The sequence below is a fragment of the Clarias gariepinus genome, chromosome 21 (assembly GCF_024256425.1).
Source record: "Clarias gariepinus isolate MV-2021 ecotype Netherlands chromosome 21, CGAR_prim_01v2, whole genome shotgun sequence".
NCBI lineage: Eukaryota > Metazoa > Chordata > Actinopteri > Siluriformes > Clariidae > Clarias > Clarias gariepinus.
The window spans coordinates 25,810,916-25,937,786 of NC_071120.1; the positions used below are offsets into that span (position 1 = coordinate 25,810,916).

The 126,871-nt window shown below is 38.1% G+C and overlaps 1 protein-coding gene and 1 long non-coding RNA gene across 2 annotated transcripts; both read right to left on the minus strand.

Annotated features, from left to right (window-relative positions):
- Window positions 1-42,917: 42,917 nt before the first annotated feature.
- htr7c (5-hydroxytryptamine (serotonin) receptor 7c) lies at window positions 42,918-105,717 on the minus strand. Its single transcript, XM_053481301.1, has 2 exons — window positions 105,122-105,717; window positions 42,918-43,751 (listed from the first exon to the last, which is right to left on the minus strand). Exons 1-2 carry the CDS (start codon window positions 105,715-105,717, stop codon window positions 43,049-43,051), a joined length of 1,299 nt encoding a protein of 432 aa, XP_053337276.1. The 3' UTR covers window positions 42,918-43,048.
- A 4,736-nt stretch (window positions 105,718-110,453) lies between these two features.
- LOC128509834 (uncharacterized) lies at window positions 110,454-112,040 on the minus strand. The gene is made up of 3 exons (XR_008356075.1): window positions 111,941-112,040; window positions 111,384-111,472; window positions 110,454-110,886 (listed from the first exon to the last, which is right to left on the minus strand). It is a non-coding gene; the product is annotated as an uncharacterized LOC128509834 (long non-coding RNA).
- Between the last annotated feature and the right edge of the window lie 14,831 nt (window positions 112,041-126,871).

Here is a 126,871-nt window from a genome sequence, read left to right on the forward strand (position 1 = left end):
TCTTGTCTCTGTAACTGTCATGTCATTAGTGCCATTATCATTCCCACATGTTTTCAGTTCTCGTGTTTCATTGTTCGGTAGCTCCACTGGTACTCTTGTGTTCATTTTCTTTTCTTTATGATATACCTGTACTGTATGTGCACCCTTTTGAAACACTTACATTTATGGCATTTCTCAGCATTTCTTATCCAGAGCAAAATACATTAATCCTTCATGTTTTTTATACAACTGAGCAGTTGAAGGTTAACGGCCTTGCACAGCCTTTCAATCAGAAGTTTATTGTCTTATACAGGGGATGCTATACCGTACTCACTGGTCAGTTGGAAGACCAAAAGAAAAAAAAAACATGAGCCATGATATCAAGTCAGGTGCACTGTCACGCAATTAATTTTGCGTTAAAGTCAACAGGGTGCAGTAGGTAAAATGGAACTTTTACATTTACGGCATTTGACAAACAGCCTTATCAAGATTGACTTACATTTTATCTTGTTATATATTTGAGCAGTTGAGGGTTTGGGGCCTTGCTCAAGTGACAATTTGGTGGTGCTGGGGTTTGAACCATCAGTAGTCCAACGCCACTGAGCTACCTCTTGCCCATCAAATATTCAATTAAATATTTCATTTCTAAAAGTGCTAATGTCCTAAACATTCTTTTAAAGCTCTTTAATGAACACTACTTACGTTGGTTTCTCAAGTTGTGATAGAAATACATGGATTTTTTGTGCGCTATAGATACACTCTGCTGGTGAAGATATTTTTCGGGGTAAAATTGTGTCAAAATGTGGTTGAGGGTTCCTTCTTTCTTACATCACAGAATCCTCATTTAAATATTCTAAAAAAACTATTTCTAGGGTGCTCCTTGGACACCAACTCGTACTGGCCATATCTTAGGAACCAGACAAGATACCGGGGGAAAAAAATCGGGAAACTGCCTAAAGCAAATCATTTGAAATGTGACTTGATGTGACAGATCAAATGTTATTTGGCTGTGGTGCTTTTCTACTCACCTTGGTTGCCAAGAGTGCCTATTTGCATTACACCGTGACCTTAATGTTAGCTTGAACCAGCCTGGGCATTCTCCTCCAACCACTCTCCAACATTCTAAAAAAAAAAAAAAAAAAAAAAAAACTCAAGCCAGTCCTTCTGAAACAACATCACAGCACCGACATTGTAGAAATTGTCAAAGTTCAAGTATCAGAGCATCAGAATGGAGAGAAAAAAGGTTATTTAAGTGACTTTAAGCGTGGCATGGCGGCTGATGCCAGACGGGCTCGCCTGAGTATTTCTGAATCTGCTGACTAGGATTTGCACACACAACCATTTCTAATGGTTATAGGGAACCAGATATCCAGTGAGGAGAGTTATCTGAGATAAAATGCCTTCTTCATGCCAGAGGTCAGAGCTGGTGAAGATATTCTGGCCAAACTGGTTCAAGCTGATAGAAGGGAAACTGTAACTCAAACAACATTTCATCACAGCCAAGGTATTCTGTAGACATTGACATGGCCAAATGTGCAACGGCAGCAAAAGACCACACCGCCTGTCACACCTGTCAGCTAGGAACAGGAAACTGAAGCTAAAATTTACAATAGCTCACCAAAATCGAGCACCAGGGAATTGAAAAAACGCCGCCTGGTCTAATATGTCTCGATTTCTGATGTAGCATTCAGATGTTAGGGTCAGAATTTGGTGTGAACAATATAAACGCCTGGATCCATCCTGCCTTGCATCTACGGTTCAGGCTGGTGGTGGTGGTGTAATGGTGTGGAGGAGATGTTCTTGGCACACAATGGGCCTCTTAGTACCAATTGAGCATGGATTAAATCCCACAGCTTACAGTATTGTTGCTGATCATGTCCATCCCTTTATGACAACAGGATAGCACGCCATGTCACAAAGGTAAAATCGTCTGAAACTGGTCCTAACAATACGGTCACTGTACTCACATGGCCACCAGATCTCAATCTAATAGACCACCTTTAGAATGTGGTGAAATGGATGTGCAGCTGACAGATCTGCAGCGACCATCATGTCAATAAAGACCAAAATCTCTAAGTAATGCTTCTAGAACCTTGTTGATTCTATACCATGAATAATTCAGGCAACTCTGAATGCAAAAGGAGGTCCAACCCAGTACTAGTAAGGTGTACCTACAGTAATGAAGTACAAGTATGTAAACGTATGTAAACATCCATTGTCATGATGCAAAAATAGTTTAAACCAAGGTAGGATAGCGATGTTACACATTTAAGATCTGATTCTCACTCAGCGCTCATAAAGTGATGCTTCTCCCTTAGAGCTCTGCACTCCAAGCAAAAACTGTCATCCTCGATTAATAATTAAACATCGATTTACACACCATATGCTTTTTTTTTGTGGGATTTTTTGTCAAACAAAAAGGGTGCTATAACAAGAAGGAGAAGCCTAATTAGCCTTGACAGAATGTAATATTGTCAGAGTGAAAAATCTCACCTGGACACTGTAGCTTTCTTCTAATAACTGCTTCACTGAAATCCAGCCTTTAATTTTGACAAAGTGGCAGAAATTACTGAAACAGACGCTCTGACTTATTTAATAACTGTTCCTGATCATTTGGAAATAAGTCCATAGTTATGCTTGTTAAGTCTGTGCTTAAAGAAAGTAATGCAAGACATCCTTCAAGAGAATCTTAAAGTGGATCAAGTGATAACTTGTGGTTTTTGTGAAAGCTGACAGCATTATGAATTCTTTAAACCACCGCCAGGATTTTCTTTTACTCTTTAATCCCAAATCCAGGAGGTTAAGACTGGGCTTTAGATAAATGAATCCTTTCTTTCGTAATGAACTTTTTATAATCTCATGCTCCAGATTGTGATTCAAAAGGGCCAGGATAATGTACATTAACACTCTCAAACCAGGAGAACATAAAGCAGGTCGAAATGTTCAGCATGAACATTTGAGTGATCAGGTCTCTTCTACTCTAGATATCTTCAATACTGGGTAACAGATGAGAAGCGCTTCGGTCCTTTCTAGACAAGACTTTAAGCAAACGTATTTGTATAAACAAGGTGGCAATTTTATCTTTAGTAAGGATTTTGTCCGGAAAAAAAATATTTTTTTGTATTTGATTACGTTCAAAAGTTTGTTACATGTATAGGTGTAGTGGTAAGCACTGTCGTCTTGCACCTTCAGGGTCCGGGTTCGGTTCCCACCTCGGGGTCTGTGTGAGGTGTTGAGTGTGTATGTTCTCCCCATGCTTGGTGGGTTTCCTCCGGGTACCTCAGTTCCCTTCCACAGTCCAAAGACGATGCAGATTAGCCTAATTGACGGTCCCAAATTGCCCGTAGTGTGTGAATGAGTATGTGCGAGTGTGTGTGTGTGTGCCCTGCGATGACCTGGCGCCCCAGCAAGGGTGTACCCCGATAGGCCCCAGGTCATCGCACGACCCTGTATACAGGATAACACTGTATAGATGATGAGTGAGTGAGTTAGTGTTATACAGTACAGTATGCGGTATTCCTTCCGCCATGCTGTAGATTCAGAATGATTGATTTTTACTACCAGGTGCCAATACTTTTAAAAGCCAGAAACATGTGTTTACATGAGTAAATCTGAGTTTGATATGAACTATGATTAAGCTCGCATTTTCTTTTCCATTCTTTGATTTGTAATGATAGGGTGCCAATATTTTTGGATATGAATTCAAACTAGCGGTGCTTCGCTCTCTCTCTCTCAGTGGGAGGTATTTTAATTTTCTTACTCAGTTCTCGCTTTTGTTCCCACTCGCCTCACAAGCATAGGTGTGTGTGTGTGTGTGTGTTTTCTGCTCTCATAGTTTTGTGTGTCAATAATTTTAGCCAAAGATGCATGGCCACTGGGGTGCTCTTTCTTTCTATCATGTTCTGTTCTTCCATTTATTTATCCACTGGCCTGCTTTTTTCTCCTTGTCACTCGCATGGCTTAGCTTTTAAAACGTTCAATGCTCCCATGAGGCATTGAGCTGGCTTATAGTGACACTTCTTTGTGTGTGTGTGTGTCCTTTTCTTAATTCTCTCTCTCTCTCTCTCTCTCTCTTTCTCTCTTTTGATCCGAATGACACAGTTTTGAGGATTCAGTTCAGCAGCTTCATTAGCATAATCCTTTTAAATCACGACATTTTTATCTGCCTATAATCATCTGCATATCAGGAACAGTCAGTTCAAATCAAGTCATTTTTGTGGTTATATGTGGTTATTTAACATTCATGGAAGGAGTCTCCAGTTTCAGTGATGTGTAACAGTCAGAGGTAAAGCTGCAGTTTTCTGACATTTTTGAGACAGTTTACAGTTACTTGGTAAAATGAAAAGCTGTGTGGCAATTAATCATTTTTTATTATTATATTTTATATGTCACTCACTCAGTCAATTATTGTCTATACCGCTTTATCCTGTATCCTGGGTCTTGGGGGGCCTGGAGCCTATCATCACAGTTTACCCAGAGTGCTGCGGGTAAACTCCCACTGTCCAAAGACATGCAAATTAGGCTAACTGGTGTTCCCAAAATGCCGTAGTGTTAATATATGTGTGTGTGCGTGCCAAGTCTTCCACCGGGGACCTGGGATAGGTTCTAGGCCCCCCGCGACCCTATACAGAATAAAGCGGTATAGAAAATCTACGAATGTTTCTCCTTTATATACTTTTAAACCAAAGAAGTGGTGCAAAGGAAAAGAATAAAACATTTCCAATAATATCCCTGTGCTATTCTTCTTAGATAACCTTCGGAATAAAAATGATGACTAACTCTGGCAACCTGTGTGACAATGGTTAATAAATCCATATTTAACTCAAAATCTGTGTCATTACATTTTATTTTTCGAAATACAGTAAAAAGCTAGGCCTGACCAATTATACACTTTACTAAAACCTCGGTTCATATATTTGCAGATCTTCTGCCCATGTAAACTCGAACCCTCTGCAGCAGACTTCGGGTAAACACCCCCCTTAGTCATCTGCAGTGTACAAATGATGTTCCAGGTGTTCCAATGTTTTCTCCCTGCCACAAAAAAAAAGACATCCTGGCCCTCTTACGTGTCTTTTTGTACATAGCACTGCAAACCAGCAGTTCACTTCTGTATAAATGGCTAGTACAGTTGCTACTGGGACAAAAAGCAACAGGAATGGGCTCCTAGCTTCCTCTGAGTCCTCTATGAGGGCAGAAGTTACTGATGCAACCCGTCTCCCAGCAGTCTCTCCATTACACTGCCTGACTGTTCCCCTGACTCAATGCATAATTGATCCAGCTGTTGACAACACTCAGTTTCTAGATCGGCAGAAGCACTACCAGAAGCATTAAAGATAACAATCTGAAACACTAAGACACATATAGGGTTGCGAAATACCAACAAATCTTCTGGGTTTGGGAAAGGTTCTGAATCATCTTTGTTGATTTTTAGCTCTGAGCGTCAGAGATCTCAGGACTTACTTATCATCATCATCCAGTTCCATCTTCTTGCTAAAGGTTGGAGGTCTTGAGTCGTCATTCACATCAGCTGTCAATCAGGCTTAAAATATTATCAAGCCATTGTCTTCCAGGTATTCATCTGCCTCTTTGCCTTTGGTCTTTGCTTCCTAGTAGGACGTTTCTATGTCTTTGATAAACACCAAAAAAAAAATCAGTTTTTCCTTTTGATGATGATTAACACATGGGATCTTTGGATGAATCAAAATGATCAGATTGTCCCTGATGAGCAAGTCGAGGGCGACTGTGGAAAGTTATCTCCCTGAAATGTCAATAAAAAGATGGGACATAAAGCAACCAGTCACTCCACCATCAACAAACCTGAGTGATCAATGAGAGAGGGGAAGACAGCATCTAAGCATACCAGTCCACCATAAAACTCTATAACCATGAGTCCCCCAGATCTGCTCCTTTACAGTACCTAATGCAAATCTGTTTACATAACAAATCGATGGGTCAAATATGTAGGTTTTTAGCCTAGACTTAAACACTAAGACTGTGAGTCCCGAAAATTAATTGGAAGGCTATTCCATAACTTTGGGGCTTTGTAAGAAAAAGCTCCGCCCCCTGCTGTAGTTTTCATAATACGTGGTACTGACAAGCAGCCTGCACCTTTTGATCAAAGTAAGACCATTTATTGCTTAATAGGTCAATAGTACTGTAGTATTTTAAAATATTTTTTTTTTTTAAATGAATAAGATAGGGGTGACCTGCTCGTATCTTCTGGTTCTAGTTAGGACTCTCACTGCTGCATTCTGGACTAACTGGAGCTTGTTTATGCACGTAACATTCAGATAGTAAGGCATGCACTGTTTTGGCCTGTTAGCTAAGAATTTTAATAAACTCTTATAATCGCTGCACAACAAAGCCACAGGTCTCCAGTCATTCCTGAGTACTTAGTCCTCTTTTTTGTAAGTAGTTAAAGTACTGCTGTAGTGCAGCTCACTAGAAGCCTGAGAGCTCACTTAAAAACTTCACACAAGTCCGTTGCTAAAAAGCTCCCAAAAATGCGTATAACATGAATTTGTCAGGCCATCGATTCTGCACACTATCAAAAACTCTCCCCTTATCTTTATTCCATCTCCGATCAGCTCTTACACCAAAGCTTTCTCCTTTATCAAAAACACCACGGCTTTGTTCACGCTCAATGCGCAGTATTTTCACAACTAACGCATTCTTAAACTGCCAAAGCACCTCAAGTGTGAGCCGTCATTTCTGTACTCCGCTACTTAGCGATAAAACACATTAGATTCCACTTTGACCTTATTCTGTTGTTTTATCTACTGTACATTGATGTGATTAAGTAAGTTGTAGCTCTTAAAACTCAGAGCATTTTAGACGGGTATTTGTTTTGCTGTTTTTTTAAATAAACATATAGTGCGCTCAGGATTGTGTAGTACAGAGTGTCGTATCCATTTTCTCAGCACAACTTAAAGTAGGCAATATAACGAACTCAATTTTAGTTAATTTTAATCAACTATACAAATACAAACATGACTAAGCAAAAAATATTTATAGAATCTATATTTATCTATTTAAGAATATATATTTATTTATTTAAGAAATAGCACAGATAGACATGATCATTTATGTTTTCGATTGTTTCTATGACCAAAAATAAATAATAACAGTAAATATAAATTTAAATCCGCTAAGGGGGTGAGTTCATAAGATGTAAGCTTGTATTGCAAAACGCTTTTTGCCACAGGAAGTAAGGTAAATGCAGATAATCCGTTCCAGCCACCCAAAAATATTACCAATATTACCAATTTCCAGCTCTATAATCATATTTTTGCATATAAAAATAATTTAAAAAGACATGTAATCGAACAGGGGGTTGGTGGCAACATCAATCAAAAGAAATTTGCAGTAGTGCTAAAGTTTACCTTTTAGAAAAGTATATAACTTTTATTCTAACTGATACTGTATATCTAAAACCCAAATACACAGTTCAGAAGTCAGAAGCCTCCCTGTGAAAACACACCGGCCAGACGTCAATATAAGCACTTTCACTTCCATAAGCACTTTAATTTTTTCTTTTTCATTGTCACTGACCTGTGCTGTGCTGCCGCTTGGGTTTTAAAGGATTCAAGAACTTTTGATAAAAATGCTAATTCACACCACTTTCCACACACTACTCTCACCCACAATCTCCCAGCATGCACCGGGCAGAGAGAGCGAGGTCACACCTTCCTGTCACTTAAGTGTTTCTTTCCTCACAATGTATACATGTGTATGAACAGAAATAGATTCTCTCCCTCTCTCTTACACACACACACACACACACACACAGAAAAGCTTGTGCTATTGTGTGTATTGTGTTATCAGTGTGTGATTCTATATGATTATTTCTTTCTCTCTCTCTCTCACCCACACACACACACACACACACACACACACACACTTCTTTCTAGTCGTCATATTCTATGCCTTATGCTGTATCTTATGTAACACCTTATTATATCAGGTTAAATTATGTACAATTCACAAATCATGTGTGTCAAATCATGTAAAGACTCTCTCTTGCTGTGTGTGTGTGTGTATAATTCAGTTTAGACCCTGAGAAATGTTTCTTTCCAGTTGGTTGGCAGATGAGCGTTCACTTCAGATCAGTTTGCATCTAAATTAGATCCGGTCAAAAATTGAATTCTCTCTCAATGGTCTCTAAAAAGCGTACTGTATGTTAGGGCGTAACCATGACGACTGGCCTCAAAATCACTCCACGCTAGACACCGGTGTTCTTCATGATTTTAGTACTAAATAAATTTTTTTTTAAAACGATAATTGATCTGATCCGATCATTGGCTGTGATTTGTTCCGGAAACCCGAGAGCGAGAGGCAGCAGTGTGTGTGTGTGCGTGTGTGTGTGTGTGTAGTAATGCTGAGACATTTGTGACCGTGGTGTAAGTGAGATAACAGTCACAGCATCCTGTGATTTAAAAATAACAGACTTGGCAGAGAACAATCAGTTTGTGTGGTGGCTTTTCTTCACCTGCTTTGTCTCATAACGAGACACTGTTTAACATTATCACTTCATTTAACATGATCACTTCCATAACTCAGTATTTTATGTCTCTCTCTCTTTTCTTTACAATTTATCATTTATATCTCTCTCTCTTCGTCTCTGTTTTTTCAGTCTTCCTCTATTTATCGCATTTACTCTCATATTTCATTCTGCCTTTCTTTTTTTCTCAGTCTCTCCTTTCTTCTGTTTTGCTCTTTCTCTTTCTTTGTTTATATCTCTCTTTCTCAATCTGTTCATCTCAATTTATATTATTGTTTATCTCAGTCCCTCTGTGTTTATCTCAGACCCAGCAGGGAAGACAATTACCCACAATTCTGCAGCAAAAGAGAGAGAACCACAATGAAATAATTAGCCAAACTCAGGGTCTCAAGGTCATGATGATGTTAAAAATAGTCTCCTGTAACCATTGGCTCAGTTGTGATCACGTGATGCTCGGCGTCAAAACAAGAAGCGCATGCGTGATACATAATACTCGGTACTCGTAAACCAAGACTTGTTCGTTTTCCAAGTCAAAATTTATAAAATAATCTTCGCTCGTCTTGCGGAACACTCGCAAACCACGTTACTCACAATCAGAGGTTCCACTGTACTAAAGACCAGCCTGATCATCTGTCATCATCTGCACCTGTTTCTCATTGGTTCATACCTTAAGAGTAGATTCATAGGTCACTGTGTGGCTTAACAAACAAAACTTTCTCTCCGAGTATCTAACTATCAGGCTGCCTCCTAAGTCTCCGGTGCTGACTGACAGCTTTCTAATGTGGTGATAGCTCAGTAGGTTACGGCTCTGGGTTACTGATCAGAAGGTCAGCGGTTCAAGCCCCGGCTCCTCCAGGAGGGGTGTTGGGTCACTGAGCAAGGCACTCAACCCTGTCTGCTCCTGTGGGGGCGCTGTGTCATGATTGACCCTGTGCTCTGACCCCAGCTTCATAACACACTGGGATATGCACTTATATGAAATATATATATATGTAGGAAATAAAGGCTTCTTCTTCTAAAAACTAAAAAATTCCAGCAGGTTAAATTACAGTACAACTTTTACAGTTTCTGATTCTAATAGATGTTAAAATGTCTATCTTTACAACAACACAACAACTTTACAACAACAATGTTAACAACATTTAACTCCAGTGTATAGCAACCACCGTATACAGAGAAAAACCCACTTGATTTGACTGAAAAACCTCAAAGATATAAAGCTTAGGTTATAAAAGCACTGACACTGTAGACTCCTTCTGCAAATGTAACAAATACAGGTTTAGTCCCCAACTTACAAACGAGTTCCATTCGGGAAGCACGTTCATAAGTCCAAATTGTTCTTAAGTCTGACAAAATGAGTCTTATATGCCTTTAACACAAATATACAATGAAAAGCATACCAATCCACTTGACTAAATCTCTGTCCCCATACTTCACACTCCCATCATGTGGACAAAAACCATAACCACACCAAAGGAAATGAATCTCACACATCAAATGTAACAGTGTTGTCTCTGTGCCTTTAAATTGCGAGGGGAATTCAGGGCGCCATTTTGTCTTAGAGCTGTTTTTCCCCTGTGTAGGATTGTAAACCGTGAAGATTTAATGAAATTGGGATTATTCACCATCAGGACAGCTTTACAGGACAGACATTTACTATCATCGTGCTCCCGGACTGATCTATTGAATTCGATGAGGCGACTTGTTTTTCCTGCACCCCCACACGCACACACTCACAAAATATACCAGACATTTTATACATCCATTTACACACTTAAAATATTGTATATAAAATTCAAAAATATTGGTATCTGGTGCACTGCAGTGCCTATTTTTTGTATAATACACGTGGTTACTTCTGTGTTTGAACCAGAAATAGAACCGCTGTCCATTCGTATCTGTGGAAATTCGTAACTCTAAATTAGAAGGGACTATCTGCATATAAATACAGTAATATAAACAAAACAAAAAATATATTAGAGAACAGCGGTGTGGTATACAATATAGTTCAGTATTTGCAGTTTGCACTTTAAAGCTTTGCGACCACAATGAAATAATTAGCCAAACTCAGGAGCATCTCATGGTCATGATGATGTTAAAAGTAGTCTCCTGTAACCTATACATTGTATGTTCTGAATATGACCCAGTGTGTAAATGTTTGATTTATTAAAATCTAACATGAGCACAAAACAATTAAAAGAAGATCATTCCTCATAATATTTTTTTCCCCTCCAGTTATGTTAATAACAGTCAGTAAACCAAAACTTAAGTTCAAACCAGTGTTACATGATGACAGAATCTTTACTTTGAAAAGAGTCAGGATATGATTTTAATATTTTTTTTACTGTATTAGAAATTAATACTGCGATTAAATTTTCAACAGAATTGACAGTAGTGTGAAAAACAGTTATTCATTATGGTTTTAATGTTTATTTTATGCCTATTGAATTAGGCATTCTCGTTGCACCTCCAAGCTCAGAGTTCGATTCCCACCTCACGGTCTGTGTGCATAAAGTTCCTCAAGTTGCATAAGAGACATGAGGGCAGTAGTGGCTCAGTATGTTAAGGCTCTGAGTTACGGATCGGAAGTTCAGCGGTTCGAGCCCCAGCTCCGCCAGGTTGCTGCTGTGGGCCCTTAATCAAGGCCCTTAACCCTGTCTGCTCCAGGGGCGCCGTAAAAATGGCTGACCCTGTGCTCTGACCCCTGCCTACCAACAAAATGTGCTATGCTAAGCCAGGATATGCGAAGAATTAAGCATTTCCCTGCATATCGACAAATAGAATTTGAATTTGAGACGTATGTGTAGACACAATTATTCACCAAAACCATTTGCACGTTACAGAAACTCGGCTGGAAGTTATTGCCACGTCCTGACCTCAGTCCAAACCATTTCCACATGTTTGGGATATTAAAGGAGTTCCTGGGAGGCCAGAGTTTCAATAAAAAATAAGCGGGCAGTCCGGTCATGCCTCTGGCAAGAAATCTTCCTACTGTACCTTGATGGTTTCCAAGCACTAGTGAAACACTGGGATAAGTGCATTAGTATAGCAGGAGATCATATAGAGAAATGAAGGGAGTTTTTACTCTCATCTGTTATTCTGCAGTTTCAAAAGTCTTGCTTTGACTTGAGCAACCTTGGTGCAGTCACATATTCATCACAATACCCACTTACTGTATAGAAGCCTATATTTCTAAACGTATGAATCATTTTAAAGTTAAAGATGAGAAAAAAGGTTAGCGATCCCCACCTAGTCTTTTACCAAAGCTCCATGTAAGTATCTTATTATAAGACAGAATTCAGGCAGATTTTCTTAAGATGAAAATTGAGACAAAACCACATTCACAGGAGTTATCCGGTGCACAAAAGGACAAAAAGGACTAAGGTGCAAAATGGATAATAATAGGAAAAAAATCTATGTCAGAAAAACAGGGATTAATCTCCTGACTAAAACCATAACGGCACACTGGAGTAAAAGATGATAATTAAAGAGGCAAGGTGAAAATTAAAGGCTTTTATTCACCAGGCTGAAAGAAAAAAATGTCCTTAATTATCTTTTGCTCTCCAAAGGTTGATGATTCATTCCAGTGTGGGATGTAAATCATCCCTGAGCTCGAAATCATGCCAATCACTTTTATGAAATGAAATCTGTATTAAAACTGGCAGCCAGGAAGTGTAAAGTATCAATTATATGATAGGAATGAAAATAAATATCAAGAAGAGGGCAAGACCCTATGGGTTAAAACTGTCAATCAATCTTTTTCTGTTTTTTTTTTTGGACCAGCTGCATCTTTAACCTGTGTAATCTGTTAGTACTATTGAAAGGAAGAAAATCTGTAGACATTACTGCACAGTGAAATTCTTTCTTCAGACAGGGTTAAGGGCCTTGCGCGAGGGCCCAACGGCGGCAACCTGGCAGAGCCTTAACACACTGAGCCGCCACCGCCCCTGAAAAAAAATTAATAGTGACGCCGCTTATATGTTTATTTCGCTGTTGTTGCATGTAAAACCGAGAACAAGAATAAGGTTTGAAGAAGCATCATATTATATGTGCCAAGAAAATAAATAAATAAATAAATAAATAAATAAAAGAAATCAAGATATGTATCATGTTTCTTTTGTAAACTTTATAAACCACACTAATGAAAAAAAGAAATCACATTTATTTTTGAACTATTTCGTTCTCGGTATCTCAGTATATACTGTAGTTAATTCCTTCCTATTTAGAAGTCAAGATGCTTCTGTTCTTATTAAAATGCTAAATAAATGATCTCACCAACTGTTCTGTAAAAGTCTTTCTTTAAGAGTGTGTGCCGGTGAAATTTATTAGCATTCAAAGGCTAGATTTATGTCTAATACAGTATAAAAATGCATGTGTATTAAATAAGATAAAAAAAGCATGAATATATGCAAATTTTTGTTTTTTTAATTCCAATACGGTAAAATCCTCTTTTACACTAATGCACTTATCCCAGAGTGTCACTCGTGCATGGACACCATCAAGGAAGGAAGTTTTCTCAGGCATTAATTGTACTGCCTGCTTTATATCTGAAACCCGGCCTCCCAGGAACTCCTCCTTTAATGGCTCAAACATGTGGGAATGGCTTGGAGGAAGGTCAGGACTATATGGGGAATGTGGCAATAACTCCCAGCCGAGTTCCTGTAATGCGCAACTGATCGTTTGTACAGTTCACACAGACAGATGCGTCTCTTCCACAAGTTGGCGACGTGGATTAATTTTCAAGGATCAGGCGTTCCATTTGTTGGGCCGAAAATTTCATCAAGTCCCGGTTTGACTTGAACGTCCCACGTACATCTTTAATTAACATGACTATATACAGTATACCAGCAGCAGATTAAAATTAGCTATATTTATTATAACAGGTCTAATAATATGGAGAAAGCCTATAGAGAGATGCGTATCTAACCCGAATACTGTAATCTCAGCTAGTGATAATCTACAAACCCGGTCATGTGACCCGTTACCTTGTTCAAGCTCCCCAGACGTCTAAACACAACAATTACTTCTTAATTGGCACATTCTCCACAAACATCCCAGAGTGTCAGCGAATGTCTGTGAAGTCCTGCCAACTGTTCGCTATTAGAATTTACTTTATAAATAAATAAATAAACAAACCTTTGGTGCATTTTTGCAAGGTCTTGCCAACTATTCCTCTTTCAGCAGCCATTCAAAAAAAAAATAATAATTAAAATAACCCCAACAATTATTCAGTGAATGTTTTTGCAAAGTCTTGCCAACCCTTTCGTACAAACACACTTCATGAATAGGCAAAAATAACTTTTGAGTGGATGTCTGCGAAGTCTTGCTCCTAGCATTCCTCTGGTGACGATCGAGATTGGACTTCTCTCTGCTACAGTATGTGCGATAAAAACAGTCCAAAATATTTTAACAGTATTCTGCAAATTCATTTTTTTCAAAAACGTGTTTCGCACTATGGGTTTCTGATGGAGCCTGATATCTGTGCGCAAAACCGTGAAACAGAAAAAATACTGCAACGTATGACGAGAGAGAGTTGATTCAACGTTAGAGCTAATTGTATTAGTTTTAGTTAGCTGCTACTGTAGCTACTAGTTATACAAGGGGGGAGGGGGGGTCAAAAAGTTTCGAGATTTGCTTGCTACAGGTCCAGTTTAAGAAGCGTTAAGCTATTGATGATCTGGTTCCTGTGGACGAATTCTCGATGCACAAATGTTAAGGATATGATGAGCATGCACTCAGTCGAGCTGTTGACCTGACTCACCTATTCGGTCATGGAGATGACGGGCTCTTCCACTGTGAAGACTGTTGCTTGTCTCAGGTTAATGGGTCATGAAAAACAGGTCATCCACCCACACTGACGGAGTTCTTGGGAGACTTCATGGCAACGTTCCTTCTGCTCCTGGGGACAAACTGGGCAGCGATGATCGCCTGGACTGTTCCGCACCAACGACGGCAGCAGTGTGTGGGTTGTTCTCCAACTGTAATCACTTCAAATTTCGCCCAAATGGCTTCGATCATTTCAGGGGTTCAGCTCATTGAAGGTCTTCCTAAACTCTCGTCGTCTTCCAGTGATGTTCTTCCACTCCTTAAACGCCTCGAACGGCTCATTGTAGCATCGGTGTAAACTTGTAGAATCACGTCAAATGTCTCTATGGCAGTTTTTCCCAGTTTCACACAGAATTTCACGTTGGCTTTTTGTTTTAACTTGCTGTCCATGATGGAATAGCAGACGTGGTAACGCACATGGTCAGAGTAGCACCAGTTGCACAGCTCCCGGATGTCTTTTGGCACACTGACTTATGAAGGTCTTGTGCTGCCATCTGTTGGCGTGTTACAAAACTAATAACCTAAAACTTTTTGATACCGCCTCGTATGTTAGCTTATCCTGTACAGTACAGCCTGGTTGGTTATAAATTTAATGTCAGTTTGTGCTAAGTAGTAATGTGCTGGTTGGTTACAGATTTTTTTGCCTTGGCTACTAAGTTGCTATATGCTAGTTAGCTACAGCTTGGATGCTAGTTCGTGTTAGCTAAGACGTTGTATATGAGATTTGATGTTTTAGTTAAAAATTGGAATGAATGCTAGTAAGTGATGGCTATATAGTTAAATGCTAGCTACTGTAGTTACGAAGGAATGGTTTCTACTTTCTACAACTTTAGTACGATTTGAGTTGCAACCATTTTGTAGTTAGTATATACATAAATGTAAATAAAAATATAGTTTACTTCTCACTAAAGCCAAATGTTAATGGCGTGTTAGATAGCTAGCTTTAAAATTTAAAGCATCAGTTACATGTAAATCTATAAACAGAGCTGTAAGGTTTGACGTTGCAGGCCATGTGTGTGTGTGTCAGAGAGAGAGAGAGAGAGGGTCTGTCTATCATGGTTAATCTTCATAAGGGAAATGATCAAACTGCATAATTTCAGTTAGCCTAGCTGTAATTAAAGATGATCAGATCAGTTAGATTCTTTAATCAACTATGGCAGTCGAATGGATGTGATTGGCAACGGTTGGATTTTTCTTTTAAGATCACTCTGCAGGAAGCAGCTGGCACTGAACTATCTGTGTCCACTTACCAAATTGCACTTTTTATTCATTGCCAGAACACACACACACACACACACACACACAGAGGGGGAAAAGTTAAATGAGGCTATAAGAAAACGCTTACCAGTGTTCGCACGGCTCAGTGTGAGGAAGACGTGTATGTAGACGGATGTGTGTTTGTCAGGGTGTCACAGTGTGGTGTGTACAATCGCCAGGAGACTTGAGAAGAGACACGTGTAAGACTCCAAATTCAGATTAAAATATGCAAACATATCCGGCCTGAAGAGAAGAGAAATGCTTTGAAAACCGCAAATTACATACAAAGGCATCTTAATGAAAACCCCAGGGTAACTCAAAACGAGGGCAACTTTCTGATGATTATGTATTGCAAAGTCTAAATAATTAGGGCCTTTCTGATGCTTATATATAGAGGTACCTCGGCATACTAATTTGATCTGTGAGTCACTCACTCATCGTCTATATTGCTTTAGCCCGTATTCAGGGGTCGTGGGAGGCCTGGAGCTTATCCCAGGAGACTTGAGGCACAAGGCAGGGTACACCCTGGACAGGGTGCTCACTTACACACACTACAAGCAATTTTGGTAACGCCAATTAGTAGGGATGCACCGAAATGAAAATTCTGGGCCGAAAACGAAACCGAAATTTTTGGATGCACTTGGCCGAAAACCGATACCGAAACCGAAAATGGCTTCATTAAAAAAACATGTTTAAAATATTTTCTTTTTGTTTGTATTAAAAAAATGTTGCATATTGCAACTTTGCTGTCCTCATCTGAAACTTTGAAGTGCTTCCAAACCGCCGACATACTCCGTGTTTAATGCGTAATGACAGCGCGAACGAGACGGGAGGATGGGAGAGGTGTGGCGACAATTTCTGCTTTTTTTTTCGGCGCTTTCTTACGTTTCGGCCGAAACCGATAATGCTATTTCGGCCGAAAATTTTTGGCGGCCGAAATTTCGGTGCATCCCTACCAATTAGTCTAAACTGCAGGTCTTTGGACTGTGGGAGGAAACCAGAGTACCCGGAGGAAACCCACCAAGCACAGGGAGAACATGAGAGGGGGTACTAACTTTTGAACACGAATATAGGTTTTTGCATATGTGACCTGTGACATCAAATCAGGTCTAAAGTCACATTTTTAATGATTCGAGTTATGCATACTTACAGATTCCTGTTTTAATAATAAGCTCCATTTTGATGGCAAGTCTATGACTGTATCACGTGAGTTTGTTAATAAGAAATGCATCAAAATCCTATTGCTAGAATATTTCAATAAGGATTCTGTGATGCAGTAAAAAAAAAACGCTTTAGTCTCATTTTGACCCCAGGATTCCCCTGCTACCCCTAAACCTAACTTCACAAGCAGTAGCTAAAATAAATAAATAAATAAATAAATAAATAAATAAATAAATAAATGCATGTATTTCTATGACAACTGGAGAAACCAGCTTGGATAGTGTTCACTGACGTGCATTAAAACAATGTTTAGGATTATAACTTTTACAATTTTGTTGAAGGATCAAGAAGATAAGTTATGAGGAAAATACTTTTGCAGAAATAAAAAACTTGATAGATTTCACCTACACACTAACAGCCAGAGCGCAAAATCTAACCTACTGTATGTGTCTGATGTGATGGGTTACATTTATGATTGAGGTGTTATTTTATTATATTTTTTGAGATTTTAATGTCTTTCGGTGTACATTTGTTTTTGTTTTGTTTTAAAGTACGCACAAATAATCAAATTAGTGGAAATGTTGCATTAAAGAATCAGTGAATGAGTTGTTTAAATTAACAGACTCGATGCATTTCAGTCACTGAAAAACTTCACGTTTAAATCCTGATGATGCCACAGTCAGAGGTCCTAGAAGGTTGAGACCTGAGTGGGAGGGACTTAGTATCTCCCCCCCTGTCAATCACAGTGACACTGGCCAATCATAAGGATCTGTGAGGTCATGTATCTGGAAGATGCTGGATAGCACAGATTGTAATATGAAGTAAAACTGTAAATAGTAGAATAATACTATAAGATCAGGAACGCTCAGCATATGGGGTTTGATGGAACACTCAAGTTTTGTATCTTATACATTTTTTATATCACACTACCTACCCACCCTGGGACTTTAAACCAGAAGTGGGGGGCTGAGAAAGCGGTGTTTGTGTGTGTGTGTAAAACAAAGCAGCAGCCAAATAATAAATGCTGTCCATCTCCAGCAAATCTGATGCTTTAAATTCTAATAATGTTGTAATGTATTTTGGAAATTGCCTGGGATACAACAAAGCACTAGAGCTGAAAAGAAATGTGTGTGGGAGAGAGACGGAGAGAGTTTTGAGATATTTTCAGCACATCAAACATTGACGTAGTTTTGTATTTACTCTACACCTCTTCTTTACTGTATGTCTATATGCTAGTTTATGCTTGGTGCTTTTTTGTTAGATAGATTTATGGCTATGATAATGATTTATGAGATTTCAAGCAAGCTAGGTCACTGCAGAATGTATCGCTAGTTGAAAACGAGAGACATTCCTTAAGTGATGATAATATGCTGTAACATCACTGGGACGTTTAACCCTTTCCTTTTCCCAACTATTCCTATTAAAATTACTCTTTTCCCATAACACCTCACCTCATGTCTGGGTGTCTGTGGTGCGCCGCGGGTCAAAGATCTTACAACAAGCTACAAAGCTAATTAGCCCCCAACACAAGACTGAATCCCAAATCGCTCTGATCAAGGACACTACTCGGTGTGTGTGACAAGGAATTATACATCCTACATATTTAACGTATTTCTATTTACCGCCATATGGGATTCAACCATGGAACCAAAAAAGTTAACAAAGCTAATATTCTAAAATAGAATACGTGAAAATATAAAGAAAAACGTAATGAGATTTACAGGACTGTCCACCAACTTTATGGTTAATTCTCCTTAGCTTTTGGCTACAAAGTACCAGTAAGAACTTAAAGCTACTTTCACACCTGTTAATTACACTAACTGTTGGTCGCCAGCTCTACCAGTCGCGGGTGGATAGTTCCCCCAGACGTGGAAGGATACGTGCGGCGGAAAAAAATAACTGGTTAAATAAACAAACAATTCATAATCTGTTGATCATGAATGGTGTTGCAGAACTGTTGTACTGTATAAAAGCAATGTCACACTCGAGGTTGTGCTGTATTGGTAGATATAGCACGGCTGTGATATCTTTAGCACTCCAGTTGCGCCCTCATTAGTTAAGGGTCGTTCATGAAGATTTGTTCTTTTCAAACAAATCTTTAATGTGACTCAGAAGAATGAGTAGTCTCGGAGAGTGTTTCGTTCATTTTCTACTGGACGGGCAGGCGCAAAGCATCGCGAAACCTTTGTAGGTTATGTACATGAAACAGAAATGAGTAGTTACCTTTCCGAGTCTTTGGGCTGAGTCTTTTGTCACGTGACTCCCATAGACGCTATGCAGTGCAAAAGATTCAAAAGAACGAACGACTCAGACTAGAAGATATGAGAGGTGAGCTACTCATTCTGCTTATTATAATATGTCCTTAGCTGCATTGTAATATTTTGATTACTGGAACTATAGCCGAAATTTGTGTATGTAGACGTATTGCGGGTCTGTTTATTGAAAATTTAACATTTTTATTTTATTTCTGATCAAAAAAACGAAATGAACTAAATGACTCAAAAAAAGATTCAAAGAACCGAGTCACTAAAATGATTCAAACTTCCCATCACTAGCCCTCATGGCTATAACCGCATCACAGTCGTGCTGATTCCAGCAATACAGCGTTCTTTATTTATCTGATATATATTACGATACTTTTATACTACTGTAGTTTTGTATATGTAGTTAAAGCTATATTTAAAGAAATAAATGAATAACAATCCAGTATATAAATAACAAACCTAGTTACAGTAGTTAGTTAGATGATAGAGTTACTGGCAATTTGGGGAGTGTAACTTACTTGTGTGTTAGTTGATTATTGATTTAAGGTTACTTGGTGCTTGTCAGTTATTTATAAGATAAGACTAACAGATATAATAAGACTAGCTCGTATGAGTATAATTTTTGTTAAACGAAATGTAACTAAATGGTTACAAACTGAACAAGACCATACTTTATAAGACACTTCAAAGATACATCATTAAAGATAAAATAAAACACTTTTATATGTATAATAACCCATAATACATCTCATATTTAAAAAAAAACACCACAGCCCATGTTTCCCGCACAGGAACGAAATCTATCATCCTGGAACACGAGTACGACTCTGTTAAACGCCGCCTGTGTCTTGATTCAGAGCGCAAGTTTAAATGTGATATTAATTGAGCAGAGCACTAAGATTCTCTCTTTCTTTTACATTATACACCAGCTTACTATAAATGTGCTCCCAGGAACTCATTTTATTTGCTCATTTATCAAGCAGTAATTCAGCACATCATCAATCTTTACGATCTTTATCTGACTAGCTGTCAAACGTTTGAAGGCGCACACTTCATATAGTGGATTATTTTAACATTATTCACATTATATATCTGGGAAACACGGTCCAGATCTCATTTACAGTATGAGCTGGAAAATAGGCTCAGTTCAAACCAAGTACTGTACATAAATCAGGTCTAATACGGGAATAAATCACTGCTCTGCTCTTCTTTGTACTATGGCTGATTTATTATGGACCTAAATCAAAAGTTTTGTTAAGCAAAAAAAAGATCAGTACTGTTATTATCTTTTTATAATAAATCAAACCAGGACTTATGATTGTGCAAAATAACCGAACACCTTATTACTCCCTTTATTTCTCTATATAACCCCCCTGCATTTATCTCAGTGTTTTAGTGCTTGGACACCATTAAGGTAGAAAGTTTACACGGTACAAAGGGGCCATGATCGGGGCACGTCTGAAACGCTGGACACCCAGGAACTCCTATAATGTCCCAAATATGTGGAAATGGCTTGGAGTGAGGTCAGGACTGTACATGGGGACGGAGCAATGACTCCCAGCCGAGGTCCTGTAGCGTGCAAGTGGTGTTGCTGAATGATGGTGTGTACAGTTCCTACAGTGAGATACGTCTCTTCAACAAGTTGGCACAAAGTTATCTGTCGATTTTGAATGATCAGGAGAGCGACTGCAGTGGGCTTGTCCAGGATCATCATTGACAAGACATATGGCCTTCTTCAAAGATTCAGCAGACTGAAGTGTTACTGAAGTCGGTAATCAATACAACTTTCGTCTGATTGATCATGTCTTCCTTTATCCGCTTTATTCTGTAAAGGTCACGAGGGGCCTGGAGCCTATCTCAGGAGGCTTAGAGCACGAGGCAGGGTACAATTCAATCAATCTCAGGGCATACACACACTCACACGCTCATTCACACACTACGCATGTCTTTGAACTGTGGAGGAAACCGGAGTACCTGGAGGAAACCCACCATGCACACAGACTCCGGGAATTAAACCCAGAACCTGGAGGGGCAAGCTAGCAGTGCTAATCACTACACCACCATGCCGTGATGGGTGTGGCCTTGTCGAGGATAACTCCGCCCCCACCCATAGAAAGAAAATACTTTGGAAGGAAGGGTGTTTATTGCTCAATTACAGCTCTAAAGCCTTGAAGAATCTAATCTTACATACATTAAGGAAAGATAAGAGCTGCCCAAAAACCGTACTTATAAACCACTTAAATTATTTTCTTCTTTTTCACCTAATTCATCCATTTAAAAGGATTTATATTCAAAAACTGATCAAAAGGAAGTAGCTTTTGGTCGTGCACTCAGACTTCTGTATCCACATCATGTGAATGAATAAACAGATTTACTAAAGCGTGAACAAACCATGACTTTGGGGAGATTACAGGTGAATTATAAAAGAGATTAATTAATTTACCCAAAGGATTGGACTTCCCATAAAAGCTGGGGTTGTGCCTGCTGGTCTCTAATGAAAATGGCACTTTGATTAGTCGAAGATGTTCATCCAGTGGATTTGGATAATTTCCCAGATTCGCCTTATAACGCAGATGGCTGGGGTAATTATTATTACATCATATTATTCTCTCATTCAGGATAGTCAGAAGCATCTGTTTCATCTGTTGGAGAGTCCCGGGGCTGTATAGGATTACTGCTGATAGATATAAAGGGCTGTTCATTTAACCTTTTACATACGATTAATGTGTCTGTTTGAATTGCATTACTTTTGTTCAATGTTGGAAAGAGTACAAACACGCTGACATAACAATAAGGCTATGAAAGTAATCATTCACAAACGAAAAAATACTAAAGGAAAAGGAAATGAGTCATCTGGTGGACTTGGGTAAATAAGATATTTCACCATTGGAGTACCTTTTTGGCCTAACATACTGTACATTATAAAAGAATACTAATATAGATAATATTTATACCGCTACAAAATCCAGATAAAATTGCAATTTTAATATAAAATGTTACAAAGGTGAGTTTAAAATATACTGTATACTTTTTAACACAAACAGGCTGTTTTTTTCCCCCATCTTTAAGCTCGTTATGCACCAACCTGCGAATTTCCTGAATTATTTTTTTCACACCAATAATATTTTTTAAACCACTAACCTCCATGGTGGTGAACAATGTGGCGTTTTACCTCAAGGGTCAAGGATTTCATTTCCCACATTTGTGTGTGTGTGTGTGTACAGTACATGGAGTTTACATGTTCTCCCCGAGCTCAATGGGTTTCGAATGTACAGTACAGTATGATATAAATTGAAATGCGTATACGGCCGCTTTTTTTACAATTTCAAAATATAGAATAAATATAAAAATAATAATAATAATAATAATAATAATAACTTTTAGCTGTAAAAAGAATTTTAAATTTACATTATTTGCAAATAATAAAATTAATATATTATAAATCAAAAAGAATTGACGTGAAATATAGAAACCATGTCCAGTCATGGGCAAGACACTATGCAAAATAATGTGTAAAGTCACAGTGCAATTGAAATCAACGCTCGTAGCATAAATCTTTACCATTTTAACTAAAGCTATGTATCATGGGTAGACTGTTGATCTAATTCCATTTTGGGGCATTGTTAGTGTCTTCTGTTATTGCATGAACTTTCCCATTCTTCTAACTCTTACATCTCACTTTATTCCATGTTATACAGCCATAAAAAAAAAACTCTCACTGCACATCTTCATTCCTTATATAGTAATACTTCCTATGGCTCGCCGGAGCCCTTTTGTTCTAATGTGCTTTCTATCATCTGTCTGCTGCCAGGTTGCCATATACTTACATCTTTGTTCTTTTAACGCACAGGACATAAATAACACAGAGCTACTGACCAGAAGGTTAAATACGCTGTCTTTTTCACAAGATAAAGAGGACATTTGACACCCATCGTGTGTGTGTGTGTGTGTGTTTGACTGTGGCTCTAGCAATGTTGAAAACTGCATTGAGGTATGGTGTACACATCAAGCAGTCATTCTTAGTTTAATTCATTTTAAATTTAACAGGGATTGTGATTTTTTTTATTGCTGTTTTTTTTTTTGTTGTTGTTTGCCTGATTCGATTCAACACCACAATCACTTTTATTATCTCTATTGTCTGATAATGTCTAATAGTGTTGTTGCTCATTTAAATGACATTTTTTATACAGGGAAAAAAAACTTGTTTTTTTCCACCAATCATCTGTTGCCATACTCCAGTCCAGTAGGTAGCAGTATTTCACCAAACCGCTTATAAAATCAAAAGAAGAAGTTGTATACAATACTCTTGCAAAACATGAGTATTTGCAGAAAATGGAAACAGTTTGTGGTATGTTGTGGTAATATAATTTGTGAATTTAAAGCAGTTTAACATTTGTAAGTTAACCTTAATAGTTTGATAGTTAAAAAAATATATATGAATTGATTCTGATTTAAAAACTGGCGCAACAATTTAATTAATTGAATAAAACAAACACAATATTGATTAAATCATATAATTGATTAAATCATACAGCTCCAATAGCAAAACTACACATCTGGGGTTTTTTATATACTGTAATGTGAGAGTGTTCTGCAGTTTTGGGAGACATTACTTTTTTAAAGTAACTAATTACAGTACATTACAAAATTACTGCGTTTTAGTTATTATTAGTTGTTACATTACTGTACAGCGTTACTTTCTGATAAAAGTAACTAGTTGGAGTACTTTGCAGAAAATAAAAACTCCTTTGTGATTCCTCATGCATGTTGTCTGGCTCACGGAGTACATAAATTGTCTAAATTTACATTTTTGAAAGAATAAATAAGTTACTGAGTACTTAAATGGCGGACCTAACACGTTGGATTACTCGTTACATCAAAGAAGTAATCCAGCACTGGTGATCTGTTACTATAGAAACAATAATGTATTGAAACAAGCTCATTAATATAAACTTGCACACTTGCGGATGCACAACTCTCAGAGGTACGGTTAGAGAAAGTTATTTAACAATTAACCAATTTTAATCAGAATCCAGCATTTAAGATCACCAAATGAGCTAACACTTAATCTTAAACGAGACAAAACGGAACCATCGTCATGGCATCATCAGTATTCATTAGCGTTAGCTCAGGAAAAAACTGAACTAGCATCGTCAAACAAAGAAACCACCGTGTATTTTAATGTATGTGACTCAGAGCTTGTAAGCAAAGCACAAAACCGAACCCGTATGGGGTCAAAGCAATCAATAAGTGGTTCGCAGAGACAGAAATGACATTTCAACCTTCTGTACTGTTTTGGAACAGCAGCTTTTGTTCACATCCTTTTAAAAGCATGCTCTTCTGAAAAGCCGCGTAACTACTGCCGTGTTATATAACGCTAATTCTGTGCAGATTACCACTCGAGGTGTCTCTTCACCCTGGTTTTGTTGTGACTCAAAAAAATCTATCTTGGGACTTGGAGTATGTTCTTATCCTACTGTTTGCATTTGGGTTTTTTTTTTTTTCTTTTATGCTTCATTCTGAAATATTGAACTCTTATTGCCATTTTAACATAGATTTTTAATACTTACACAGAAGTTTAGATTAAATTATGCTGTGCTACATCATTTCTGTTCCTGGCCTGTTTATGTTCTTTTCTAATTACTTATTCAATTCAATTTTATTTAGATATATTGTATGGAAAAGAGGATAAATTGAGATGACATGAAACCTCAAGAGGAACCTTGACTCAACAGGGAGCTCATCCTCATCTGGATGATACTAATACACTTCTACAATCAGGGCACACTAGTTTAAACCATTTCTGTGATTCTAAAACTGACCTCAGGACTGTTTCAATTTGTCCATCTTTGACTTTTAGTTGTAGAACTAAATCCACTCAGATGCTCCCTGTGTCTCCCATCATGTTCTTGTTATGTTTTACTTTGGTTGCATGATTCCACTGAATCCAGTGGACGCACTGCAGCTCATCGTACTATATTTTTTCACCGGAGTCTCAACCAGCTCCACACCAGCTGTTTTTCTGATTTCTGAAGCACCAAAGCCCTGCAACAAAAGCTGTCCAAGCCACCTGGACTGTTCCCAGTCTTAAAGGTTACTTGAAGGCTGCCAAACCATTACAGTATCTACTGTAGCTGTGACTGATTGTTTGATAAGGCTCAGTTTGATGTGCACGGAGGCATCAGCATCATCCAGGAGTCCACCCATGGCTATGATGTGACGTTGATCCTCCTCTTAGCGAACTCTGTGCCAATGTCACAAACACGTTGCTTGATGGGGATGATGGGCATTTTCTTTACTTGTGCAGTATAAACCATTAGGAAATCACACATTCTACCGAAAAAACTAAATTCTAAAAAAAACTAAATAAGCTTATTCTTATTCAATTCCTTATTCAATTGTTCAAACACAAGCTGTTCAATATTTATTTGCGTCAGTGGTAAGCCAAGCGAAGCAAGTTTATGTATATATTTTTTTCATATGAATTTTCTGCAAGATTGAATGAAGCACCATGGGGTCCCAAGCATGTTAGCAAGAACGGTAGCAAGAAGAAAAGGGAGCCGCTTATAGTTTGGTTTTACTTTTCAGTTTTTTAATGCAGCCGGTGCCAAGAGGGTTCATTAAGTGAGGTTTAATGTCTCTTTCTCTTTCTCTCTTTCTCTCTCTATTATATATATATATATATATAAACATATTTTTGAAAATTCAACAATAAAACACAGCTACTTTACAAACATAAAGGCTGATATTTACAGTCGTAAATTTATGATTTTTTTTCATGTTAGGATTGAAATCTTACAGACCTGTTATTCAGATCGACATAGGCTTCTCTCTTTTTATGCTGTCACTCAAAATGCACCATAAAAACAGCAGATGCGCCAGTTGACATATGAGTCTGGAATGATTGACAGTCGTGTAGGTGTTCTGGACTCTCTGATATTAAGTGACACTCACTGGAAACCACATCATTATTATATTTAGTAATTATTTTGCCCATGCACGCTCATCTCGACTCGTTTTTGTTCTGTTTTTCCTGCTGAAAAAACGCACTGACGCGGCTTCATTCTTTCTGTCGAGACGTTTTATGTTATTAATTAATATTTTTATGGTATTAAAGTAGCTTTATTAGTGATGCGTCAAAATTTCAGCTGATTAAAAAAAGTAGGTCTGTTAAAACAAACACGTTAACGCATGTGATTAATCTAGAAATTCTAATGCATTATTATTTTTTTAGCCAAATTAATTATATGACCAAGTTTGACCCTATTGGCTTCCCATAATCTCAGCAGGGTTATCTGGCTGTGTGTGATAACGGCACGTTTAATAATAAGATAATAAGATGAACAGCAAGTTTCATTATAAAAAGCTTCTAGATGGAAGTTTGGATAAAACCAAAGTTGCGTTACTATAAAGAATATATTACATGTAAGATGTGGAAACTGTTAATGTTTGAGATATTTTAAAACTGTATAATCTGTTTCCTCTAACCATCGATGGAAAAAAAGGAACTTTTGGGATAAAATTTAGGGAAAATCTTCCCAAAATCCCAGGAGACTTTGGGCAGAAGGTGGGGTACACCCTGGACAGGGCACTCACAAGTATTAACACACTACGGGCAATTTGGGAAACTAATCTGCATATTTTCGGACTATGGGAATAAAACCGGATTACCCGGAGGAAACCCACCAAGCACGAGAACAACATGCAAACTGCACAGGTACAGACCTGAAGTGGGAATCGACCCCAGACCCTTGAGGTGCGCGGCCACAGTGCTAACCGCTAGCCCACCGTGCCGCTCGAAATATTAAACAGATTTCCCTTTCCTTTTTTTTTCTACAAAACACACCAGACCAGTTATTGCACCAGTACTGTATGATTTGTATCTATATCTTTTAATGATCTATTTTTATTCAATAACATTCGTACTGTACAGGAAGGAAAATGTCTATTCTTCTATAATGTCTTTTTTTTTTTTTTAATCTAACTTACTTTTGGCTTTAAATCAATTCCAAATCTCGGCGTTTCAATACGCAGCCCGTTTCTTTGCTAAATCTTCTTATTCGATACGACACCATGCAGGCGGTGAAACCTTGAGCCAGGAAACGGATCCAGCAGGCCCTCCGCCATACACACACCTACGGAAATATGACATTATCAGCCTGCACTGGATAGATAAGTGTAAAAAAGAAAAAAATAGACGTTTAGCAGCTTATATAGTGGCAGGAAGAGATAACGTGTATGAGCTTGCTGTGCAGTGGGGAGGTAAAGCAGTGTGTGTGTGTGTGTGTGTGAGAGAGAGAGAAAAACGATCTGAGAAGCCAGGCTTTATCATTCACACGTATATTAATTAGTTTTATAGTCAATGAAAGGGATTCTCCTGTGAAAAGTAATTTATAATTAGAAATGCAAATACGGCCCATTATATCCGAACACAATCAGCGAATCAGTCTAATTTAACTACGGTACACATCAGCGTCCAGGAATAATGATCAGGACCCGAGCTTGTGGTTTTCCGAGAGTGCGGTTCAGGTCACTTAAAACGAGAGTTACACTAGGACTCAGTTCTCAGTGTTGATGTGCAGACAAGAAAAACAGAGTTTTTGGCTTTTAAGAGTGTCTCGGCCGCATGAGCCGTAACTCCTTTGATGTACCCAGAAATAACTATTTTTCAGGCTTCTGGTTGGTGAACATGGGTTTATGGGTAGGGTTATACAGTATCATTTTCATGTGGAAATTTTTTTTATAAAGAATAAAGAAGGAAAAAAACACATTTAAATAACCACATACACTATAGGGTTAAAAGTATTTGGCTTGTATGATGTTGTATCCGAATACAAATACTTTAATATGGAGCAGCCACTGTATAACAGCTTTCAGTCTTTCTTGGATGGCTGTCCACAAGATTCTAGAGTGTTTTTGTGGGAATTTGTGTCTATTCCTTCTGTAAAGCGTTTATGAGGTCCGGCGCTGATGTTGGCCGGCTCAGAATCTCCGATGGCGTTAAGGTCAGGGCTCTGTGTTAGGGCCGGTCGAGTTCTTCCATACAGAACTCAACAAACCATGTCTTCATAGTCTTCGCTTTGTGCACTGGAACCGCAGTCATGTTTAAATAGAAAAGGGCCTTCAACAAACTGTTGCCACAAAGTTAATATAAAGCGTAGCATTGTCCAAGATCTCTTGGTACGCTGAAGCATTAAGATCGTCCATCACTGGGGATAAAGGGACCTGATTGATTGATTAAACACCTGACTTCAAAAATTAACAAGTTTGGCTAAATACTTTTGTCAATGTGGACTAGTCTTTAGGAAGTGAAAACATCTCGGCAAATTAAACTGATCTTGCATGTCCTATTACACACTAATGATGGAACAAAATCTTATAAGGTTTTTATAAGTCACATAATAAAATAATAAGATTATAAATGCTAATTAAATGTTAATTTGGTGGGTGGGAGAAGCCTGCAACAATACCACAATAATAGATTATTTATTATCATACAACCTTGTATTATTATGTAGCGGTGTGATGATCAGTCAGTTTGGATTAATACAATAATTGATTAATTGTCTATTGATTATCAAGTAAAATTAACTACAAATTGATTATTTTTGTATATTACTTTTGTATTATTTTGTATTTTTTTTTTTATTGATGTTTGAACAAACACGCTAATGAGGTGATACCTCATAGATAGATTGATTGATTGATTGATTGATTATTGATCCTGAAGGTAATTTCCAACTTCAGTATCAAAGATAGTAACATAATAGACAATAAGCAGGTAATTGCAATTACAGATCATTAACCATAGAGCATAATAATAATAAAAAATGTAAAAGCTTGACGACAACTATACTACAACTGAGATATACATGATATGATTAAATATTTTAATACTAAACTTATTGCTACACGTTTTTTATTGATGTATATATAATAATATTACTAATATTACATTAATATACACATCATGCTATTTTTTTCTCGTGAAGTGTGTATCATTTTTTGTGTGTGTTTATAAATATAATTTTTTTGGTCCAAACTTTTGACTGTACCCTGGGCCACGCCCACTTCTTTTATGCCACCAGGGCCTTATATTAGCTAATACATCTTGGCTTATCAATTACATTTGGTTCAAAGTGATGTTAAACCCATCTAACAGGATAAAACACCAGATATCTTTCCTCCCATCTGTGTGTGTGTGTGTGTGATTGTGTGTGTGCGCGCTCAGGGTCCATCCTGCTTTCAGCCAGTAATAACACACTGATTGCGATCCCATTACAGTGTGACAGATGACTGCGTTACCGTTTGATCACTGCAGATTTTAGTAATGCACTTCTGTAAATGGGAGTAAAATATGAAAAAACTAATTTATTTTTTTTTCCTTTTTAACAGCAGCTCCATTAATCAGACGTCGGAGATGAATAATGCACACAGGCATGAATGTAATTTTCACTCTGACCTTGTGTATGTTTTATTCATGTTGCTTTTCTCATTGAATAAAAAAAAAACATACAGACGCATATAGAGACACACACACACATACACACTTCTGTCTGGTTCATTTTGATGAGGAGGCAGTATACAAACACACACACACTCACACTCACAAAGGTCTGACTCTCCTTTTGAGAGCTGTGACACTTCTGTGAGCATTAAGACACTTGGCTCTGACATGTGGGCCAAAAGAATCGCTCTGTGTGTGTGTGGGTGTGTGTGTGTGTGTGTGTGTGTTTACCATTCCATCCTCATGCGCTTATCTCTGTGACAACCCTAATAGGAAGTTTCCGTCTCGACAGTGTAACTTGTTTACAGCACCAGATCTCCATCTTACAGTTTCCTTTTCATCTCTAATTAAATTCGAACCCTCGGGTTTGTCCGTCACCGTCACGTCACAGAGTAACACACACACACACACACACACACACACACCGGAAGTCAGCTTTTATCCTCTTCTAGTTATTTAACATCACTGACCAGGTAAAGAAGTCAGAGTTCAAATGTATTGGCACCCCTCATAAAAAAGAAAATGTATTGGCACCCCTCACCCCTCATAAAAAAGAAAAAAGAATAAGTAATAGAGTCTTAAGTACAGCGGTACCTGGGCATACATGGTTCCATGGGAAATAATGTAAATTTGGATAATCTGCTTCAGCCACCCAAAGATATTACCAATATTAAAGATTTCCAACACTTTAATCATATTTTGGCCTATTAAAACAATCAAAACATTAAGAAGTGACGTGTAGATTAAGTACAATGTGAAATGAATAGACATTAAACCTCTCTTAACGTTTATGATTCCTCCGGTAAAATGTCTTCTTCACATATGCCAATTAGGAAACTAGGGTCACAGCACAGGGTCAGTCAGCTTACAGCGCCCCTGGAGCAGAAAGGGTTAAGGGCCTTGCTCAAGGGCTCAACAGTGGCAACTTGGTGATGCCGGGGCTCGAACCCCCAACCTTCCGACCAGTAACCCACAGCCTTAACCGACTGAGCCACCGCTGCCCCGAAGCTGAACCCGGCTCCCTTTTTCTTCTTGCTACCGTCCTTGATGACATACATGGGATCAATGTGTTCAATAAATTTTGCTCAAAAAGCAAAAAAAAAAAAAATAATTTTATAATTTACGGAAAAGGTAAACTCGTTAGCTTTCGACTGACGCAAACAGGTTTTGAACGACGTTCTGTACTGTACGAGCAAATTAGTCGCGTTCGGAGTACACACAATGCACGAGGAGAACATGCAAACTCAACACACACACACACACACATACGGACACGTAGGGGGAAATGTTTGACGATACCAGGGAATCTGCTTGAATACAATTTCAACAAGCCAACAATATGATATTTGAACAAAAACTACAGACTTTTCTATAATATACTTTTATTCATTCTGCATGATATTTGACACAAACACTGAATTGCTGTGATAAAGTAATAGTTTGATTTTTAAGTTAGTGATTCAATATTTTAGACAACGCAACTGAATCTGCTACGATACACCTTCGATCCTACGAACACCAGACAGGTTTTACTGTGTGCATCACCTTACTAGTGTATTTACACGACACAGATGATATAAATGAAAATATTCTTGTTACACACCAGTTGTCTGTCCATTTTCAATCAAAATTAATTCACAATCAAATATAACTGATAATGAACTTATATATGAAAATGGTTGTTTTTACAGTCGCATTTGACCGGAGATTTCCGTCTCAGTCCTGCTGTAAGTCTTCACGTGGTGACATCACACATCACTATAATCACACACCCGACTCGTGCTGCTCCTAATGAGTTCGTCTGTTTAACTTCCAGGTTTTCACTCATGTTCCCTTTTCTGTTTAATGTGTTTGTTTCATGTGTGTGTTAAAGTCCGCATCTCCGTCCTGAGTGATATTGTATGATGGCTGCGTGGTCACATGGTGCTTATATTTGTAATGTATTATTAAAACATGGTACTGTACCTTCTGGTATTTGGGAAGTTGACCCTGAAAATGAATCAGATTAGGGGTCCATTTGTTAAAGTCTTGGCTGATTTTGTTTTTTTACTGTCCCATGATGTCAAACAAAGAGGCACTGATTTTGAAGGTAGGCCTTAAAATATGGTACATTTACAGGTACACTCACAAGCGACTCAAATGATGTCATGGCTTTAAAAGCTTCTGATAATTGACATCATTTTCTAGCACTTTCAGGACGCTGTTACTTGTAATATAGTGAAATATAAGTGAAATGATCATTCATTGCTGAGTAAATGACTTGTGTCATGCATAAGGGGGTGTCCTAACTGACTCACCAAAACTACACTATATATACTGTATATATATATAAACATATGCAGTATGTAGAGTGACTTTAATCTAAGTGAATTTGCCCTCAACAGTGCATGTGTGTGTGAGTGTGTGTGTGTGAGTGTGTGTGGGTGTGTGTATATACACAGTATATCACGATCGCAATCATGGCAGTTTGTTGGCGCTGATTTGATTTGGAACGTCACATCCATGAGACATTATTATATTTAGCGCTGTTATTTTCAGGAAACATCACTCAAACCTTTGAAGTGGCTAGATTTTCAATCGCATTATGTAAAGTGTAGATAATTGTCTGGTTGGCTCTGTGTGTAGGTGTTTGTTTATGGTTCCACCCACCGGCAGTCAGAGCACTGATGTACAGCATCTATACACACATAGCAGAGCGTCTCTAAAAGCTACAGTATATATATCAGGATTAAAAAAAAACTGTTTACAAATGTTAATAGTGATTATTCTAACATTGGCTCACACTTCTGCGACAGTGCTTTATACTGTAATACAAATTAGAGAACAACAAAGAACATCCAGGATTTCATTGGCCGCCTTTAAATTTGATTATAGGTTTAATACAGTAGATGTGATAACCTGGTCATTCAGTACATTAAGGTCATAAGCTGACTTCCTTTTATTGCCACATAACATTGCTGAGTCTAGACCTGAGCAACTGGTTCCAGTTCACCCATCACGCTGGAATAGAGTGTTTTTCTTATGAACACGCAGCTGTTTAGATGCAATCCTGTGAGTTCTCATCATATTGTGCATGTGTCGTGCAAATATGCTCTTACTCTCACGCTAACCCTTACACCAAAAAAATGTTTTCTCTATATATTAACTGTTAATATCTTAAATAATTTAGTGTTTTGATCTACTGGTAAATTGAAAAGTTTGATGGTAAATTTCCTCGTTGCTACACTAACTCATACTAACTAATAAATTACAGGAAAAAAAGATTCATATTCAAAAAACATTCACAATATGCAAAATAATATAGTGTATTAATATATTATAGTGAAAAATACATAAATTTTGTTTATTTTAATGTAAATGTTGAGAAATATAATAAAATATATTTAAATATATATCTTAATGTATGTATTTTAATATTCGAATATACACTTCATAATATATGTATATGGTCCGTTCATATATTGCAATATATGAATAAATATAAGCATTAGTTTCCTATATACAGTGGTGTGAAAAACTATTTGCTGATTCCTGATTTCTTATTCTTTTGCATGTTTGTCACTCTTAAATGTTTCTGCTCATCAAAAACCGTTAACTATTAGTCTAAGATAACATAATTGAACACAAAATGCAGTTTTTAAATGAAGGTTTACGTTATTAAGGGAGAAAAAAACCTTCAAATCTACATGGCCCTGTGTAAAAAAAAGTGATTGCCCCCCTTGTTAAAAAATAACCTAAAAATAACCTAAGGGGGCAAATAGTTTTTCACACCACTGTATGGAAATTTATTATTTAATATATTGTTTATATTTTACAATATATTGCCTTTTTTCGGTAAGGGAGCTCTGGTTTCGACTGTGAATTTTTTACCATGCATCTTTACAAAGTGTGATGTCTTTGTCATTCGTCATTTTTTTCTTTTACGAAGTTGAAGATTCAGCACAGTCCTTACCATCCATCCATCCATCCATCTAGGAACCTTTGTAGTCCAACTAGGGACTGTGAAAGCCAGTGGTGACTGTTGTATTTATTCCCATTTTGTAACATTCACACACATATTGGCCAGTTTTGGAACACCAATTAGCCTAATCTGCATGTCTTTGATCTGTCGGAGGAAACCGGAGTACCTGGAGGAAACCCACCAAGCACCAATGGGAGAACATGCAAACTCCATGCACAATCGAACCCAAACCCTGGAGGTGCAAAAGGCGACGGTGCTAACCACAAAGTTCTTAACTCAATTCAAGTCATTTTATATCTCCCTAATTTCTACTAAACCACTTTACACCATACAGTTTGTTATGTAAATGTCAACAAAGCAGTTAGTTCCTGTTATCTTATGCTATAGCAGCTTTTTTTTTTTTAAATCACATTATTTTATTCATTATTAGTCATGCATTCTTTGGACTCTCGATTGCATTTGAAGTCCCTGTGTATGAGCTGTTACTATAGAAACGATAATGTGTTCGAAGGAGTGAAGGAGTGCGTTAATAAAGACGCTGTTATGGAAACCTCATCTCATCAACACCTTCTCACCAATCAGAATCATGAATTCGGCTGGAATAAATGGATTTATTTTTTTTCTTTCCTGCATCGATCGCTTAACCTCTGTACTTAACATCGACTGATCGTCTGATTCATGAATAATGAGAAAAAAGAAAGCAGTTACTGGATGTTAAACACATTTCGTTTGAAAATCTCAATAGAGATCAAAGAGAAATCATCTTAATGAGAAAGAAGACCGAAAACAAACTGTCCATCCATTAGTCTTTTGTTTTGTTTGTTTAGGGTTTTTTTTTTTATTATTATTATTTACCTGATTTTTATTTTTTATTTTTAATCACTTAGCAAAAGGCATTAGCAAAAGGTTTGGATGGAAGATGAACCGACTCTGAAGTGCACTTACGACCGAGCTAAGGCTACAAGGGGAAAAAAATTTCCATTAACATACAAGTAAAGGCTGTTTTTGCTGTTTGTCCTCGAGAACCCGCTGCTGTCGAACTGAGTGACACCCCTTGAGGAAGTGGTGTGTTTGTATGTGTATATGTATGTGTATGTGTGTGTGTGTGTGTGTGTGTGCGCTAAGATGCCTTCCAGATTGCTTCGCCCTCCACATCCTGTGACCCCTCTCTGTCTGTAAGTGCTCATCAACCCTCCAGAAGCGCATCACAGCGCGAAGCCATTTCTGCCTGAATAAAAGATCACAGTGGGATATCAAACTGAGATATGAATAAAGAGTCTTTTTTTTTTTTTCCCTTTTTCCCCGACTTTTTTCACATTTCTCACATTTAGCACATCCTGACTTCTCCTTTTCACCACTATTAGGGTTTAAACTCGTGTTCAGGAATAAAAGTTTGTTCCTTCAGTGGGAGTAAGAATGTGCACAAGACGAACATTTTAACTTTAGCTTACAAGATTGAAGCTTTAAAGCTACGCCGGTGAGCCATAACATTAAAACCACCTGTTTAATATCGTGTAGGTTGGCTTGGGCCACCAGAACAGCTTTGATCCATCGAGGCCTGGACTCTAGATCTCAGAAGTTGTGTGTGTGTGTGTGTGTGTGTGTGTGGTATCTGGCTCCAAGATGTTTCGCAGAAGATCCTTGGAATCCCATAAGCTGCGAGGCCGGGCTTTCGCGGATCTAACTTGTTTTTGATGGATTGGATGGAGATCTAGGGAATTTCATCTGGGTCTTGAACTCCCACTTTGTCATGTTCCTCAAACCATTTCCAAATGCCAATGAGTGCAGTGTACTGCCGCTCACTGGGTCACCACTTGTCCTTCCTTGGACCACTTCTTGTAGGAACTAACCACTGCACCCCTGGAACACCCCGCAAGCCCTAAAGTTTTGGACATTCTCTGACCCAGTCATCTACGCACCACAATTTTCCCCTTGTCAATGTGAGTCAGATCTTCATGCTTACCCATTTTTTTCTACTTACAACATGTGAACTTTCCTCCAGGTGCTCTGGTTTCCTCCCACAATTTAAAAAGATGCAGGTTAGGCTAACTGGCCTCAGTGAATAACTATCAAAACACTGAGACATTATGTGTTATTAGCTCAGAGTTTAAGATGCAACAAAACAATTAGTTGCTTTTTTCACTTTTGTTATAGCAGCTACTAATGTCATTCCCTTACCAGTCTTTCTGTTATTTCTATTTTAACGTAGTAAATATATTTAAAAACAGCAGTTTCTCACATTTTAAAGAAACCCAGAAATGCAAACGACTCCATTCTGAAAAAATCCTTCCATCCTTTCATCACTGTAAGATACGCATTAGGCTGTGTGCATGGTTAGCCATGCTTGGTGGGTTTCCTCTGCATGCTCAGGTTTCCTCCCACAATCCAAAGACACACCAATTAACCTAGGAGGAAACCGGAGCGATATAAATATTCATATATATTTAGATATTATTTATTATCTAATTTATTTATTATTTATTTACTCGTTATACTGTATATAGATTGAGGCTATGCGTTAGAACATTTAGGTAGATGCTCCATGCTGTAGCTTGAAGAGTACGGTGTTGACATTACAAATTAGATTTGATCACATATCCATCTTGGTTGTCATAGCAACGGGACATATTCGCCAATTTGGTCCTGAACGGTGTTAGAATGCGTCCATGTGACTGCTTTAGTGCCATCGTGACCAACGACAGCTAACGACGGAGTTCTGTCAGTGTTGGATTTCTTTATGATTAGGATCTCAGAGTGTGAGTGCTGCTTTAACACTTGTCCAAAATCCACCCATTACCAGCCAGCAGAGGATGACGGAAGCCTCACAGGACGAAATGCAAAGATTAAATCTCTGTATTGTTTTAAAGTTCACTTTTTATAAGAAAAAAGAACTGTTAAAGAACTTTTTATAAGAATGTGCATGCTTATACAAGCTTGCTCTTTTTTTTCTGCTCCACACTGATTGAGCCGATGATTAGAGGATCCTCATCAGGTCATCTAACATGTACTGTAGAAGGCGTGTTATCACACAATAAAACGTGATAAAAGAAAAAATAAATTTTGAAAAATATTTGGAAAAGTTTGTATGTTTGTGTGCATGCACTCGCATGTCTTGCTCGTGTGTGTTTGTGTGTGCATGTGCAGCAGTGAGTTGGTGTTCTGCTTCTGCCTGATTGTTCGGTGTTGTCTGTTCAGCGCCCTGCAAAAGTATTCATACCCCCTTTGAACTTTTCCACATTTTGTCACGTTACAACCACAAACGTGAGAATGTACAGTATTCTATTGGGATTTTATGTCATAGACCAACACAAAGAGAGGGAACAGAGCAATATAAAAGTATACCGCACCCTCATGTCAATCATGTGCTCACACAAATGGACGGGGTGGATAGCGCTTTCCTCCGGCGTGTGTTACATCATCAATTTTGCAAAACTTAATGAATAAGCAGCTAATATACCCCCTAATTGTTTAATATAAATAATAAAACCAAGTCTAAAATGAGTATCCATTACATAATGTTTTTAGCAATTCACAAATTATAAAAAAATAAATGGGTGCCAATATTTTTGTTCATTTACATGGACTAACTTACGGTTATTAATCTAGAATAATCCTTGGTTGTTGATTAAACTAACTTTAGTTTATTTAGTTTATAACATCAAAGCAAACACTAATTAATGCGTATTTACTTAATGTGTTAGTTTATTCATTATCAATCAATTTATCAATTTACTTTGTATTTTTATTAATTTACATTTAATTTGTTTCCACAACTGTTGAATTCTTGATTCTGATTGGTCAGAATGTGTATTAAAAAATAAAAATTAAATGTTGCAAAAAAAAATATATTTTTAGTTTATTTTAATTGGGTATTTAAAAAAAATCAGCTTTGGTGTAGTGTCAGTAACTTTCACAATAATCACACTGTCGATGTGTAACAGCACACCATTCAAATCTTTTATTCCTGTTATATAGTAGAGTAAGTTTATGGTTTGTTAATAATAACGTTAATTTGATGTTGGTAGTAATGTACTGTAATTTACGTAGATAATGGAGCCTTGATGCACTTTATTCGTAATTGTTTAAAAAACTAATTCAGAATAATAACTGTGAAGAGCAGGGCTACAGATCAACCGTATCGCTCTAATAATCACACAGCAGAGTAACTCATCGATTGTGTTTTAAAAGGACAGAAAATACTATTTTTAAAAATATCTATTATTATTATTATTATAAATAGAGTAGTAAAAACCATAGTAAAAATAAAATAAAATTATTTATTTAAAAAAAAGGAAAGGGAAGAGAAGAGAAAAAAAAGTAGCACCCCATGATCGATAGTTGATGGATGAACAGCTCTGATTGTACTGTAAATGGAAAAACTAGTCGGAGATGTAATTGATTAGAAATGTGTCCAAGGCTACAGTATGGATAAGGAATGTGGCACGTCTTACGCCGCTCATGACGAGTTCTTGTCATTAGTCTCTCATTAGTTTATTCACACCGTGTTCATCCTGGCGTTTGATCCACACTGCGGATCACAACTACATTTACTACATTAGAAACAACAGGTTTATAGATTTACCTTCAGACTCATGAGAAGCCTTTATTTGTCATATTTAAATCTCCTTAGAACATTTGATATTGAGATGTATCTGCTACTTCTGCTCTGTAAAGCTTCGTAACGGCTCTAATCTGAGGTGCTGGTTGTTAATTGGTGATTTCTGAGGCTGGTGACTCTAAATGAACTTCTCCTCTGCAGCAGAGCTCGGTCTTGGTCTTGCTCTCCTGGAAGGGTCTTAATGAGAGACAGTTTCATCATGGTGTTCAAAGAGGCGCTCCAGTGGGTAAGGTGTTGGATTGCTGATCAGAAGATCCTACAGTAGGTTCAAACCTCACCACCAGCAAGTTGGCCGTTAACACTCAACTGTAATGAGATAAGAAATGTAAGTCGCTCTGGATAATGGTGGAACCAAAAAAAAAAAGGTGCTTGATGGGTTTTGCAAATGCACTTGCCAACACTGTTCTTGCCAGAACTATTCCACAACAGCTGACCTTCATGTCTTAAAACACCAACTGACTGTTGTTGTTACTCATTTACCTAATTCCATATGTGTTATTTCAGAAATCTCCGGTATTGTTTTATAATTTAGAAAGAAAAAAAAATGTCTAATAAAAACAAAACAAACATTGAATTAGAAGGTGAGTCCAAACGTTTAACTACTGTATATAAAAAGTTATACATAATACGTCACCTCTGGATGAAGGGCAGCAGGAAGGAATACGAGGCCCAACAGTGGCAGCCTGTATCGTTGTACTTACTGGGAAACCTGCCTATGGAGAAACGTGTAAAAGTGTAAAAAGTTAATTTCTTTTTTCATAGTTGCTTTAATTTCTTTTTTTAAACATGATTGACTCACTTTTCGAGCCAGCCCCCAGTGGATATTTAAGGAACTGCACGTTCTGATACATCCAAGTTAGCGTCCCTCGGGTCTTGTGCAGCGTGAGCAGTGAGTGTATAAGGCGGTATCAAAAAGTTTCAGATTCAATCACTTTCGCTGGATGTCCTCCCTCAGACGCCTTAAAACCTGGCAGAAGAATTCACTATTGACAGTCTGGCGCCTGGGGACGAATTCTTGATGCACACTGCCGTGAATGTCACAAGAGACGAGAAGCATGCAGTCGGTCGAGCCATCTAAGGAACGTTGGCGGAGGTCTTGGCAGGTTGGCTAGATTATTGTAAGACGGAAAAAAAAACCGCCAGGTGAGACATGGACAAGTCAATGGGAGTGTCTTAAACCTCTGGTAAGGATACTCACACGTGGAACTACACGGATCTTATTCTGCTCATTCTTGCTTGTTATTTGGAGAAAAAAAATGCTCTGGGAAGAAAGTGTAATAATTTTCAATATCGTTGCTCCAGCTCATCATTTTTGTTTTGTTTTTCTTCTTCTTCTTGATTTCCTTCTTTAGCATTTTGATTGCTGTTTGTCCCAGTTATAGGGTTAGTTATACACTGGCGATAAAAATCTCTTTTGATCATACCATAAGATATACCTTGTGTAGAAAACCATGATAACCTACGTAGCAGATGTTGCTTGTACATTCAGCTCCATAATTATTGGCATCCCTGGTGGGTGAAGATGGTAAAAAAGATCTCTCAGAAATCACAGGTCTAAATGGATGTTCTCTCTCTAACACAGAAGATTGTCGTTTCTATAGTAACAGCTCATTCACAGGGACGGACTCGCACGGCAGATACACAGTCAAAAAAAAAAAAAACATTGCCATGGAAACAGTTGTATATATAAAAGTTCTTTATTTAACATTTATAGAAGGAGTCTCCAGTGTCAGTGCTGTGTAACAGGCAGAGGTGAAGCTGCTGTAACTGCTGTATGCTTTCCGTCACAGGGAAGTCGAACGATGGAGCTTTTGTGCTTTACACTTTCACAATATCAAACAAGAGACACAAAGTGAGGGAAGGACTTTCTATACAGGACTGTGCAAAAGTATTTACACCCCACCAGTAAATTATTAATATTAAGTTAAATGATGTAGCTTGAATTAAAGAATTAGGAACTACAGTGGTTTTACTGTCATAGGCTGCAAAATGATTAAAAATCCAATAAAAAAAAAAATCAATTGTTTATGTAACAACCTCAGCAGCGACCTCATTTCCCCTCTCCGACCACTCAGCACTCAGCATCAGCAGTAACTAATCACCGGCCTGATCATCTGTCATCATCTGCACCTGTTTCTCTCTGGTTCATGCCTTAAGTTAAGTTAGATTACTTTTATGCTCGAATCATTCATACGGTAGGTGAGTGTTTGGCTTAAGAAACAAAAAACATTCCTATGAAACAGGGACTGGAATAAAAATGAGAGACGAAAAAAAAGTCCTTCTGTAATAACTATTCCTCAAGACTAAATAAAAAAAAAAATTTCTTTAATCTTTTAAAAATGCCCTTTAAAGCAAAATATTAAGAAATGATAAGGGGGTTAAGACTTATGCACAGTACTGTATCTTGCTTCATGGATGCTCCATAACATCAGATATAACACGAATCCTTTAAAAAAAAAAAAAAAAAAAATTGTAATAAAAAATAAAACTTGCAATTATTCATTCTTAAAATTCTGATATCTGTTTTGTTAATTTTTTTCTTTACAGTGTTGTATAAAACATCGCGAGGCAAATAATCAGGTTCAGGGCGGTAACATTAACTCACTGAGGCCCGTAAGGGACACTGACGAGGAAAAAAAATACATAAAAGGAAAAAAAAGTACTTATTTTGGCCAGATGGTGAGAGCACGTGTATATGCTGGTCAGTGTAAGAAGAGTCATTGCTTGTTGCTGTTAAATTCTTTGTAATTAAAAAAATAATAATTCTTAATAATTATTATAATTATTGTTTACAAAAAAAAAGTAACAAAGATTATCTGATTGTGTTTTTATGATTGGATACAAGCAGAATAGCGGTAGAGGTAGCGCAGCGGTTTATGTTGTTGGACTACTGATCGGAAGGTGCCAGGTTCAAACCCCAGCACCACCAAGAGGCCCTAAACTCCTTACATAGACAGTATATATAATAAGATAAATGTATCTAGCTCTGGATGAGGGCGTCTGCCGAATATGGTAAATGTACAATAATTTGTCATCTATGATCGGTTAAATATTTTAAACTTAACAGTTTTTAGCACAGATTTGCACAATGTGTGTTTAATTATTAAATCTCAGGGCAGCGTGGCGGTATAGCGGTTAGCACCGTGGTCTCGCACCTCCAGCGTCGAGGGTTCGATTCCCTGCCTCACGCTCTGTGTGCATGGAGTCCAAAGACCTTCAGATTAGACTAAGTTGTGTTTAGTAATTTAAGTGTGTGTGTGCTTGTGCCCTGCGATAGATTGGCACCCCGTCCAGGGTATGGTTTACCCTGCGAAAGTTCTATAAATGATAATAAGTGGTTATAACAGGATAAGTGGCGTTTAAGTATTAAACATTTAAGTATCGGCTTGTTATGTGTGTCGTCTTTTTCCCACAAAAATCCCGCCTTCCGCGTTATGATTGGGTAAAGGAATTAAGCCTCACTTCTGATCGGTTAGATCTTCAACGTGCATAAAATGTGCACCTGAGAGCATAAAAGCAGAGCTTAATTCATTAAAAACACAGTTAAGCTCACGTCCTACAATGAAAAGAATCGATCTAGAGTAAATAGAGTAAATCTATATCTAAAGCATAATTAAATATCTTTTTTTTTCTTAATTACAATCATTATTTAATTCCTCTTACAACTGAAGACAGACCCGGGAAGTTTTTTTTCTTTCACCTTTTTAATCAAAAGAAGAATTTTTTTTTTTTTTTTTGTTCTATGTATTTTTTTCCTCTCACGGCCCTGTAGGGGTTTCGTACCACCTTGTAGTTTGATGAATATCAGCATGAGACACGAGTGTTTAAATAGTTGCATGGTATATAAACAGAGGAGCAGATGAGCCGGCTCTTTATTCACACGCATCACCACGGTTCCTCGGCTCCTCTCAAATCTCTGCATATGTGGAGTATTACTGTAGCTGCAAAAACGTTTTTTTTTTTATCTTCGACGACATGATCATTCTCCACGATCACTTCTTTATAAAACAAAAAGCTGGTTCTTTCGAATACACGACCAAACGTGGTATCATATAAGACAGCTGAAGAAAACACGTTAAAACAAAACACGTTAAATAGACATTTTTTTTCTTCGTATTTTACAGAAAACCATATCGTAGAACTGATTTACAACCGAGTTTATACATTATACATAAGGGTAATGTTTTCCTGCACAAATATTTGACAATATACAACATGTTTATGTACATATGGAATTTTTTTTTACGTTTCTGGCAGATTTTAATGCGACACAGATGACCGTAATTACTCATTTACTGCACCGTCTTTTATCATTACATCCATCTGTAAATCTGGTCAGATCGGATCAGAGCGTAGCATGCACACGGATCTTTGTCTAAGTCTGATGCGCCATCAAAGACATATCGCGGGATGAGTCACTGGACGAAATGTTTGTGTCCTTACGCTCTCGTCATCTTGACCGCAAGCCCTACAGCGGCGATTATCCACTAGCGCTTGCAGTTCACATCTGACATAGTGAGGAAACATCTGCTTTGTGAATTACAGCCAAGAAAATGGCCTCTTTTTAAAATAGCTTCCACTTTAGCTTGTTTTAAAGGTTATGGGAAAAAAAAAACTTTCCAGGGAAAAAAATAGCTCTTGAGGTCGTAAAATGATACATTCTGAAATGTCCTTGAGTTTACCCAAATAGGTAATCCGTGCTTTTCCTTTAATTTCCAAAAAAATGCATTAAAAATGCCACTTTTTTGTTCCATGCTCATGCATCCCAACCTCCTCCTGTGTCCTTTTTAGAGGTCACCTTTCTCCTTAAAAAAATAAAGGAAAAAAAGCCACTTAAAAGATGGCGTGTGGTCAAATCTGTCTTCCTCAAAAAACAAAACAAAAAAAACAACAGCCATCTCCACATAGGGTCCAAATCTGGCACTGACTAGGCGTTAGTTCAAGTGTCCTAGTGTACGAGAAGCCTGGTCCGATTTCAAAACTTCAGCGCTTCGTGTACGCCGACGGCCGAGAGTCGTCTGTTGATGTTGCGGTAACGACATCGCAGCAAGTCCCAGTAGGTCGATCGCAGGTCGCGGTTAAAAAAGGCGTAAATAAACGGATTGACCAGCGAGTTGGCGTAACCGAACCACAGGAGCGTCCTCTCGATCCAGATCGGGACACAGCTGCACTCGATGCCGCATATAAACGGCCTCGCCGTGGTCAAGATGAAAAAAGGCAGCCAGCAAATGGTGAAGACGCCCAGGATGACGCCCAGCGTCGTCGCCGCCTTCTGTTCACGCTTGAAGATGGACATGTTCTGGCGTTGGGGGCTGAGGAGCCGAGAGAGCGCCACGCACTCCTCGGCCACCGGGTGCTGCTGCGCCTTTAGCCCTTGCATCCTCACCGATTCGAAGCGATGCTTGGCGCCGCTCTTCCGTGCTGCCTTGAAGATCTTGTAGTACATGAAGAGCATGACGAGCATGGGGATGTAGAAGGCCACGGCGGTGGAGTAGATGGTGTAGCTGAAGTCCTGGCTGATCAGACACACTCCCTCCTCGTTGATGTTCTTCGCCCAGCCGCAAAACGGCGGGAGCGTGATGGACGCCGACACCAACCAAACGCCGAAGATCATCTTCGCCATCAGTTGACCGTTCTGGCGTGCCGGGTACGTTAAAGGTCGCGTGATACCCAGATACCTGTGAAGGGGAGAAGAAAAGTACAGAAACATGAAAAGTCTAAACAAAAAACAAACAAGTTACAAGATTAGATCTTTTACAAGAAAGTCAAATCCTGGTAACCTGCTGCTAACTAAAACTGTACTAGAATAAGATACACAATACATGCAAAAATAGAGCCATCTCCATTTATTGCATTGTTTGGTGTGGCCCCAGAAAACACTAGTTTTAGCCAAAGGCTCATATTTCTAAACACTCATAAATCAAAGTGAATTTCCCTATAAATAATAATAATAATAATAAAAACATAAAAACAATTAATACAAGATATAAAGTAAAAATAAGGCAAATTAACCTGCACTTTGACTTAAAAAAAAAAAGTTTCCTTTTATGCGCGCAGGTGCTGTGTGTGTGTGTGTGTGTGTGTGTGTGTGTGTGTGTGTGTGTGTGTGTGTGTTAAGCTAAAGTAAGAGGACAGGAATCAGACCCTCCACTCTCCCTCTTCTAGTCTTACATGCTAACCCCTCCTCCTCTCTTATTTAAGTTTCACGCACACACACATTAACAAAAAGACTGTTTTATAGTAAAATTAACAATGAACATTGCTAATAACACTCGCGTGAGCGCATACTAACGGAATCACTGCTGTAAAGTACAAATTAAACAAATGAACCTGAACTTTACCTTTGAAAAGAATCGCAACAGAGCAGTGTTTCTTTTAGAGAAAGTGTGTGTGTGTGAGAGAAGGCGAGAGGAGGAGTGGTGTGTGTGTGTGTGTGTGTGTGTGCACACAGCCACAGACACACAGAGCAGGCAGAGCCTTGAGCAGAGAGAGAAAATGGGTCTTACACTCACGCTTACAAACACAAAATAAAATATGTTTTACATACACACATGGTCACAGTGGTATAGTAAACAGTACACGTGCGCACGGATGTTGATTATACCAGTGAGAGACGCGCATTTAGATCCAGCAGGGAAGACGATTACCCACAATTCAAGAATATAACAAGAAGCCAATGCATGATACATTATACTCGGTGCTCGTAAACCAAGACTTGTTTATTTTTTAAGTCAATATTTATTACAAATCTTTGCTCGTCTTGCGGAACACTCGCAAACCGCGTTACTCGCTATCCGAGGTTTAACTGTATTGGCCTTCTGTTCTCTTTTGGCTAGGAGACTGATATTATAAGACCCTAATCCACCGACTTTTATCCACTGGATAAGCGAAGTTATGTACCATCTTAGGATGGAGAAAATTAGGTATACGGTCGGAGGGTCTACTGGCAGATTTTATAATATCTGGCAACCTTTCTTGTTGAAGGCATGAAAGAAGGTAATATGGTATTGTAAAGAAGAGCTGTGGGGAAGATTACTTTTGTGTTTGCTTTTTTTTTCCCCATAGGCATCTGATGTCTGGTGTTGGGGGATGGGATGTTTGGTTTTATATTCTCTTATGTTGTGTTTTCTTTTATTCTTTCTGTACAGTTAAAAAAAATAATTAAAATACTTACTGCACAGTAATATTTTACATACATTAAGTGTGTGTGTGTGTGTGTGTGTGTGCATGTGAGTAATATCTCCAGGAAACATGAATAATTAGTGCAGTCCATGGTGACAATTATGCAACAGAGCAGGCATGGAACAGTAGAGGTGCAGCAGAGTAACTGAGCTCAACAGCATGACCAGAGCTGTTCAGTTCTCCAGTGCGGTAATATGAGCTAATTGGTTGTGAGTGGCTGCTAAAACAAACATGGTTGAACCACAGCATGTGCAGTATGGTAAAATTCTTCTCTATATAGAGTGCAGTGTGCCAGGATAGAGCACCCTAGGAGTCAGAGTGGAGGTACGAGAGCTTGACCTCTGAACTTCTGGTCAGTAGCAGAGACCCTCAACCACATTTCACTATGAGAATATATATATATATAACTTATACAGCAAATATTTCAGCATTCATTTCTCAAGATATTTAACAGTACGGTGAATTGGAAGTCGTCCCATAAGAAATTTTCTCCAATGGTACAGTATCTTCTTCTTTGTCTTTCGGCTGTTCCCTTTTAGGGGTCGCCACAGCGAATCATCTGCCTCCATCTAACCCTATCCTCTGCATCCTCTTCTCTCACACCAACTAACTTCATGTCCTCTCTCACTACATCCCTAAATCTCCTCTTTGGTCTTCCTCAAGACCTCCTGCATGGCAGTTCCAACTTCAGCATCCTTCTATTGATATATTCACAATCTCTTCATTCTCGCTGATACTCTTTTATCGCACAACACACCTGACACTTTTCTCCACCCATTCCAACCTGCCTGTACCCGCCTCTTCACCTCCTTTCCACACTCTCCGTTGCTCTGGACCGTTGACCCTAAGTACTTAAAGTCCTGCACCTTCTTTACCTCTGCTCCTTGTAGCCTCACCGATCCTTTTGGGTCCCTCTCATTTACACACATGTATTCTGTCTTGCTGCGGCTCACCTTCATTCCTCTGCTTTCCAGAGCATACCTCCACCTCTCCAAATTTTCCTCCACCTGTTCCCTGCTCTCACTACAAAGCACAATGTCATCTGCAAACATCATAGTCCATGGAGACTCCTGTCTTACCTCATCTGTCATCCTGTCCATCACCAGAGCAAACAAAAAGGGGCTTAGAGCCGATCCTGGCACAAGAAGACACTGGACTGCTCCCCCCGTGGTTGCATTCTCAATGGTACAGTATACTGTAGGTATAGTACATAGTATATTGTATATATTGTAGTACTATTGTAAATATTTGCTAATACTGTACATTTATGGTACATGATTCTACCATGGTACAACAGTACATGTACTATAGTTTTCGATGCATGATTCTTCTGTAGTACAGTTCTATGGAGAATGTAGCAGGATACTGTCAAAAGTATGTTATACATGTTTATGTACTATAGTGGTAATATTTATATAGTATGGTACAATTTTACCTGTTAGCTAATCTACAACAAATTACTTTTTACTTTACTTTAAAATTGTAATCTGATTACATTACTAATTATTACATGTAAATAGTAATCATATTACTTATTACATAACTTTCAAGTTACGTTTCAAAAGGCGTTTGCCTCTAATAGACGTGCACCTCACTTGTCGTTCCTCACTCACTCTGTAGGCTTTCTGAGTAGGCAGCCACCCCCCATCCCCACCCCCATTTTCCTAAATAAAATCACCCTTTTTCCTGTAAGACCTTGCCTCGTGTCCGTGTGTCTGTGATGCCACGTGTGCAAAAAGAGTGAACCTGTTACAAGATCAACTGCAAAAAAAACTACAAAGCTTTCCGACGATTTATGAAAGCGCATGCTCGTTGGAGTGATTTTTTTTAATGCATTTTAATTAATTTTTTAAACACTATGACATTTTATAACGCCAGTAATGTAATGTTATTAACATTGGTAACTGTAATCAAATGACATGCATTTAAAATGTCATACACACCATAGTGCTACTACAAGACCTTACTTACCTTAAAGTGCCACATTAAATATGATGGTATTTACCAAAGTATGGTGGTATTACTACAGTACTCAATAGAGTGCCATAGTACCTACCCTGGTACTCTATAAAGTAGTATAATGCCTATGGTAATGTCTAAAATACCACAGTAACACAACATACACACACATAGTAAACACAATTTCTTATGGGATGTTTTACCAGTACAGTAAATCCGTTGAGCAGCAGAACAGCACAAGACCACGTAATATTAACTAGAACATTTACCCAATGTATTATAAGCTCCTCTAAATTGGCAAACGTAAGTGTCAAAGTTAGATCTAAGGTTTAATCCATAGAGTTACTGAACCGAATTCGGATTAAAATTTCTGGTCAGGTATTTTGTCAGAAAGTCCGATCTTTATATTTTTAGCCCCCACTGTATAGGATGTGCACAAAAACTGATAAAGCAGGTCAGGATAAATTCCCTGGTTGTGTGTGTTAGGTTTTTTTTTTGTTTTGTTTTTTTTGCCATAGCGGTATCCTTTCGCTTCCGCAGTGAGCAGCTGATGCTAATCTGTGATGATTAGCGACTCGATGTGTCCACTGTAATCCTGTCCGTTCTAAATCTTCTCTTTCTGGGTTTTTTTTTTCACATGTATTTCCCTTTTCACATGGATGCCTCTCCCTGAGAAATGGCAGGAGAATAATAGGCCAATCCATTATGCTAGCTTTCGCTAAAAATGTACCATTATTTCTCGGTGATCATTTAATGGGTTTTTATTATAGTTAGGCAGAACATGTGAAAGTCATTCTGTAGTGCTAAGCAGACTAGTGTAAATCACTATGATCACACTTTTATTGCCACTTGCACTGTGGAAATCACTTTAGAGTGTTTATAGAACACTAGCGCGATGTTGAGTTTGTAGAAATTGTTAAAAGGTTAAAGCTAAAAATAATCTGATGAGCTTTAATGTAATTAGTGATATTATTATTATTTCAGGTTGAAGCCCATGTACTGTACATGTCTGTCTGTCTTTCTGTACGGCGGAACTCTTTGTCTAACTTAATACAAATATAGTTAAATATTGTAAGGTTGAGTATCTTACGCCTTGTTGTAATTCTTTCATCATCAGAAAAATACACTCTCTTTTCAGTAATCGGAGAGTGAATTACAGCTGGGATATCGTAAAAAAAAAGAAGTAGATTTGGATAAAGATCGTCTGAAGTTCTGCTTAAAATGACTCCAGGTGTTAAAATTCACTTATTCCACTTCAGAGGATTGTTATTTCAGCCAAAGTGAAAATATGAACTAATCAAAATAATCAGTTTAAAAATCATCAGTTTAGCTTTTCAAATGAATATCTATCGGTGCAGGTGTTTGTTTACATCAAACAAGTAGCACATTATTAGCTTGTCAAATTTAATTACAATTTAATTACAAAGTACGGTATGAAGTGAAATGCTCATACGACTGCTGAAGTCCTAAACATTTAAAAAATAAGAAAAAGTAGAGTTTTCAATTAGAATATAAAGTATGAAATGAAATAATTTTTACAAATTAGAAATATAAAAAAATATTGAACTAAAATAAAAAACTACATTATGTATTATGTTAAATTTACATTATGTATAAATAATAAAATAATAAAAATTTACATAAGAATATAAAAAATATAATAAAATATAGTAAAATAAAATAAAATAGAATTGAAGTGGAATGTAGAAACTATGTCCAGTTCTGGGCAAGACAAGATGTTTGACTTATTTTAGACAAGATTATTAAATCCGGCACATAATCGCTCATAACATCGCTTTTACTTAACATTTTGGATTTCACTTACTGTATAGTGCAGATTAAACTTCTAATTCCTGCAAAGGTTTCATTAAATTCTGTCCAGGAATCGGTTTAAGACGCGCCCACACAAAACACGAAACCTTTTCTATATAGATGACCTTCCAAAGCTTACACTGTTTACAAATCAAATTTAAAGCTTGAACTTGACATTTCATTTTCTAAAATATAGCTGATCGTTTCCTCAAAAATGTTGAATCATCGGTGCAGTGCAGTGCCTTTCCCAGAGACGGCCAATGTAAACTTACCTCTATCAGCTGTGTGTGTGTGTGTGTGTGTCCAGGCTTGTACATACACAGTTTAAAAACTTCCAACCCAGTACCGCGAACTCTAAAGTGGTTATTCACAAGGAATGGAGAAGAAAAAAGGCTTCTCTAACAGGAATGTAAATGTCTTCTGAGTGTATAATTTTCGTGAGCTTGTCTTGGCACATCTTTATAAAGCTAGGACGGGAGACTCAGATTAAAACAATGAATAAACCAACAAAGAAAACAGCAAGTTTAGGAAAAGAGATCGTCTTGTCTTGTCAGATCCACCAGTATGTCATTTTTGACCTTTAGAAAAAAGAAAATAAATAATTACACATTTGGTACAAAATGTCCCGTTTCCGTGGTAACTTCTTGAGTGAGACACTATATTTACTTCATCTTTATTTATACAGATTCCTTCCATATTTATTTATGAGAAATGCTGGCTTCTCTCTGCTCTGTGGGTGAGGTCATTTTAACATGATCAGGGCAAATAAGCAAGTCAGGACTTAGATCATGTGACAGTGTTCTGATCCACACACTAACAGGACAAAATCATTAACCCGTCTTCACTAAGTGCTTTATTCTGGTTTGATATTTGGTCTGATTTGACGCTGATCTATCCGATTGAGATCATTCTGATTAGAGACTGATGAGCTTCCCTAAGATCTCCCACAACACCCCACTCCTCCACTCCCACCTCTGGCTTCCTGTAGCTGCTGCATCAGATTCAGACGTTTCCCTACAAAGCCAAAAAACATCTCTCAGGGATTGAGGTAGACATAATTGAGATTGAGCGTGTTTATGTTCTGCCATTTACTGTACTGTAGGTGGTAAAATAGACTTTTTCTAGATATGTGTACAGCTGAGAAATTTGCATCTTAAACAAGAATTTAAACCACCACCAACTCTACCAAAACAACCTTCTCAATAGTGTTTTGACTGATGCTACTTCTAGTCAAAAACCTGGTGAACTAGTTTATTTATGTATATTCTAGACAACTTTTCCAGGAGTCTATCCCAGTCGACTTTGGGCACAAGATGTGGTACACCCTGGACAGTGTGCCAATCCATCACTGGGCACAGTGTGTGGGAATGCCAATTCGCCTAACCTGCATGTATTTTTTCCCGATTTTCTCCCTAATTTAGTCGTGGCCATTTCCTCCCTGTCACTAGGGGGCTCCAACATTAAGGCTACTACTACCATTTAGTCAGGAGGGCCAAAGACTATCATGTGTTTCCTCCAAACCACGTGACGCCAGCCAACCGCATCTTTTCGAACCGCTTGCTCACGCATCGTTGTGGGCAGCGTAACACACTCGGAGGACAGCGCTCTCCGCTCCTTGCGCATGTGTGAGCTCACAGACGCCCCTGACTGGGTGTAGAGCTGTGATTAATGTGGGAGCACTAAGTACCTCTCATCCCTCCCCTCTAAGAGAGCTCGGCCAATCAGCTCTCTAGACGAGAGGTTACAGCATCAATTGGGAACTGAACCAGCGATCTCCAGATGATAGGGCGAGCACTTTACCACTGTGCCCTGATCTGCATGTCTTTGATCAGTTGGAGGAACCCGGAGTACTTGAAGGAAACTCACCAGGAACGTGGAGAACAAGCAAACTCCTGAGGCGGGAATCGAACCCAGACCCTGGAAGGTGACAGTGTTAACCACTAAGCCACTGTGCCACCCAGTGAACTAATCTGAGGTTGGAAACTTCAAAGAACTTATGTAAATCACTTTGAATAAGAGTGTTTAAAGTTTCTTTTTTTACAACTTTGTGGTTAGGTTACATTTTCTGTCTTTTCCGACAAATCCCGCCCTCTGCGTAATGATTAGCTATAAGCGCTGAGTCTCACCCATGATCTGTTACATCAGTAGTTTCCTGAGACTCTTCCCTGCTCTAACACACACTTCTAATTAGAAAAGGCTGTTTATTAGTTAAGTCAGATGTGTTCAGAAAACCCCGTTTTGTCATAGTGTAGTGCATGTACTATTGTACCTCACAGGTAAAAAATACCACGGTACTATATAACACGCCACAGGCTACCATGATATCTACAAAGCCCCTAAAGGGACATGGGTGGGGGAAAAAAAAATTGGTTGAAGGACAAAAATGGAAGGCTCAGTGATGGGTTTCTCCTCTGCCATGTGGAAGAGACCTGGGTTCAGGTCCCACCTGATGCCCAAACCCCAGCCACTGGTGGTGATGAAGTTCTGGTACTTGGGGGGGGGGGGCAACAACAGCAACAACATGGGAGAAATTGAGACTACGTGACTCATACTTCCGGGTCAGCCTTTCAGCGCCAAAATACGGAAAGGGCGAGTACGTCAGTGCGCTTGAGCCATTGTTGTTTTAAAGTACCGCGTGGAGCGTCTAGAAGACTTGTCGTCTTGTCATTTGTGCTTCTAGTAAAATGTATAGTCTGTTTCATGAGCAGCGCAGTTTCCTGTGGTGTTCCTCTTCAGCTCAGGAATGTTTCAACAGTAGGTCCCCTTTCCATTGCAGCCAGTGGACGGGACTAACTTAACTTCAACACAACAATACTGTCCCAGAAGTATGAATCCCTATTTTTTTTTCTCCGAAAAAAAAGGGCTTTTTTTTTTTATTCAAATCATTAGACAAATTTTAATATTACACAAAGATAACCCAAGTTTTCAAATGATGATTGCATTTATTAAGGGTAAAAAAAGCAGAAACCTACCTATCTAATTACTATGTGCAAAAGTAATTGCCCTCTGGTTGTGCCACCCTTGGCAGCAACAGCTACAATCTAGCGTTTGCGATAATTGATGATAGCTTTACCATCGCTGTGAAGGAATTTTGGTCCGTTTTTCTTCGCAGAATTTGTTTTTCATTCAGCCCCATTGGAGGGTTATAAAATATGGTTTTTAAATCACCATTTTTTTAGCTTGTTTTTTCCAATGAAAACATTTATAAAAATGTATAAATCTTATTCCTACTAACTTGACATTTTAATATCTTATGTACGAGTCAGATCACAAATTCCACAGACAGCGACTTCAACTGATAAAATAAACGTACCAGCTTTCATCAAACACTACTGTATTGTAACGCAGCCAGTGTAAGTAAATTAAATTAACAGTTAAGGACGGAAAGAACATATGAAAGAAAAATGTTATGCATATTGAGAACAGACAATATTCATAAAAGCTGACGTATTTGCCATGAACAGGTGAATAATTCTGTGTACAAAGCAGAAAAGTGTGTGTGTGTGTGTGGGTCTGAGTGTGTGTGCATGCATACCAGAGCAAATGTCACCAAGGCTGTTCTGCAAAGTCAATCTTCTAAAAATTGCAGTTCATTAAGTTCACCTGTTGTTCTCTGCATCGTTACCACCGTGGGCTTTACAGCGCCTGAGGCAGAGCTATTATCAAAAGCTGACGCTAATTGCAGAGTTGGCGTCTACGTGTTCGCGTCACCCCAAGCTGGGTATGAAAGTGTGAAAGGGATCAGGTCTAGAAATGACTAATTACAGCAGGTTCTGGGTTCGACACGCTGCCGGATTTTGTCCGGAGAGTTACGAGATGTATTACTGACATCATAAATAATAAAAACATTTAAGGAATGCATAGACCTTTAATGTACCTGGTTAGAAATAAACATTTCCACTGGAACACAACAGGTCCTGCTGTCGTTTAATTCAGGAATGTGTGAAAGTATTTTAATAGACTAATAAACTAAAACGGTAACGCCTTCTTTTTTTACAGCAGTAGCATATTTAACAAGATTAAAAATGCACACTGTTGAAATGAATATTAGTTTTGCTGTATTAAATAGATATAGTTTAATATACAGTACAGTTTATACTGGGAGTACTTTTACTGGGTCGCAAAAAAGTACAGTACATAAAAGTAAGTATTTTATTGTAAGTCTTGCATGAGAAATTATTTTTTATTTAAAAAAAACGGTTTAGTGCCAACATCCGCATTCCAGAAATTTCTGGGTTTTAAATATATGATGAATCGAAAATCTAAAGTGTATTTTTGACCTCAGATTGCCCACCGGCGAGGAGCCCTTATGGTGTCTGGAAACCAGGCCAAATGAAACTTGTGTGGAATTTCATTTTTGTCTCGAGAGCCGTCAAGCTGTTAGCTCTGCTCCGTATACTGCCCGAGATCTGCCTTGTGTCCTGGCAGCCGAATTTGGACGAGGTCGCTCCACGGCGTTACGAGGACCAGATGAAGTGTTGAGCTGTTTCTGATTCGCTCTGACGTCTGGTTCTAGCTTAGTCTGTTTCATGAGTGACAAAAAAAATAAATAAATTAATTAAAAAAAAAGAATTTCTGAATCCTTTTAAAAAGTGAGATGATTATTATTATTATTATTATTATTATTATTTAAATACCACTTTGCTATTTTCCCATAAGAACTAGTACTACAAGCCTCAGTCAGTGGACGGCACTAACGTTACTTCAACACAACAATATTGTCCCAGAGTCACATGGTCCCGATTTTTTTCCTTCTGTAGATTTTTTTTTCCTCCAACATTTTTTCTTTGTTTCCTTTTTTCCCCAAAAAAGTGCAAATTTTTTTTTTGCATATTTTCTCACACTTAGGCCTACATGATTTAAATCTTTAGACAAATTTTAACATTACAAAAGATAACCCAAGTTTTAAAATGATTATTTCATTTATTAAGGGGAAAAAGACTAAAACCTACCAACCTAATTATTATGTTGTGCCACCAGCTGCAGTCGAGCGTTTGCAATAATTGGTGATAGCTTTCACATCACTGTGAAGGAATTTTGGTCCGTTCTTCTTTGCAGAATTTTTTTTAATTCAGCCCCCTTGAAGGGTTATAAAATATGGTTAATTTGTTTTATTTTTACTTTATATTTTTGTATAAATTATTTTTATGCATTTATTTTTTTGGTGCTGTGGAACAAATTATTTGAGTTTCCATTATTTCTTATGGGAAAATTCACTTTGATTAGCTATTGATTTGTATTCCGGAACGAATTATGCTCGTAATCCAAGGTTCCACTGTACCGTATTTTGTGCTCCATAGTACCATACTATAGTATATTTACGTTGTTGTATGTAAAGTACCATAGTGTGGAACATCTACCGCATCAGCAAAAAAGCACCAAGATACAGTCAAAAATACCACGGTACGATATGCCATGGTATCTATATCTAAGTTTCTTATAAGAACATTAGCAGTTTCTCCCTAACTAGTATTCCAAACAAGGCTGGCTAAGTACGATGAGATCCATCCGTTTACTCAGGAAGTTTTCAGCTTTTGTAGTTCCCTGCGTAACATACATTAACCCCCTTGTTTGTTTGTTTTTTAAACAACAGGAAAATCACATATTTTTTGCTTTAAAAAAATATATATATACGTATACGTATATATACTGTATATGAAATGAATAAAGTGTCTAATTTCTTTCAGTACTTCAGGTGGCACATGCTCTATTGAGCCACTATTGACTCAAGTTAATAAACACATCAATAACCCTCCATTAGCGATGGCACCATTAATTAAGTCAATATTCCGAGACCTTCATAAAGCTCAGTTTTCTTATTCACCACCTGTCAATCTCCAAGCGTAGTGAGGCACGCTAACAACCGTATCAGTGTAACATCATGACGGGACCATTACAGTGATGATGTCGTGCCCTGGGGAGGGGAAAAAAGGGATGATTTCATATCTGTCATCTCATATAGCCTTAATGAAAAGCCTGGAGATAAAAGAGAGGCCTTAGTGGCAGAAAGTGTTTTTTCTTTTTTTTTTTGTTGCCATGTTTCATAATTTTTTTCCACAATTACTGTATAACTTTTAAAAATTTTTATATATGAGACCATGTCAAAAAACCAGAGAGCCAGCCACCAAAATATCATTTTAACTCTCCAATATAGGGGACGAATTTAATTTTAGTGCAGTAACCTGACCGCAATGACACACTAAAGGATGGTCCTGTAAGCTGTCCTTCTTCTTTTCTGTGACTAATGACTTTGACCACTTAAGGTAAGGACTCTTTCAAGAATTCTCAAATGGAATTTCCCTGATTAGTCTCTGGAAGCGCCGCCACTCATTGGCTCTAATAACGTTCTGTGCTTTGTTGTTCTAATTAAAAAGTCCCCAGGATACAGTAGGTTACAGGTGTGCCGGTTTCTCTGTACTTTTATCCTCTGAGTATATATATATTTCTAATCCTCGTCTCTCCAACGTCTCATGATAACAATTATCTTCATTACTCGTTGTCTATACCGGTTTTATCCTGTATAAAGGGTGACGGGGCCCCTGGAGCCTACTGTATCCCAGCGGACTTAGGGCACAAGGCATGGTACACCCTAGACGGGCTGTCAAACCATCGCAAAGCACACACTCATTCACGCACTACAGGCAATTAGGGAAAGACAATTAGAATAATGTGCATGTCTTTGGACTGTGGGAGGAAACCCACCAAGCATACACACAGATCGTGTTGGCCAGCAACCAAGTCTTCTTTTTTTTTATTTGGCCCTGGAGTTGGACCTTGGACAAGTAAAGTATCTACAAATCTTATGTCCTTGTCAAAAAATCTTATGTCCTTGTCAAAAAATCTTATGGCCTTGTTAGTCGAAAAATATGGTCAGTCTGCCACACCATTTTTTTTTTACCTAGTATACTATGGTAGTCTGGTACTATGTTATTTTTGACAGTACGATGGTACTTTTTTGCTGATACGATACATGTAACACTGTAGTTTTACTATGGCACATACTTTGATACAACTGTACATGTACTATAGTAAGTGACTACTGTATGGAACATTCATCAGGATACTATCGAAAGTATACTGTATTACACATACAAATATTTTACACCACAGTACTCTAGCGTTAACCGCAGTACCTACCCTGGCCTACCATGGTACTGTCTGGAATACTATAATAATAATACAATGGTTTATTATGGTATGTACTATGGTTTACCATAGTAAAATTTAACAGGATTATCTCACTTGGGATCGAGGTTGTGCTGAATATAAGCACAGCTGTGATATCAACCATGCTGATATTCATCACAACAGCACCTCGTCTCATGTGATATTGCTCAATTATTTAGCTTCCTTAGTTGCTAGTAGATTTAGTAGATTTAGTTAGTATATTGACACTATGCCGTACAATTTGATTCTGGTTAACTGACCTACGTGTGAAGGCATATTAAATTCACTAAGGTGTGAGTCACACAGTTATATGAAATCAGATATTAATCCTGGTTTAATCCGGTGAATAAAGGCCTGCAGGACAATAAAGCTTTGCTTGACATCTCCGCCCATATTCCTTCTCCCTTTTCTGCACCAGAAGCACGTGTCTCTGCGATCCGCCAGCACAAAACGTCCCTCGTTATAGTGTTCATTGTGTGCATGTAGATTATCTCTCTCTTGGACACTAATTAAATCTCGTACCAGCCGAAAAAAGGTGCCGAGGTGCTGCATGAGACGAGCGGCTCCGTTTTCAAATTTTCTAATACCAGGAGATAACCTATTATTGAATTCCTCTATTCACTCCATCGTCTGTTCCTTCTCGCGTTCGGCTATAAAACAGGATTACCTAATCATTACCGGTGATTAGTTTTTGATTCATTAGAACTTTATAAGGATATTACCAGCACTGTCGCGGTTTAATTCGTCACTCAGGGAGGGCATAAATTTGCCCGGATTGTATTATAAAGATTCATAAATGCCACTTTTTACTATCGCATCTTGCCCTGAGGCATTATGGGACTTCCTCAGCTTTTTGCACCGTCGTAAAAAAAATCAGCACTGCGAACATAACAGCGTTCCGCGTTTGACTAGCAAAAACACATCAAAGTTGAAGGTTCGCAACAATGCTAACTGTATTTACAGTAAATGAGAAACAAGAAATGTTGAAAATCCATGGAAACTCGGTTAGCCCTCAGTGCTAATGAGAGTAGTTTTTGCCATATGGACTCGATCCCAGCAAATTATCCCTCACTCATCGTCTATACCGCTTTATCCTGTATAAGGTGTCACGTAGGGTCTGGAGCCTATCACAGAAGACTTTGGGCATGAGGCGGGATCCATCACAAGGCAGGCACACAAGACAATCCCTCACAGGGCAGGTACACCATTCGGGCAATTTGGGAACACCAATCAGCAAAACCTGCATGTCCATAGACTGTGGGAGGAAACCGGAGTACATGGAGGAAACCCACCAAGCACCAAGAAGAGAACATGCAAACTTCAAGCACACAGACCCGAAGCGGGAAACAAACCCAGACCCTGGAGGTGCAAGGTATGCCCTTTTATGTAGTGTCTGTAACTTTTTTGTAAAATTCAATTCTTTCAAAGATCTTAAATGAAAGATTTAGATGAAACTTGGCCGATTTAAATTTCACATGAAAAGACATAAACCTGAAAAAGTGTATTATTCTAAAATGCAAAATTGTTAAGATATGGCAACAGGAATTTGATGTGGTTATGGACACTACAGATTTTATTTAAGGGAACAAAAATATGTATTAATGCTCATAAGGAAATAGGAATAATTCACATTTTAAATGATTATTGTTTGAAGTGAGACAGTACAACAAGAAAAATGGCCATTTTGGGGCTCATATAAAATCATCTTTCCAAAACGGCTGAAGTTAGCAACTTAAAAGTTTTAGGGAAACGAGATCGGTCACTTTCATGATGCATGAACTTCAGAAGTAGATTCTTTGGTCACACACATTTTATCTATTATATGTATAACATCAAAAAAAAAAAAAAAAATCAGCAAAAACACTGTGTTTTGGCCGACTGTCAGAAAGCTTTCTATTCATTACCAGCAAAAGGCAGCGTTTTTATATGTTTGGCTGAACACATGGTGTCATGTACTGTACATCTGTTACTACAAACAATATAAACCCTGAAGAACAATAAGTGGAAGTTGTAGAGATGTCCATCTGGAGACGAACCAGAGAGCGAGAGCGAGTGAGAGAGAGCGCGTGGGGGAGTTAATATCAAATCCAAGAGTAGACAGAAAGATTTAACATGTTAATATCAGATCCATGAGGAAGAGAGGAGAATTAACGTACTGTATTTCTTATTTATTACAGCGCTAGAGAGCACGGTAGTCCAGGCAACACCCTGACACTGACATCCATTGTCAAGTTCACTGATCACGTACACCTGAGTTCAATCACACTCACACTACAGTACATAAGCACTTTCAGAGTGTTTGAGGTTTTTGATTTGTCTTGGACTACGGTTCAGAAGGTCCCAGGTTTGAATCCCACGATCACCAAGTTGTCGCTTGAGCAAGGCCCTTAACACTCAACTGCTCAGATGTATAATGAGATTCAAATGTAAGTCGATCTGGATAAGGGCGTTTAGGCCAGATGCCTAATCTAAATGTCTTCCATGTCTTTTAAATAAAGTGTCCACCAGCATCTGTATCCGTCTCCGCCAACGTCCCAGCATAAATTTTTGACTGTCAAAACATTGTAATGATGTTAAATTAGTAATGTTACAGATGTTAACACTGGTATTAGCTTGTTTTTTAAAGTTTAAATTGCTTTGATGAAAGGCCACTAGAAAAACATCGACCACATGATGATGGGATTATGTTGCTTGAATGAAACAGAAATGTAACATTGCAACCCTAAGAGATACGTGACACAAGATACACACACTGTGTGTGGGAAGCTGTTGTATCCGTCCAAATGTCCGATCGGAATTTTAAACCCTGTTAGAAACGAAGGAGCCGTTCTCTAATGTGGTCGGACAATGTTAGAATGCATGATAATTGGAAATGATGCTCCAGGTTAAAATTTTTTTCTTTTGAGGTTGTATTAGCAATGTTGTGTTTAGATCATTCTTCACAACTTCCAGAAACTGTGGTGATCCGATATCGACTGTCATAGTAAACATTGTTACTGTATTACAGTGTTCATCCAATGTTAAGGTGTATTAAGGTTGCATTTGTTTTAAATATGTTCTGTTATTAATAATAAGTAATATTAATAATTTACATGTGTGTTTTATTCCTTACTTGTCCATGGCTCAATGTAATAGTTCATGGTTTTCTGTGGAACTTTGTTATTGATTAGTTGTAGATAATGCAGTTTTTCATACCTCAACCTCCCTTCATTTCACTCCTCCTCCAAACGCACCATTTCAGTATCTACTGTATGTAAATGAACTACTGCTGAGCCGCACTTCTCAGGTGAAAAGCAGAGCTGGGGGAGGGGCTTTTCTTATGTGAGGTCACATTAGGAGGGAAAATAAATCGGCTTGTTTAAGCTCCATCTAATAAAATATAAAATAAACCCCAAAACAGAGTTGTTTTTTTTAAACGTTTTGTGTTTATATACGGTCACTGGATCAATATAAAAGTCTAAGAATGACAGTAAAATTTGTATAATCGGTTCTCTTTAACCAGTGTGGAAAAAAAACACTCCAGTTTTTTTTCCCCCACTCCAAATTCCTCCAGGGAATGAATGTTAGCAGATGAGTGGAGTCAGGTGCGGTTGAGCATCCAAACACTTCTGGTGCTAGAATTTCTGTTCTGGGTTAAATAGTCTGAATGCTTGGGTCTGGTTAGGGTGTGACTAATATCACAACATAGAAATAGAAAACAGTCACGGACTAAATAAAGGGGAAAAACGGAGGCTTTGCTATGGTATGTGTGTGTGTGTGTGTGCGTGTGTGTGAAACCATATTTGCTCCATTTGCTTCTCTAGGGTAAAAAGAAGCATCAATGCAAATATATAAAATTATGAATTATTTATTAATAATATTTATTATTAATATTTATTATTATTATTAAATATTAACATTATGTCTCTCCAGTCCCAGTGCTTTGTTATAGTCAAAGCATATTTTTTCTGTCTTTAGGAGAGTTGGTAATGCCTTCAGGTTTCTCAGTAACTTGATGTTTGGTTTTGTTTTGTCTTATCAACTTCAAGTGAGAAAAAAAGAGAACAACTGGCTATCTGTTATCATGAGTTGCTTGTTTTGTGGTCGTTACACAACATTATATATAACTATAAAGGGTCAAGAGTACAACATAGTAGAAATGGGGGATCAGTTCATCTACGCGTCGTGATTTTCTTCTTTTGTGTAGTAATCGAAAAATACTACGTTTACAAAAACTCCAAAATCCCCAAAATTTTGTTTTATCATTAATTTTAAAATCATATATGTTTGCATTTAAAGTGGTGCAGCATTGCAGTTTCTCTATAATTCTACAGATGACGCACTCCAAACATCGGCAGGCGATAGGAGCTACTGTAAGCTTGTTTAGAAATGACAAATAATTGCCAATGACAAACCTGAGACGCGTGCTGCTCAGTAATAAAAAAAATTAAGTTACTTTTTTTTACATTAAGTGTGCATTAAAGGGCAAAATAGAATAGAATTACAACTCAGCTTTTTTGACATAAATCCAGGTTGAGTCAATAATATATATTTGTTAATATCGAGTCAGGATATTTATAACTGTATAATTGTGATAATTGCAACACAAATTGGATCAGAATGCAGATATCACTATAATATCGTATCAGGTGGTCGCTGGTGATTCCATTTAGCATTTAATATTAAATAAAACAAAAACTTCATAATTATTAAATTGTTGTATTATAAAAGAAATCATACAATTGAAGATTAAGTCTTAAAGATTTTTTTCTTAATTATCATGAAAATGGAAAAAAATATCTACTTATTTCTTTTACAATACTGTATTGAGGCTAAATTCCTGAAATAGCCGAAATGGCATTTTTACTTCTTTACAGTTTGGACTGTACAGTACTCTAAACTACAGGAATCCTCCAAAAAAAAAAAAAAAACAGAAGCTGCAGATGAAAACACTCCAAACTTGAAATGATCCGTGTTCCGTCCCGCTACATTAGCCGTGTGCTAGCAGGTTATCCAGCCTTCGGCTAGAAGCAGTAAATCAAGGTGACTGCATTCGTATCATATTATTCCCTACCATTCATATCATTCAGCGCGTCGCCTCTAATCTCAACGCCCCTTCTGATGACAAATAACCTGCCTCCATTAGCTGTTAGCCAGATCATCTCTCATCTCTCTCTCTCTCTCTGAGCTACACATACCTACCATCTGATCTACACTAACCTAGCCTATTTCCAGTTTTAATGATTCAACAAATAATAATTTGTTTGTGATTAGGATGATTCAGATCTCAAGTTCACGTTTCGTCATTAGCATGAACTCTGTTCTGTTTTGAAAGTCCTCAAAGTCAGACAGAACATGGTATCAGTGCTTAAAAGGGTCTCACCCTTATAGATGTAGTGTCCGTAACTTTTTAAAATGCAAATCTTTCAATGATCTTTATTGTCATTCAGATGAAACTTAACCAATTGCCTAGAAAATGGTTCTGGCCTTGACTGGTGTTGGCAACTGTTTCTCTGGGGACTTGACAGTTCCATAGTTCAGGACTGGAACTTCTTACAAGTCTACCTGGGTCTTCAATAACTACCTGGACTCCATATTAACATCAATTAACATCAGCTATTATAGCTGAACTGCCTCCCACCCTACACACTGTATAAATGCAGATCATTTACTGCTTTCTGTTTCACCCAAATGAGGATGGGTTCCCTGTTGAGTCTGGTTCCTCTCAAGGTTTCTTCCTATTACCATCTCAGGACGTTTTTCCTTGCCACTGTCGCCCTCGGCTTGCTCACCAGGGACAAAATGACCATTTGTATTGTATTTCATACAAATTCACATTTCATACAAACTTAAATAATTCTTTTGACTGTGTAAAGCTGCTTTGCGGCAATGAAAATTGCTAAAAGCGCTATAGAAATAAAATTGAATCAAATCAAATCGAACCAATTTAGACTTTATAATGAAAAGACATAAACCTGAAAAAGTGAATTATTTAAAAATGCTAAAATTTTAAAGATATTGCAACATGAATTTGACGTGGTTACGGACACTACAGATTTTTTTGGGGGGGGGATTTATAATTTTGGACGGAATGCTTCAATTTAAGCAACAATTTTTACAGGTCATATGTTTTTAGGAGCTTATACTAATTTTAGTATTAATACTCAAAGAGATTTGCCATTTTTGGCACATATAAAATCATTTATTTTTACTTATTATTACTCCTCAAAACGACTGAAGTTAGCAACTAGAAATTTTTAGGCAAGCGAGATCGGCAATAAATCGGATAAACTTCATGGATTGGCATTTTGGCCACACACATTTTATGTATTGTATTTATAAAATGCAAAAAATTTAATCAGGACCAATACTGTGTTTTGGTCGACTAGTAATCTCAGTATTAGGCCTGTATAGTATAGTATAGTATAGTATAGTATAGTATAGTATAGTATAGTATAGTATAGTATAGTATAGTATAGTATAGTATAGTATGGTATTGTATAGTATGGTATAGTATAGTATACTGTAGTATGTTGTTAAGATTCCAGTATCAGTATTTATATCAGAAAATAGGAAACTGTTACACCATCTCTTATTAAGTCAGACTGATGATCCATATGCGTCATAATCAGAATCAACAACAACAGCAACAACAAGATCCTATTTATAAGATGGTACGCCATTACAGATAACCACAACTCCCTATCATCCCCCATTGAAAGGTGTTAAGTTGTGGGTGCTAAAACATAGTAACGCAGAACTAGAGGGAAGGCAGAGCATTAGACACGGTCCATCTCCTGCATTTCGGTTATTTCGTAAGTCCATTTTGTGCCACTTCAACCGGATGATATGAACACAACCTTGTACACAATTTTTCATCTTCGGGAGAGCACAGGATTATAATAGCGCCATCTTCTCTCTGAAATTAGGTTTAATGTTGTTGTTTTTTTTGTTTAGAAAAAAAAAAAGCCCAATATGCTGCCTACATTTGATCCAAGTGGAACTTATGACTCATATCCCGCGTCGTACCGAACAGAGCCAGAAGTGGCTGCAGACGAAAGCCCCATCTGTCCACTTATTTAGAACATCTTTTTTTATACATCGCGAGAGCTATCTCTTCTGTCGAAAACAGACATTAGTACTGGACCTTAACAAAATTATATATATATATATAGTAGATGAACCTTGATGAACATTCCACTTCCACTGAACCCCCTGATTGCTCTTTTTGGCATTACTGGAGAGCAGGATAAGTGTCAAACTCCAGCTAAACGTCGTTTATTAGACCTTTGCATCTATTTTATGCCACCTCACTCAACCAACCATGGCCAGTGGCTCACCGTGTGCGTATGTGTAATCCAGATTATACAAAGTGCCTTGAACCACATACCACAAGTTTTAATCTGTATGTTATAAAACACTGTTGCTATCAATGTTGAACGAACATCCCAGTCCCATCCCGGATTTATTCCCCGTTACCTGTTTTAATAAGCTCTACTCTCACAGGAAGGCTTTTCATTAGATTTCTGAAGTGTGCCTCTTAGGGTGCTTTCACACTAGACACGATTGCTCCCCCAACAGCCAGACAGGACGTGGCTGTTTTGTGAGTTGCCAATAAAAGCAAAGAGGAGAAGAGAACAAGGAAGTCAACCCTTGGACAAGACGGAAACAAGGCATCCTACATGGAGTGAAGTTAAAACCACAGTTAAGCAGGTGAGATCAGAGAATCTAATGTGAATGAATGTGGCATGGATAAAAAGAGGTATCAAAAAGCAACCAAAAGCATGGCGAGGAGCTGAAGGTTCCTCTGTTTTTCCTTGGTGCAGAAGAACTGGTAAGGTGTTTTTTTTTTTAGTATATTTTGAACACGCAGTAACAGGTCCAGACAGCCAAAAAGAAAAAGTAAAGACCTTCATGTGGTGTTCCTAGGTCTTGCCAATGCTTTCAAGTCAGTGCTGCATGAGATACTAGGGGCAGCATTGAACTTCTTCCACGTCCCAGAGGGCATCATATAACAGGGAAAAGCTGTGGTATGCCAACCAACTTAGCAGCTGAGGCAGAGGAGCTGGACTGGAACGTGACGGTGAAGATAAGTTCATTGGCTGTAGGGGTTTTAGAGACAGTTCCACTCCAAGGCTGCTGAAGGAAGTGGGCATTAAAGGGCAGGCCCAGCAGAAGGTAATTAAGGAACCTGCCACTGTCACTGAATGAAGAGAATCACTGGCTGTGGCTGAAGCGAGAGAAGACTGTGTGGGCTGCCAAATAGTCACTTAGTCACATAGGTCTAATCAGCCTGTCGTAGGCCTGCCTTGTAATAAAAGGCGTGTACAACCTAAGATGTGTGGTATTGGTGAAAACATCACTCATTACCCTTCCAGACCCTTCCAACTCCACTATGAGTGGCAAGTCGTCAACACTAACACCTAGTCCTATTACGCAAACATCCACCAATGTACTGTACTGCCATATAGTAAAACCGTACACTATACGACAGTTACAAGAGTAGAAACTCCCATTATTTCTCTATACAATTCTCTGTTATACTAATGCACTTATAGAACTTGCCTCCCAAGAACCCCTTGGGAATGGAAAAGACTGTAAAAGGGATGTGGCAATAACTCCCAGCTGTTCCTGTAATATGCAAGTTGGTGTCGATTTCCAAGGATCAGATTTTAAACTCGCTGATTTTTTTACAGGAACAAGTGCAGTGTGCATGGAGCCACCTCGGCCGGGATCGTCATTCACAAATGTACAAGCTTCTTTAAAAACGCTTGGACCGTTCAAATGTTTTACTGCGGCTAAGGCCATGCCCACAGGTTGCCGGGTATTTTTTTTAAACAGTAATTTTTCTCTGCAGTTTTTACCTTTCGTCCATACGCAAATGCGGTTTTGGACATTGTACAGAATTATTTTTAAAACCAAAGAACTAAAAATCTCAGTTTTTAAAAATACCCGGCCACGTGCGGACATGGCCTAAGAGTCCCATCACCGTACTGTGCTTGGGGTCTTCTATAAACATTGATCGCTTTTAGGTCTGAATCCTTCAGCTCATGAGACGACAAGTTCCAATTTCAATTAACTCGAACGTCCCCACTATGTGTGCATGTGATATATATTTTAACTATCATGGCTGTCAGCAAGAGCCTGATTTGAAGAAACATCTCTCACACGTCACACCTGCTACAAGCCACTGAGAATGTCAATAGTATTATCTGAAAAATGTCACTAAATTAAATGAAAGTCTGAAACACACCCTGGGGTTATGAATACGACAAACACCAGATGCCTGACATTCCCAAGAGGGTCTAGAGCCTATTAAGGAAACATAAAAAATTTAAAAATATATATTAATTACTGTCTTTTTTTCAGTGATGGTGCAATTTGGAAATAAGAGACTGGAACACACACACACACACACACACACTATCACATTGTATATAATGACTGCTTCATCCTCCCCTCCTCCCGACAAGTAACACTCCTCTGCAAGCTGCCAGCCAGATGGAGGAAGTCACACACACACACACACACACACACTTTCTTTCTAAGATTGTATACCCCTATCCACTATTTGTGGCGTACACCATGTCTTTTATTCTACTTCTTTTCTACCAGATCTCACACACACACACAAATATGTAGACTTCCTCTAAATCCTCTAGCATGTTAATACAAATCTGTCACACACGTCTCATTAGCCTTCTCCTTACAAAAATATCCTTCTTACAACATCATTTGACAAATTCCAGGCCGTTCTAATTGCGTTAACAGTTTTGTACTGTGGATATAATCCTCTTAAATAGGTAAAACCACATACTCCTACATCATCTTCTTCTTGGTCCCAGCAGACGCTCAGGAGTGTGTAGAGAACCTTTGTAAAAGCAGCTTGACATACAGTAGCAGGAGACCCACACTGTCTTGTAGATCACATCCTCCAGGCTACTACTGTTCTGCTGAAAGGTCACCATGTGTAAGTTTTGAGCCTTAATTTGTAAAATCTATTTTTGTAGATGATTCAGAATAAATATTCTGCTCTTCTTTTGGCTAAAATGGATTCTAAAAGAAAAAACTGACAAAATGGATGCCGACAGCGTATCTACATACACTATGTTGCCAAAAGTATTCGCTCATCTGCCTACACATGCATATGAACTTGAGTAACATCCAATTCTTAATCCATAAGGTTAAATATGATGTTGGCCCCGCCCTTCTTTACAGCTATAACAGTTTCAACTCTTTGTGCACTGGTGTGCAGTCATGTTGGAACACGAAGAGGATGTCCTCAAGCAGTTTCTACAAAGTTGAAAGCATAAATTTGTCCAAAATATCCGGGTATGCTGAAGCACTAAGAGTTCCTTTCACTGGAGTAAGGGGCTGAGCCCAACTCCTGAAAAACAACCCCACACCAGTTCCAACATGACTGCGCACCAGCGCACAAAGCAAGGTCCATAAAGACATGGATGAGTGAGGTTGGTGTGGAGTGGAGTCCTGACCTCAACCCAATAGAAGACCTCTGGGACGAATTAGAGTGGAGACTGTGGGCCAGGCCTTCCCGTCCAACATATGTGTTGACCTCACAAATGCGCTTCTAGAAGAACGGTCAAAAAATTCCCACAAACACACTCTTAAACCCTGTGGAAAGCCTTTGCAGAAGAGTTGAACCTGTTATAGCTACAAAGGGGGCGGGGTCAACATCATATTAAACCGTATAGATTAAGAATGGAATGTTACTCAAGTCCACATGCATGTGAAGGCAGGTGAGCGATACTTTTGTCAATATAGTGTACTGTATGTGCCTTAGGTTCTACTATAGGTTCTACATGTGATAGAACATAGAAATGGAAATGTCTTCCTTGTTTCCAAAACCCAAAGTAACAAAGCCACTACTGTACATTCCCAAGGTTCTATGTTTCTTGCATTCTATGTTCCTAGGATTCTATAAACCCAAGATCCGCATGTTCCACTGCTTCTTTATCATTAGGGTTGCCCAGGATTCTATGTTCCCAAAGCCCATGTTCCAATAATCCTAGACTTTTAATAAACGCATGATCTTGAAATTAACCACGGAAACTAATATTGTTAGAAAGATTTTTTGAAGTTGATAATTCTTTTGCAGCTTTAAAAATGTAGGACTTGCCCAAGCTATATTACAGTAACTTATATAAGTGGTTTTATATATAGGTATATGAGGTAAGTGATTGAGTAGTACAAACATAATATAGTGCTAAAATTAAGCATATACCTTGCTTGGCCAATTATACCAAAATTTTTATATGTTTTGTATAAAACCATATTAATATCAGATTCCCAGTTCAACTTGTTGTATATATTTACTTCAAGGGAATTGTGTTCAAATAACTCCCCCCAAAAGAACATTATCTATTTAAATATTACCTTTTTTATTATCTGAATGAGGTCCAAATCAAATAAAGTGTTTCCTTAACATTAGGGACAAGTTTATTTATTTAAAAAGACTCAGATTTATGATTTAATTCATTATTGAGAATATTGGCTAAACTGTAATAATATATAATAATACATAAAGTTATTGTTAGAAGACTATTTACATACATTAGTTAAGTTATTTAGAGTATATAAAGCATAAATAATAATGGCCCTAAAATTGAACCCTGAGGTTTTCCTTATTTAATTTTCTAATTTAATTCTATACTCGTACATTCACACTATCTATCTATCTATCTATCTATCTATCTATCTATCTATCTATCTATCTATCTATCTATTTTCTTTTTTTGTTTAATTGTGACTAATCAGTGCTAAGAATGGGGTCTAGTTTAAACAATATTGCAGCTTTGTTCCTTATGGATTAACTGAGCTTTTGGTAAGCCATCTGTGTGTAGTGGTTCCAAAATTAAACTGTCTACAAGTGGCTCCAACATCAACTGGTAATACTATAAGTTATAAGAATATGGCACACGGATGGTGTGCTGCGTAATGTCCTTTTTGAAAACGGAAAGCTGTAACCAGTCGGAGTGAGTCAGATTGTTATGGTACGGGGGAGTATATCACACTCCTGTGGCTGTAATGACTGTAAAAATAAAAAGTACCTTCAGCGTAGACCTTCACGCTGACTTGGCTGTTTAGAAAATTGCTTTACGGGTCCTAAATTGAAAATGAACATGGAAATGAAAGGTCAGGTTTTCAGTCAGCTGATTGGTTTATATGAGATGAACTCAATGAGTGTATTTTGAATAACTCCTGAGGCTCGACACCTGCAAGGCCAAGCTCTTGTTCTTGACAAGCAATTGACCTTAACGATGAACTGAAGCTGTAATGACTGCGAGAGATGCAGGGCTCGGGAGAGATTACACTCACACCGGATGTACTGCAGACGCTACAAGCCAAGCATGATGTACAGTGCAAAAGGAATGGAGGATGAGAAACTAAAAAATAAATAAAAAAGCAAAACCAAAGCATAAAATAGAAAATATTAAGAAGGAACAAAGAGAATGAGAGAAAGAAATAACAAGCCAAATAAGAAGAAAGACAGGGAGAGGGTAAACAAGAAGACAAGGTAAAAACTAGTATATCAAATCAAAAAGAAAGTAAGGTATAAAATAAGAGGTGGTAAAAAAAAGGATAAAAATAAAGAAAGAAAAAGGGAATTTTAAGGGGAAAAAGGTAAGCAAAGGAAGAAGTAAGAAAAAAGGTCAAGCAAGTAGAGTGAAAAAAAGAAAGGAAAAGAAAAAATAAGAGAATGAAAGAATAAGATCAGGAGAGAAAAAAGACGAAGACTAATAAAGTATATAAGAAAGTATAGCAAGACAAATAATAGAGCATGACAAAGAATGAATATTAAGCTAAATAAAAAAGTGAAAAGAGGGAAAATTTAAGAAAAGGGAAAACAAAGACTAACAAAAGTAAGTACAGAAAAGATGCAAGGAAAAAAAGAAAAAATACAAATTGAAATAAGAAAAAGAAGGGAAAGGAAGAAACAAAGAGTAGAGAGAAAAAACAGAAAAGGAAAAAATAGAAGGTCATAAGCGAGAGGAAGTAAGAAAGAAAGAGAAGTTAAAAACAATTATAGCAAAAGGAAGGAAAAAAACTGTAAAAAGAGTAAAAAAAAAAAGGTATGAAGAAATGAAGCAAGATATAATAAAAAAAGGAAGACTAAAAAAAGAATAGAAAAAATGGGATTCCTGGGAAGTCAGACAAAGTACAAAAAAATATAGAAAGATCAGAAGAAAAACATCCGTACTGATCCAGGCCTTAATGACAGGGTGTAGAGTCTATTAGCAAACACGCGGCACCCGTTAATGAACTAAAAGACCATACAATGAGATTAGTTTTATACAGCACTGGGCCAAATAAACCGCCATTTGAGAGTTAGTTATAATCCTAGAAACAGAAGAATATTGATTTCAGAAGCGCACACGAACGAGAAGAGGAATTTATCACTCGAGTCCAGCGATAGCGGTAACGAGCGTCTGAAGGATAACTAGCCGTCACCTTACTTTAAAAAGAAAATCTCACACTGTCATTTCAGTCCCGGTTCCGTGATCCGAGCTGGAGACGAGACTAAATTGTTATTCTGCCAAATTGTGGAGGGGAAACGATCTGCAAGCGCCATAAGAACTAAGACATCCCCGTATTTTGCTGAGCTGAACTCGATCGTTCACAGGAACGGCAATCAGCGAGAAAAGAAAGTGAAAAGTATGACCTCGTGGGTCAGACAAATCTCTGCAGTAGTTTCACTCCCAACGAAATGCTTTTTAATCTGGAAGCCACATCACAAAGGAATTTTTCACACACACACACACATACACACATGCACTGCTCAAAAAATTAGTTGACTCTAAGCTCCAGACAGCAGACAAACATCAAGCTACCATCTGCTTCAACGTGCACAATTTTAATCTCAATTACACAACACACAATTCTTTTGCTAAGTGAAAAACATCTTCACAGACTGTGTCTTCCTTTTGGTTTAAACAAAGTTCAGCTAAACGTGTTATTCAGCTGAACAACGTTCTGAGGAGAAAAGTGAAACTTGTGCTTGGCACTATTTATTATAGCACCAGAAATATATTTTGCAAGTTTATTATAATGCTAGAAATAATTTAGCAAGTTTAGGATAATGCTATAAAATTATTTAGCAAGTTTACCATTTATCATTTAACTATAATGCTAGTTCACAATTAGCTTATCTATAATTTGGTTTGCTATAATGCTACTTAATCAGAAATTTTTCCTCAGGATCAACAATGTTTCAATCAAGCTAATAGCTAGCTTTTATAATGCTAGTTTGTAGCTAATAGTATGCATCACTTTGCTAACTCATGGTTTATAGCTTGTTTTCACTAATGCTAATTTGTAGTTTAGGGTACTTATCATGATGCTAGCACAAGGTAAATACAAATTACTAGTTTGTAGGTTTCTTTGTTTACTATAACACTCGTGTGTTACATTACGTAATTAGCTTGCTACAGTAATTATAATGCTAGTTCAGTCATGTGTGGAAAAAAAATCAATTGAGATTTTTTACATTTAGAACAGAGATAAACTGCCAATCAGCCTCAGATACAAACAGTTCTGTACCGAGCGCAGAAGCTTCCGAGTGGCAGAAACAGAAACACATTTTTATGACGTTATATTTTTAAAAATTGGCAGCCTCCCATCTACATTTTTCTCCAAACTCTGTGAGCAAATTAGTCTCAAACCCACTCAATAAACACATGTAGACCAGTTTCAAGCGCTAATTTGTCACGAGTGTTGGATGAAGCACGTGCGCATGCAGCCGCTTAACCCGCGAGATCATGGACTCTGAGGTGGAAAACACTGCTGTTTATTTATAAACAGGCGTTACACTCTAAACTATTTACACATTTTCATCCTGTGTGGTAGAAGGGAATTATTAGCCGAGTTTATTTAGAAATAATAACTATGACGGACGACAGAGATATGTGCTGCTTAGTAAAAACATCGGGGGGTTTTAAGTTAAATGTTAAACTAAACTAAATGTTTAAATGCTGTGCTTGGCTTTTAAGTGGAAAACTAATGTTATAAAAAAAACGCTCTAAATTTAATTAGAAGAAAAGTTATAAAACCTTTGAATTATGACCCAATTTTTCTTTTAAAGTTCAAAGTCTTAGAATTGTGACAAAATTGGAAGAAATGTGTAATATCAAATCAAGATATTTATCAAGATATCTTAAGAGGATACTGTTTTTCTAGCCTGCTTACTTATACTTTAGTAAAATGCTAGCTTGTAGAATGCTATTTTGTAGTTAGCTTTTTTTTTCCTATACTGCTAGTTGACAGTGTAGTCACTTTACTACATTGCTAGCCTGTTTGTTATGCTAGTTTGTGGTTGGACTGTTTATTCTGATGCTAGCCCATGGCTTAGCCTGTTTGTTATACTGCTACTTTGTAAAGTGATAGTTTGTGGTTAGCTTGTTTACTCTGGTGATTAACCCATTTCATACTCAGTTGTAGTTGAGGCTTCAAATTAGGAAATAGATTTTTTTACACATGGAAGGTTCTAAAAAGAAAGTAAAAAAATTGGAGCTGCAGGCGTCCTTTGTGCTCGCGTTTATGAACTCCTGAAGAAAATGATTCTTGAAAAGTGCACGTTTCATTTGCAATTTCAATGCTGATCTGTCTCTTAGTATCTGATCAAGAATTTTTTCCCTCCGTAACCTCTAAAATAGAAGAAAAGCTTTTCACCCACTGCTGGATCTGAATGATTCATGAGGAGCAACATGAATAAATGAGAAGTGACCATTTATACGTCCGCTAATAAACTGTGAATTCGCTATACAGATGACAGAGAGTTTTATTTTTTTATGTGCAGGTAAGCACACACACACACACACACTCACTCAAACACACAGCTTTCAGGTTTCATTTTTCCTTCACATTATGCAAATGAGAACCTCTTAAAAACTCTTCACAGGCACAGCAGTAATTATGCTAGTCAGCGTTAATTGGAGAAATAATAATTAACAGCAATTAGTCTGATCACAATGCGACTTCATACTTTTACTGAAAGCAGAACAATTTTGTGCTCAGGGAAAAAAGTTTCTCTGATGAATTCGTATACAAAACAGAGGCAATAAAAAATGAAATGAAAGTGAAAGATTTGAGAAAGAGAGCAAGGAGAAAGAAGAAAGAAAATGTAAAAAAAAAAATAGGTAAAAGAAGAGAATTAAGAAAAGAAAGAAATAAGAAGTAAAAATGAAGAAACAGAACGAGAGAAATGTGGAGGAAATAGTGAGCAAAAAATAGAGCGAGAGGGAGGGAGAAAATGGGAAAAGTTAACAACTAATTAAAAACAAGTATAGCAAAGAAAGAAGGAACAAAAGAAGAAAAGTAAAAGAAGAAAGAAAGAATGAGAAAAAAGAAAAGAAAAACCAAAGGTAAAAGGAAGCCAAGAAAGGAAAGTTAAAGGATGAACAAAGGAATAAAGAAAGAACAGTATTGTACAGAGATAAAAATAATAGAGAATCAAATGAGCAAAAGAAAGAAAAAGAAAGAAAGTGAGAAAAAGGAGGGAAAGATTCATTAAAATCAAGTATTTCAAATAAAAGAAAGAGAAAGAAAAAAGACAAAAAGGATACAATGTAAAAAGAAAAGGATTGGGAAAGCAAAGAAGAAAGAGGTAAAGAAAAAATAAACAGATAAAATGGAAGCAATAGCAAACACATTAGAGAAAGTAAGAATAAAGAAACAAGACAAAATAAAAATAACTATGGAAAAAAGAAAGAAGGAATAAGAAATAAAATACGAAAAAGAATGAAGGAAAGAAATACAGTAAGTATGAGGTAAAAATATGAAGAGAAAGATTAAAGTGAATCATTATGCCTAACCGAAATAGTGTTTTTTTCTTCCATCTCTACAGTAGCAGAAAGTAGATTTTATCTCTTTTTCTTTTATTCCAGTATCACTTTAAAATCTACAGAGCAGCTTTAAACACCATGATATAGCTGCACTGTTATAAAACTATAACATTAAACTGATTACTTGGATCAATCTTAATGCATGTGTTTGGTTTTATATACTGTATATATATTTTTTCCCTTGTTGAATTGTTAACAACGCAGATTTAATGAGAACGGAGAAGTGAGAATTTGCAAACTGTGGTGAAAAAAATCTCGCCCTAGAGACGAAAACGAGACCAGATGCAATTTGTTATCCAAATATGAAGCGTGCCTGCAGTTCATACTGACCAGACGGAGCGCGCGACCAGGTAAACAAGGTGAAGATGACTGTATAGTTACACTGCTGTACTGTACATCGGTTACAAAAAACATAGGAATAATAATAAAATAATAAATTTGATCTGTAATGAAGTCATTTCAGGCTGGTAATGTAAACATATCCCTGACACGTGCTTGCTCTGAGACACATTATTCCAGCCAACTCCATCCTTTCAAACTGCTGCATCACAGTACAGTGTCTCTGAGAAAAGCGCTATCCACCCTCTTCCACATACGGCGCTCACGATTGGCCAGTGTCGCAATCGATTGTGATTTACAGCAAAGAAAGACGTGTATACCCCGCTCTCTGAGACAGCACAGAACTGTTTAGCTCTCTAGACTCCTGGAAACAGATGGATGTGGCATCGCTGGGATTTAGACCTTATATTGTATATAACTTTAAAGCTCTATGGAAAAAACATTTAATTAAAGTTTAACTAACTTTAAAATAATTAAAAGACTGTATCAAGCTCATCTGATTAAGTTTCAGAGTTGTTAAGCATAGCTACAATAAAAGAGTACACTTTTTTTTGTTTGAGATTATGGTGATTGGACTTTAGCAGACTTACTCTACGGGTGTTTAGGATTATTTACAGCTTTAAAACATGTAAAAGGATGTTTTGCGGGTGATAGTCTGGCGTTTTGGGGTCATTAATAAATTCCTTTAACTTTATCCAAACATTACATCATTGTAACCAGACTACTACAACTGCAAGAGGCGTTCAAGTCAAACCGGGACTTTTAATTGTGCAGATTGTGCACGGTTCTGAAAGTAAAATCTCTATACGTATTTCCACATATAATCCTCTGCTACACTAATGCACCTATCCCAGTGTTTCACTATTGCTTAGATACCGTCATGGTAGAAGGTTTTCCCAGCCATCATCATGTCTGAAACACTGGCCTCCCAAGAACTCCTGAAATAGTCTAAACATGTGGAAATGGATTGAAGGTATGTCAGGATTGTACGGGGGACGTGGCAATAACTACCAGATGAGTTCCTGTAATGTGCAAGTGGTGTTGGTAAATGATTGTACAATTCATCTATGCACAGTTACAGTTTTCAGTTCTCATGAGCGCCTGCAGTGGGCTCTGAGCCACCTCGGCTGGGAACGTCATTCGCGGACGTATGGCCTTACACCGTTCAAATGTTATACTGCGCTTGAGGTCTTTTGTAAACGTTAACTGCTTTTATGAACTTTTATCACAGGTCCCGGTTTGAATTGAACACCCATCGTATTTGAGAAGAGGTCAGCACAACGTCAGGAACAGCATTGTTGAACCCTCGATTCTGATTGGTCGAACGTATAGCATGAAATTTTTTATTAAGACATAACTGCAATTGTCTAATAGGAAACTGCTGTGTTTTAAGAGAAATAAAACGTTTCAGGATGATTAACTTGCACAATGTTTTCCTTATAGAGACCAGCCGTATGTCCCCACGTCTAACAGCATAACAGATTGTCTGGCTGCTCCTACATGAAGAAAAAACACACACACACACCGGATTTATTAAATCACTCATGCTATGAGAAGATATAAAAAATTCTCCTTCGTGTTTATACATTATTGAAGCACACACACACACACACACACACGTATATATATGCTTACTCTTTGCATTAACGCTATACACTAAGCAACTTAAGATTCCAGCGCTCGACAGTGTCAGCTGCAGCGTGTGTTTGTAGATTCCCGTGTACTTATTCACGGAAAACTGCAAGTACAGAACGAAAAGAAGTGTTAAACACGTCTTAGCTGATTAAATAAATCTGAAGTAAATGGGGGAAAATGTGTACAAGTATGATAAATGTGAATGTGTGTTTGTGTTTGTAACAATGTTTGTCAGATCAGCACGATTAATCAACACTCAGGATCAAAAAAACAAACCGGCGCGTATACGCACGTGTGCAGACAAACCCTAAGAAAGGATTAAAAAGAAAAGCAATTATGAAGCAGATGATAAAACAGCTGGAAGACGAGTTGGGAGAATGTTCGCATTATGCATCGCTGCGTGTTCACGCTAGCGTATGAGCTCGCTGTCACACCGCTAATGATACTTCTGAAGCAAAAAAAAACCCTGAAGTTAAGTGTGTAAACGTGTGGCTTGTTTGCAGAAGCGTTCATCAGAGATGATCAGACGATATTCAGGATGAAAGAAGAACAAGAGAGAACGTGAACGGAATAACAGAGAACGAGTGTCATCAGAGGGGAACAAAACAAACGCAATCAGGAAAAAAAGGAGAGCGACCGGGGTTGTAATAATGCAGTGGGACAGGGGACGAGAAGATTCATCAGCAATTTGTACAAGCACAGGTCATCTGATGAGTGAGCAAAGGACATGATGCACTGCTGGAGAACAAAACCGCAGCGTGCAACGTGAGTGTAAAAAAAAAAAAAAACTAGAGTGACGACACTTCTTATGAAGAACCAAAATGAATCAATAAACTTTCAAGTATCGTTGTGGTCCACAAAAATTCTGGCAGCATTAAGACAAGATTAAACACCAGGGCCCGTATTCACAAAGCTTCTTAAGCCTAAAAGTTGCTCCTAGTGACGAAATTTTAAGAAAATTCTTAGAATTATTTCATTTTCTTAGAATTTTCCCTTAAATTTAGGATTAAATCTAAGTTAAGATAAAAATGATTCATGAAACATCTTAGCCCTAAAAACAGCTTCTAAGGTAAAAATTGTTAGGAGTAGAGAGGAGGATTTTTAAGAGGCTTAAGAGTTTCTATAGCAGAGGACAAAATGGTGGAAAGAAGAAATATTCTCCAAATACTGAACATAAAGATAAAAGAAAACACTGCTTTTCTGTCCAATTTGGTTTTCTTGTTGTTTTACTTTCTTACATCTCTTTTGGATTGTTCGCTACATAATCTCCGAAAGTGCAACTTAAAACATGCAATCATGTAAATTGGTAAAATGACAGCCCCATCAATTTGATGCTCCCATCAATCTGAAATGGTATAATTAAAGTAATAATAAAATCAGTATGGTAAATAAATGTAAGAACTTTAATATAGTAACTACTGTGTGGAAATTGGTTCCTTCTAAAGTAGACATATTTTCAACATTTGGCTGTTTTAGTTAACTTTAATATATTTAGTCTATACAAACATTATGATATCATGTATTCAATTTTCACAAAGAGTGTATTTCAAGACCTTTGCAGAGGTCAGAGGTTATTTCTTTTATCAACCAATCACAGTCCTTGAATTGCTGCAACCACACCCCCTCACTAAGATAAAGGTTTTTGTACTTTCCTTACTCAAAGTTGCTCTAAGAAGTTTTCTAAATCACTTTTAGTCTAAGACTCCCAGCTAGGACATTTTAGGCTAAGATAGAAACTCTGAAATAATTCTAAGAAGCTTTCTGAAAACAGTACGGGCCCAGGGCCTGTATTAGGATTCTTAAGCCTAAAAGTGGCTCCTAGTGAAGAAATTAAAAGAAATTTTTATTTTAAGTCATTTTTCTAAGACAATATTCTATAAAATTCTAAGGCTTTTTTTATTGCCCTTAAATTTAGGACAAAATCTTAGTAAAGATACAAATGATTCACAAAACATCTTAGCCCTAAAAACAGCTCCTACGGTAAAAATCATTAAGAATAAAGAGGAGGACTTTTAAGAGGCTTAAGAGTTTCTAAAGCAGAGGAGGAAATGGCGGAAATAAGATATATTCTCTAAACACTGAACGAAAAGCAATTCTTGTTCTTGTTTGTTGTTCTTTTACATCCTTTCATCTCTCTTGGATTGTTGGCTACATCCATCCAAAAGTGCAACTTCAATAAACTGTCCTACAATCATGTAAATTGGTAAAAGCTGAGCCATTTTGCTCCCATCAGTCTGAAAAGGATCACAAGTAACAGAATCAGTATGGTAAATAAATGTAAGAACTTACAGTAACTACTGTGTGGAAATTGGTTGCTTTAAAAGTAGACACAATTTTAACATTTGGCTGTTTTAATTATCTTTAAGATATTTAGTCTATAACAGAAACTTTGCATAAAGTAGCCTGTAGTCATGGTTATAAAATTTCTTTATATACAAACATTATGAGTCCACTGTCTGTTCTATTATCATGTATTCTATTTTCACAAAGAGTGCATTTCAGGACCCTTACAGAGGATATTTATTATCAACCAATCACAGTTCTTAAATTGCTGCATCATATCTAGCAACGAGGTCGACCACACCTCCTCACTAAGATGAAGGTTTTTGTATTTTCCTTCCTCAGAGATGCTCTAAGTCTTCTTCTTTGTCTTTCGGCTGTTCCCTTTCAGGGGTCGCCACAGCGAATCATCTGCCTCCATCTAACCCTATCCTCTGCATCCTCTTCTCTCACACCAACTAACTTCATGTCCTCTCTCACTGCATCCATAAATCTCCTCTCTGGTCTTCCAACCTCAGCATCCTTCTGCCGAAATATTCACAATCTCTCCTCTGAACATGTCCAAACCACCTCAATCTGGCCTCTCTGACTTTATCTCCAAAACATCTAACGTGGGTTGTCCCTCTGATAAACTCATTCTTAATCCTATCCATCCTTGTCACTCCCAAAGAGAACCTCAACATCTTCAGCTCTGCTACCTCCAACTCTGCCTCCTGTCTTTTCTTCAGCGCCACTGTCTCTAAGCCGTAGAGCATTGCTGGTCTCACCACTGTCCTGTACACCTTTCCTTTCATTCTCGCTGATACTCTTTTATCGCACAACACACCTGACACTTTTCTCCACCCATTCCAACCTGCCTGTACCCGCCTCTTCACCTCCTTTGAACACTCTCCGTTTCTCTGGACCGTTGACCCCAAGTACTTAAAATCCTGCACCTTCTTTACCTCTGTTCCCTGTAGCCTCACCGATCCTCCTGGGTCCCTCTCATTTACACACATGTATTTCGTCTTGCTGCGGCTAACCTTCATTCCTCTGCTTTCCAGAGCATACCTCCACCTCTCCAAATTTTCCTCCACCTGTTCCTTGCTCTCGCTACAGAGCACAATGTCATCTGCAAACATCATAGTCCATGGGGACTCCTGTCTTACCTCATCTGTCATCCTGTCCATCACCAGAGCAAACAAAAAGGGGCTTAGAGCCGATCCTTGATGCAGACCCACCTCCACCTTAAACTCTTTTGTCACACCTACAGCACATCTTACCACTGTCTTACAGCTCTCATACATTTCCTGCACCACTCTAACATACTTTTCTGCCACTCCAGACTTCCTCATACAATACCACAGCTCCTCTCTTGGCACCCTGTCATACGCTTTCTCTAAATCTAAAAAGACACAATGCAACTCCCTGTTACCTTCTCTGTACTTCTCCGCCAGCATCCTCAAAGCAAATACTGCATCTGATGTACTCTTTCTAGGCATAAAACCATATTGCTGCTCACAAATGCTCACCTCTGCCCTTAACCTAGCTTCCACTACTCTTTCCCACAGCTTCATTGTCTGGCTCATTAGCTTTATACCTCTATAATTGCCACAGCTTTGCACATCTCCCTTGTTCTTAAAAATTGGCACCAATACACTTCTCCTCCATTCCTCTGGAATCCTCTCACTCTCCAAGATCTTGTTAAACAAACTTGTCAAAAACTCTACTGCCACCTCTCCTAAGCACTTTCATACCTCCACAGGTATGTCATCAGGACCAACAGCCTTTCCACTCTTCATCCTCTTCAACGCCCTTCTCACCTCACTTCTACCAATATTTGCTACTTCCTGTTCCACAACAGTCACCTCTTCTACTCTTTGTTCTCTTTCGTTTTCCTCATTCATCAACTCCTTAAAGTACTCCTTCCATCTTCCCATCACCCTCCTGGCATCTGTCAGTACATTTTCATCTCTATCTTTAATCACTCTAACCTGCTGCACATCCTTCCCATCTCTATCTCTCTGCCTTGCCAACCTGTACAGATCCCCCTCTCCCTCCTTACTGTCTAGCCTAGCATACAAGTCCTCATATGCTCTTTGTTTGGCCTTTGCCACCTCTACCTTCACCTTACTCTGCATCTCCCTATACTCCTGTCTACTCTCTTCAGTCCTCTCAGTGTCCCACTTCTTCTTAGCTAGCCTCTTTCCCTGTATACACTCCTGGACTTCCTCATTCCACCACCAAGTCTCCTTGTCCACTTTCCCCTTACCTGATGATACACCAAGTACCCTCCTACCTGTCTCCCTGATCACATTGGCTGTAGTTGTCCAGTCAACTGAAAACTCCTGACCACCCATAGCCTGTCTCAACTCCTCCCTAAAGACTTCACAACATTCTTCCTTTCTCAGCTTCCACCACTTTGTCCTCTGCTCTGCCTTTGTCCTCTTCGCCTTCCTCACCACCAGGGTTATTTTACACACGACCATTCTGTGTTGTCTGGCTACACTCTTCCCTACCAACACTTTGCAGTCACTGATCTCTTTCAGGTTACAACGTCGACACAAGATGTAGTCGACCTGAGTGCTTCTGCCTCCACTCTTACGTCACCCTATGTTCCTGCCTCTTCTGGAAGAAAGTATTTACCACTGCCATTTCCATCCTTTTTGCAAAGTCCACCACCATCTGTCCTTCTACATTCCTGTCCTGAAGACCAAACCTGCCCATCACATTTTCATCAGCTCTGTTCCCTTCCCCAACATGTCCATTGAAGTCTGCACCAATCACCACTCTTTCACCTCTGGGGATGCTCTGCATCACTTCATCTAACTCACTCCAGAATTTCTCCTTCTCCTTTAACTCACATCCTACCTGTGGGGCATAACCACTAACAACATTGAACATTATCCCTTCAATTTCCAGCTTCAGACTCATCACCCTTGCTCTAAGAAGTTTTCTAAATCACTTTTAGTCTAGGACTCCCAGCCAGGACTTTTTAAGCTAAGATAAGAGCTCTCTGAGAGAATTCTAAGAAGCTTTGTGAATACGGGCCCTACTTAAGCCTAAAGTTGCTCCTATGGATGAAATTGGAAAAAAAAATCCTAGAATTATGACGTTAACTTAGAATTTCCCATTAAATTTAGGACAAAATCTAAAGAAACAGAGGATAAAATGGTGGAAAGAAGAAATATTCTTAACACTAAAAGGATAGTCAAGTTCTTCCAGACCAAACTTGCTCGTGGACGTTGCTTTGTGCACTGGTTGTTTTTCAAGAGTCTTAATGCTTCAGTACCAACACCAAGACATTTAGGGTGATTTCATGTTTCCAACTTTGTGGGAACTAACATGACTGCGCACCAGTGATAAAAGCAACGTACATAAAGACTGACCTCACAAATGCGCTTCTCGAAGAACGGTCAAAAATTCCCCCTAAACACACTCCTAAACCTTGTGGAGAGCCTTCCCAGAGAAGTTGAAGCTGTTATATCTGTAAAGGGGGCGGGGTCAACATCATAACAACCCTCTATGGATTAAGAATGGAATGTTACTCGAGTTCATATGCATGGGAAGGCCGTCGAGCGAATACTTTTGGCAATATTGTGTACCTAAATCAATAATTTCCCACCGTTCTTAGTTACTATGAAAATGATATCTGTTTTCGAGAGAAAGACAAGTCACGTCAAGAGTCTGGGACCAAAACATTTAACCAGATGCATTTTTTTTCTGCATGCTGTCCGGCTCCGGGGCCGAGTGGTTTTGTAGTGGCGTATCAGTGACTTGTCTCTCTTCAGTCAGAATACACAACAATATTTATATTAACAGATGAGTAAATCACTTAAGCCTGCTTAAGCATAAACACAAAAGTGAGTCTAATCACTTTTAATAACAACCCCAAACACACACACCCAGTGTGTTAGACGGCGAAAGAGTGTAATCATAAGGTTATAAAAGCATGATGCGTGAAAGTTTGATTCCGCTGCGTGTGACCAAAAAAGACCCTGTGTACAGAAACACTAATAATAAACAACAAATCAAAGTAATAGCTCCTTCAGAATCACACACACACACACACACACATATCTCTCCAGATAGCAGTCCTCCATTCTGCTCGTCCTCTCCTGCCATTTCCTCTCTACAGTTAGTAGAACCAGACGTACTTGACTCGGGGGTGACCCCACTGTCGCTTCCATCGCCGGCGCTATTTATCGCTCCGCCTCCGAGTCTCCTTCCTTCTCATTTACAGCTTGAGAGAATCCTGTAAGCTCTGTTTCTGTTATAACGCTTTTCTTTGATGAAGTTCGTCTTGTGACCTCGCCATCCACGAGCTTCATCTGTCACTCGCCTTTAAAGACGCCACATGACAAAACTGTTCCTCTACGTTCTGATAGGCTGTTGAGTCACGGCGTCCACGTGGGTCACACATAAGTGTTAAAGTTTGGTACTAATCGGCAGCCGCAAACATGAGTATGAAATGATGGACAGGAAATGCACATATGGTTGTTTCAATGTAAAGAAACGCAAAAAGAACGCACACTTGAATTAATAGTTACTGAATAAAGTAGTTGAAAATTAATTAAGTTATGAATCGCGATTCCTTTGTGCGGTGATTCACATATCGCACACTGACTCGAAATCTTTTTTTCTTTGTTTTTGATCAGCCTCAGATATAAACGATTCTGTCTTGAGCGCAGAAGCTTCCGTGTGCCGCAACAGAAACCAATTTTTATGGCGTTACATTATCAAAAAAATCTCACTCTGTGACTTACACCGGTCTCAAAAATCGTGTGCGTTAGAAGTCCCACGTTAGAAGTCGCACTTACAAAGTGCTCGCAGCCGCTCGACCCGCGCGCTCACTGTCAAGTTAAGTTTTGAGGCTTTGGAGGTGTACGGTCATTGTTTCTTTATATATAGTACAGGTGGCGCACTCTAAAATATTTACACATTTTCATCCCGTGTAGTAGGAATGAATTATTTGCTTAGTCCCTTTCCAACAGTGTTTGACTGATAGCACTTGGTAAGTAACCTACTGTAGTAACCAAGTGTAAGGATCTATCCAAGGACAGAAACTTCAAAGCATTTTTGTAAGTTACTGTGGATAACAGCGTATGCCAGCAATGCAAATGCGTTGGGTTTTAAGACACACACGTTTGACACAGAATCAAGTCATAAGTCGTATGCTTTGTGGTCTCAGTCAAGTCTGAAGGTACATTCCACCTTCCAGTGTGTCAAGGTGCATGTTGGATGCTTCGGAATTGGAGTCAAATCAGAAGGGGTATGCTTTAAAGTCGTTTTGAGTCAAGTCATGAGTCATACACTATAAACTCCAAGTCAAGTCGTAAGTTGTACACTTTGGAGTTTGAGTCAAGTCCCATGTCATACCCTTTGAGATCTGAGTCAAGTCATATTTCATATGCCTTGAAGTCATGTCATACGTCGTACACAATGAAGTCTGAGTCAAGTCAGAAGTATGGGTCATTTTAAGAGTCGGGAACTGTTTTTATCCCTCATGATTTATTACATAATTTAGTCAGGGCCAGGTCCTGTCGAGCCTCAGTCAAGTCAAGTCAGTCAAGCTAAATCAAATTAGAAATCATAAGCTTTGGAGCAAAAAGAACAAATCGAGAATCATAAGCTCTGAAGACTGAGTCAAATCGCGAGTCAGAAGTTACAAATCATGAGGCTTGAACATGAGCGTTAAAAGCTTTAAGCTTAAAGTCAAGAGTCATAACCTTTTGAAATCTGAGATTTCACGAATCATAATCTTTAAAAACTGTGTCGAGTAGATAATTACGCACATTACGCTCCTACAATGAAAGAATTCTATCCTAGTAGGCGTGGTCAATCAAAGGAAGACTCCGCCCCCATGCTCAGGCTCTGTGTGTGTGTGTGTGTGCTCACTGAATGCCTGAGTGTATAATACCTGTCTGGGAGAACGCTGTCATTTTAAACTGTATTCACAGTCATTCTCGCGTGGGTGTTGGCGTGTGTTACGTGTGAAGTTGCTGGATTCGGCTCGTAGCCGCAGGCTGGTTTGGGGTTTTATTGGTTTCTGATCGTAAAACAAATCGTAGCTTTTTGTAGTTCGTCAACATTGGAGTAAAATTCAGACCGTAAATATTGACATAGTGAAGCATCAAACAGAGGCGCTCTATTCACTTCTCGTCGTTAGTGAGCCGTGCATTTACACACACACACACACACACACACACACACACACACTCTCTCTCTCTCTCTCTCTCTCTTTTCTCTCTTTCCTCTTTTGTTAAGTTGTAGCCAATGAGACAGATCTTCACCCACAGCTTGGAATCATCGCTGGTGTCAGATTTGCATGTGTGAACGAGTGTTCATGAGCCAGTACGCAGCCTTTGTGTTTGTGTTAACGTCGCCCTATTAATGAATGAAGGAATGAATACATACGTTAATTTATTTGCATGTTGCCGAATCCTAGTTTCTACCGAAACAGATTTAAAAAATAAACCCACATTATATATTTTTTTATATATATATATTAACGTGTGTGTGTGTGAGTGGGCGTACGTGGCGAGCTGCTCGTCCTCGTACTAAAGGAACAAAACACACAATCCTGTCATTATTTTCGCCTCGCATGTCAAAGCTCATATATAATAGCGGCAGATATTAAAGGCTAAGGCTTGTCCTTACAACGCCGTGCACTTAATGACATCCTTTCATGGATCTCTCGGTCTGTGTCTTTGTCTTGACACAGTGTGACTCAAGGACATGAAAGAGCAAGACATTAAGCAGATTAGCCTGTCTTCGCTAAGGGGAAATGTGCTGTTAAAGCTGCGTTAAAGGGCAAAGTTTGTGTCGGGATCACGGGCTGTATGAGTTATTAGATGAAGAAGGTCACCTTTACGCTCAAGAACTCGAGAGACTCGATCGATTGCGGGCGGCTCGCTGCTCTGGGAGTTTATAACACCGCTCCGGTGCATGGTGGGAAACTGGGTCACAGTAGCAAGCTTTCTGTTTTACCCAAGAAAGAAAGGCAGAAAGGAAAAAACTGTACGTACAGTCTCGGCCAAAACACAGTATTGGTGCTGGTTTTGTTTGTTATACGTGTAATATAATACAGAAAATGTGTGGCCAAAGAAGATACTTCTAAAGTTTATACAACATAGAAGTGACCAATCTAAGATAAATTTTCAAAATTTTGGAGGAATTATTTTATATGTGGCCTCAGAAATAGCTATTTTTTAACGTTATACTGTCCCACTTCAAACAATAATCATTTAAAACGCGAATAATTCATATTTGTTTGAGTATTGATACGAAAATTGGTGTAAGCTTTTAAAAGCATATGACCAGTAAAAACTGTTGCTTAAATTGGTTTTTAATTAAAAAATAAAAAATCTGTAGTGTCCGTAACCATGTTAAATTCATGTTGCAATATCTTAACAATTCAACATTTTAGAATAATATACTTTTTCAGGATTATGTCTTTTCATGTGAAATCTTAATTGGATGAGTTTCATCTGAATGACAGTTAAGGTCGTTGAAAGGTTTGAATTCAAGACAAAAAAGTTACGGACACTACATACTGTAAAAGGGCATGAAAATTGTATTTACCAAATGTGTTTTATCTGAGAAAAATATAAATGTGTATATTTAGAAAAAAACTAATCATGAATCAGGAGATAAGAGGTATTAAATATTATCCAATATATATAGTGTTATATGATTCTGACAACTTACTTTTTCACCTACTGATAAGATACTTATTAGTATTTTCTAATTGTTCAACTTTTTCCATTGCAACAACAAAGTGTCGATCTCCATTTTTTTTTCCCACATCGGACCCAGGTAAATATTCACCATTTTTACTTGAACCCACTGTACAACATTGTCCTTAACCTGACTGACTACTACGACTCTGCAGTATAGTAAAATGCAAACACTGGGATTTATTCAGATGGCTCTACTATTCACTAAACATAAAAGACAAGATTTGTTTTTTTGTCTTTTTTTAAAAAAAAAGTTGTGATGTCATCAGCGCTGAAACGGCACACTGAATAGGTTGATTGTTTTTTAGGAACCGGTTCAGGTTCCTGGCAGACAATGCTTTCAGAAGCAGACGTGGTGTCATCTTACAGTCTACAGCTGCCCCACCACATCCCACATCCCACATCCCACATCTGCTCATCGATATCATTACAGCAAAGTCCCGAACTAGCGGCCGACACCCGTACAAATAAGGTAACCGATTTAGGTTTGAGCTTTACAGACATGATGTGTGCACTGGTATGTACATTAACTGTCAAGCAAACCATGTTTAAACAATGTATGTGTGCACTATTTTCTAGTTTTTGTTGGAGTTTTTTCACTTTCCTGGACACATTTCACTGTCCAAGGTTCACCATTAGTTCCTCAACAACATCAACTGACCCTGAGTCAGCAGAACAACAACAATAATAAATGTAGTTGCAAGCATGCAATGAGCGGGCCCAAGCACATGCTCTTGCAGGGTGCGCTGCTTACATTAATTACAGTAAGTCCCTTACATATGAACGAGTTCCATTCCAAGATGGTTATTAAGTTAAACAAGCATTGTCTTGGCAATAGGATACTAACATTGGCTATACACAGTATATTACAGTACAGTATTCTTTAGAATTACAGTACAGTACACAGATGGTTGAATGGTTCATGTTAAAAGAACGAGCAATGCCTGCCATCTTTTTATCTTGCTCTATTCTTGTAATTATTTTTATAATAATTCATAAAATGTATACTTTTGTTTCCATCATTATTTCTTGGCGCTTCTTAGCGGTACCAGCTTCACCGACGCTACAGTACTTTAACATTTGCATCCTGGGCTTGTACTGCACTTGCAGAGGATGCACGCTGCACACACGTGACTTGTGAGCTAACGTCCGCGATTAAACATGCATAAACGCATGTTGTTTGTATCTTCAAATGTTCGTAACTCAAATGTTCGTATGTAGGGGACTTATTCTATTTGATAAAAAGTGCAAAACTTTTAAAAATTCTTACATTGCTAAACCTGTAATCAAAATAAAAGTCGAGTAGGGAGTCTATTCTCACCCTAAACCAGTCTAGTCCTTATGGGTGTCAATTCATATGCCAGAATTACCCTTAATCAGGTAAAAAATACATTCGGTAAATAGAGTACCCAGAGAAAACCCAATAAATGTGAGGAGAACATGCAAACTCCACATGATGCAGGATTTAAACCCTTGACCCTGAATGTATGAGGCCACACACTTTTTTTTTTTATTTAAATATATATATTTCATATAAATTTTTGGAAAAATAATTACCCTGGATGGGTAAAGAACAAAAAAGGAGAAAAAGTCTTAAAATTTGTAATGCCTTAAACATGAACGAAAAAAGCTGTTGAGGCAAACCTACACCAGATATTTGACTTTGTTGCAAGCTTGACCTTGTTTAATCTAATTCCAAAATGTAATCAGTTCGCATGCTGGTAACATTAGCTGCGTTTACATCGACCCTGATATCAGAATAATCCTGAATCATGTAAACACCTCAGTCCGAGCAGAGAGAGAGTGGTGGTGTAAACCTTTAATAATCTGTTCAACAGATAAATATTATCCATGTACAGGTTTCTCTGTTGGAATAAATATGTTCTTTTTGCCCCATGTTGGGGTAACAATAGGTGATGTGACAAGGAAATCTATGCTCCATGAGAACAACTCTCTCGCACCTACCTTTACTTCTGACTTTCATCCCCTGGGTCTCTGGCCGAGGACGGAGCTCTGATTGACTCACATTTCACGCGTAGTAAAGCATCTAACCAATCATAGATGAGAGTAAATTCTTATAACCAACTCAGAAGGCGGCATCAACGTTATATTTTCGGCAGATTAAAGGCTTCAAAGCCAGCAGAACTAGCTGTAAAAAGCTAAGCTGGAATCTCTTATCAAAATGATTTCAACCAGGTTAAAGAGATATTGGCCATGTAAACATAGCTATTGATAATACCGTATTATCCCCACACTTGCTCTTAAGAAATGGCACTCACTGGTGGAGGGGTGGAAGTGCAGTGTTTCACCGATAATAGCACAGACATGTCCCATGGCCAATTTACAGTATTATTATTTGTGCTTGAAAAGCATCACTATTATTATCTCACAGGCTTACTTTTTTTTCTTCTTCTTCTGTACAAAAGTTTGACGCGTAACTAGTCACATACTGGTTTTTCGTAGACCCATGAATGAGATGTCAAATCCTGCGGCTTGTTCGGGAATGGAGTGACTTTAAACTTAACATTGGTCCCAATTTTGACGTATTGTAGCTCAGAGCAAAAAATTTGTAGAGAAGGTAAAATTTAACAGATTTGTAGAGGTTTCCAAGCTGTCAGAGCATATCCCGCACAAGGGTATCAGTTTTACTTCTGTTGCACAAAATGTGCCCAAATTGGCAATTTGGCGCGTAACTAGTTCCATACCGTGTCATAGAACCATAAGTGTATTCACAAGGTGTCAAATAGTGCGGCTTATTCTGGAATGGGGTGCTATGACTTTTATAAGGCTCCCCTACAGGAAGCAATTAACCTGCCCCAAAAATCCCATAGGCTTAACATTGAGACAGATTTGACAGATTCTAGAAAGAATTTCGTAGAAATCCTAAATTTACTACATTTGAAGAGGCTTGCAACCTGTGTCAGAACATACCCCACAAGAGAGTTTAAGTTGTACCCCTGGGGTACAAGAGGTGACCAAATTGTCCCCATAATTTGCCCCAGTAACATATATTGGTAACTTCCATAGAAACATAATGCTAGAGTGATTAGCATGTTGCTAGCATGACTCCAATGTTTTGCCACAGCAAGCACCACTCACATTTTTATTTTCAGAAAATGTAGCTCTCTATCTTTTTTTTATCTAAATCCCTTTAATTTGAAATGAGTGTAACTACATCCAGAGGGTAAATTACTTTGCTATGATGCTGCTCTACATCGCTGAACCTTTTCTCTTCAGTAATGAGCGGTGCAAGGTGTGATCGCTGTAATCCATAGTTCATGTATAACAAATGGATGTAGTGTTATGTAGAACTGGCTTGTACAGACGGTGTTTAATACTGTCAGAATAAATCTACAGTGTGGAATTCCTTCCTCTCTAAGCTAACATGCTATTTTGGCGCTAATACTAGCTACAGACTTTGACTCACCACAATAAAGTTGGATCGACATTCTACTGTATAATTGCTTGATATTCAAAGATTCTTACCTTGGCATGAACCACTGATAATCACATTATACGAGGCAGTATCAAAAGGTTTCGAGGCAGATGGCAGCACAAGGCCGAACACACAGTCACAGGGAGTACCGACTTTCATAAGTCAGCGTGCCAAAAGACATCGTTTTGTGTACATCTGGAGGACGTACGATGACAAAAACAGAGCTTGTAAACAGAGCAGAAGTTTTGGATTACCCCACGTATATGTAATGTGATGATGTAATATCACCACCTGTTTTAATAGAGGACAGAGAAAAGTACAGAAACTCTTGTTTTATTACAATACTCGGAGAGAAGTGCATGTCACAATATATCGTATAAAAACCATTCAGGTGCCTCAAAAATAAGTTGCCAATTGAATTAGAAGCAGCAAGCTTGTTTTATATTATACACAAGTCATTTTAAAGCTGTTGTTTTATCTGTGCAAGTTATTATCATGAAAACGTCTACTGTCGGTAATTGTACTGCTGAAAATAACATTATTGAATAAAGGGCTTGGCCTTTCCGACACAGCACCACGCCATAGTACACTCATAGAATAATCCATATTGGCCCTTGTTACAGTTGGGAAACTTCCCAAGTAGTTGTGAAAATCAATAGAACGCATAAACAGGCATGCAGTAGACAAGGTGCTGCAGAAATAACAAAGGGCTTGGCCTCTCCAAATCAGCGCCGCTCTGTAGCTCTGTAGTACACTCATGGAAATTACCATCCATAAGTCTTGTGTTGTGCGAGAAATAAATAACCACAAACCTCCATCATCCGCTTACCATCAATGCCTAGAGGAAGCTCTAAACAGTATAGAGCTTCACGGATTGGGGCAATGAAGACCCATGCCCTTAATGTTGTTTTTTTTTTCATGCCTCTTTTTAAATATTTTTTTTAAAGGAAATATTTTGCTTTAAAATGTTTCGCATACATTTAGCATCAATACATTATATACAGTATATAAAGGTTTTTTTTCCTCTAATAAATTATAAACCTCTGCAAGAACTGTGTATCTCCAAGGTCCTGATTTTTTTTATATTTTTTATAGTCGTCTCATTTCTTTCCAATTTACTTCTAGCTGAATCTCAGGCTTTACTTCTGCTGAGATGCGATGTCAATGTCGTCAACTAGATGAGCTCACGACCTGCCTATTGAATTTTTATTTTCAAGTAGTTTAGTGCAGATACAACATGCTTGCTGAAAATGAAAAGATAAAAGAATAAATATATAAATAAAAATCATAGCCCTGATGCTGCCCTGATGCTGCGGAGATTTTGAGAGGCTGTTTTGTTTCTCAGGATTGCCTTCTTTTCCTCCAGAATCTTTTTTTGGATACAGGACGTTTGCAAGTTAAAGCGTTGGTTCGTTCTAGTCTGCGCTCTGTTTGGGGAAAGGCTGGCGGAATTTGCATGCGGCTTCGCAGTGTCGTACATGTGAGGGAGACACTGCAACAACAGGAGTTTCCGAAAGCCAAGCCAGCGAAAGCCTGGCTCGCACGCGAGGCGCACGGGATTTAAGAAACACAATCCAGGAATGCCTTCGGTCTGGTCTTCATTATCTGCGCTCTCACTTGATATCTCACTTGATTAGAAGCGCTGTCCATAACGACTCATAAACCGACCAGACATGACAAGTGAAGACTGTTTCTCAATTAATGTGTAATGGGTTAATGGTGGCTAATTTGTAAGCATGATTATAAAAAAGAAAAGAAAAAAAACTCAAAGCTCCGGTCTGTGAGAGAAGCAGGCTGCGCCGTCTGTGTCATCTGTGACCTTTATGAGTTAAAGGGCAGATAGTTCTCACCTCTGAGTGTGTTTGTCTGTCCTGTGATGCTGCATTAGGCTGCGAAGTGCGTAAAGATTTACAGTACTCATTTCCCCTCTCGTCTGTTCAACCACTCAGCATCAGCAGAATACTAATCACCTGATCATCTGTCATCATCTGCACCTGTTTCACGCATTAATTTAACTTTTATTAGCTGCTTGAATCATTCTTGGTTGACTGTGCGGTAAAAATAAACATTTCTCTGACACTGCTTAGTTACAGGGACTGGACTGAGACCAAAAAAAAAGGCCTTGCAAATCCTGGAGAACTATTCTGCAAAAGTGTGTTTAAAAAAAAAATCATTACAACAACCTAAATACGAAGATGAACATATTATTTATTCATTGTCTATACCACTTTTTTCTGTATTTAGGGTCGCGGGGGGGGGGGGGGGGGGGGGCTTTATCCCAGGAGACTGGGGACACGATGCGGGGTACACCCTGGACAGGGTGCCCAATCCATCACAAGGCAAACACACACACTACAATTAGCTCAATCTGCATGTCTATGGACAATGAGGCGGGAATCGAACCTTCGACCCTGGAGGTGCGCGGCTACAGTGCTAACCACTACGCCACCTGGAATAATATCTATTTATACCAAACTCACTGTCTAGTCATATTTAGATGTTCAGATACTGTAGGTCTGCAGTGTGCATGTACAAACAAAAATGTGTCTGTGTTTTTTTTTGTGTGTTTTGTCTTAACAATCCTATTTAACGTGTCCTCTATTTGATGTGAACTTCGCTAGGCTTGGTGCTCGGCTCTGCTGCTCTCAGAGGGGCGTGGCTCGGCAGTATCTCATTTACATAGACACTGAAAGAAGAGTGAAATAAAGGGAGTGTGAGGTAGGAAAAAAAGCATTATCTGAGAGTTTTTTTCTGGAGCATTAACACACACACACACACACACTTTAGGAGACCTTTAAACATAATCTCCAGGCTTTACCAAGCAGCTTATGAATCCATCAGCAATCTCATTTAGTTTTTGTATAGATGTTCATTTGTATTTTGTTTTTTGTCTTTGACTAAAACCAGATGAAAGGTTTAAAAAATTACTGAATTTAAATCAGTCAAATTCTGCAATGTTTGCGATTAAGAATGATTTAATTACACTTATTTTGTAGGTCTGATTATACAGTACAATTATACACGTTAATATCAATTAACCACATACATACTGTATGTTTGTAGCAATGACGGCACTAAAGGTCATAAAAATTCCATTTAAGTGCACAAATCTTCTTCTTCTTTGTCTTTCGGCTGTTCCCTTTCAGGGGTCGCCACAGCGAATCATCTGCCTCCATCTAACCCTATCCTCTGCATCCTCCTCTCTCACACCAACTAACTTCATGTCCTCTCTCACTGCATCCATAAATCTCCTCTTTGGTCTTCCTCTAGACCTTCTGCCTGGCAGTTCCAACCTCAGCATCCTTCTACCGATATATTCACAATCTTTCCTCTGAACATGTCTAAACAACCTCAATCTGGCCTCTCTGACTTTATCTCCAAAACCTCTAACGTGGGTGTCCCTCTGATGAACTTATTCTTGATCCTATCCATCCTTGTCACTCCCAAAGAGAACCTCAACATCTTCAGCTCTGCTACCTCCAACTCTGCCTCCTGTCTTTTGTTCAGTGCCACTGTCTCTAAGCCGTAGAGCATCGCTGGTCTCACCACTGTCCTGTACACCTTTCCTTTCATTCTCGCTGATACTCTTTTATCGCACAACACACCTGACACTTTTCTCCACCCATTCCAACCTGCCTGTACCCGCCTCTTCACCTCCTTTGAACACTCTTCGTTGCTCTGGACCGTTGACCCTAAGTACTTAAAGTCCTGCACCTTCTTTACCTCTGCTCCTTGTAGCCTCACCGATCCTTTTGGGTCCCTCTCATTTACACACATGTATTCTGTCTTGCTGCGGCTAACCTTCATTCCTCTGCTTTCCAGAGCATACCTCCACCTCTCCAAATTTTCCTCCACCTGTTCCCTGCTCTCACTACAAAGCACAATGTTATCTGCAAACATCATAGTCCTTGGATACTTCTGTCTTACCTCATCTGTCATCCTGTCCATCACCAGAGCAAACAAAAAGGGGCTTAGAGCCGATCCTTGATGCAGACCCACCTCCACCTTGAACTCTTCTGTCACACCTACAGCACAATTTACCACTGTCTTACAGCTCTCATACACGTCCTGCACCACTCTAACATACTTCTCTGCCACTCCAGACCTTCTCATACAATACCACAGCTCCTCTCTTGGCACCCTGTCATACGCTTTCTCTAAATCTACAAAGACACAATGCAACTCCCTGTTACCTTCTCTGTACTTCTCCGCCAGCGTCCTCAAAGCAAATACCGCATCTGATGTACTCTTTCCAGGCATAAAACCATATTGCTGCTAAGTGCACAAATCTGTAAGGTTAAATTGTCATTTACGTTCAGAATTACCTCTACACTATGTATTAGGATTGTGTATACAGTATATTTTAATGTGTTTTCTGATAGTACAGTTCTCCCATTACTGTCTCAAATTAAATAAAGAAAAGCATCCACGCGAGTGTTTCTATCGAATGCCCACCATAAACTTGTGTATTTAAGAAATTCATTGTTCACCGTCCTTGAGACAGGAGTTGAAATAAGTGCTTTATTAAAGACAAGTGCACTTCCTTTCTGAGGAAGTTACTTCAAGAGAGTTTTCACACTCAAGTCTGCTCTCAGGACTCATTCAGCAGAGTGGGGCGAGGCTCATTATCACAGGTTTGCTTCAACAAAGGAGAATTCCTGCTATAGGTAAAGTCAGTGTGAGAAAATTTGTGTAAGTGTATGGAATTGTATCTCTGTATTAGGGATTATGTCAGTACATTCGGACATTGTGTTAGTGTCAAGAATTTTGTCAGTACAGTATATAAGGAACTATGTCAGTGTGTAAGGAATAATGTCAATGGATGGCACTTTATCATTGTGCAAAGGATTGTGTCAGTTCTTTAGAAATTGTGTCAGGAATTGTGACAGTGTATTTGGAATCAAGTCAATGAAAGGAGCTGTGTCAGTGTACCAGGAATCGTGTCAGTGTGTTGGGAATTCTGTCAATGTATTGGAAATTGTCACTGTACAGAATTGTGTCAGTGTGTCGGGAATTGTGTCCATGTATCTGGAATTGTGTCCGTGTATATGGAATTGTGTCTGTGTTTTTGGAATTATGTCAGTGTATCTGGAATTGTGTCAATGTATCTGGAATTGTGTCAGTGCATCTAGAACTGTGTCTGTGTATCTGGAATTATGTCAGTGTATCTGGAATTATGTTTGTGTATCTGGAATTGTGTTAAAGTATCTGGAATTGTGTCAAAGTATCTGGAATTATGTCAAAGTATCTGGAATTGTGTCAGTGTATCTGGAATTATGTCTTAAGTATCTGGAATTATGTCTGTGTATCTGGAATTGTGTCAATGTATCTGGAATTGTGTCAGTTCTTCAGAAATTGTGTCAGGAATTGTGACAGTGTATTTGGAATCAAGTCAATGAAAGGAGCTATGTCAGTGTACCAGGAATCGTGTAAGTGTCTTGGGAATTCTGTCAATGTATTGGAAATTGTCACTGTACAGAATTGTATCAGTGTGTCGGGAATTGTGTCCATGTATCTGGAATTGTGTCCGTGTATATGGAATTGTGTCTGTTTTTTTGGAATTATCTCAGTGTATCTGGAATTGTGTCAATGTATCTGGAATTGTGTCAGTGCATCTAGAACTGTGTCCGTGTATCTGGAATTATGTCTGTGTATCTGAAATTATGTTTGTGTATCTGAAATTGTGTCAAAGTATCTGGAATTATGTCTGTTTATCTGGAATTGTGTCTGTGTATTTGGAATTGTGTTTGTGTATCTGGAATTGTGTTTGTGTATCTGGAATTGTGTCAAAGTATCTGAAATTGTGTCAGTGTATCTGGAACTATGTCTTAAGTATCTGGAATTATGTCTGTGTATCTGGAATTTTGTCAATGTATCTGGAATTGTGTCAGTTCTTCAGAAATTGTGTCAGTGTATTTGGAATCAAGTCAATGAAAGGAGCTGTGTCAGTGTATCAGGAATCGTGTCAGTGTGTTGGGAATTCTGTCAATGTATTGGAAATTGTCACTGTACAGAATTGTGTCAGTGTGTCGGGAATTGTGTCCATGTATCTGGAATTGTGTCCGTGTATATGGAATTGTGTCTGGTTTTTTTTGGAATTATGTCAGTGTATCTGGAATTGTGTCAATGTATCTGGAATTGTGTCAGTGCATCTAGAACTGTGTCCGTGTATCTGGAATTATGTCTGTGTATGTGGAATTGTGTCAAAGTATCTGGAATTATGTCTGTGTATCTGGAATTGTGTTTGTGTATCTGGAATTATGTCTGTGTATCTGGAATTATGTTTGTGTATCTGGAATTGTGTCAGTGTATCTGGAATTATGTCCTAAGTATCTGGAATTATGTCTGTGTATCTGGAATTGTGTCAAAGTATCTGGAATTATGTCTTAAGTATCTGGAATTATGTCTTAAGTATCTGGAATTATGTCTGTGTATCTGGAATTGTGTCAATGTATCTGGAATTGTGTCAGTGTATCTGGAATTGTGTCTGTGTATCTGGAATTGTGTCAGTGTATCTGGAATTGTGTCAGTGTATCGGAAATTGGGTCTGTGTCTTGGAAATTGTGTTAGTGTGTCGGGAATTCAATCCAAATATCAGAAATTGTGTCAGTGTGTCTCCAAACTAACCTAGACAAGTTAGTGAGCCAATGTAAGCTATGATTGCTGTTATGGTGACGACGTGCACATAAAACCCACTTCAGCCAGCACTATTTCTGGTGCGAAAAAAAATTTATATAAAAATTTGAAAGCACCTCAAGAGTTTTATTGCAATCATTAAAAATGAAAAAGAATCTTTAAAAGGTGTTTCCCCTGATAACAGCCCACAATTTTCCATCTGCACTTGTATGAATGTGAGAGCTGAGACTCTTTCTGACTGCTTCCTGCAGCTTGAATAGGCTTCGCTGAGCTGTTGGTTTCAACCGGAGCCGTCGGTTCAGCCGGTATGCGCTGACATCTGGGTGTGCGCGCGTTGCCGAGCTGGCTGACTGAGACCGCCATGAGAGCCTGAAGAAAAGGCTTTGAGTGACGGTAAGAAATTATCCCGTCAGATGGAATAAATAGGGCTGACTTTTCTGATTTGAAACGCCACCCAGCCTGCTATCACCGGTTCAGAGTTGCACAATTTCCAATCCTAAAATATGGCAACTGTGTTTTGTTCTTGCTTTTTTTTTTTTTTTTATATTAGTGCTGTATCAAAGCGCGTAATTTGACCGTCACTTTTCACTCGTTTCTAAGTAGTTGAAAATTTTGATTTATCAAAGAATAGATTGACCCAGTCCTCAATTCTGATTGGTCAGTAAGCATCAATCAGCATCAGTATTAATCATTAATTAGTCAGCAGCTCTCACAGGAAGGAGTCTCCAGTTTCAGTGCTTTGTAACAGATATAAAGGTGCAACATTAAGATTTCTAGTCTAGTGAAGTCTACAGAATTAATGACTTTACTGTAAATAGCTGCGATAACGTAAGTGATAACAAGAAATATCTTGTTGAACATTGAATTTTTTTCTTCTTTATTCCATTCCAGTCTTATTGATTACAAACGCCTTTGAGATATGCTGATACCGTAAAATAATTAACTTCCATTTGGTAACCGTTGCTCTGCTCCATCGCAGCACCCCGCCGCTGATTACTTTTCCCTAACAGCACATGATTGGGATTTTAAGGTCCTGTAAGTAAATGGAAACAGCTTGAGCGTCTTTATCGCTCATTAATGGTATAAACCGTGATAACGAATGTGTTAATTAACACAGCTTTATCTGTTTGGTGTTTTCTCATCACACACACACAGATTAGCTTAATCGGTTACAAATAGACCGTCTAACGATAAAGTACCTTCCTGCTTTTCTTCAGAAGCTTCTTTTAATTTAATTAGCAAAACAAATCGGAGACATCGGCCACAGACGTAGTGTCTGAGTGTCTATACATGGTTAAGATATCTAATTTAAAATCAAATTAAATAAGGCTGCTTTCACACTTGTAGAATTGTAGCTTCTTATGCTTCTTATGTATGGGGAGCTATGGCTTACAAATGACTACAACTGTTTGTATTTCAGTTTTGTTTAGTTTTTTTCATGTGTTTGACAACAAATTTTGATTCTTATTTTACATAATTTCCAGGGATCTACAGTAGGATGTTAGGGTACAAATTTTGTGATTTGCCAAAGAGGAAGTCGACCTTTTTTAAACAAAACTTGATTTATACTTTTTGATGCACGGAACAGTTTGACAAAGTTGCAAACAACAGTAAACAGTAATAGCTAGTATTAGCTAAACGTACTCGGCCGTGGTGGCGCTCCAGATTAGAGTTATTATTCTGAATAATCCAGAATACATGTAGGTGTATCTCTGGTGATCCAGAGGCAGAATCTAAGCTGTTTGTTTTACGATACAGTACAGAATAGTGGTTAGTGTTATCAAACTGACTCTAAAATATTTTTGCACACACACATTTTTGCATATATACACTCACTTAAAGGATTATTAGGAACACCATACTAATACGGTGTAAGCATTTTTTAGAAATGTTGGCCCATATTGATAGTATAGCATTTTGCAGTTGATGGAGATTTGTGGGATGCACATCCAGGGCACGAAGCTCCCGTTCCACCACATCCCAAAGATGCTTTATTGGGTTGAGATCTGGTGACTGTGGGGGCCATTTTAGTACAGTGAACTCATTGTCATGTTCAAGAAACCAATTTGAAATGATTCGAGCTTTGTGACATGGTGCATTATCCTGCTGGAAGTAGCCATCAGAGGATGGGTACATGGTGGTCATAAAGGGATGGACATGGTCAGAAACAATGCTCAGGTAGCCCGTGGCATTTAAACGATGCCCAATTGGCACTAAGGGGCCTAAAGTGTGCCAAGAAAACATCCCCCACACCATTACACCACCACCAGCAGCCTGCACAGTGGTAACAAGGCATGATGGATCCATGTTCTCGTTCTGTTTATGCCAAATTCTGACTCTACCATTTGAGTGGCTCAACAGAAATCGAGACTCATCAGACCAGGCAACATTTTTCCAGTCTTCAACTGTGGTCTCAGCACTGTGTTGTGCGATTTTGGTGAGCTCGTGCAAATTGTAGCCTCTTTTTTTTGCTGCATACCTCGGTTGTAACGAATGGTTATTTCAGTCAAAGTTGCTCTTCTATCAGCTTCAATGAGTCAGCCCATTCTCCTTTGACCTCTAGCATCAACAAGGCATTTTCGCCCACAGGACTGCCGCATACTGGCTGTTTTTCCCTTTTCACGCCATTCTTTGTAAACCCTAGAAATGGTTGTGCATAAAAATCCCGGTAACTGAGCTGATTGTGAAATACTCAGACCGGCCCGTCTGGCACCAACAACAATGCCAAACATGTTTGCATTTAAAGTGGTAAAAAAAATTGCTGTTTCTTTATGGTCCTATAGGTGGCGCACTCTAAACTATCCACACATTTTCAGGCAGCACACTATCCTGTGTTGTAGGAGCGAATTATTTGTTTATTTGAGTGTTTATTTGTTTGGAATTGTAACAAAATCTAAAAAACAATTATATATATATATATTTATAAAGTCGTCATACATATAAAATCGCGATACAAATTGAATCAGCACCTGGGTATCGTGATAACATCGCATCGGGTGATACTGTATCACACTAGTCATATATGGCATAATGACAGTGACATGTCACATCGATGTGAGAATTTTAAAATAGCTTCTTTTACCGCCACTTTGTCCTTCTTGTGTTTTGTTTTCTTGCATGATCCCAACTCTTAATCTGATTGGTTGGGTGACAATGTTTTTTTACTTTTGTACAATAACTGAAAAGTATATTAATCTAGATAGATAGATAGATAGGTAGGTAGATAGATAGGTGGATGGATGGATGGATGCTACTGCAGTTTAATGCATCACAAGGTGCAAGGTCAAACTACTTTCTGGTTAAATGTCTAATTTGAAATTCTTAAAAGTTAGAATAAACATGCAATCAGAATGCAACTTAAATCGCGGAACCAGGAAATTTCTTGCTGATCAGCCACCATGTCGTCCTTCTTTACAGTCACCATCTTGCTTTTTTTTTTAGTTTAGCATGTATTCAGGATTGACACAAAAGCATTCACGCTACATAATCTAGTTTGTTGATGTCCCATTTAAAAAAAAAACAAAAAAAACTTTTAGGGAGGGTGGGGCGTTTTTATTTTCACATCAATCATAGTGATGCTAGCAGATCAAACGCACCTGTGAGGCCATGTATGTAGAAGAGGACGGATAGCGTTTTTGTTGGGGTTTTTTGAATGTTTTTTGGGTTTAGCGCGTGCTTACGTTGCCCTGTGACAGAACATACCAAGAAATAAGACACAGCTGTCTCAGGGGACAGATTTTAGCCTCACTTTAACGCTTCCTGCTTGGTAGGGAAGAATGGTGGTTGTGCGTAAGCTGCTCTGTTTTAAAATCTCTAGGTAAACACACATATAGTGTAGCATTCCCTGACCCACTTAAACCGTCTGAGGCAAACTACAATGTCCCGGAGTGTCCCGGATAAAACTGGCACATTACATAACTTATTGTCGTCGTACCTTTTAGTGATCATTTCCTGGTATAGAAATAGAAGCGTAGTGGAACGACCTGCTGTTCCTTTAATGCCGGTTCCACCTTCGTTCCCCTTCCGCAATTCACTTAATAGCCAATAACATTATTCAGGCTTTAGTAAAGCTTCGTGAAATGTTATCATGGAGCCATAAATTGAGCTTAATGAGGCGGCGCAGACGAGAGAGAGAGAGAGAGAGAGAGAGAGAGAGAGAGAGAGAGAGAATGCGTTTGGTCCTCTCTGCCTTCGCCAGAGTGAAATTGATTTTATTCTACGTTATTGGAAAACAGCTAAGTGCCTCTTCTTTGTCCATAATTGTCCAAGAGACACGAGCGTCAGGCTTTTCTTAGTCACAAGCAGTAAAAAATACTCTCACGACACACAATCTAAACACCGCAGGAAAATGGCCTTGTTCATTTATTCTGGGTTTCATCATAAAAAAAAACATATATATATATACAGGGTGGGCCATTTATATGGATACACCTTAATAAAATGGGAATGGTTGGTAATATTAACTTCCTGTATGTGAGGGGGAAAACTTTTCAAGATGGGTGGTGACCATGGTGGCCATTTTGAAGTCGGCCATTTTGGATCCAACTTCTGTTTTTTCAATAGGAAGAGGGTCATGTGACACATCAAACTTATTGGGAACTTATTTTTACAAGGAAAACAATGGTGTGCTTGGTTTTAACGTAACTTTATTCTTTCATTTATTTGTTATTTACAAGTTTCTGACCACTTACATTATAAAGCAGTTATTAGCAGTTTGCTAACTGTAGCACGGGAGATGGGTGGTCTCGTAGGGTGTCTTGCATTGAAATCTGCTGCAATGACCCGGTTACTGCGTTCACCAGACATCAACACACAATTTCTATCCGCTCCTCACGTCTCATTAGTATGTAAACTGCTAATAACTGCTTTATAAGTGGTCAGAAACTTTAACCCTAGAATAAATTTATGTTAAAACCAAGCACACCATTGTTTTTCTTGTAAAATTCCCAATAAGTTTGATGTGTCACATGACCCTCTTTTGATTGAAAAAACAAAAGTTGGATCCAAAATGGCCGACTTCAAAATGGCCACCATGGTCACCACCCATCTAAAAAAGTTTCCCTTTTTACATATACTAATGTGCCACAAACAGGAAGGTAATATCACCAACCCTTCCCATTTTATTAAGGTGTATCCATATAAATGGCCCACCCTGTATATATAACCGAAACTAGACAGTGTAGAGTATGTGTGTATATATATTTCCTCTCTTTATGTATAGTGTATTTTTATGTTTTTGGTGATAGTAAACACGGTGTAAACACGTTTGTTGTGGGTGGACCCTAGGTGGAGGCAAAAGTCTTCCCTGGGCATGTTAACTAGCGCTGGCTAGCATGGCTTGTTAGATTATATTTTAACCCTGGCTAAAGTAAATACAAGTTTATCACCACAACTGCGAGACTACAATGGAATTCGTACGTTTCAAGTCTTGTATATGATCATATAAGTTTAGCTTCTGTCCACATGTCTCAAATACTCACTTCCCTTTAGTTTGAGTAGCACTTTCTTTCTTACAGGGTCGGGTTACCAGCTCGGGGGCCGATTGTACCCGGGGGGTTGAGGGTCGCTCAAGGGCCTGACAGTAACAACTTGGCGGCCCTGGGGCTCAAACCGAGGACCTTCTGATCATCAGTCCAGCACCTGAACCACCTGATTCTCTTCAACCAATTCTCTCTCGTTTGGATGCTTCAGTTAGCGTCTGTTATCTAAGATGGTATATTATGATATAAACCTGATCATACCAGTAAATCCTAATCCACTCTTATCATCTTTACACACAATCACATCAGTACAACAAATCATCGAAGGGTTTTTTCTTAGGTTACTAATTCACCTCAGAGTGTGTTTGTCTGTGCTGGGATTCTGCATTATTTGCTTTATTTAAATATTAATGAGGACAAAAAAGTGTGTATGATATAATTTATTTTTTTGGTTGTAGAAGTTTTTCTTTCATATTATTAATCAGTGTTACTTTAAAAAGTAACTTTCCCCAACACTGTTATTAACATATAATAATATTTTTTACATTTATTTTTATTTTCATTTTTTTATACATCAGTTAGTTATGTTAGTCCATAATTGTATCATAATTTTTTTTTTCTCTTTTTATTTTAATTTTAATACGTCTGGAATTTTGTTTATTTGTGTATTATTTTATTTCCATTTGATTGAGCCCTTTATCCATTTTCTACAAATTTAAATAATATTTATTTCCTATTTTACCAATATAATCACCTTTTGCTTGTTTTTTTTTTTTTATAAAAAATGAATCTCAGATAAAGAATGATAATAAATGTTTGTGATGAGACGAACTGCTGTGTGAGTGAAATACTGACGGACACTTGCAACAGACCATCGCTGAAATATTCATAGTTTTTGAGCTATTCTAGGGGGAAAAAAAGGGCTATGGGGTTTCTGTGTGTGTGGGTGTAAGTGTGTGGACTTGGCAGTGGAGCTCTGAGACCACATCACACATTTGTGAGCTGTGTCATATGTACCATAGTTAGAGTCCAGCAGCATCCCTGATGTCAAACAGTGTGTACGTTCCCAGCGTGTCTCGCCATTCGCACATAAATCACACACCGATCTGGTTAACTCGGGATGATCAAGTGCAGAATTACACTTGCAGCAGATGAGACGTGCATTTTCTCCAATATTCACAACAAGGACAACCTTGCATTCTCTACTGAATTATCACTTCTGGTTAATTAATAAATGAATTTTCTATACAGTTTTTTTTTCTTTTTTTTTTCTTACAGTGATGCAGCTGGTCATCACAGGTTTATATTACTGCACTCATTCTAATGTGTCATCATTTCTATAGTAACAACTAACTCAACTGTACAGTTGACGATCACATCGTTTGAGTCTAACATGATCAACTTTTCTTCTTGTTAATATTTAACAAAGTACAATGTCTATCTGGTAATCAGGTAAAGTTTTCTGTGAGATTTTTTTATTATTAAACATTAAACATTAATGAATTCTCAATGATTAACATTCAGTCCAGTCTGAGATGAAGTTGTAAATTTAACATTAACGTTCTTAAGAATGTAAAACATAACCACTGCTTTTTGTCTAATTACCTTAGAAATTAGAAAATAGTAATAAACAGAAAGAAAACAGTAGCTGTTTAAAGTGACTATGCATGAAAACATAACCTATAGTTTGCAAGATAGCTAGATCTGTGAAGTAAAAAATGTGAATAAATAAATTCTAGTTAAAACTCTGTTTATGCATAAATAAAATACTGACAAAAAGTATTTTTTATTAAATGCTAAGTTAAAGTAAAAAAAAAATCCCACCTTAAATTTACCCGTCAACACTAAGGATGTATTTTTTGAAATAGTAAAAAAAAAAAAAACATATTAAAAAAAAAAAAAGATTCTAAAGCCTGTTAATAAGAGTTTTAATTTCTCCTGTCATCAGAAGTAAAAAACAAAAAATATAATGGATGGTTGGGAAAAAAATATTAGATAAGATTTTAAAGTCTTTAAGTTTTAGTTTCTCTTACCTAGTCACCTGACCCCACAGATTGAGCTTCAAATTATACTGTAACAGATTCTTTATAAATTAAATTTGTGAAGTAAAAATTAGGGATGCACCGAAATGAAAATTCTGGGCCGAAAACGAAACCGAAATTTTTGGATGCACTTGGCCGAAAACCGATACCGAAACCAAAAATGTCTTCATTAAAAAACATGTTTAAAATATTTTCTTTTTGTTTGTATTAAAAAAAACTACAAATTAATTAAAATTATTGCAACTTTGCTGTCCTCATCTAAAACTTTGAAGTGCTTCCAAACCGCCGACATACTCCGTGTTTGATGCGTAATGACAGCGCGAACGAGACGGGAGGATGGGAGAGGCGTGGCGACAATTTCGGCTTTTATTTTCGGCGCTTTCTTACGTTTCGGCCGAAACCGATAATGCTATTTCGGCCGAAAATTTTCGGCGGCCGAAATTTCGGTGCATCCCTAGTAAAAACTACAAACTTAACAACAATTTCCTGCCAAAATTCACCCGTCCATGCCAATGGCACAGTACACAGCGTAATACACTGCAAAACAATGACATTTTAGAAAGTGAATTATCCCTGAGTCCAGCCAAACCTATCTACAGTTTCTTAAAATATACAGTAAACAAACCAAAGATGAGACTATTAAGATTATTTCTAGTCAAATGTTATTAAAATTGTAAGAAAAATTGTCTTGTTCTATTGGCAGAGAAGTTTGTTCCTTTCAAGAAGGAAATTCCTAAAATTAGCAAAAACGCTTGCCAAAAAGACAAAATCAATTTCTGCTTAAATTTAAAGAAAAAGATATCTTGGTATGTGTAGATAAACTAAACTATATTTTAAGAATATTTTATGTGCTAAGATGCAAAAAAAATTTGCAGTGTAAAAGTCATCTTTTTCCAGGAGTAAATAAACAAAAGAGAAAATATGGTTTGAACGTTTTAAAATTTGCAGAACGATATGAGGGTTAAAAAAAAAACTGTCCAAAATGTACCTGTCCACAGGTTTTAAACGTGTTAAAGTCTCATAGAAAAGTCTTCGAAATCATAACAGGAGTTCTCTGAGGTAAAAAAGAGAAATTACACCAAAAAAAAAGTTTTTGCCAAAATTTACCTGTAAGCAGTGACATCATATAATTTGAATGTTTTTTCACCTTAAGTCTGCTGTCTACACTACAATCAAATCAGATGGTTGGCGAAATAATCCTGGCAAAAATTCTCACGTAAGAATAATTCATTATGCTTGAAAACAGGTTTTCCTAGTATTAGTCATCTTCCTCTGGGACTGAGACTTTAGTTTGGATATTAAACTTATTAACTAAAATTATAATTTCCCAACAAAATTTACACATGATAACATTGTTAAAATCTTATTATATATGTCTAAAAATAATTCTAAAGTTAAATATGTATTTTTCCTCATTAGAAATCACCTGATTCCAAGCAGGAAACTTCAAATCCTTGTACTATGTGTGAATTAGTTCTTCAAAGTAAAAAATTTTCCCACCAAATTCCACCTGTGCACATAAAATTACTTAAGTTATAAATAAGTTATATTACATTATATTGTGGTTCCTTTTATATAATGTTAAATTAAGGTAGGTTTCCTCCGGGTACTCCAGTTTTCACCCCCAGTTCAAAGACCTGCTAAAGTCTAATTTGCCTTCCCAAATTGCCCATAGTGTGTGTGTGAATTTTAATGTGGGTGTGATTGTTGACCGGAGGTTCTACCACAGTGATAGAAATGGGGATAAATACAATATTTATTACCATTGGCCTCCACGGCCCCTAGTTGGACTACAGAGGTGGATGGATGGATAGTGGCGTAGTGGTTAGCATGGTTAGAGTTTGTACGCAGAGTTTGCATGTTCTCCCCTTGGTACTTGGTGGGTTTCCTCCGGGTACTCTGATTTCTTCCCGCAACCCAAAGAGCTAATGCAGCTTAGGTTAATTGGTGTTTCCAAATTGACCATAGTGGGTAAATGTAAATGTTGACTGGAGGTCCTACCACGTTTGTACCTACCACGCTCTTCTGTTGTGTGCATTGCAATAGCAAGTTTCTGTGTATGCATAGCGGATAACTATAAAGTGAACCAATGTCTTCAACGAGGATAGACAATGAAGTTGGGAGAAAATGTCATGTCCTCATATGGGGACATTCAGGTTTTAAGAGGATATTTAAAAAAAACTTTTACATTTTCCTGCCCAAACATATCTGCACACACACACACACACACACACACACACACATGAAGCATACAATCACTACTAAAGTTATAATTTATCATTGGACAATATCTATAATCATGTACAAGTGCAGACAATGAAAATGCCATGTCTTTATATGAGGACATTCAGGTCCTAAGGGGATATGACAAAACTTATCTGCACACACACACGAAACATAAAATCAGTATTAAAGTTATGGTCTAGCACAATAATTTCTCACCGGACCCGGTTTGGGGTGATCTGTGAAGTTAGTAGACTAGATCCCTTAATCAATTAGTTAATTGGTTAATTGGAAACCTGACCTGTCCACGCTGATGACGCACAGAGTCATGATGGACGCGGTGCAGCACATGACGTCCATTCCTATGAAGACGTTACAGAACGCCTCTCCGAACAGCCACTTGCCGCCGGTGAGGTCGGTTGCTATGGCGAAGGGCATGACCCCGAGCGCGACGGACAGGTCGGCGGCGGCGAGCGACACGAGCAGGTAGTTGGAGGGCTGCCGGAGCTTCTTCACCACGCACACGGCGACCACCACGAGCGCGTTCCCGATCACCGTCACCGCCGTGACCGCGGCGAGCGCGAGCCCCACGGCCACCTTCTCCGCCGGCGCGAACTCGAGCGGACGCTCGCCGCACGAGCCGTTCGCCGCGTCATCCACGCCGGGGCCGCCGCCGCCGCGGAACGCGCGCGAGGACGAGCCACCGCCGCCGCCGCCACCGCCGCCGTCATCCCCGTGATGATCCCCGCGAGCCGCCGAGAAGAAGAGCGTGGAGACCGACGGAGACGAGTTGAACATCTCTGTGGAGCTGGAAATCCCCGCCGGTGTGTGTGCGTGCGTGTGTGTGTGTGTTGGGGGGGGGGGAGGTTTGAACGACACACCTCTCCAAGAGCGCATGCTGATCCGCGAGCGCAGCGCAGCGCGCGCACACACGCACGCACGCTCTCCGCCTCTCGCGCTCTCACGCGCACAGAACGACAAAGGAAACGGCATTACGGAGGGAAGGAAAGAAAGAAGGAGGGATGAGTGTGTGAAGAGGAGAGAGAGAGAGAGCGAGAGGAAAAGAAAAGATTTGGAGAGGAAAAGACAAGAAGCGCGCGCAAGGAGAAGGGAAACGGGGCGATACGCGCGCGCACTCACACGTACACACACACACACACACACACTTTCACCTGTCTATCAGTTTCTTTTGCTCACTTGTTCACTCTCAAACACACTCTATCTCTATATATCCATCCTTTCTCTCACTTGTTTACTCTTTCTCACACAAACAATCAACCTATGCTCGTATGTTCTCACTTGTTCTCTCTCTCACACACACACACACACACACACACTATCCATCTATCTATCCTCTTTTTTCTCACTTGTTCTCTCTCTGTCTCTCTCACACACACACACTATCCATCTATGTATCCATCTATCCTTTCTTTTTCTCAGTTCAAAAGAGCTTTATTGTCATGAATGTTAAAAAAATAACATTGTTGCCAAAGCAATTATAAAAGATCAATTACATTATAAGTAGCATTGATCTAAATGTATAAACATACTGTATTAAGTATGAAAGAATAACAGTAGGTAAACAATAATAAAAAACAACAGCATCAATATTAAGAACAATAACAACAACTATCGGAACAATGGTGATGTTAAATTACAAACTATCACTCCAGCTATCTGTCTATCCTTTCTTTTTTTGCTTCTCTCTCTCACAAACACATACACACTCAACGCACACACTATCTATCTATCTGTCTATCTCTCTATCCTTTTTTTCTTACTGCTGATCTATTCTCTCTTTCTCTTTCTTACTTTCCTCTCTCTCTAATCCTGTCTCATTCCATCCTTTTATCCATCCTCTTATTCTCCCCCTTTTTCCCATCATCTCCTCTCTCTCTCCCTCTCTCATTCTGTTTTTTTATCTCTTCCTCCCTGTAATTATTCTTCTCACTCGCTGTCTCCTCCCACCATCTTTTCATTCTTCTTCCTGTTCCGTTCTGTTCATTTCTTTCACACCAGCACACACACACTCTCTCCTCTGTTTCTCAGTCCCTCATTCCTTTCCCTCATTCTGTTCATTCTCTTTATAATCATCTTATTCTTTGTTTATTCGTTCTTTCTCGCTCGTTTGCATCCTTTCATTAATCAACTCTCTCTCTTCTCTTTCCATCATTTCCTTCTGCCTGGTTTGTTCTTTCTCTTGCACTCATTTCTTCCTTTTCATCTCAATCTTTCCTTGTTTTTATGCTCTTTCATCTCTCTCTCTCTGTATTTCTCTCATCCCTCATTCCTTTGCCCGCCTTTCAATCTTTCTATCATTCATGTCTCACTTTCTCTTTTAATCAATCTTTTTACTCTCTTCCCTCAATTGTCTCACATTCTCTCCACACTATTTCTTTTTTCGCTCATGGTTTCGATTCTATATTCTTTCTCTCTTCTTCCTGTCATAACTCACCCTTTCCTCCCTCTCTCTTTCTTTATTCTTCTTTCTATTCTTTTTCGATCTCAAATTTTTTCATCTCTTTCACACTACTGCTGCAATTTTTCATTCCCTCGACATCTCTCTAGTTGTTTAAAATCCTTTGTTCCTTTGCTTTTTTTCTTTATCTCATTTTCCTCAACCTCTTTATCAATGTCTTTCTCTATATGTTTTTTTCTTAATTTTTTTCTTTCTTTTCTGAGAGCACACCTTGCCTTTTTAATTCTCATTTTCACTTGTTTGTGCTCTCTCTTTCTCTCTTTATCTTTCTTCTTTCTCTTATCTTGTCCTCCATCTCTCGGCCTTAATGTATTTGTCCTGCTATTACGTCTTAGTCTCTTAGTCTTATCTCTTTCTCTCTCTCTCTCTCTCTCTCTCTGCGATGATGCGATAAACCCTTGACTGTGTTTGGCGCTTTGCCCGTTAGATAAAAGGGACATTTTAATTAGTTTCGTACTCCATTTAACACCTTAGTTTTCACTTTAACACACACAAAGTCACATTAATGCAGCTCTCACACACATTAACACAGCTGTCAACATCTGTGTGGAAAAAGAGAAAACAACAAACAGCCATAAAGTAAGCCTTTAAATTCGAGTCTGAAATGGGCTGAAATGGAAAATAGAAATACGATTAGATTTACAGTACATTCTGTGTATCAACGATCTATACAATTACAGTGCAGCGCTGTGAAAAAATATTGCCCCCCCCCCCCTCGTTTCTTTTTTGGTTTGCGTGCATATATCTTATAATAAACTGTTTCAGATTTTTACACAAAATCTAACTTTTAAAAACCCTCAACTAGCATAAAAAGACAGTTTGTCCAATACCTTAATCATCTGTATCTAAAAGTAATCACCACTTAAGCTTAATTAATAGCTTACCAACCTCACCTAAAACAGCTGCTTCCATCCGTTTTCAATAACCGGAGCTCAGTCCTGGATATAACAGGAATCTGAATTTCAGTACATTTATAAATTCATCAGTTTGTCCCTAATAAGCAAACTAGAGGCAAAGTTGGCATGGAAAAACTACCTGAGATGACATGAGAGAGAGAAAAAAAAAACATTAAAATGAACCTGACTTTAAAGGGAACTTACCTAGGGACCATAAATAATCGACTTCTACTGTATAACTGGTCAAAAAAGAGGTGAAAGGTAACTCAGGATATTTACTTTATCATTACAGTACTTAAACGAATGAATGCGTTTCACCTTTACTCTTCTACATCCTACAACAAACAGCTGGACTTCCTACTTTACTTCACTTCTGCACAACATTGCATTCTATGACCACAGCGGTGTGTAGCGTTCCATGCAGTTCTATCGCCACCTGCTGAGTATTATACATAACTTTATGATTTGCCATCCCGTTGTGAAACACTCGATCATGTAGCAGGTGTGTGAAGGTGGCTGCAAACAGTGAAGGAAACAGCACATTTACAATTTGGAGAGAGAGAGGGAAAGTCCCCAACTAGATGTTAAAGGCTACAAACTCAGTAATGTTAATATTTAAGCAAATTCTAAAGTAAAAGGTTGCTCAAGTGGAATCCTAAATGGTGGACTTTTATTTGTACAATATAGAGCCAAGCCAAAAAATTTATACACACTTAAGGAAAAGATAAATAGTATGATGTGTATTATATTATGATAATGTTAATAATATTTTGGCTTGATATTATATTTTAGCATGATCTTTATATTACTTGGCTTATCTCTAATTTTATGTGATTTAGTGGTTCGCACTGTCGCCTTGGACCTCCAGGTTCCGGGTTCAATTTCCACCTTGTTTTTTTGTGTGCATGGAGTTTACATGTTCTCCCCCTGATTGGTAGGTTTCCTCCAGGTACTCCAGTTTCCTCCCACAGTCCAAAGACATGCAGATTAGGGGCGTTTCTAAATTGTCCGTAGAATGTGAATGTGTGTGTGAATGTTGATCAGAGGTCCCACCATGGTCGTAAAATTGGGAACAAAATCAATGGTCACCACTGGCCTCCACAGTCACTAGTTGGACTACAGAGGTTCCTACAGTAAATGGATCTCTACTAGTCCATTATGTTAAGGTTACAAGCTGTTCTCTGATGAAGACTTGGGTCAACATTATAAAGAAACATCATTTCCCACCCTTTTGTCGTTTACACTCCACATTTCTAACAAACAAAACAAGCAAAATAATAATAGCAATAATTCATGAAATAAATGTTCAGTAATATAAAAGTTAAAACAGAACTAATAACTGAAGGAGGCTAGTTGGCAGCCGAGAGTCCAGAGAGAGCTGATTGGCCGAGCTCTCTCAGCGGGTGGGACTTACATCAATCACATGAGCTCACACAAGTGAAAGGAGGGGGTAGACCTGTCCCCCGAGTGTGCTGCCCCCTACGGTGCGTGAATGAGAAGTTTGAAAATATGTGGTTCAGAGGAAACACGTGATAGATAATTTTCGATTAATTAGCGCTTGCTAAGTTTTGAGACTGGTGTAAGTGTGTGTGGGTTTGGGACTAATTTGCTCATAGAGTTTGGAGAAAAAGGCACAGTGGTAAAGTGCTCGCCCCATCATTCGGAGATCGCGAGTTCGATTCCCGGGTGATGCTGTTACCACTCACAGCTGGAGATCTAGAGAGAGCTGATTGGCCGAGCTCTCTCACAGGGGAGGGATGAGAGGTACTTAGTGCTCCCACATTAATCATGGCTCTACAGCCAATCAGGGGCGTCTGGAAGTTCACGCAACACTGAAAAAAATATAACACTGGTTCAACTTAAAAAAATTGAAGTAATCTGTCACACCTAATTTTTTAGCATTGATGTAATGTAAATAAACCATTTACATGTAACTTAAAAATTTTAAGTTCATGTAAACTGATTTCTAAAGGTATATCAAATTAAAAATTTTAAATTGTTCTAAATTAAAATAAATTAGTTGGCTATATTACTTAATCTAAATATTCTGCTAAATCTAACCTAAAATTATAAACTTGATATAAACTACTTTTTGAATGTTTAAGAAAATTAACTTTTTTAAGTTGCATCAAATAAAGATTTAAGGCATTCATTATTTAAATATATATAAAAAAGATACTTTGGATCAACTTAAAAAAAAATTGCAGTTGTAGAGAAGTTACATTTATAAATGAAGACAATGAACAAACAAGTTCTCCTCCAAAAACATTTATTACCATCCTTGAAACCATACCATGTTTTACTATTAAATTATTTCTCCAATAAAAGACAGAAAACAAAAATAAAATCAATAAAACAATGCATTTTTAATAACTTAAGCTTAAAAACTGTATAATCCTATTTGCTAACCATGTTAAAATCTGACAATTGTTTGACAAATAGTGTGACCAAAATTTAATATTTTAATGTCAATATAGAATACGTTCCCTAAATATTTTCTGCCGGGCCACAAATGTGTGTTTGAGCTCACCAGGATAGCTCAAGTTTAACGCATAGATAAGGCCAAACATGGAACATTCATGTGCGACTGACTTCCTGTGGTGGCTGAAGACAGTCCTCTTCCTCCCTGAGGGCAAACAGGGCCATCGTGCACCTCTTAAGTTCAGCCTGAGCTTCACCTTTCTGAACAACCTAATTAAAGAAAGCACATTTGTTAGACAAGTTGCTCTATTTGGCAAAACAGTGTCTGATGTATGAATGTAAAAATCACTTAATCCCTATGAGTGCAAAAAAACACCTAGGATTATGGTGCATCAAGTTAAATTTAATTATGTCAATGAATAGGCCAAAACAACGAACATACATATACACACACATTATATATTACATTATATTGCCAAAAGTATTGGCTCGCCTGCCTCCACATGCATATGAACTTGAGTAACATCCACTTCTTAATCCATAGGGTTTGATATGATGTTGGACATTTGCAGCTCTAACAGCTTCAGCTCTTCTGTAAAGTCTTTGCACAAGTTAAAGGAGCATGTATGTAACTAATGTAAATACATACTATGATTTAAAAAAAAAATAATGGCCCTGTGTGAAGGTTGTGCTGCAGCTGATAATGCCACTGACCTCGTAACATTTTTCAGTCCTAAGGTTGAAATGCTTCATGAACAAATGCTTACCAGTGTTTAAACAGTTGGTCCACTTCTTCCACTAAATACACCATGAGACATTTCAGGAGATACTCTCTTCATACATTCACCTCCAGGCTCTAGGCATGTAAAAACAAACATAGTATTATGTTAGGCTTTTAAAGCGTAATAAAATGAACATGGCAAACATTGAAACCTGTATTCAGACAGCATTCACTAACCTGTAAACAAGTTAAACTTAAATGTTTTATTCTGCTACATTTACATTTAGGCATTTGGCAGATGCTCTTATTCAGAGCGACTTACATTTTTATCTCATTACACATCTGAGCAGTTGAGGGCCTTGCTCAAGGGCCCACCAGTGGCAACTTGGTGGTTGTGGGGTTTGAACCTGTGATCTTCCGAACTGTAGTCCAATGCCTTAACCACTGAGCTACCCCTGGCCCGGGGTATTCTGCTAGTTTTGTTTTAATTTAGTGCGTCACAGCCAACTTGATTTGAATGCCTTGCTCAGCTCCTGTGGCTTCCATTCACAATATTACATCTAACACCAAGCTAATTTCTGTTATTTTTAAGTGAGTACATACCAGATCAAGAACTTGAAGATGATTATATCTCTGGTCTTCTCTCAATGAGTTTGTAGTGTTGCTTGTCCAAGGAAACCAGCAATTTGCTTGAAGTGGAGCAGTTGTAATTCTCAGAAACTCATAATTAATCTTAAAAAAAAAAAGTAAAAACAAAAATTGGACTGGCTCAAGTTCTTAGCAAATCTTAATTACAGTATGTATAGAAAGAATCACCACCCCCCACACACCTTTAAAATAACTGCATTCTGTTGCTCACTACTGATAATACAATAAACCAATAAACATAATTCAGTTTTGCAGGATAACTAAAATTATTCTCCGATATTATCAGATAATTCAACTACTAATTTTCAGCGCTGTTATTTCGAGAGAGTTTATTTTAGGATATTTAGATTACACTGACATTTAATAAATTCACGGCAATTCTATTGTATCATTTCCATTTCAAAATTTATCCACATAGGGTTTTTATTTGTGGATTCTGGGACTTATCAATGTCTGCAGTATGGGTTAAATAATGCCCTTTCAGAAAAGCTAACAGACCTTTAAACACAAAAGTGAATAAAGATTTCATGTTTACTTTTAAACTTCACAGTAATGGCTAACCTCAGCTTGTTGGTCTAAGTGACCACTAGCTCGAAGTGGGACAGTGCTCTGCCTATTAATCCATGATACTAATACCAAGCAAGTTGGAATATAAATACACACACATACACACATACATACACTGTTTTTGTGTTTTATTTCACATTTTATTTAATTTACATGATTAATTTAATCGGTCGACTTGTGGACTTTTGCACTTTTACTTTTAGTAACGTTAAATCAATGTGTAAAATTGCTGCCAGTATTAGGGATTATATACTGATAACGTTAAAAATGTGTCATAAAGTGTTACCAGTGTGTCAGGAACATGTGCTAATGTCCCGTTTCATACGAGGGCATATAGTTTTAGTGATATTACATTACTTACACGTTAGCAAGTCCAGAAGGTTTTAATCATAACTATAAGTACAGTACAAACATCACTCACTCCAAACTGTCTGTTCTATGTTTAGATCACTTTCCTATTAATTTTTACATCGTTAACCAACGGTAGTTAAATATAATTAATTACATTTTATTTGGCACAGCCGACTTAGCGTAGAAGTCAGTTAGTGTTAGTGTTTTTGAAAATAACCGCGTTAGTTTGCTAATGCTAAGTAATACTGTATAGGTGTTTTTAGCCAGCAAACACGGACGCAAAACTCAACCTGCAAAGTAGTTGTTCCTGACATAAATCATAAATTTGCTCATGGAAGAGATACATTTAAAATAGAAATGACATGAGTTTGCTTTCTTACCTGTTATTTTCTTTGAATAACGATGGCCGCCAGCAGAACGGGATTCAGTCCGCGATAATACTACGTCATGAGGTCACGTGACATGGCGAACTTTTGGTTTAAAGTAGAAATTGTCCTTTGAGTGAACGAATTAAATTTAAGTTTAACCAGGAGCTGAAATGTTTGCTTTTAAGCAACGTACAAATATCAGTTTCGTACAGGAAATTCATTTTTTTCCATCAGATCAATGTAGAAAACTTACTTTGTATCAATGACACAGCAGTTTACTTTTTTCAGTGAAGCGGAAGGAGCGAATAGTGATGTCCTCCGAGTGTGTTACGCCGCCCCAAATGGTGCGTAAGCGAGAATTTCAAAAAGATGCGGTTGGCTGGTGTCACATGGTTCGGAGTAAACACGTGATAGTCTTTGGCCCTCCCGGCTGAGTGGTAGTAGCCTTAATGTAGGAGCCCCCTAGTGATGCAGAGGAAATAGACACGGAAAATTAGGAAGAAAATCAGGGGAAAAAAAGCGTTACTGTTGCGCCACTCAGAAGCTTCTGCGTTTGGTACAGAATTGGGAAATTAATATCCTTGTTCCCTTCTTCATCCATTTTCACTTGTGTTTCCTTCTCTCCTACTGCATATGAAAATCAGCAGAACAGAAGCTATCGATCCCTACAGTAGGTTACTCTTTTATCTGTGTGTCAAAGCATCAGGAAATCCAGGTGGCAATCATCATCAATTAGTCTTTCTTAGACTTAGAAATTCACTTCAAATGTAATTATGAACAAAAATACTTAGCGGCTTCATGTCAGTTAACGGTACTGAGGGTACTGCCGCCGTCCAGGGTTGCGAAATTTTTATACTTAAACATCAGAATGCTCACACCTGAGACATTTCTAAGCCTTCGTGAGGAGCTCTACACCTGTCCATTATTTTCTGCGTGTCTCCATGACACACAAAGCCCGTAAACAATCTGTTTGTTTCTATCTGACCATCCCTCTGTCCCTCTGTTTATTAGATATGAGATTATGTTATTACATTAGATCCCCGGTTTCATCCCCCTCGCCTCACACATTATTAATATAAAACATCATCACATGCAAATTGTGTAACTGTTCAGAAATCTTTCTGCATCATGCAAATGTTGATCCGAACAGGCAGAAAAGAGAAATATATGCTGATCACAAATATTCATTTCGCGTCCTCCTGATGTGGTTTGCGAATTCATAACTCAGACTGATGCGTGAAAGTGCAGATTTGCATACCAAGCGCTTTTTGTAGCGCAATTGGACCATGTATGTGTAATGAAGGAAAAAAAAGGATGGCGTGTTCCCCGGCAGCTCGTCACTGTCGACTAAATTATTTGTGCAACAGAACAGCTGGGTTGCCTCACCTGCACCGTGGTCCTGGGGAGAGAGAGAATGAAATATGAACTGACAGATGTGTCGCGTGCTGGTGTGACAGCATGGCCTGAGAGGTTGATCTCTTTCTTCTTTACTTTCTGGTCTACAGGTGAATCTGGGAGTTGGTTTGTGAAGGCGAGTCTCTTAGATGTCCCGGGGTTTTAGAGGTATTGAAATGTGCTGTTACAGGAAACTAATCAGTTTCTGTGTAGCAAGGGGAAACTCCACCCTTATCATACCACCATGGTTGTTGATTATTTTTCTGAAACAGAATGAAGCAATGTGCTTTATTCCTTATTTATGACCCTAGTACAGGGTTTCTCAAAGTCCGGACTCTGGTCCGGATCAGAACCACACGGCAAGCAGATCCGGACCCAGCCCTCTTTGAATTAGAAGGACAATAATACAGTCTAATAAAGTCTACAGTATGTTTCATACTTTAAAAATGTTATACCTATCAATAAATGATTAGTTTTGTAGTCTATCTGGATCTATCCGGCAGAGGTAGAAAGAATAATAAAATTTTATACTCAAGTAAAAGTCCTGTTACTTTAGTGAAATTTTACTGAAGTACAAGTAAAGTTACAAGTCTAAAAATCTACTGAAGTAAAAGTAAAAAGTACTTCATTAAAAATTTACTTAGAGTAAAAAGTTACAGAGTTACTTGTTTTAACAGCGGGTTGGGATGGGGGATTCTAGTGCAGTTCAAAAAGGACAAGCGGATATAAATCTCGACTAGTTGTTTTAATCACCTTTGCGTAATAAAGCTGTTGCCTTTTTTTGTGCTTGACGTCAAAGTGGTCGCTTAAATATGGCCAGGGCTTTGCTTCGTAAGAATTTGATGGCATTTCGCCGTTCGCCATTTCCTTGCATTATTTTTGTTATTTTTTTATTCATTTATTTTTTACTTAGTAACAAATCTGATTTACAGTAAATTGTAGCAAAGTACCATACTTCAAACAAAACATACTAGGTAAAAGTAAAATTACAAAATTAAAAAATTATTTTAAAAAAGTAAAATAAAAAAGTACAAATTACAGATTTTAAAGACTACTTTAAAAAGTATAAGTGCACAAAAAAACTACTTAATTTCAGTTATGCGAGTAAATGTAGCTCTTTACTTTCCACCTCTGCTTGTGTGTTAACAGGGAGGCTTCAGACATCAAATTGTGCAGTTTGGATTTTTGGACACGTCAGGTAGAACACAAGTTATCATTACTTTTATAACGTGTAAATTTTAACGCTACCAAAATAAGAGAAGGACGTCACAAACATGTAGTACTCTCAAACTCTCGAACTGTCAAAATGACCTTATTATTATTTTTTTGTTCATGGAGACAACCAGAAAAACACGTGATCATGTGTATCTGATATATTTTTTTTCCAAGATGAATAATTTTTTTACTTTTTTTGCTCAGTCTACAATTCCATTCCTTAAATTGCCTGTGCTGAAAAAAAGGATATGTCAGCATTTTAAACATTGTCTTGTTTGTTTTGCTGATTTTTTATTTAAATGTTGAGTTTTAAGGTCTACTGAAGATTTTGCTCTTGTAGTTAAAATATCTTCACCTGTAAAGTCTGGAGCTGTTTCGAAATGGAAATGGGACGAATTTTGACATGTGAATGTAAGTTCTTTTATAGAATGTTCTTGCTTTGGTTTAAGAATCTGACTGCAGTCAGACAGCCGCTTTTCCCACTAGGCTTGAATGTATTTTGTCACAGACGGCATTAAACGTGAATGTACAGTACATCACTTGTATGTTATAATCTAGTTCAATTAAAGTCATTTGCTTATCAATAACTGTTTTCTGACCTTTGACCCTTAATGGAACAGGAACCCTAAATGGATTCAGACCTTTGAATTTTAAGTTTAAAAAATCCCGGCTTTAATATACAGTATGTACAGTATTATTGTATGTGTCATGTTGTACTCAGTAAATTTTACAATCTTTTTTGTTGTTTTAATTTGCAGTTATGTAGAAATTATTATTATTATTATTATTATTATTATTATTATTATATGAGGTGATTTACACGGCCAAAAAATGGTGTTTATGCTAAAAAGTGTCTTGTCTAGGTGAAAAAGTGAATTTTTAGAGATAATTTAAAAACATTTAATTTAAATATAATACAGTACTTAATACTTATCTCCTAATCCATGCTTTGTTTTTTGTAAATATGCATAAACATTTACATTTTTACCAGATAAAAGGCTAAATATAATTTCATTCCCTATTATGTAGTGTCTGTAACTTTTGGAATTCAAATCTTTCAATGATCTTAACTGTCATTCAGATGAAACTTGGCCAGTTTAGATTTCCCATGAAAAGACATAAACCTGAAAAAGTTTATGATTCCAAAATGCATAATTGTTAAGATATTGCAACATGAGTTTGACATGGTTACGGACACTACAGATTTTTAGCTTTTTAAACTTTTTTAACCAAAAAACTATTTAAGCAACAATTTTTACAGGTCATGTGCTTCTAGAAGCTTACACCAATTTTAATACTCATAAAGAAATATGAATCATTAGCATTTTAAATGATTATTGTTTGAAGCGAGACGGTATAACACTGACAAATAGCCTTTTTGGGGGCGCATATAAAATCATCTCTTCAAAACTGGCTAAGTTTGCAACTTGACATTTTTAGGAACGCAAGATCGGTCACTTCCATATTGCATAAACTTCAGAAGTATCTGACTAGTAACTAAGTTTGCTTAATTTTCTAAAATTGATTGATGTGTCGGCTACAAGGAACGTAGGAACAACCTAATGAAAGCTGGTTCATTCCTAATAATATAAAAGTACTCTTTTGTGGTCGCACTCAGAATTGCCGACCTGACTGCAGGACAGCGAGAGCACCTCACACGCTCATTACCGTGCATTAGTCACGGCCGCGATGTGCTGCCACTCAGGTTTTGCCCTTTCCCGCTTCCCTCAGGTCAGCGGTCCGCCGTAATGGATATTAATAGGAGTGGCCAATTTTGGCTGAGTTCAGGTACAAAAGGGCAGCTTTCCCCAGGAGACCTCACCGCTTTCCTCATCACGCCTCTCCGCTCATTACTCACCCACTAATCCGAGCGTGTCAGGAACATCACAGTGTCAGATCCGGTTAAATCCACGACAACCAGTTTCTCATACTCACACACACACACACACACACACCAGACATGCCATAATACAGAGGGGAAAATCCAGAGATTCAAGTCCAAAAATCATCAGTTATTAAACATTTCCTCAGATGATGATAATTATTCAGTTCATTACCAAAAGTAGGAATTTCTCAATGTGAAATCAGAATATAAAACTTTGTCTAGTCTGAATGAATGCTGCACCCAGTTTTGCTAAAGTATTAAAATCATACAGGCTATAGAACAAAAAAAAAAAGTTTTACCACTTTTGGATAAGTAATTAAAGTTACTATAGACATGAAAACATGACAATTCTATGTTCTGCCCCTGAGAATTACTCAGAGTAAGTGTAAAAATAGATAAAAAGATACGCATGCTAAATATAATTTCATGCCCTTTTATGCTTTAGTGTTGGTAACTTTTTCATTCAAATCTTGATCTTAATGATCTTAACTGTCATTCGAAACTTGGCCAATTTAGATTTCACATGAAAAGATATAAATCTAAAAGAAGTGTTTATTCTAAAATGCAAAATAGTTAAAATATTGCAACATGAATTTGACATGGTTACGGACACTACAGATTTTTCGGCCTTCCAATCTTTACCTGAAAACCAATTTAAGCAACAAGTTTTGCTAAAATATCAAAAGCATACAGGCTATAGAACAAAAAACTAGTTTTAACTCATTTAAATAAATAATAAAAGTTACTATAGACATGTTTTGCTCCTAAGGAAATAACTCCTAAGGAGTAAGTAAGTAAGTACTCTGTTCTCCTCCCACAGTCCAAAGACATGCAGAGTAGGCAAATTGGCATTGCCCATAGTGTGTAGTGTACAGTAAGTGTGTGTATGTATGTGTGTTTGTGCCCTGTGATGGATTGGCACCCTGTTCAGGGTGTACCTCCTTCTCATGCCCGAGTGTCCTGAGATCAGTGGCTCAGGGACCATGTACTGTACAGGATAAGTGGTATAGAGAATGAATGAATTAATGAATTAATTAATTAATTAACTAATTATTAATAATTGGATAAGTGAAAAAACTAGGTCAAATATGTAATTTCTTCAAAAATCTATAAATGACCCCATCACAAATGATGTTGTGGACATGCTTACCCATGCACCTATTTTTGTAAATTATTTAGACGAGAGGTATTTTCTACGGTGGCCCTGAAGTGCAAAACAAATTAACAAAACTGAAAACAAAATAACAAAACCCAAAACAAAATAACAAATTCAAAACCAAATTAACAAAACGGAAAACCAAATAACTAATATCTGACTGGCCGAGAAGTGCAATACAAATTAACAAAACGGAAAACAAATTAAAAACCAAATAACAAAACCCAAAACCTTTTTTTTTTGGAGGGGGGAGTTTTGTTGTTTTGTTTTTGGTTTTGTTATTTTGTTTTCAGATTTGTTAATTTGGTTTTGAATTTGTTAATTTGGTTTTGAATTTGTTAATTTGTTTTCCGTTTTGTTAATTTGTATTGCACTTCTCGGCCAGTCCGATACAAACCGGAAAAGGTAGGTATAGATTGCGAATAAAATGCTTACCGCTTATTGGACGAGACATCTGTCACTCAAGATATACAGGGAGTACTGTAGTAGCGGTAGATTCGCGTGTGTATGAATGTGCAAACATTATTGTGGTTTCAAATATGGCGAACTTACGGTGGCCCTGAAGTCAGTTTTGTTAATTTTTTTGCACTTCACGGCCATTATAGTTTAAAGTGAAGCAGAACACACAAGAAACAAAGATAAAGAAACAAGTTCCTACTTCCTGTATATCTTGAGTGACAGATGTCTCGTCCAATCAGCGGTAAGCATTTCATTCGCAAAAAAATTTTTCATTAAAAAAAAAATACCTCTAGGACTAATTCATGGGTGTTGCTGATGCCCGGAGAGAATGAGAACTTTAATTTGATTGAACTTTTTTTACGCGATACACACACCGTACATTCCTGCTAGCACACACTCCCCTCCTGTATGTACACTGCACAAGGGACAATCTTGCTTTTCTGGTCACAGACAATCACACTAAACTACTTCCTGTCTCTAATCATACTGCTGCTGTCATATTCCACACTGTATTTTAATGTTTTTACTTTTATATTGTTATACTTCTCACAATTTACGCTTTTATTTTGTAAATCATGTTCTTGTGCAATTTAAACTTCTACTTTAATTCTGTTTTATTTCATAGCTTAATTTCCAGTTAAATTTTTATTGCTAATTGTATCTTTAATTGAATTGTGTTTTCTAAAATAGAATTCTCACTTGTATTGTAATTCTATATTTTTCTACTTTAGGTTACGTGATTAATAAAATTTATTTTTGTCATTTTAGCTTTGGCAGCAAAATGCAATAAATGCCATTTTCAGACTCTTTTTTTAAATATGTTTATACAGTACTTCTTTCAACTCCTTTTTCAACATATTGATTTTACTTGTTCTATTTATTTTATTTTATTTTTTGTTGTTTGTTTTATTGTTTCATGTTCGAAATAAAGTATTCAGGTGCATAAAGAGCCAATCACATTGCGTCTTTCTGTCATGCGATCAATGAAGCAAAACTACCAGTTTACCCAAAAAAACGTGATTGTCATGAAAGACCTGATTGTGGTCAATGGAATTTTCGGAGAATGTTAGTGTCAAGAAAAAGGAAGTTTACACTTTACTCGTTACTGCTGTTGCAGTCATGAGCGTCTACGATAAGATGCTGTCGTCAACTACCGAAGTGGAACAGATATCGATGATGCATTGTATGTATACCCTTTTGCATCATTTATAATGCTTCTCAATAAAAATCAACATTGATCAACAAATTTTGTAATTAAAAAGGTTTTTGTATACAACAAAACTCAACCCTTTGTTCCTTATTTTAATGTCCTCTCTGTGTCTCACTACAAAAACACAATCAAACCATGAGATTGCAAAACATTTTATTCAAAATCAATTATGCTAAGTTACTTATTTACCCTGGAGAGTGGAGTTATAGCGTTTTGCAAAATTATCCAGAATTCACACTGATAAACCAAAACAATTTTGATGTCATTTTTTTGACATCGTACATCGTTTGTGCTTTTTAACACCTTTGAGACTCATGCAAAATATTCTCTATTACTTTGTAGTACTCCTGCATCCTTAATTGCATTGTTTGCAGATGACATTGTGCTCTGTAGCGAGAGCAGGGAACAGGTGGAGGAAAATTTGGAGAGGTGGAGGTATGCTCTGGAAAGCAGAGGAATGAAGGTTAGCCGAAGCAAGACGGAATACATGTGTGTAAATGAGAGTGACCCAGGAGGATCGGTGAGGCTACAGGGAGCAGAGGTAAAGAAGGTGCAGGATTTTAAGTACTTGGGGTCAACGGTCCAGAGCAACGGGGAGTGTGGAAAGGAGGTGAAGAGGCGGGTACAGGCAGGTTGGAATGGGTGGAGAAAAGTGTCAGGTGTGTTGTGCGATAAAAGAGTATCAGCGAGAATGAAAGAAAAGGTGTACAGGACAGTGGTAAGACCAGCGATGCTCTACGGCTTAGAGACAGTGGCGCTGAAGAAAAGACAGGAGGCAGAGTTGGAGGTAGCAGAGCTAAAGATGTTGAGGTTCTCTTTGGGAGTGACAAGGATGGATAGGATTAAGAATGAGTTTATCAGAGGGACAGCCCACGTTAGATGTTTTGGAGATAAAGTCAGAGAGGCCAGATTGAGGTGGTTTGGGCATGTTCAGAGGAGAGATTGTGAATATATCGGTAGAAGGATGCTGAGGTTGGAACTGCCAGGCAGGAGGTCTAGAGGAAGACCAAAGAGGAGATTTATGGATGCAGTGAGAGAGGACATGAAGTTAGTTGGTGTGAGAGAAGAGGATGCAGAGGATAGGGTTAGATGGAGGCAGATGATTCGCTGTGGCGACCCCTGAAAGGGAACAGCCGAAAGACAAAGAAGAAGAAGACTCCTGCATCCTTAAAAGTAGAAAAAATCACTGAAATGGATTTATCTCATTCTGCAGGCAAACGCTTCAAGTTGAAATGAAATTTCTCGCATGTTTTACGAGTGAGGCTGCTGATGTCATTTGCAGTTGACTAATCTCTCCTCCAGCATATTAAACTCTCCTGTGTAGGGATGGAGGGAGCCTGGAGCCTTTCCCAGGGAGCTCAGGGCACAAGACACACAAGCGGGCACACACACTATGGGTGATTTGGAAATGCCAATTAGCATACAGACTCCACACACACACACACATACAGAGGCGGAATTTCAACCCACAATGCCGAACATGTGAGGCGACAGTGCTAAACACCAAGGCATCAGTCAAAAATTATCTGCACTCCAGTTGTGAGGTGTAAACGTGTTACATCAGTTCATTTGAACTATGGTGTGAGCAAAAATGAATGCCAAACTTGTGATTTAAATGACAGAAGAGCAGCACGCAGTCTACCTGGTGATACTAAGGAAGGCGGAAGTCTCCTAAAGAGAATCATTACTGGTGACGAGACATGATTTCATCAGTACGAACCAGACAGTAAACAAGTCAACCATCAGCTGGTAAATTCATCAACGCTTGCAGTTTTCTGGGATTCTCGAGGGCCAGAAGTATTGGAACATTATCAGGGAAAAAGGTTCAACAATCAACAGTGCTCGTTACAGTGAGACGCTTATCGAAGAGCTCATTTTCCCCCAGATGAGGATGGGTTCCCTGTTGAGTCCGGTTCCTCTCAAGGTTTCTTCCCACCACCATCTCAGCCACTGTCGCCCTCGACTTGCTCACCAGGGACTATCTGACCATTTTCATCATCTTTAAATACAAACTTAAATATTTCTGTTGATTGTGTAAAGCTGCTTTGCGACAATGAGAATTGTTAAAAGCGCTATACAAATAAAATTGAATTGAATTGAGGAGTTGAAGACTAAACCTCGGATTATCTGAGGTCGTCTTGCATGATGACTCCCGTCCACACACTTCTGCCCACACTGTCAACTTTGTTCTGAGGTGTTAAAGTGTCCTCACTATAGTCCTGATCTCGCTCCTTCAGACTTTCACCTGTTTTCACCTGCAGCTCAGCCTAAAGCATTTTATTTAATGATGAATACGCAAGCTTGTTGGACAAAGTGTATTGAAAAGCAAGGAGGTTATGTCGAAAAATGACACATGTCTTTTCTAAATAAATTCCAAAGCCAGAGTGCGGATCATTTTTGACTCACCCTCGTACTATAGTATAGACCCTATGGTACAGTACGACTTACTCAATGAGGTCAGTTAGGAGATGCGCAAGACGTCATGATGATGGTGTTTATGTGCTAATCTGTGACACTTGACGTTATAAAGGAGTCTCGATGTGATAAATGACCAATTAAAAATTTGAGGGTCCTGTTAACATACTGTATTTGCTGCAATGTTTCTCTCTCTCGCTCTCTCTCTGTGAGTGTGTGTATGTGTGTGTTTATGGTCAGTTAAGAGGAAAATGCCCGGGTGGACCTCACGGAGCAATCAGAGCAGAACAATGACTCATTAAATGAGCTACTCTTGCAGAAACCAGCTCGGTGTAGAAAGAAATCAAAGTGTGTGGGGGGGAGAGGAGGGGGGTGTTGGTTATGGTTGGGCGAGACGAGCCTGGTTCGAGAAGTTCAGGTTGATGAGACGCTTAATTCCAAACACCGTGTGCTGGACGTCGCTGAAGCTCCCAATCAGATTCTGTCAGCGGGACACCATGAGCACCGCGAGCCACAGAAAAGTCTGTTTCCGCTACAGACACATACACTGATCAGCCTTAACCACATGTCCACATGTCTAATACTGAGCAGGTCCCCACTTTCACCACCAAAGCAGCGGTGCACTGTGTGTACTGACACGTTTCTATCACAACCGACATTAATCTTTTCCTCAGTGTGAGCTGCAGTAGGACAAAACACAAGTCTACTGTACATATCTGTCTGTCCTTTATACTGTATGTTTATCTTTTTATTTGTCTCTGACTGAGTGCATAGCTATAATTCTATATGTCTGTCTGTCTGTCTGTCTGTCTGTCAGCCTCTGTGTGTGTATGTGTGTACAGTATTTATGTTTCACTGTCTATCTGTCTGTCTTTTCATCTGTCTCTGTATCTGTAATTCTACATGTCTGTCTGTCTGTCCGTCCTTTATCGGTCTGACTTCTGATCTTTTTATACCCTGACTGTGTATCTGTAAGTCTATAAGTCTGTGTCTGTCTGTCTGTCCACCCACATTCAATTCTACATGTCTGTCTTTTTATCTGTCATAGAGAGAGAGAGAGACAGATTCTACATGTCCATCTGTTTGTCTGTCTTTTATCTGTCTGTCTTAATTTTTTTTTATCTCTGACTGTCTGTCCTCCTGTCAGCCTGTGTGTGTATGCTAGTGTGTGTCTGTCTGTCTACATTCAATGCTACATGTCTGTTAGAGAGAGAGAGAGAGAGAGAAAGACAAAGACACAAAACCATGATTCTACATGGCTGTCTGTCCATCTGTCTGTCTTTTATCCTCCTCTGTCTGACTGTGTATCTGTAAGTCTATAAGTTAGACTAACCCCTTTTTTATGTCAGACCGAGACAGCTAAATCAGTCTGTCTCCATCTGACTGTGTGTCTGTAATTCTACCTGTCTGTCTGTCTTTCTTTTGGTCTGTCTGTCTATTTAATCAAGAATGACATCAAGAGACAGATCAGCCACATTTTACTCATTCTAAACAATTCGATGTAGATTAAATGACCAGATTTTACTGACAGACACACCAACCATTTTGATGTTAGAGTTTAGATCAGTCGATATCTGACTTCCTATTTAATACCCGAGTTATCATTATTTTCCCCCGTGCAGTTTTGCTGTTACACGTCCAAGAACAGTTCGAACATCAGGATGTCAGGTTGCTTCTTTCTTTTTGTCGGTCTAACACATTTCTGCGTGTTTGAGGGACGCAGTACATGATGGTCTTTGTTCAGGTTATGAGTCATGACATTTATTTCACAGGTTGGTCCGGGGTGATGATGATTCACGCCGAGGGAAGGTGAGTCATCAACTATTCTGTGGATTAAAAATAATTTGCATTGAATGCTCCTAATTAAAATAGCAGGCTTAGGAGTGTGTCGTATAATGAGGAGGGGGAGAAAAGTCTCTGTAACTGTAGTCATGGCTACGGAGTGGGTGTTATGTGCTACATACTTAAAGTCTAGTTAATGCTGACCTGCATCTCAGCTCACCTGTAGAGATGTGTAATTAGGTACAAGTGTGAGGTTTAATTAGATTAATAATCAAATGCAGGTGACATGATAAATTATATAAATGGAAATCATATAGTGTTGTGTCTAACATGACATGACGTAATGAATTATATAAAATCATAGAGCGTTGTGTTTATCAGTTAACTGCATGAGCTAATTAATCACCTATTTGCATAATCGCTAACTATGCTATGGGTTAAATCATATCGAGGACAGAAATCCCAAAAAATGAAGTGACACTACAATCAAATTTATTGATCAATATGATCACAGAGTGTTTTTTCCCCCCACATCTTTGTTTTTCATTTTAAAAACCTCCTAGTGATTTCTACAATTACAGTATGTATCTCTTACAATCTGTCTTTCTGCTTAATATCTGAAACGCTAGCCTCCCAAGAACTCCCTTAATGGCCCTAACATGTGGAAATGGCTTAGAGCGAGGTCACGGCTGTACAGGAATGTGGCAATAACTCCCAGCTAAGTTCTTGTAATGTGCAAGTGGTGTTAATCGTGGTGAAAAATTGATAAGCTAACAATACATTTTTACATTATAACCACCTCTGTGATATGTTGTGCAGATTTTGCCTGACCTACTAGCATCAGTGTTTACTCAACATATTCTCATTGTGGGTCATCTATTCCCTTTTTCTCTAAGGGTGTGTTCACACTTGACACTCACACTTGGTTTGAGTAAAATGGGCCAGGGGTAGCTCAGTGGTTAAGGAAGTGGGATATGGTTCAAAAGATCCCAGGTTCAAACCCCACAACCAGCAAGTTGTCACTGTTGGGCCCTTGAGCAAGGCCCTTAACCCTCAACTGCTCAGATGTGTAATGAGATATATAATGTCTCATGACATTATATATATGAGATGTATAATGAGATAAAAAAAAAATCTGGATAAGAGCCAAATGCAAATGTAAACTCTGGTGCGGTTGCTGTGTTAGTGTGGTTCACTTAAAGAAATAAGAACGCTGTTGTATAAACCTCAGTGTGCACCAAACAACTGAAAAAGTGGGTCTTGATAATGAACTCTGATGCGTTCGATTGAAATGTGCTCTCGGCACGGACCGAAGGTATACAAACGAACCTAGTCTGCTTGTCTAGCATTATCTGATAATCATTTAAATTCAGTTTTATTTTTTATAGCGCATTTAGTTGTTTTTGTCGCAAAGCAGCAGTAAATGGGTCAAAAATGTAAAAAAAAAAAAAAGACTGACCGATGTCAATAGCGATCAATAATGAATCAATAATGATGACTGTTACTGATAACTTTCCCTGATCCAGGAAAAAAAAATTAATACCTAACGTCATTAATAAGCACAACACTGCCAGATTACATGTTGAATTTAGTAAATTCAAGCACATTCACTATGGACAGCAAACGAGAGTGTGGTGATTTATGTACTGTATCGCGACACTGACTCCAAAATCAATTTAAAAAAAAAAACGATTCTTACATTTATAATAGAGATGAACCGGTAGGTCTGCCAGTGAGCAAAATTGCCTGGTTTTCAGTTCGATTGGCCATAAGCGGTGATTGGCCGATCAGCCTCAGATATAAACTATTCTGTATAGAGTGCAGAAGTGGCGCAATGGAAACACATTTTATATAAAAAAAACACATGCCTTTAAACCCTCGGATCTGCTGTTTTCTTTAAACTCTGTGAGTGCATTAGTCTCAAACCCACACACACTTACACTAGTCTTAAAACACCACGAGCGCTAATTAGTTGAAAATCGCATGCGTTAGAAGTGTTAGAAGCCACACATGCCCTAATGCTCACTGTCGAGTTTCGTGATTATGAAGGGTTTCGAGGCGGTAAAACATCGCCATTACTTTA

Coding starts and splice junctions, on each gene's coding strand:
- htr7c (XM_053481301.1), bottom strand. CDS start 105,717: ATGCGCTCTTGGAGAGGTGTGTCGTTCAAACCTCCCCCCCCCCCAACA. Junction 43,752..105,121: donor TGCGTCATCAGCGTGGACAG/GTCAGGTTTCCA, acceptor TCCCCTTCACAG/GTATCTGGGTATCACGCGAC.